The sequence below is a fragment of the Triturus cristatus genome, chromosome 4_2 (assembly GCF_964204655.1).
Source record: "Triturus cristatus chromosome 4_2, aTriCri1.1, whole genome shotgun sequence".
NCBI classification, from domain to species: Eukaryota; Metazoa; Chordata; class Amphibia; order Caudata; family Salamandridae; genus Triturus; species Triturus cristatus.
Window position 1 is genome coordinate 239,199,331 of NC_140586.1, and position 144,179 is coordinate 239,343,509.

The window sequence follows — 144,179 nt, forward strand, 5'->3', positions numbered from 1 at the left end:
TTGCACTTAAATGACAACCTACAGCATAGAAATGCTGGAATTAGTTTGTCACTTGATAAACATAATTACATTGCGTTGATCCTAGGCAATGTGATTGATGGAATATGAGACTCAATAATGGTCTGGTCTAGCCTCCCACTAAATATGATGGGCAAGATTGCACTAATAAAAAATATTATTTTTCCAAGATATCTGTATGTATTTCAGAAATTTTGTTTTCCTGGTGCCACAAAAAGTGTTTCAAGAACGAAACAGCTTGATGTCGCCCCTGTAATGGGCTGGCGCTTATCCAAGAATATTGTTAAAAATACTATGGGTCTGGTTAGGAATTTGGCGGTCCAATGGACTGCCAAACTCATGGTGGAGGTGCGGCTAACAACGTGCCGGTTCTCCGACTGCCATATTTCGTATTGGATGGTCGGATAGCCATGGAACAGCTGCTACCACCAGGGATCCATGATCCCTGGGGGTCTTGCAGCAGTCTGAAGCCTGCAATATGCTGCGGCACTGCCAAGCATATTAGGAGTTTTCTTCACCGCCAGTTTTCATGGCCGTGAGCCCACCATGAAAACTGTGGTAGTGAGGAAACTAAGGGGGACCTACAGGGCTCCCTGTTGCCTCAGGGCCATGGGGTGCATGCAGGGGGGGGGGGCACATAGCGTGCCCCCCTCTGTGCATGCACCCCTGTTCCTGCACAGCATGGACTGCACCAGTCCATGCCGTGTAGGAATGGCTTTGACGTTCCTATTGCGGTGCCTTTTTAAGGCTCACTGCCTGAGACCGGCAATGCACCGCCTGCCAGACCAGGAGAAAATTTGTTTGGCAGCGTGGGAGCTGGGCTCTGGCATGGCAGTCCACTCCCACAACGCCAAACTCGTAATCAGGCCCTAAGTCAACATATGAGAGAGATGGGCTAGGCTTGCCGGATATGCAGTGTTATTACCTAGCCTCCCAGGTGCAACACCTCCCCAGATGGCTAATGGATAACCTTTACAGGGAGAGTACATTTCTAAAAGACTGTCATGGTAATAAAGAATGTAGATACCTGTTCCTTGCCCTGAAGAAGGAAAAGCACCAGGTCTAAGGTTGCTTTCTGGAACAGAGTTACTTAATAATTGAGTAAAGATGTCCTTTCCCAGGCCCCATTGTAGGGACACTGAGAAATGTGTAGTGTTTACTTGGAGGCTAAAGTGCAATGCTTGATGGCCAATTTGTGTGAGGAAATGGGCGACATATTTGAGGATAAGACTCTTCGCATCTTTGTAGCTGCCAAAGGACAGATGGGGGACATTTTTGTATACACAAATGTATTTTGTGCAACCCATGATATGTAGGACGGATTCTCAGGTGGACCCCTGGAATCTAATACATTAGTGCAAGTCGTATCCTTGACTCGGGGAGGAGACTTGTTTTCTGGCTTTATAAGGCAAAGTACAGAGACCACCAGATATAAGATCTGACAACAAGATCTAAGTGGGACTGCAGAGAACAGTTGTCTGATGAAGAAAGGGACAGAGCATCAATAAGCACTCAGTTTCAACGTATACATATTAAATATAACCACAGAACATTTCTTACCCCTAGTGTTCTGCTTATATATTCCAAAGTATTGGGGGACTGCCAGTGATGCAGGTTCAGGGAAGCAAACTCTAGTCACACAAAATGGATGTGTCGGGTTGTACAAATGTTTGGGGGCATGTCATTATAAACCTAAAAAACAGTTGGAGATATGGTACAAATAGCCCTTGAACAATGGTTGTTGGGACCTCACCCATGTCTGGAAAAAACTCTCCTACTCTATTGAATGACTGCCCTTGGCCTCTTATTAACTGGAAGATGTATAGCTATCCATTGGATGCGAGCAAGAAGTCTAGTGTTTGTCAACCTTTGCCAGATGTTAGGTAGTGGTCACTGGCTGGGGAAATCTTAATGCCAGTGGTGTGTACAGACACCAAATTAGATGAAGACCTAGAATGATGGAGAGAAATGTGCAGGAACATTGAGAAGAATGCGGAATCTGATGACTCTTTCTGAAATGTGCATGTCAGACATTTCTCCACCTTATGGTAACGAGGCTCATAAGAGAAAGCAATAATACAAGCTTCTCCAACGAGTAGCTCGTGAGCTGCTGGTAGCGCTCCAGCTTCCTGTAAGTAGCTCTCCTGTGTGCAGACCAGCTTACTAAATTTGGAGTCTTTGCTTGGTTTAATTAATATACATACACCGAAATAGAGAATGTATATTCAATAAGAAAATGTGTTTATTTTCAGAACTCATAAGCTGATATTTGTAGAAAAATGGCTGAAATGTCACTATATATTTAAAGCTGATATTTGAGTGATAAATCATGTGACATTGGAGAGACGTTTTACAAATGGTATTACCTTGGTGCCAGAGGCTATGACTGTGATATATTGCCCATATAGAGGCATTCCATATTGACAAATACCTTTTTACATTACTACTGGCAACCATGTCTGATGCACTGAGGTGATCACGGGTAGTATTCTTGCATATGGTGGCCAATAATGTAACCGTGTCCTTTGTGGTCACTATTAGAACACTAATAATATTAGTACCTCTTGATGAGTTTCATTGGACAGAAGTAGCTCCTATTACAGAAAAGGTTGGAGGCCCCTGCAATAATATGTACTATATTGTCCTCAGATCTGCCTGACCTGCACAGGGTGCAGTCTAGTGTTTACCCTGTGCTTGTGAAGGGATGAATAGGTGGGAGGAGCAGAATCAAGGCCAAGCAAAAGTGCAAAGGCGTGAAAGGGGATAGCTCTGCTCCCTGTGTGGAGCTGAATACAACGAGCAGCTCACACTAGAGAAAAATGCTTATTCTCTCTTGTGTTGATATCTTGAAATGATATTGAAGAAGAAGTAATGAAAGCCGTCTGAAGGCACAAACATTTGGAAATGCCGATTTATCCATGTGAGTGGCAGTGTCTACGCTAGTAAACAGGCGGCTTTGGGTCTACATGTGCTGCACCGTCACCCACAGCTCACCAGGCAGGCATGCAGTTCTACTAGACACTTCCCTGTCATTATGTCATATGCTAACAATGATAACACAGCCATCAAGTTTGAAGCAAGCACTTCACACCTTCCTGACTTGTGACCTGCTGCTATTCACGTGCCTGTGGAATCACTGTCTTTGTTAGTCCCCCCCTGAGCCCCCTTCGACCAACTTTGAAACTGACAGATGCCTGCTCCGCCTGCTCAGGCATTGGTGGGCCCACACACCAAAGACATTATCTTTCAATTTGATGAAATTAACAAGGCTCAGGGTAAGCTCAAGGACAGTTTAATGTCCTACTTCCTACTAATAAAGAACACTGACAATCATAGATGCATCTTTCATTTTACAGTTCAGAAGCCAGATGAAACCATGGACTCTTTAGTCATTTGTCTCAAGGAATGTGTCCACCATTTCGACGTTGATAATTTTTGTGCTGAAGAGGGCATCATATCTCAGCACATTGCAGGATATGAATCTGAATCCTTATGGTAAAAACTGCTCCAGAAACGTAGTCTATTAGAAGACATCCTAACAATGGATAAAATATTACCTGAAATAGACTACCAGACTGAAATCATGAGCAGGCATAAATTACGCACAGCTGTTGAAGCATTTGTCTGCTGTGCCAATGACTTACAACTGAAGAGAAGTGAGCTTATTTGCTCATGCTACTGGTGTGGTTTCCGCCTTCAACACTCTGGAACCTGCCCAGCCCCAAAGAGAAGGGTTCATGGCTGCAGGAAAGATGTACATTTTCAGAACAAATGCAAAAATAAGAACCGAGTCAAAAGTCATCAAAAAATCTCTTCCTCGTTGATCCCCAGGAGAAGAGCCAGGGAGAAGTATAGACAAACTCAAGAGACACAACAGCAAATCAGTGAAGCGAAGACCCATGTTAGCTCATCATCTGAGTCTACCTCATCAAACACATGTTTGTCAAGTTCTGCAAACACAGTCTCAATCAGAGGGCTAACTTATCCTCACTGACAATGATGATGAACTGGCGGAACTGGTCCGTGCCATGGACATCAGTGGAATACATGTACAATATCTTGTTTAATCCTAGTGCCACTATAAATGGCATGACGGACACTGCATTTTGAGACCTTGGCATCAAGCTTTCATTATTACCCGCTCACTTACACATATATACTTGGGTGCCTTCCTGGTCAACAAAGGAACAGACCTTCAACCTCCCAGTCAGAAAATAGTATATGCTGGTTCCAGCCTCATAAAACCTGAATTGGCATACTCATAGGGGGAAAAGGCGAGCCTAAGCATTGTATAGACATGTGAACACTTTCACCTTTTTCGTGTGGTAAACTGTTTTCCACGGCTCCATTTTTAGAAAACCCAAAAATTAAGATTTCCTTACATAACCACTCATTGGAGTAAGAGATGTGGTCTTCACCAGCCCAACCAGGTTAAAAAAGTCCTGCTGATTTCATGTCAAGATGTTCAATTATCTCATGTGAGAAGAAGTCATTTATTGCAGAAAAATACCTGAGATATACTGTAAAACAAACATGTCTTTTTGCCATAACCAAAAGGGTTCTTATACAAGCATCAGCCAATAATCCTACACCGCAGGTGGTCTTGGACTCATTGAAGACCAATGGTGGAGAGATTTAGATGGCATGCGTTAACTACAGTCGCAGCTGCCTAAAGATCTCAGATCTTTTTGACATCTTGATGGTGAGGTTGCCAAACATCGTAATGGACTCATTCTTCAAGAGACTCGTTATGTCATTCCTCTCTCTTGATGACATTGAAGAAATGGCAGTAAAGCAATATCATGTCTGTCATGGAGTGAGCAAAGGTGTAGCTCCAGAACTGCTGTTGATACCCACACTACAGATGGGCATCAGGGATAAGGTGGCAATTGATGACTTTTGGGCCTGAATACACAGGTCACCACCTACCCGTGGTGACAGATGAACACTCGCGTTTCCCTGAAGTGATGGCTGTTTCCAGCAAGTCAGCTGAGTTGATTATACCTGCACTAAAAATGGTTTTCTCCCTGATGGTCATACTGTCTACAGCAATGTCCAACTACAGGCCACCTTTGTTCAGAAAGAATTTTAAGGACTTTTCCACACACCTTGGTTTTGAGCATCAGAAGATAACTCCCCACGAGCTCCAAACCAACAATATTGGAAATCGATTCATGAAAGCAATACAGAAGGCCTATGTGGTGGGCTCGTTGGAAAGAACTTCAGGTTCCAGGTGTAGAACATGTGGTCACAAGGGTTCTGGTTGTGGAAGAGAACACTGCAGGGATAAAGGAATGGGCAAGCGATGGAGGCAGACTTTACCTTGAAAGCTGCTGTATTGTCCTTCATGCAAAATATAGGAATAACGCATACACTTCTATACCAGCAGTCTGGACCCTACTTGTAAACAGCCTTGCTGATTACCAAGGACACAAAGGTCTAAATCTCTGAAACACTCTGTCAAACTATACATGACTACAGAGAAACCCCTCACAGCAACATGGGTGTCTTGCCTCCTGAGTTAATGTTTGGCAGAAAAATAAGGACTAACATTACTCATCCTGAGAACTAAAACATCAAATGTAATGTGGAGTATGGTCTTGCAATACTATGATGAAAGAAAAGATAATATCATGTGCCATGGGTAACAGTGAGCAAAACCATCTCCTCTATTCCAAGGAGATTTAGTGAAGGTGAAACTGCCAGGAAACTGAAAGGATGATTCAAGTTAGGACCTCCAGACATACATTAGAGACATAAAAGGTACTATATCGATACCTTCGACATGTTGTCATAATTCATATTCAGACGCTGCAAGCTGACCCCTGTGAACTGCTTTCAGGTGATACCGATAACACTACTGAAGCATAATGCGGAGACAATCCACATCACTTTGGCGATGCAAAGATTCCCCTTGATACCCTAGATGAAAAGTGAACGGAGTTGTCAGAATGCTCTTGATACGGATTCAGCTCCTGCTCATTTTCACTTTGATCGCTCTTTCCCCCTCCATCTTCCTCATCAGTTTCACCCTCTTTTCTGATTGTCGTTCTGCCTGCTCATCCTTGATGAAATGTTAGACCTCCGGACTTTGAAAAGCCATCACCAGTATAGAATGGGTCATGTCAGGGCCAGCTTTAGAGGTGGTGGCTCCCTATGCAACACTCCCACCGCCCCCCCCCCCACCTCCTCCTCTGATTTCCTCACTACCACACTGCAAAAGTCCCACTCATCTCTCCATAGCCCCTCTCTCAAATACATTTCACTTGTTTAAAAGTGCTGGTATAGGCTGGCTTTACTAATCCACTCAACTATCCACTTAAATACAGATCTGTTCTTTGCAGCAGGCACCTGGCATTTCCCGGAGGGGTGGGGGCCGGTTTTGTGCCTGTCGGTGCCGGTTTTGTCACTGGGGGCTGGCCCCCTGTAACAAAAGCGGGTGCGGTGCTTCTTGCTAGCATCATCCCCCCACGCACACATATCAGGGCCGGTCAAGCAGCAATCTGCCAGGGCTGGGCGCTGTTCCCAGTCCGGCCATGCATATTAACCTCCCTGCACTACTTTACAGTGAGTCAAAACTGCTACTAGACAAAACTCTGATCTCTATCTCTAGAATGAACATTAATCACAACAGTTATCATGACATTTTAATTGCTGCCTGAAACCTGGACGCACAAGGAAATCTGCAGCAGGTGCTTTTACATCCTATGTTATTGCTGAACACTGCGCAGCCCCTGAGGTCAGTTCCCCCAACCCCTCCCTCCCCTCTCCCCCCAGGTCAGCGCCCAGTGCAGCCACATGGGTCGCACTACCCTAAAGCCGGCCCTGAGGCATGTATTAGTTTATATTGTGAGGATGCAGTGTCCTGCAATCAGTCTGACCAGCTCATCAGTCCCCGAGCGCAGTCCAGCGTTTCCACTCAGCTCAGAAAGGACTGCATGGGCGGGGTGGCCAAGAACAATTGCAAAGGCACAAACCGGAAGAAATTTGCTTTGTTTGTGGAGATGAATACACCATACTTCACATACTAGCGAAAAGTGCACAATCACTCTTGTATTGGATATCCTTAAATTACATTGGAGAAATAAATACTCCTAGAAGCACTAATGTTTGGCAAAGTTGATTTATTAATTTGAGCAGCAGTCTCAACATGTATCTACACCATCAAACTTTGTAACTATGTAAGAAGTAGTAACTTGCATTCTGTTTTTGTATTGTTTGCAATCTTATTTCCATTGAGAAATGCCAATAAAAGTCTTTAGCAAAGAACAGCTTTGGAAAAGCCAGAAGGTATCACCTTTGAAACCTACTGGCTTGGCCAAACTTTTCTGGCAATCCGGAATGGAATCGGTAAAAGGTACAATGCTTTTACAGATGCTGTTTAGCACAGTCAATGACATGGCAGCTGTTGGTGGTTACATTTTTCTGAAGACTTGTGCATACGTCACCACGCATGTGCATGTGTACTGAATGTCACAAGTGCCATTTAGTTTTACTTTTTATTGACCAATCTAAGATAGCAGCGCCACTTAGATCGCCCATTTAAAAAAATGCACTTCAGAAGAGCTCAAATGCTTTTTGTAGAGAGTCGGCTTTGAATTTGTCGGCACATCCTCCAAAATTAAATATATAATAATACTCTGCCTATTCCTTATATTTGGATGTTACTTTTACTGCCTTAGTGTGAGAATGCATTTCGTGAAAAGGAATATAAAGTAGAGGTTGCCAAAAGAGAATGGCAGCCATTTGTTGTTTAAAGAGCCTGCAAAGGCATTGTCTTGACACTAAATAGGGTTATAAATAAAATAGTATGTATTCATTTGTAATGTGACTTTTCATTCTTTGTTCCCTTTAATTATCAGTCATGGATCATTCAGGCAGCCCTAGAAGACAATTAAAAATGCTTTCTATTTATATTTGCTGTCCCAAGTATGCACAGATAAGTGCTGAAAATAGGCTTTAGGTGACTGCTTATTTTTGTACCGTCTGAGACATCAATATAATGAGCTGGCAACCCTAATCACAAGAATGGAAGTTTGTTGCAGGATGAGCACAATATTTATTTCCTCCACCCTCGATCCCTGGACTCCGTATAATGCCATAAAAGCAATAGTTTAACTTATATCTGAAAACCCTACGCCAGCCCTCAATCACATGCTGAATTACCTCAAGTGTCTGGGAATGCACCCTGCATTCAGACAACTCACTTCTCATTCTCCCCTTTTTTTTTTTTTTTGATACTTGTATAGCGCACTACTCACCCGCAAGGGTCTCAAGGCGCTTGTATGAATACTGCTGTGGAACCCATCCTGGCTTTCCCTGTGAGGCGTCCACTCCTGGGCACCCCCATGGTGGAGGCCAGGCATCCTTAGCGTTGTGGGGGCCGTTGTGGAGATTAAGCAAGCTATTGCCCAGAGTTGCAGAGTGGGACTCCATGATTGGAATAGGCACCGAGGCGATAATTATCAGGTCCGTGGAATTTTTGAGCCCAAGACCCGCCGAGGCAGGGAATTGAACCCTGGTCCCGGGCTAGACCTCTGCATCAGGGTCTGCCGCTCTAATCATTGAGCCACACTTCTCCACTTCATTGAGCCACACTTCTCCCCTTCACTTTCACACTCACAGGGATCACAATGTACTCACACTGATCACCATGCACTCACACAACCCACTCACCCTGCACTCATAGTGACCACACTGCACTTATGCCACCCGCCATGAACTCACTCCGTTCTCCCTCCACTTACTCTACATTCACATGAGCACACCGCTCACTCTGCACTCACAGTGATCACTCTGCACTCACAATGCTCTTGCACTGTTCACCCTGTACCTCACCCTACAGTCACACAAGCGCACTACTCACCCTGCTCAAGTGACACTTCACTCACCTGTCCCCCTCACTGCTCACTCTGCAATCTCACTCAAACAAACCCATTACTAACCATACATTCATTCGTCCCACTCTGCACTTACATCTGCACCCAAATTCATATGGTCACCTCACTCATCCTGCAGTCATTCCTCTCACCCTGCTGTCACACTGTCGCATCACTCACCATGCACTCACATGGGCACTCCTGTCACCCACACAGCGCAGAGGGCTAATGTGCCTGCTACAAAGAACGGGTACTTCTTTGTAGCAGGCACAAACAGGTAGCCCTGTAAAAAAGTGAAATGTTGGTCAGAAAGGGGCTATAGAGAGACGAGGTGCATTGTTGGCAAGTGGTAGTGATGGAATTCATGGTGGAGGAAATGGGAGAGGGGGCACACAAAAAGACTGCTGCAACGTGCACGACCAGTGTTAGGGCCAGCCCTGGCTGGGACTCTTGCCCCTCCCCCCCCCCGAAGTTCGGGTCTAGTTTCACCACTGGTCAAGGGTCATTAAGGCAGCTGTAGAATAGAATTTTAAGTGTGTTCTTCCTGGATTTACTGTTTAAAGTATGTACTGATAAAGAGGAAAAATACCAACTTTAGGTAATATTCCACCTTTTTGAACCAGTAGCATACATGCTACATGCCAAAACAAACGGGTTCAGGCAAGATACTCCTGATTTTTTAAGCAAAAATTGCTTTACTTTAGCTGTCTCCAGCCTGAACTGACCTTTGCTTAAATAAAAGTCCATGAGAAAAATACATTCCCCTGATTTTTTTTCAAAAATCTCTCACTTCCCTGTTCTAAAATGGTGTCTTGTATGCGGCAGGAACAATATAATCAGGCCTGCCAAGTATCACGCATCAGGAGTGACACTAACACATTTCAGTGTGGTGATACGCATCACCGCACTGAAATGCAAAGTCACGCATAATTTACATAGTGCCTCCTAGGACTTCAAGCCCCATACTAGCACTGCTAATCACGCACCATTGGAATGGCAAACTGAAGCTGTAGAGGCAGTGCGCCCTGGAGCTGATCCCGGCTGGCTTAGGAGCTGCTGCGACAATGTAACAACCATTCTATTCCGGACACAGCGCAACGGCGCGGGACGTAACGTCCTGCCGCCCGAAGCGGCGTGAGCGGGTGGCTGCAGTTCCTGGGAAGTAAATTGTGGGAGGAGTGTGTGTGTCAATGAGCGCTGCTCCTAATTCAGGAATTATTTTCAAAATGTAATCCCTGTGTTCTGACCCACCAAACAAACTGCATGGACCGTGGCAGCCGCTGGAAGATTATTTCATGAACCTTGTGCTTCACGCTATTGATGGAGCAGGTAAAGCAAAATTTTGTATACCCCCTCTATTTTGCATGAAATGTAATTATGTAATCATTCTAAATATTAACTTGTACTAATTAGTGTAAAGTGGCATGACTAATCAACATTTGCACCTTAATGAACCCGAGATACACGTGGGACTAAAATGCTAATTGCATGGCAGATCATTAAATGATTAACTGTGGTACGCAAACTAACTTTAGAATGTGGTGAATTAGAAAATTGCACTATTCATGTTGCTTTTGTGATGGTTTGTGCTTCCAGTGCTGCAGAATGGTGAGTATTATTGCTTTAAATGTTGCTACAAGCTAGGGAAAATACTAATATATATTGGGATTAGGGTGGGTTTAAACATTAGAATCTTCATTTCTATATATTAAGTTCTGTTATGTTTGTTTTTGCTAAAGTTGGCATTCGGGCCTACTAGGCCGCAGTACTTAAGATGGAGTTCTGAAGTTGCCACCGTCATGTGAGCGCGATGTCTACTGCGCAGACTCGGATGGCTCTGGAGATCTCCAAGTGACCTCCGACGAGAACCGAAGTATTCCTTGTCAAGGATAGGAACATGGAGGACTGCCAAGATGAAGACTGGTGTGAATGACCGAGGGGACAATGAAGGACCTGTACAAGAAGGCTTTGCATGTTATTACTTCGGAACTTTTGCCTGTGAAATTACCAAAAAGAATACAATTGAGAAATGTCATGCCCGGTCTCATGGGAAACAGGCAAACCTGGGAACATTCAGGAGACTTACAAATTGCAAAGGGTTTAGCCAATCAGAACACTTTCTACCCCTAAATTGTTGCACATTGACCTAAAAGTAAGGAGAAAAAGGGTATAAAAGTCGGGGATTTGGAAGAGGGGGTTAAGGATTGATTTGCTGGGTTGTTGGTTCGATCGTCCGGTCATTTGGCTGATTTGTGAGGATTGCGTCGAGCTGAAGGAGATTTCCTGGTTTACCTGGGTTTTCTTTGATTACAAGAGGACGATTCCATCTGAAGGGCTTTGATTATTGCTGTGGGTTGACGGGTTCTTCTGGAGATGGTCGCAGAGACTGGAAAAATATTCGGGGTGGTCGGAAGGTCGCCAATATTCAAAATGTAGGTAAATATAAACGTTATGTCAATTTATGTTAAGGATCAAAGATTGGAAGTCGCTCAATAGAGAAAGTATTTGAACTGTAATCCTGAATATGCCAAAACAGTGAACTATATTAGATAAACTAAAATTGATTACTAAGAAATGAGTTTGTGATTCTTTAATAAGGTATTGAAAGTTAACCGAATGGTTCCGAAGCTTTAAAAGTGTTTTAGCTGGTTCCAAATCACCATCAACCAGTCCAACTAATTGGTCCATCGACCAAGTGGTGGAGTGCCTTGATGTTAAAGTTAGGATTCTATAGGTACAGATGTATATAATGTATATAATGTAAAGGAATTACTCCCGATAGGTAACAAGGTACCCCCACATGTCCAGCGCTTCTTTTCCTCCTGTGTGCAGACTATAGTGAGACGTATGAGTGTTGGTGTTATGGGACCCACCAATGAATGAATGTATGAATGAGTTAATGTGGTGACGAGTCTGTGACATAGGGAGGATATGTAAATTTGCCCTTTTCTACTGGAGCACTATCTAGCACAAAAGCAGGCTGCCCTCGGTGACGTAGAAGTCCCCCGTTGCCTGGGGGGTTCCGGAGTTAGTATGGCAGAGGTTTATTCCAGTAATGCGGCGCCTTCAGCCTCTGAGTGGCTTTAGTTCGGCTCCGGCACAGGGCTGCCTGGCTGTGACGGACAGGAGCGGGAGGGCGGTAATGCTGCGTTTGGAAATTTCCTGTGATGTTAATGTCCATGCCCGGGCGGCGTGGTTTGCTCCGAGAACCGTTGTGACCACGAGGCAGCCGGGCCAGTATCGAATTGCCGCTCACCGCCCTGCTGCTCACCTCGAGTCAGTGCTGGGAGTGAGGTAATCGTTATGTCTCACTCGGATTTCTTCTAGTCAAATTAAATATGTGCCTTTCGAATGATATAATAATACTTTCTAGCACCGCACGTAGTCATGATCGTAACTTAAGCTCGGCCCTGTTACAGCCGTATGTTTGAGTCTCGTGATAGCCCACCAGCTCGTTTTGGGACGGTGGGGTCACTGGGTCACACTGTGACTGACTGTGTGTGGTGCTGCTGTCGTCAAATTACTTTCAGTGCCAGCAGAGCCTCTGTGATAAGTCTGTGGGTCATGGTGTGATCTGCGCCGCTGAATGCACAAATAAGACTGCTATTTGTGACATAAGACTAATTAACCATTAAGCCCGAGAGGTCCGCCCCGGTTTGCGCGCAGCTTATTAGTGTTTGAGTGGAGTTCAGTTTTTTAATATTACAGTTTTAACAAGACGCTGTACTTGTTTGTGTTAAGTCTTATTTATTCAGTCCTATGCCCCTAGTCTTCATTGCTTGATATTGTGCGCGAGAAAGTGTCACTCATAGTCACTAAAATGTCACTCATAATTAAACTGAAATTATGAAAATGTCACACACAGCAATCTGAAACCTTGGCAGCTATGTAAAATATGATTATGACAGTATGAAGTTGGCCAGGTAGCAGCCCTAGACTGGACTAAACAGAGATGTTGAGAGGATGTAGCCTAACGGCCAGAGCTGCCAACTTTGGGGCTGGGGAAGCAGGTTCGAATCTCGGCGTTGGCTCAACATCCTGTGATTTCGGGCAAACCGTGAAAATTGCACACCGTGCCTACCAAAAACATGAATTTGGCCTTGTGTAATGTAACTGGTGCTCATGTAGAGCGCTCCAATACATTCGGGTCCAGTTTGCGCTATATAAAACTGCAGCAACAAAAAAATGGAAAGTTACACTGCACCCCACAGACAGTGAAAGAAATATTTCGAACTTTGATTTTCTTGTTAAGTAGTCTGTCTTCTTTTTCGGTGGCACGTCGCCTTCTCCCCCCCCGCCCGTAGTCTGTCCTTTCTCTATGTTTACCACTCTCCGCCGGTTTCAGTGTCTTCATTTCCGCTTCCTGTTCCTCGCAAGCTAAGCATGGGGAAACGCCGGGTGAAGATTGCAGCCCGTAGGGAACTCACTTTCGACGAGGAGAAGCGACGGTGAGTGGGAGGAGAAGACTGGATGGAAATATGAGGGACGCTAACACCCCCCTACCGAATAAGATAGTTTTGTTTTCACCGGAAGCAGCATGTAACACATCGGAAGTAGTTGACCAGAGCGAGGCTTGGAACTGTAGTTACTGGAAGGTTTAAGCTTGCTGGCACTTAAGAAAGTAAACTGTGCAAGTGCTACAGTAAACACTGAGAATGTGCATTTAGAAAATGATTATGTTCGTTGGCAGGGGAAGAGACTGAGTTATGTAAGTGGTTAGCGTTAAAGAGCAAGACGTCTGTTAGATGTGGTGCTAGAGCAGGGCAATGCCAATCGGTGGGAAGAGGAGAATAAAAATATGTCCATAGCTGCCAAGGTTTCAGATTGCTATGTGCGACATTTTCATAATTTCAGTGTAATTACGAGTGAGATTTCAAAAACTATGAGTGATACTTTCTTGCGAGCAAAAGCAAGCAATGACGACGAGGAAAACAAATGTTCGAAATTACACCCATTTTAGCAACGATAAACTCGAAGATCTTAAAACTGCTGCAAAGCACCAGAAAGGGAAGGGCACACGCATAGCCTTTGGATCACAGACTGGTCGCAGGCTGTAATTTTTTTCAAAAAGACACACTGAGCAATGTAAAAAAAATCAATTCGCAGAGCACAGCACTGCCCGCTATTTATTATTAATCTGAGGCTGAGAGTAAGTTGCACGGCTAGTCAGTTACCATTGCGGCACAATGTTTGCTTAATTTAAGACATATACCTGCACTCACTCTCTAAGGCACTTACTTATCATTCAGCCATGTTGCGGTAGCTGAGACCGGCTGCCAGGTGGGCTGGGGTCATGTCGGGTCCCTCATGCTCGCTGCATGTGCAGTCAGTGATGCCACCGCCGAGGTGCACTGCTGTGAGACCCAGCAGCGGAGCTGCTACTATATTGCTGCACTGACTCCACTGTATTGACACTGGCCGCCTCACAATGACTTAAGTCAGCTTGTGGTCCTGGAGTCGAATCGCGTGGGTGGATCGCATCCAGCATATTATCGATTGCCTGTGGCGGTAAGCACCTGCTGACTCTCTCTTGCACTGCTGGTCACCAGACAACAATCTATCCCCCCCCCCCCTCCCCTCATACCTGCCTTGGTGCGAGCGGCAAGGTCGGAGGAGCTGCGGTGCACACTCTGACTTTGCTCAAACTTGAAAGCGCAACCTAAACCTGTGCTGCCCGCTTGCACCGGGGGTGGCGGCCGAACAGGATAGACCCGTGACTCCCCCCCACCTGACCTTAGCCTAAAATTGTGTGTCTCACTCACAAAGTCGGATTTACTGGTCAAGCCACAATTGGGCACTGTGATGTCAGTTATGCTCATGTGTCAGGCCTCGAGCAAGGTGGTCTACATCTTACATGCATTGTAGCAGAGGCAGCAGTACTTGCAGATCTTGAGCCAACCCCCTTAGCCACTGGGAGCATCGTGGACAGCGCTACTGCAGCTCACAGTCACAATGGTGTGTTTTAGCAGCGCTATAATACATGATTAATGCATGTCAGTGCAGTGATGCAGACCACCACAACGAAATGCGTCAGACTAGTGCCTGATGTGTAGTACTTGGCAGGGCTGTCCGTCTTGCAGAGACTTTTTACCAAGCAGGTAGAATAAAATACGTTTAACCTCACCCTTCAGGGGACTCGCCAATGAGATGGTCCTCCTCCTCCTGAACATAATAGCCCTGACCAATCCTCTGGAGGAATGCTCGACGAAGGAAGATGGGAGGGATACAGGCCTGTGACATGCAAATATGACCTGTTTCATTTTGAAGAATACGGGTGTACTGTGGATACGACGCTCCAAGTTTAGAGAATATCACACTTTCAGACGCCCTACATAGATGAAGTGGAAGACAAACTAACCAAAGTGGAAGGAAAGGCATAGACCGATCCAGCTAATAATGTAAAAAAAAACTATATCCAGAGATGCCTAAGTAGCAGCATTATATATATATATATGTCAGGCATGGACACCTCTTTACATTTAGGCCACGAGGCCGCCATCTCCCGGATGAACAACCTAAAAAGAAGAGGAGACCCAGAACTGGAGTAAGCCAAAAAAAAGTGCTGATGATTCCTGCCACTTGTTGTAGACACAGAAAGCTTTGCCTCTGTATGTTCTAGGCCATATGAAATAAAAAGAGCTGCAGTTTCATTTAATGTTTCATTTAATGTTTCGATCTGACCATTCTCTGTCAAATGAAGTCCAGTACAGTCAAACCAGAACCCCTGTTATCACTGGCAACACTGTATTCTGTGAAATGTGAAAACCTGACATGACTGTGATCCAGAAAGTTGGAGAAGCCTTCAAAATTAGTGGCATTTGAAAAAATAGCTGTAATAACTCATAGAACGCTAACAAGCATTGGCAAAACCAATAGGTCTTGTTTATGTGAGAGTTATTGGCTTTGTCAATGTCATTTAGCCATGTTATATAGCGGAGTGGCTGGTGTTCAGCATGACTAAAAGTTAGTGCCGTAGGGTAGAGTGACGTGGAATGGAGTAGCATAGAGTGCCATTGAGTTGCATAGATTAGATTCATATAGAGTGGAGTGGCTTAGAGTAGTACAGTTGAGGTTGTAAGTAACTAAAGCGTCAATAGAAACCACAGAAAGGGTGAAAGCAACATAAATAAGAAGCTCTATGCCATTGGTAAAAGTAGGAAAGCGCATTGCTCATCCAGAAATAAGATAACTAAAAGAGTCATTTCTATTGGAGAAGGAAAAAGGAGAGTAACCTCCTTGTAGGACTGGGAAATAAACATTTCTTTTAAATAACTCTCGCCCACTAGGGTTGCTCCATGGTAGCCTACTTCATCATAGGGTTTATCCCTGCCCTTCTGAGGACATGGGTGTGCTTCTACCTACGAAGATGCAAGAGCACTTTGTGGAAGGATGTTCCTATACACCTATGTGGATTTAGATTATAGAGTGGGCTACTTATTTGAAAAGGGGGACGGGGTTTAAAAATATCAGACTAGTAGGAAAAAATAATTGTATTTGCTCCCCTACTGGGATGTGGAATTCCTATAGCCTGACGCCCATGACATGTTGTTTGGGGTCTAGGGCAACAAGTCTTCATGTGTATTTTGTCCTTGGGGGCAAGGCGGCACAACCCCCTGCAGCGCAAACCCTTCGGCTGCCACTTTGCAGTACCACATTATGGATCAGGGAAGGGCACTGTCTGCAGTTAAGGTAATATTTTTGTCAATATGTTAATGCTGTTCAAACTTGTATTTATGGTTCATTAATTGAAAGCCTTTGTTATTAGGGTGATTGCTCGAAGTAAATGTTGTAAGTTCTGACTGCACTACTGACAGCAGTTCCAGTATAAAAATTTATACACACGTTTTCACAGTTTAGCAATATAAGGCTATGTATAATGCTCTCTGATTTGATGCAAATATTTGCAGAAGCTTGAAAGTAAGATTTATAATTCTTTGCTTTCAAAATAAAATGTAAAAAAGGAAAGCAGGAAAAAAACATTTCGCCACACTACTGTAAAATTTCAGGTACCATTTCTTTGCAGCATCATTTAGTAATGTGTTGATGCATGCTAGTAGTTCCCAAAAATATTCATAACGAAAAATTAGTGTAACCAGTTTCAATAAGATTATGTGAAATTAAAATAAACCAGCATTGGCAAAGCCAGTAGCTCCGAAATTGGCGGTCAGCTTTTTACTTTCGTCAATGTGTGAATTGTTTTGGCATGGTTTATGTAAAACCATATTAGTCTAGGAGCGGCTGGCCCCTCACCATTAAAAACAAACATTGGCAAAAGCAAAAATTGTTTTTGGTCTCAAAAAGCACACACTGCCACAGTAGTTACTGGCACTCAACAAAACTACTTTGTTAGCCGATATGCTCCTTGTGAAATAGAATGCTGTCACTCACAGTGAAGCCAGCCGATACAGAGAGAGAGAGAGAGAGACAGAATTTTAAAAAATGCAAACGGTCCTGGTCAACGCCAGACCTAATTAGGGGCCCAATTATTAAATAAAGTCCCCAAAGTGCACCCATGTACTTGCATTGATGGCAGATATACGGCTGTTGCATAATTCACAAGACTTTACAGAAGTAGGCCAAGAAATAGTACTCCTAGAAAATATTTGTGAAATGCATTTTAGCATGTGCAAATATGCAGTTCCAGATTTGCTCATTGGAAAAATGTGTGTTTGCAAGTTAACTTTCCCTCCAACTACTTTTTTCCCAACCCTAGAAGAAGTTTTATGTCTGCCATTATCAGGAGTAAACTTTTAACTTGTCTAATGGGAAGAGATTAGAGAAGAGTTGGTGAAAACCCTTTAGACATGCAAGTTAGTAGGCTTGCACAGACTCAAAAAGGCATTCCTACCCTGGAACTGTTGCTTACCATTACCTTCAGTGTCAGTATGTAGATCTGCGGAAACATGGCAACAAGGGAATTGCTAATATTCAAACCCTACTATGGAAGGAGCCCTGGCATAATCAGAGAGGCTATTTCAGAGCTCCTATATCATGAGATTGCTGCCATAATCTGTCACTGCATTACATGGCACAAAATGGACAAGTAGATTTGGTTACAGGACATTTAGATTCATGAAGCAACCTGCCCCATGGACAAGTAGATATTTTATTAAATTCCACGCTCCTGGGTTGGTGGTTCAATGGACGGACGTTTGCCATTAGACGGGACTCTATGTGCTTTTTGAGACCAGAACAATTTTTGATTTTGCCAATGTTTGCTATTATGGTGAGTGCCCGGCAGCTCCCACACCAATAGGTTTTACAAAAACCATGCCAAAACAAGTCGCGCATTGACTAAACCAAAAGGCTGACCAACAATTTCAAACTTACTGGCTTTACAAATTCTTGTTTATTTTTGTGTCCCATAATCTTATTAAAACTGGTTACACTGATCATCCCTTATGAATATTTTTGGGAAATGCTAGCAAACATAAACACATTTTACTAAATTATCCTGCAAAGAAATGGTACCTAACATTTTACAGTAGTTTAGCTAAATGTTTTTGCATTTTTTTGTGAACATTTTATTTTGAAAGCAAAGAATCATCGAGTTTGCTTTCAAGCTTCTGCAGATATTTGCATCTAATCAGAGAGCTTTCTGGGAGCATTAAACACAGCCTCATATTGCTAAACATTGAAAACGTGTGTACACATTTTCATACTGGAACCTCCGTCATTAGTGCAGTCTGAGCGTACATTTACTTTGAGCGCTCGCCCTAATAATAAAGGCTTTGCATTAATGAACCATAAATACATGTTTGAACTGCATTAACACATGAATACAAATATTAACGTAACTGCAGGCAATGCCTTTCCCTTATCCATAATGTGGTACTGTAAACTGGCAACCAAAGGGTTTGTGCTGTAGTGTACGGGGTTGCCCCTATATGAATTCCACATGCCTGCCAGGAGATCAGAGACTCCCCTTCAACAAGGCTGATTACTTGAGAGGGTCTGCCAGCCAAATCATCAGCTGGGCCACAAAATCTAGATGCATGCACAGAAAGTGTAGGCTATATCTATAATAGTCTTCTCCCAATTCCTGTGTTTCGGAAACAAATCTGTGCCAAACTTCTACAAACGTGGAGAGGCGTCGCCCTGCAAGAATAGAGAACCTTTGAAGGCCTGGTACATCCCCTTCCACATCATATAATGCGAAAGGACAACCAGGTGCTGAATGAAACCTTTGGGCAGACTATAGCCGGTGGTTAGGTGTCCTAGAATGAAGCTAGAGTCTTCTTAAGCAGGTTATAGTGAGCTGGGTGTCTGTGTCACCTGCTTCACCATCTCGCATCTTTTCTTTCAGTTCAGGGATTGGAGTATCATCCTTCCCTTTGTCCAGGCCAACTAAGAGACAAACTGCTCTGCAGAAGACATTGAACAGTGTTTAAGCAGCATAGTTCTCAGCGTTAACAGAAAACATGAAGAGTAGACCCCTTCAAAGAAAAATCCAGCCTCCTAGCCAATGGATCTAACGGAGGCCATTCTCCGAGGCCACATTAATGTTACCTGCCAGGTGAGGCAAAATGTAATCACTCTTCAGTGTATCGGGGAAAATCCTCTACAAACCCAAGCATAAGATGCAACTTGTGTCAGACCCTTGAAAGTGCAATCTTCTCTTTTTCATGGAATACTCGGAGACTAGCACCACGGAAATGCCTGTATTGTGACTTTTTCTCTGACCACCTCCTTTGGTGCAGCAGATGGACACACCCGCCTGCACAGATGTAAAAGGCAGATAACAGAGCAGGCAACATTTGGGAAGCACATCAAAAACAGCAATACAGCATATTCTAGTCAAAACTCACGCTCACTACGCCAGTCATGCTTTTAAAGACTCGCTGCTGCGATTCACCAAGAATTGGTTCACACACATTCTTAACTGTCTGGCAATATTGTCTGACCCAGCTTATATCCAATATTGACACTTAAGAAGGGTTACTCTGAGGCAGACGCTGGCTTCCTGTGTTACTGTGTAATTCTTTGCCAGGCAACCTTTACGGGATGTGTGTGATTGAGTCTATCTGGGTTGGCATCACTTGCCACACCGTCCAGTCAGCATGCAGCTGGTATGTTTTTGATAAAAATAGCTTTACAATAACTTTCTGTCCATCTTCCTTTCAGACATTACATGGTTTGATTTGCCTTGTTGCGTTCAGGTGGATACCTTGAAACTTCTCAAAACTGTAGTTATTCTTAAACAGACTCAATCCAACATTGTGGTGAATAAATGAAAAATTTTCGAAGCAATATCTCAATGATTATAGCAATTTATTAATTGCAAAAGTAATTGTTGATTAAATCTTCATTCATTTCTTCGTACAAATCCAAATTACACTCTTACAAGAAGTTCACTTTTTGTAAATGCCCAATGCATTTCCAGCCAACCGGCTCTTCGTCAGGGGCTAAGTATCTAAAGAAATAAATAAACAGTACATATTTACACGATAAACGTTACAATGATGGCAAAACATCAGTTTGCAAATACATGATCAAACTCAAAATTTCATAACAACATTCCATGCTGAAACACGACTGGGTAGTAAGTTCAGTGACCGAATAATGACCCAGAATGACCATCACCAAGAAATGTTTGAATAAAGTTGTGTGAATAGTGAAGAAAGCGAAAAAAAACTGTTACCTTGTAGATCAATGAAAAATCGCTATTCAAAACGAAGAATTCAATCTGAAAACAGAACACACTGAAATGTCGTTTCTAAGCAAAGAGAAAGAAACTGACGAGCGATAAGATGAAAAATCAAATGAAAAATCTTACCGACACAGTACAACGTGGTCGATTCAGTGAAGAGGAAACCTATCCGACTGCTGATTCAAAAAATCACCAGGTGAAACTCATAGCGGCATGATGGGAGCATGCGCTTATATCAGAGCATGTTAGACATGAACGAGGGGACTAAACAACGATGGGTAAAACTATCACGAGAAAGAAAACTACAATGAAAATAAACAAGGTGACTAAAAATACGCAGGCTCTAATCGAGGTTAAGGCTAACTCTTCTATTGAAAATGAACGAGGTGACTAAACGCGTAAGCCTGAAACAAGATAGGGGTAATGCTCGCGTGCATACTGTGCTGCTAAACTGAAAATAAACGAGGTGACTAAAAACGAGATAGATGGTGCCGCCATCTTGGAAGAGAGCGAAAAGAACCCGTAGAGAAAAAATACTGTATTAATGGTTGAAGAATGGTAAAAAATGCAAAATATACCGGGAAAAATTAAAGCATATATTGGTGGGGTCACTGGTCAGGGTAATCTAACCCAAGAAGAATGGTTAATCACATTGGTATATGTGAATATGCAGTACTATCCTGATACAAAAAAGCTCTAGCACACATACATCATAAATAACAAACATAGTCTATTTTGTCATTGATGCCTTTTTCCATTAAGGTGTCCAAACGCTTGATCCAATAGGTCTCCCTCTGTAGGAGACTTCTGGTCAGATCTGTGTCTTGACGTTGCTCTACTCTTTCTAGCACAGAGAATCTGAGTTGGGCGATACTGTGCTTTTCTTCGTTCCAATGCATAGCCAAACTGCTGTGTTTATTGAATGTTCTGATTGTGCTTTTGTGCTCAGATATCCGTGTTTTAATTTTTCTTTCGGTTTTGCCCACATACAACTTGCCACATGGACATTTGATGTAGTAGATGAGTTTGTTTGAATTGCAATCAGAAGTGTGGTGAAGTTGAATGATTTTCTCCAGTGCATGGATGATTTAATGTGTTACCGATGATAACATTATTGCAATGGATGCAGTTATGACATTTACTCATTCCTTTGTAAGCGATGTTTCCTTGCTTAATTGGAGTATTGATAATTTCTTTAATATTTTTTGCGCGTTTATAAGCAAACATGGGAGGGTTTTTAAAAATGTTGTGAAAATCAGGCTCATTCTGTAACAATTCCCATCTTTTAATGATGATGTTCTTCACATTACCAGATGCTGTAGAGTATTTTGATACAAACACTTGTCTAGTTGTCTGCTTTCGTGGTCTGCTTAATAAGAGACTGTCTCTGTTGAATTTGGATGCGCGTTGTTTGGCTGATTCAATCACTTCTATAGGGTATCCCCTGGCAAGATACATCTGCTGTTGAAGTGATAAATTCTTCTCCGTATCCTCTGCAGTGGAGCAGATCCGTTTTATCCGCAAAAATTGAGACAATGGTAGGTTGTATTTTAGGCTGTTGGGATGGAAACTTTGGAAATGGAGCGCACTGTTCACATCTGTTTGCTTTTTGAAAACCTCCGTTTTTATGTGACCCGCTTCTTTGGTGAGAATGACATCAAGAAAAGATATTTTTGTCGGATCAATTGCATGGGTAAACTGAATGTGTTCATCAATTTGATTAAGTTGTTCAATTTTGCTTTCCAACATTTCCTGCGTGTTAATCCAGAGAATAAGTATATCATCAATGAATCTGCAATATAGCAGTGAATTTCCAGTCCATCCGATATCTTTGTAGATGTAGTCTGATTCAAATTTAGCCATGAAGGTGTTTGCATAAGCCGGAGCCCCGGCAAAGCCCATAGATGTGCCTTGTTGCTGCAAATAAAAATCATTATTCCAATAAAAGTAACTGTGATGTAAACAAAAATGTAAAAGTTCCAGAATGAACACTTTGTCTGCTCTGAGCGAAGATTGGCGCAGTAGAGCCCATTCTACCGCCTCCATGCCAGCTGAGTGAGGGATCGAAGTATATAAAGACTTCAATAAACACAGCAGTTTGGCTATGCATTGGAACGAAGAAAAGCACAGTATCGCCCAACTCAGATTCTCTGTGCTAGAAAGAGTAGAGCAACGTCAAGACACAGATCTGACCAGAAGTCTCCTACAGAGGGAGACCTATTGGATCAAGCGTTTGGACACCTTAATGGAAAAAGGCATCCATGACAAAATAGACTATGCTTGTTATTTATGATGTATGTGTGCTAGAGCTTTTTTGTATCAGGATAGTACTGCATATTCACATATACCAATGTGATTAACCATTCTTCTTGGGTTAGATTACCCTGACCAGTGACCCCACCAATATATGCTTTAATTTTTCCCGGTATATTTTGCATTTTTTACCATTCTTCAACCATTAATACAGTATTTTTTCTCTACGGGTTCTTTTCGCTCGCTTCCAAGATGGCGGCACCATCTATCTCGTTTTTAGTCACCTCGTTTATTTTCAGTTTAGCAGCACAGTATGCACGCGAGCATTACCCCTATCTTGTTTCAGGCTTACGCGTTTAGTCACCTCGTTCATTTTCAATAGAAGAGTTAGCCTTAACCTCGATTAGAGCCTGCGTATTTTTAGTCACCTTGTTTATTTTCATTGTAGTTTTCTTTCTCGTGATAGTTTTACCCATCGTTGTTTAGTCACCTCGTTCATGTCTAACATGCTCTGATATAAGCGCATGCTCCCATCATGCCGCTATGAGTTTCACCTGGTGATTTTTTGAATCAGCAGTCGGATAGGTTTCCTCTTCACTGAATCGACCACGTTGTACTGTGTCGGTAAGATTTTTCATTTGATTTTTCATCTTATCGCTCTTGTCAGTTTCTTTCTCTTTGCTTAGAAACGACATTTCAGTGTGTTCTGTTTTCAGATTGAATTCTTCGTTTTGAATAGCGATTTTTCATTGATCTACAAGGTAACAGTTTTTTTCGCTTTCTTCACTATTCACACAACTTTATTCAAACATTTCTTGGTGATGGTCATTCTGGGTCATTATTCGGTCACTGAACTTACTACCCAGTCGTGTTTCAGCATGGAATGTTATGAAATTTTGAGTTTGATCATGTATTTGCAAACTGATGTTTTGCCATCATTGTAACGTTTATCGTGTAAATATGTACTGTTTATTTATTTCTTTAGATACTTATACCCTGACGAAGAGCCGGTTGGCTCGAAATGCATTGGGCATTTACAAAAAGTGAACTTCTTGTAAGAGTGTAATTTGGATTTGTACGAAGAAATGAATGAAGATTTAATCAACAATTACTTTTGCAATGAATAAATTGCTATAATCATTGAGATATTGCTTCGAAAAATTTTCATTTATTCACCACAATGTTGGATTGAGTCTGTTTAAGAATAACTACAGTTTTGAGAAGTTTCAAGGTATCCACCTGAACGCAACTGTGCGTGGAGATTAGGGCCTCACCGGTCCTAGTATTGAAGGTTTGAAGTGTCAGGAATCCATGACTGTTGGAATCCACTCCACAGCACGCTATCCAAAATAAGTGTTAAACGAGTAAAACATTGTTATAAACACGAACTCGGAGTGCCTCTACCACCCATTTTGTTGAGATTTGCCTTGTGACATAGGGAGTATTTACTTATTCTACCGTAAACGATATGCTTCAGTTAGCCACTATTGTGTGTCCCTAGCTTACACACCATTTCACTGCCTGGAGCTACAAAGACTGGCCTCTCCCAAAAAACACACACCCTGCTTTGTTTCTGGGTGGAGCCCAACAGTCTGTCTCAAGTAGTTCTCTTTTCCTTAATACCTTTTGCCTTTCAAATTCTTTTTGGATGGTCCTGCCTGCGACTGAGGCCCTGCCTATGCAGGTGGCTGCTTTGGATAAGGCTGGCCTGCAAAGGTTTTGTATTTCACCAGAGATGATATCTTGCTGCGTATAGCTGCTTCCAATGTGTGCAGATAATTGCCAGCCATTCGGATATTTGGGGGTTTGGGACGTTAGTCTGTGAAATTGTTGGCTTCCCATCCGACATCCATGGTTTTCTTTCCCCCATCCCCTCTTGAGACTTGCCCCTGATCTTGCAGTCCCTACAGGACACTCCCTTTGAGCCACTAAACTCTGCGGACCTTCAATTTTTGTTGTCAAAGTTTTTTTTCGTGGTGGCTATTCTGATAGCCATTTGTTTGAAATTTTCCAATAAAGTGGTGTTCCAACTAAATTTCTTTGCAAAATTCCTCTTTTTTTACTGTCTTGGAGATCAGAACTCGCATGAATTCCACACATCACCTCCTTCAGTCTAGGAGATGCATTTAGACCCTTCGTATTTTGACACGCCTATTTCCATCTATCTGTAAAGGAAGGCTTTCCTCTGTTGGGTTGATTTGCTCACTTATGGCTAGGCTAGTAGGGGCCAGGGTCCCTCTGTCTACTCTGAAATTGTTGGCAATCTCCTTCGCGTACCAGGATTCAGGAATGGTCTTCTTGGGCCCTGTCCAGGGACTCCACCATGCTTAGGATAACTGATAACACATTTTGTACGTTATGGCAGTTATCAAATGTGCGTCAGTTTGTTCTTCCTTGGTGCTCTGTGCTCATTTGTGTTTGCCAGTGTGCATCCTCAAAGATTTATGGAATGGAATGATAAAGATGGGCATGGAGGTGTTGCCTTGATTACATGCCAGTAATCTTCTTTATTATGAGTCAAGGGTTTCCTCATGACAGTTCTGGCTTTCCTGCCTTCCCTCAGGATATGCAAGGGCTTGGCATGGATGATCCTAGTTAGTTCTGGGGGCTTGGTATTCCTAGATTGTTGTTGGGGTGGTCCTGCTTACATGCTAAGGAAGGGTTTGGAGTCTTGGTTAGGGCCTATCAAAGCGGCTATGTGACGTTTTTAGGTCGAGCCTGGGCAGTGCATGTGCTGCTGCGAGGGATGCAGTAGTAGAGTATGGCTTTGAAACCCAACCTACTCGCCACCCATATTTTTAACTGGCTTGTGTCATTGTCCTTTGTAAGTGCTGGCTTCCGAGTCGTTATTAGGCATGTTAGTCCCTCCTTGGTACCGCCTTGTATGCATTTGTTACCTCCCATAATGACTGTACCTTTTACTGGTGTTACATGGTCTGCTTTATAAGTCGGTGCGCACTATTTTATTTAATGCTCTTCCCCTATTCTACCCACTACCTCAGCACACCGTTCGCTTTTATTTTAATTTCTACTAATGGTGGTTCGTTTTAACCGTAGCGGCCACGTTTTTTAATTTTTTTATTCTAGCAGCGCGCTCCGCATTTAGTGGCCTCGCTTACAATGTCGGACACAACCCTTTCTTTAGATGCAGGTTGTTTAAAGAAAGGGGCGCGGCCTTCAAGAATGTGAAAGCGCTGCATGGGCGTTAGTAAAAACAAACTAATATTTACAAGGCAATAGGTCTCGCATTGGCGAGGGTTTAAGCTATTGCATTGCCTATAGCTTAAACTCTTGCTAATGCGAGACCTATTGCATTGCAAATGCTTGTTCTGTTTAGGGTAGGCTAGGTAAATCCTCTCTGATGAGGCAAACCGCACAATGTAAGGACTATGACTAGAAATATCTGAACAAAGAGTATTGCCGTTTGTTAGCAAGACTAAACATAGAAGAACTGCCAACTCTTTGTTGTTTACAGCTGCATTTCCAAGCACAAGGCATGAGGGGCCAGAGAGATGTACAACAGGATTTTGGGTTCACCACAGGAAGATGTTGACAGTCAGTCAGCTGAGACATCTTGTCAACGTATCAGTTTCTCGTTAGGTAGTGGTTCAAAAGTTAAACATAAAGATTGCCTGCCCTGACTGATCGAAGCATATTGTAGTGCCAGAAAATGATTAGGCCCACTCTCATTTTGCGTTTTGCAAAATAAAAGCAACATTAGGTTGTGAAACCTAATCCCCACCCCGCAATTTTGTTGATCTTTTTTGTAATAAAAGTGGAGAAACCGTGCTGTCTTTTGACACAGTGGCAAAAGTCAAGGGAATTTGCTATAAAACACATAAATATCAGCACATTGTCTGTTTTGTCAAATCTTACAATTCTTGTTAAAAAAGAAAGACTTGAGAGAAGTCATGAAACTTCCCTTGTGACTTAAATGAATAGCTTGACAACTGCAGTGGTTTGTATTTTTTGTCAATTACTAGTATCTTCCTGTATGTAAACATTTTAGTATGTATACTTGATCCTATATATAACAAACATAAAATGTTGCAAGAAAAGTCAATTTTTTAAAACTCTACTTTGACAATTTGTTTTTATTATAGCACCTTATAAACATTTCAGGTAATTTGTCATACAATGAAAATTGTTTAGCGTATTGTTATAACTGTTTATCATAAACCCATATTTGTTACAACTTTCTCATACTTGCTATGTAATTTCTTTGGTGTCTGTGCCAAATTTATAAAGTATTCCAGCAACACAGAGCAGCTTTGCTGTGTGAAAGGGAGAGAGCAGAACACCATATCTAATATGATATGGCATTATTCAATTCATCCTTCTCCGTGAACTGATGCTCGGTAGGATGCCATGCGCTAATTAACACACCCTTCCACCATACAGCAAAACTGTGGGTGAAATCAAGCAAGGGAGTAGAGTAGCCAGAAATTAAAATACACCCCCCCCCCATTCAAACCAAAGTTGATATGGCACCAAGCAAGCTATCACAACCTTCCCCTGTAGAGTTCTCTTGTCTCTTCCATCCAAGCGTCTATCCATTCATCTTTCCATCCTCCTGCTGATGTCCACCATTTCACCTTTACATTCTGTCATCCATTCATTCTTTTATCTGTCAGTCTTTCACTATTCCATCCGTCCATATTCAAAACTATCTATCCATCCATCTACCATTTCACTCATCCATCTTTCCATCCGCCCTTTTACTCCATCCACCCTCCCTTTAACTCTTCCATCCACCCTCTCACAAAGCCATCCATCCTTTCACTCATCCATCCGTCCATTTACGTTTCCAGTCATCCATCCTTTCACTCACTCATCCAGCCATCCATCCTTTCTCTCATCCTCCACCTGTTCACTCATCTATCCGCCCATTCATCCATTCACCTTCCCTTTCATTCATCCATCCACTATTTCACTCATCCATCTTTACACCCATCCTTTCACTCGTTCATCGATCTACACATCCATCAACCCTTTCACTCACACATCCATCCAACCTTTCGCTCACTCACCTTTTTCTGCTAATTGCGGACAGAAGAGGTCAATAAAGAATTCCAACCCTGCTGTAGCTGCTAAAGTTGGGAGTTCACAATACCCTTGCACCCATCCTTTCACTCGCTTATCCATCCATCTATCCACCGTTTCGCTCCTCCATCTATCCACCCTTTCACTTAATCTTTCCAGCCACCCATTCTCTAGGCCATTCGTCTTTCATCCTCCGCCCACCCTTTCATCAAATCTACCCTCCCTTTCACTCACCCCTCCTCCCTTTCACTCATCCATCCTAACTTCATTCCATCCTTTTACTCACACCTCCATCCGCTCACTCAATTTAACACCCACCCACCCTTTTGTGTTATTTAGGAGCATTTGTCTGCTGAGTTGCAGACAGAAGAGGCCTCATCAAGAACTCCACCCCTGCTGTAGCTGCTAAAGTGGGGAGTTGACAATGCCCTTGAAGTTAAGCATAGGTTTTGTATTGTAATAGGACTGTTCCGGTAAATAATACTGTGCTTTGACACATTGTATTACTTTGTATGTGTGCTGTACGGTACAGCATACATGCAAATGTAGAAAAGTTTTGACAAAAGAAAGCTTTTCTCAAACTAGGTAGGTAGGTAAAGCTTTATTCGATAAAAAATATCATAAAAGCACAACATACAGTGGTAAAAAAGGATCAAGTTAGGCAATAAAAACAACAGTTGATCATAAGTACATCTAAAAAGGTTGTAAAAATGGTTAAGAACAGCATATAAAAGACAAAGACAAAGTGCTTGGTGACCTGGAGTTCGTTAAAGTGCAATAGGAACAGATCGCAGAAGTGGATCAGTGTAATTAAAGGGAATTTTTTTTCTTTCGCAACAGCCAAGCACAGCCCAAATACTTAGCAATGCCGCAGACAATGGTAAGAGACGAGGTATCAGTCTGCAGAATGCGTAGCACAGTACGATAGTCACGGCATCCGAGCATTCTACAAATCGGACGCAGCCATTTAGCTCTTGGTCTTCGATAGTGGTAGCAGGCAAATAAAAAGTGGGGAATGGACTCATTAGGTGCTGTACAGCTCGGACAGCCAACAGATGAAGGTAAAAATCCCTTCCAGCCAGCAGTCACACAGTTAAGGGAGAGGGACCCAAATCTAAAACGTACGTACAGGGATCTATCCAGTGGGGACTGGATAAAGTCGAGATATGCTTCCAATTTGCAGAAAGGCTTATGTTCGAAAAAAGCCTCGCTCTGCTTCCCCGACTTAGGATTGTTCAACTCTCTTGTGTTTACCCAGCTCCAATAGGCTTTCTTAAGATCCTGTTTCGAAGGGGGTATCTGGGATTCCCAACAATCTTCATAGCCAATGGATTTCAATGTTTGTTTTATGTGAGTAATCCATTTTAGCCTCCTCCCAGTGTCTGCTGATATGAGATCATTTAAGCCTGCTGCATATTTGACAAGTTCAGGGGTCCGTCGCAGTCTTGCCCAGAATAGTAAAGGTCGTAAACGTGCAATGTCCTGAATAGAATGTCTACCAAGGTCATACAGCAAGGGTTTTAGAGGGGATGATGTTGGGACAGAGATGAGATTCCTCATGAATTTATTCTCCGAGACAACCAGATCATGAATATTTTCGTAGCCCCAAATTTCTGCCCCATACATAGAACTAGACAGTGCCTGGGCCTCGTATACCACAAGAGCCGGTGCCACAGGTCGACTAGTAGAGAGATATTGTTCTCTTATAATGGCACCGGATACCCTCTTGTGGCACAGGAGCATCTTGGTCAGATGCGAACTCCACTTCATCCCTTTTGCAATGCGTATCCCTAGGTAATCAAAAGAATCCACAATGTCTAAGGGTGTGCCATCCAGAGTGAAAGTATATCTAAAACATCTCGGAGGGTTTATTACCATTAGTTTGGTTTTTTCTGTGTTTATAATAAGCCCATAGGATTTACAAAAAGAGTCGAATCTATTTAGAATTCTTTGTAGGCCAGCCGGGGATTTAGAAATCAGGAGAGTGTCGTCGGCGAACAGGAGAGTGGGGATCTTTTCGCCGGCCAGGACTGGAGCATCAGCTGGGACCTCTCTAAGGAAATCCACCACCCCGTTGATGTATAGGGAAAACAGGGTGGGGGCCAGCACACAGCCCTGGCGTACCCCCCTGTTCACCGCGACACTCCCTGTGTGCTGGCCCTGGGCCCCCCATCTAATATTGGCATGGTTGTTCTCATGCAAAAGCTTTAAAAAGGCAAGAATCTCATGGGGAACACCTAGTTGAAATAGGACCTGCCACAAACGTTGGCGAGGAATTAAGTCGAAAGCAGACTTTAAATCAATAAAAGCTAAATATAGGGTTCCCTTGCCTAAAACTGCCGTTTTCCAATATATCATAAAAAATCTAAAAACTTGATCCATAGTGCCTACCTTTTGTCTAAAACCTGCTTGAAAGTGTGATAAAACATCCCCATTCTCAATCCAGCATCTCAGTCTCATCAGGAGAACCCTGCCAACCACTTTCTGTATTACGTCAATTAGACTAATAGGTCTATAGTTGGCAGGGTCCTCCCTGTTGCCCTTTTTAAAAATTGGTACCACCACCGCGGCTTTCCAGGACTCAGGTACTGTAGAACCCTTAGCTATGGCGTTCATAACAACAGAAATAAAAGAGGCCCAGGGAATTGGATCGTGTAAAAGAAGATCACCTGGTATGCCATCGGGCCCAGCCGCCTTACCGGGGGCAATACTTTTAATAGCCAAAATAGCTTCATGGGTCCCAAAATTGGTCTCCGCTGGAAACTCAACAGTAGGGGGCAAATCATCCACCACCGGAGCAGCAGAGACAGTCTCACCCTCATATATAGCAGAGAAATGGTCGAACCATTGCAGCTCCGCTTTATGGTTTGGGATGCTTGTTGTTTTGGCCCTTTTGGCTCTGTTCAAAAGGTCCCAGAAAGCTGTAGAGTTCCGGTTTAGGGCCGCCTCCTTAAGTTCCTGCCAATGGTTTTCTTCCCAGTCCCGTTTGGCGACTTTCAGGGATCTCGAATAGTCTTGTCTGGCCTTGCTGATTACATTTCTATCCTGTTTCCTTAGGGCTTTGGACAGGGTGACTCTGGCCCTTTTGCAATCTTTAGAGTACCAAGGGTTTCCGCTTTTCGTGGGGTCCACCTTGGAACGGGTTTTCTCCCCCAGAATAAAGAAGTCCCCTATTTTATTGATGGTATCAAAATAAACAGAGGCTATAAGATGGGGATCGTCCATTTTGGTGCTAGCATCACAAAGTTCAGTATGTTTTCTAACTAGGAGCTCTTTGATTGAAGCGAGCTTCTCCTCATGTTGTGAGATCCCATGCCATTTGAGGCGTCGACTACACCCTGCCAGTGATACCTCCTTGGTTGCCATTAGAGGAGGTTCATTGGCCACATTGGGTATTGTCATCCAGAGATCTTTAGTTTGTAAACATAGTGGGTTGTGATCGCTATCTATTGTGTTTTTGACAACCATATCTGTGATAAGCCCCCAAGAGTAGATATCGACAAGGATATAATCGATGCGTGATGGTGAAGTTAGCCTATTAAAAGTGAAGGCACCGCCCTTATCGGATATAGATCTGCCATTCACTGCACGTAGGTTAAATTCTTGAGTGAGTGCATTCAGTTGAATGGCCCTTTGTGACCATTTCTTAATCGGAGTGAGCTCTAAGGGCGGGATTCCCCAAGTGAGATCTGATTCACTGGAACCCAATAAATCTTCTGAGGCTAGAGGTTCAAAGGTACAGTTAAAATCTCCACAGATGATAACGGTAGAGTTTCGATCAATAAGGGTCAGTTCGTGCTCCAGGGCAGACACTGTCTGAGAGATCTGTCCACCCGTCGAACCTCTAGCATAGATGTTAAAAAGGTCTAGGGTGGGGCCGCTATGTGAACCTTTTATTGTCAAATGGAGAAGATCGGGGGAAACATTATTATGGCTTTTCTCAAACTACTTTACGCCTGCCTTGATGAAGTGTATATCTTTTGTCACAGTTAGTAGATATGAATTTTACTCAAAAACCTATGGGTGGTTGCATGGTAATGCCCATGTGCCACCTATTGTATTCCCCATTGATGCAAAGTAGCTCTAAGTAGTGCAAAACAGTACTTTAAATCTACTTTCCAGTGCAAAAGATATTTTGCACTGAAAGTAAATTCCAAAGTCAACACTGCATTCAACACTACATCAGAAAAGAGGAACAAACCAATACAAAGTGTTGATAAATTTATCTGTCTGAGTTTAACAGTTATTATCTCACCGTAGTCTTTAAATTCAGGAAACGAGCGCTGTTTTTCTCTGGTAGGAGTGAGGTTGGAGCTCTAGGTTATTCTGCTTTAGTGTTGTGTATGCCTTCTGTGTCATACACAGTGATTGGGATGTGCACTTTATCTGTTTAAATTTACTGTCTCCTGTAGATTGTGACTAGTCATGGTAGGGAAGTGCTCCAGTGGGTGCTTCATTCATACACCATGTGCGGGGTCCTCTGTGCAATATCGAGAGGCCCAGGCTTCTGTCTTTTACCTACACTATTCATGCCTTTAAATCATACTGTGCATCATGGAGGGTAATTGAGAGTGTTGCTAGATAATTCTTAGCATGCATCGGCTTATCCTAATAAGCTATCCTACCATGAGAATAAGACTAATAGTATCTTGGATATCTAATGTAGTTTTTGGGGAGTTTAGTGTGAAGTAAAAAATTAAATTGTGTATATTTAAAGCCAGCCTTTCTTGATACTGTGTGTGTATATAATATGTGGCCCCATTCTGTCGTTGAGGTCCCTATAGAAGTCCATTTTGATTTCTGGTCATTTAGGTTAGTTTTGGTCATGTTTGTTAGGGCATTTGTAAAACCAAATTACACGTCTATTCCTGTGCATTATTGTGTGTATGAATTGCAACAAATCGCATGTTTGTGGTGCTCCGTCTATCCCACCCCACTCAATATAGCCCCTTACAGTTCCAAGATAGTGCATGGATGCAGGATCTTATCTACTTGTCGAAGGCAAATGACATTTTATATTAAAGTTATTTCTTTCCCTCTCCTGGGATACTAAGTGGCCTTGAGCCCACTGGAATCTCTTCGACACACATGCTCGAGTAAGGTTGGCATTGTGTAGGTCATGTTTGCTTCTCCTGGCAGGCACAGTCTAGCTTCTAATACAGGCAGATAAGCTATCTTTTTATCCTCAAATCACTGCCACAGTTTTACATAGGATTCATGCACTTAGGCCAGTCTGTATGGAAAATATCAGGACTACAGTCTTAATGAAATGGCTTTTCCTGTTCTAACGTAGATGCCTCCTCCTTGTTGATGATGTACTTAAAAATGGATTGAGTGGAAGCCTCCCCATTAGAGGATAGGCTCCTAACGGAATACATGGATAAGAAAGCAATATCCCTGATGTACCGAAAAATTGTTAATAATCGGCGGGATCCCACACAATCACTACGGGAAAAATGGCAGGCCAATGTGGGAGACTTAAACTACACTGACTGGCAGAAAGCGCTTGAGTCCCCAAGGGAGGTGGTGATATCCTCAAGGTTGCGTCTGATACAACTGAAAGTACTTCACAGGACGTATTTCACAAGAGTGACATTATAGAAGATAGGAAAGGCCAACGACCAACTCTGCCTGCGACAATGTGGCGCAGTTTAAAGTGAAAGCACGCCGCCATGCGTGCGCAAATGCACTTCGCGTCATCCTATCATGCCAGCCGTACACAGACCATTCCCGAACACTGACCCACACCACGGGAAATTTCACCTTTCTTCTTTACGGGAAGGCCGCCATGGCTTTACTGGAAGGGAGCCGGGCCCCTTTGATCAAGGCGGGCAGATTACATAACGCCACTGTGTCACCCAGCTCGGCTTGCATCACGGGGCCGAGGGGGCAGCTCTCTGCTCCTATCCAGTCCCGTTGTGAGAAGAACATGACAGACATTTTTCTAATTAAAAGATTAAAAGCATGAGGCATACGCGGCTATGCGGATCCCAGGCGGAATGGAGGAATAACGGAAATCTGCTTCCACTCATTATTTAATGCTGTACATCGTGCAAAGAGGGCCAGTGAAAACCAATCAGACGCCATTGCTGCCAACTGGCACCCATGTCATGAGGGAGACTTCCAACAAGGCCTGCTGTGATCACTAGTGCAAAACATTGTCTTTTGTACATCCTCGAGGTGAACATCTTGTATTAGAAGTTAAGCTCACCAAAGCTTTACAAGGGGAGCACACGTTTTTGCGGATTATACCACTGATAGATAACCAGCAACATTGCTGGGTCTAGCAGACCTGTACTTATAATGGGGAAAATAAAACTACGGGTCCTTACATGCTTCGTACTGCATGTATCTGCTATCTGTGTGGCGCAATCGTAAACGCAGCCGAGAGTTGTACAGGGTCAAAGACAAGCATCTACGTCAATGAGTGATTGGAGAGGTAGCCGGATTGTTACTGCTCACTCTCTACTACTCACTCTACTCTCTCTACTACTCGCTCTCTTCTACTGTCTACTCTACTACTCACTCTCTGCTCTCTATGCACTCTACTACTCACTCTCTACTACTCTCTACTCCTCACTCACTACTACTCTACTACTCACTCTACTCTCTACTACTCACTCACTACTACTCTCTACTACTCACTCACTACTACTCTCTACTACTCACTCACTACTACTCTCTACTACTCACTCACTACTACTACTACTACTCACACTCTACTACTACTCACTCTCTACTACTACTACTCACTCTCTACTACTACTACTCACTCTCTACTACTACTACTCACTCTCTACTACTACTCACTCTCTACTACTACTCACTCTCTACTACTACTCACTCTACTACTACTCACTCTCTACTACTACTCACTCTCTACTGCTACTCACTCTCTGCTACTCACTCTCTGCTACTCACTCTCTGCTACTCACTCTCTGCTACTCACTCTCTGCTACTCACTCTCTGCTACTCACTCTCTGCTACTCACTCTCTGCTACTCACTCTCTGCTACTCACTCTCTGCTACTCACTCTCTGCTACTCACTCTCTGCTACTCACTCTCTGCTACTCACTCTCTGCTACTCACTCTCTGCTACTCACTCTCTGCTACTCACTCTCTGCTACTCTGCTACTCACTCTCTACTACTCTGCTACTCACTCTCTACTACTCTGCTACTCACTCTCTACTACTCTGCTACTCACTCTCTACTACTCTGCTACTCACTCTCTACTACTCTGCTACTCACTCTCTACTACTCTGCTACTCACTCTCTACTACTCTGCTACTCACTCTCTACTACTCTGCTACTCACTCTCTACTACTCTGCTACTCACTCTACTAACTCACTACTACTCACTCTACTACTCTCTCTACTACTCTCTCTACTACTCTCTCTACTACTCTCTCTACTACTCTCTCTACTACTCTCTCTACTACTCTCTCTCCTACTTCTCTCTCCTACTTCTCTCTACTACTCACTCTCCTACTTCTCTCTACTACTCACTCTCCTACTTCTCTCTACTACTCACTCTCCTACTTCTCTCTACTACTCACTCTCCTACTTCTCTCTACTACTCACTCTCCTACTTCTCTCTACTACTCAATCTCTCATACTCACTCTACTCTCTTCTATTCACTCTCTACTACTCTCCTCCTCACTCTCCTTCTCCTCACTCTCCTTCTCACTCTCCTTCTCCTCACTCTCCTTCTCACTCTCCTTCTCCTCACTCTCCTTCTCACTCTCCTTCTCCTCACTCTCCTTCTCACTCTCCTTCTCCTCACTCTCCTTCTCACTCTCCTTCTCCTCACTCTCTGCCTCTCTACGCACACATATATATATATCTGCATATCTATATAAATACAAATATAAATGCATAAATATGTACATGCAAGTTTGAAAAACACTAATAAAAGCAAAGCTAAAAAGCCACCTAATTAAAAACAGATATGCTTTAACTTAAACGAGGGCGAGACCTATTGCATTTTCAATGCCTGTTCTGTGTTCAGAGGATCCTTTATCCAGATGGGACAGAGGGATTTACTCTAGTTCCTCAACATTTGACAATAACAAAATATAAACTTTTTTCCACTCCATTCTGTACGTTGGTCTGCGTCAGAATGTTGATGTGTGCCCTATGATGAAGCATGACACTATTTAGTGTGTGAGGGCAGTATTTAAACATGAAAGGATTTTCCGGTGTAGAATATTGAGACGCTCCCAATAAGACAATAGATCGTTTTTTAGGTCTTGCCTAGCGACGCAGCGCATGCGCTGCTCGCTTTGGCAAGATTTATTGTCGATTTACCTTCCGAAGGGGAACAGGCTGTGTACGGCTCGTGGCATTTCAGCACAACGCACGCATAGCGCGCTTTCACTTTCCCTCCCTTTTCCCGTCGGCTCCAAATAATCTCGGACAGGAGATGTGCACGTGCCTGGACAGGACATGTGCACGGGTTTTGTTTTTGTTGTTGCATTGCATTCGGCCGTCTCTTTTCATTACGGCTTTTTAGCAGAACACGCGCATGGCATGCTTTCACTTTTTTTACTCCCCCCTGCGTGCCTTTTCTTGTTCTTGTTACCATTAGCGGCTATGTATGATGTTTACAAAATGTACGGCTCGCTCAACTAAGACGTGAGTTGTGCGCGTTCTCAACTGCGTGGAGTTCCCAGTTGGAGATCTCTTGATACTTTTGCAGCCAGCCGTTTGCTGTCCTACGGAGCCCTCACCATTTCCGCCCTCTCTGGATATGTTTGGCTGGAAGAAAGCGGGCTCTTGGCAAGAGGGGGGGTTGCCACGCTGTTTTCTAGAAACCATTCTCAGGAGAAGGAAGAGAACGACAGCGCTGCAAAATCAGACACCACCAGCCTGTGAGGCCACTGACAAAGGTTGCTTTCTGTTAGTGAATGTCCTTTTAACACTGTTCCTTTGTCCTGTGCCTTATTCCCAATAATTTAAATTAACACTTTTTTTAATACCGTTCTTGCTGGAAGGCTGTAATATACATTCATCACACGTTTTGTGGTGACGAATTCCAGCGGTAATACCCAGTCTTGTAACTACCGTTCCACAATGTGCTATTTAGTTTGAGTACTAGTAGTAAACAAATGCGTTCCATAACTCTACGATCCTTGGTGCCTTCTCAGATCTATTACTCACTACTTTTTAACTGTTACGGGATGGACTGATATTTTTCTCTGTGTTGTACTAGTTTTTTTTTTTTTTTTTTTTTTTTAGAATGTTGTCTACTGTAAGGGCATGGAGACTGACGTATGTCACCATTTCAGACAGACTAAGGATTCAGTGGGCATTTATTCTCCATGTTTTTTTCCATCTTTTTATGTGCTGAGCATTACGGCTGAAGACTTATGCACATGAAGCCTGCATCTATTGGTCCATCCGCCTTGAATACTGGCTGTCTGATGTACACATGTTATGCCAGCTGCATGTGCATTTATGGGATTTTGTATCTCTACGTGAGATTTCTCAGACTACCTGTGGGTCTGTGTTTGCAGGTGATTACATCTCCCATGAGTGACTGTGTTCATGAGTGCCTGTGTGCCTTTCTGCTAGTTGCAGTGTAGTGGTCTGTGTGCTTGATTGCCCTACAGCTGTGTTTCTCTGTGTGCTGTATTAGTATGAGTGTTGGTATTGCTTGCTGGACATTTGTGTGATCTAAGGCCTGGATGATGTGTGTCATCAGTGTATACCCTTTACAAAATCCAAACCTATAGGCTTTGTCAACACTTTTTGGTATACTGCATGCACAAAATAAACAGACACAACTCGATTTTACATATTTAAAGCGCTTGGGAAAATCATGTCTCATAAAACATAGCCATGGCGGCTAAACATCCCTAGGAAAGTGCCACATTTTTGATGCTTTTATTACCACGGCAAGACCATGACTTCTGCCGAAATTTATTTTGGGTTTTAAAGCTCGAAGTGAAATGTTATGTCCGCGTGTTTTAAACATTGCCATATGTCCAATTAGTCAAAAGCACAGGAAGTTGGAAAGGGGAAGGCAAGAGAGTATAGAAATCCAGTTCCACTCTAGTGCCTTTTGGCTGAATAGCCAGCGCCAAACAGAGTTAGACATCAGAATAAATATGCTTTGACAAAGCCAACGGATTTAAAAAAAAATAATAATTTAATGGGAAGGAAAATGTCCAGCTTACTTTCTGGTATTCCCTCTTCTCCAATTTTCACTTCCTTGTATAGCTCTTCAATCCTTGGCCTGCACAGCACCCAGGACAATGTACTTCATGGCTCTTTCTCATACACTTTTTCTGCTCCTCCATCTCCAGTTCATCCATCACTTCCTGCACAAACTACCTATCCCTCTCTAGCTTCCTTTCTGTCTATTCTGTGCAGCTCTCACCCCTGTCTATTTACCATGACCCAGAATTCCACTACACAAATACACTTCACACAAATCTAACCCACACAATTCCACAACTAACAGTGCCAGTACAACCAACATAATTCCACTCCACACCACATACGTTCACTACACTAAACAAAAAAAAATAGGTAAAACAGTCATTTACAACGCCAATAGCTCTACCTCTCACAAATGAGACCTATTGCATTGCAAATGCTTGTTTAATACCTCTTCCTTTCTTTTGTGTGAGTAACTGAATTGATTATGGCAGTAAGTAAGGGCCTGATAGCTGCACTAAAACATAGGGTCTGATGCCATAGAATCTTGTCTGCTTACAATGAAACGTAATGACAAAGGCAGTTGGCCTAGCTTATTAGTTGTGAAACTCATTTGTTAAAGCCAGTGCACACTTGGTTGATATTTCACTGTGTTGCAGGCTATAGACAGGTATTTTGTCACATGTACTTACACATAATACCATAATAGGCAATGGTTTTGGCCCTATTGACATGTTTTGCATGTCATTTTGCAATTTACATACATATTTTACATATTTGAAATTTTATAACTGTATGCATGATGGTTTCCAGTTTGTGCTTTAAAAGACTGTTGTTGGGTAAGGTGTTAAAGTCATGCCAGATTTCATAGGTTCGATCTGTTTATTACGAAACAATATAACCAAGCCAGTGGACACTACCTACTTATTGTGAAAAGAATATGTTAAAGTCAGTAAGCATTTAGGTGTGGATTGTTAGTCATTTGAATTAAATCCTTTATATAGATTTTAAATTTTGTTGCATGGAATCTCACAAATTAACTTAGTAGGCAAGGGTTTTGGTTTGGTTATCCCCATTGATAAGCCATGGGAATAGAACATTTGCACTGCAAGGATCCTTTAGACCATGGGTATTTACAAGCATTTTCCAAGGGGCCATAAGTTTAGTTTGTGATGTGACCGAGGGCCGCGTTGATACCAGCGGGGTGGAGGTTGGACGGGGGGTTGGCATTAAGGTGGGTGTAGGTGAAGTGAAGCATAATTGCATAATGTGAAACCAGAAAATCCGAGATCCATCCCAGCTTCCCCACTTACTTAAATTGTGTGACGTTAGACAATTGTTTTATTTCACTTTCCCAACTTTTTCTCCATTAACACAAATAAGAGGACCTCAAAATAAATGACTTATGGATGTGCATTGTAAAAACCTTCTCCTGTGTATCATTTAATAAACTATAATGTTCTCCATTTATAATAGGAACCCAGGTCACCCAAAGAGTGCACATATCAACTGATTTGCCTCTTTAGTTCACCATTGGCATTATTGTAAGGGTGGAGGGAAGAATTAATGTTTATAAATTCATATTTGAAAACCATCACTTTTAAAATAATACTTGTCAATGCGCTGATACAATCTGATAAACTAAGGTGAAAAGGTTCTGCAGGTTAAATATTTTTTTTTAATTTTGAAGAGTCTATAATTTTTACACTTTTGCTGCTCGATTTCTTTAAAAATAAAGATGTTCTTAAAGTTGAGCTGTGCGGGACACCCTAGTTATTTTCTTTCTTTAACACAAATTAACATTTAAATAAATATTTGCATGTTTATTTAGCATCATTTTATTGCTAGTGCTGTGACGAGTAAACAGCAGCCCAGAGCTGCTGTTAACCAGTGGGCCACATGTAAAGGTCAGGAGGACCGCATGAGGCCCACGGGACGTACTTTGAGTATTAGTGCTTTAGACCTTCTCAGAGATGGTATTTTGCTTTTCCTTGTCATTTTGTGTACATTCACAATTGTATGACCGTATGTCTGAAGGAAGCCTAGTGGGGAAGCTTACGCTCAGTGCAGTAGGTCAGAGTTGGTAATGGAAACAAAGCAAATGATAACATCTATAGTCTGGTTTGGTTCACTTGGAGAGGTTGTGCCAGATCCATAGGTTAGGCCTGTTTATGATGAACCCCTGTTATTAAGCAGGAGGGCGGTCTTATTTATTGTAAAAAGTGCATGTAAAATCAATTGCCTATTAACAGTGGGTTGTTAGCACATTAGGTTACAGGCAATAGAAATGTATTTGGTCACATGTAATCTGGCAGATTGCCATTGTAAGGAAGGGTTTTGGTCATCCACTCTGGCAAACCTTGTGAGTAGATTTTCACTTTGATGAAAGAAGTTGCATATTTTTTTCTGTTGGTAATGAAAAGGTATGACAAAGCAAGTAGCCCTTACTTATTGTGAAAGGCATGTGTTAAAGACCATAGGCTTTTATGGGTGGTTTGTTATCACACTGTGCTAATGCTTGTAGGTGGGTATTTTGTTGCAGGAACTTCTTAGGTCACCTTAGTAGACAAGGGTTTTGGTGTTGGTGACCCACCTGAACAAACCACGGTGATAGTGCAAATCACCTATGTTGATCCTTATTAAGCTCTATTACCAGGGATTTTATCTTGTTTTGACAACTACATTTTGTGCATATTTGTAATTTTTTTTTTAAGGTACACCTGATGGTTGCTTTGTGGGAAGGTTTGTGAACAGTACAGTAGGTCTGAGTTGGTTACGGTGATAAGTCAATGATTAAGATTATAGGCCTGATTGTTTATAATGACAAGTTACGATAAAGGCAGTAGGCCTGACACATTAATTGTGAAAAGCATATGTTAAAGTTAATAGACCTTTATAGGGAGATTGTTATTACTTTGTATTAAAGCCTATAGATAGGTATTTTGAAACATGGTCTCTCTCACATTTCCTTAGTAAGCAAGGATGTTGGTTAGTTACCCCCTTGGACAAATCATGGGTATAGTAGACTTGCTATGTTAGAATCCTTTTATACCCTGTTAGGAGAGTTAGTGTTTTGCTTTGGCAACTGTAATTTTTGTATAATGTGTATTTTGAGGACTGTATGCCTGATGGTTGCCTTGTGAGACTGCTCAAGCTCCGTATGGGATGCCTCTGTTGGTTAATGGTGCCAAGCCAATATAGCAAGAAGGACTGCTATAGGCCTGATTAATTCACTAGGAAAAACATTTTCGGTGCCATAGGTCTGATCTGTTTATTATGAAAGTTATGATAAACACAATAGGCCTGACCTATTGATCGTGAAAAACATATGTTCCAGTCAATAGGCATTTACGGATGGATTGTTATTTCTCTGTATTAAAGCCTAAGGATAGGTATTTTGTTACATGAAATGTCTCAGATTAACATTGTAGGGTAGGCGTTTCATGTTTGTTGCCACCTTGACAAACCCTAGGGGGCAAAGATTTGGACTCCTTTCTATAATCTATTAGTTTTCTTCCAGGATCCTATAATAAAGACATTCATTGAATAGTACATACATTTTATATGCAAATATATATCCATATAGGTACTTATAGGGCCTTTGGGTCAGCTCTGTTCTGCCATTGGTCTGTCCGATAGTCATTTTCTCTCTTCTTCCATCCACGACAGAATACTACATGGGATATTGATTGAATCAACATCAACCATTGGCTCTTTTGTCCTGTTAATGACGGTATTTTCTGATCATGTGTGTATATCCACCTGAAAATGAGTGTGCTTCAGTGTCATGGCTTGTTGGTCTTTCTTTTTGTTTACAGTTTTCTCCATTTAAAGTTCTCCTTTCATTTCTTTGCTTCTCTTTTTTTATTTTAATATTACAGCTGTTAAATCCGTGCTAACTAGTTGCTTGCTTGCCACTCATTTCATCTGGTGTACTACTCATACATTGTGGCCATTTCCTCTGAAACAGGAGACCATTGCGGAATTCTGTAGTCGATACTTTCATTATTTTAAACCTCCAGGAGGGCCAGCACAGAGGTTCTAAATGTGACAGCCATGCAGGAACTTAAAAAATAACGACTATTTACAAGACCTCTAATATAGACACCCACTGCTCTGTTTAATTACTTACTGGAAGTTTATGCCTGCTGTATTTAGACAGCTGTCTGTTTTTTCTACCTGCATTGTTTTAATATCATGCATATGATGAGTTTGTGTGGGCGTTGTTGTGTCAGAGGGTGAATGCAAGAATGACTCTGGGTGAATGGATGCATGAATGCAAATATGAATAACTGAGTGCATGAGTGATGACTTATTGAGTGCCTAAACCCATCAGTGACCTAGTGTTACTGAAGAGGTGGATACGCTTTGAGTAATTATTTTTGCTCAAAGTTTAGATATGGAACATATATACATTTGGACTGGTTCTGGTTTTAGATGGCAGGCACGAATGGGAAAAATTATATTGGTCTTATTGCAATTGTTTCTTAAACCCCCACCCCCCCCCAATTTTCACTTGCGGTGCACGGTGGTGTCAATTTCATTCCTTGCGAAGCTCCCAGTTTCTGTGCCTTGTTACCAATCTTTTCTACTCATTTATTGGGTCTACTGTCCATTATTTTTCAGAGAGTTCCTCACTGGGTTCCACAAACGCAAGGTGGAGAGAAGAAAAGCTGCAGTGGAAGAAATCAAGAAAAAAATAAAAACTGAACAAAAGAAGATGAGGGAAGAGGTACATGCGGTCAGGGGGCTCCAGGGGATCACTTCCAAATATACTTAAGACTCTTTTCTGGTCAACAAGTGTAATTTAATAGCAGTACCTCTCTCTCGCTTTTTGGAGGTGGTTACTTTTTCAGCACTCCCACTCCTTACTGCTATCTCTTAGCATAAGAACAGTAAACCCTGACTCCATGCACAGTCCATCACCTCCTATCACATGAACCTGTGACTTGCTCAAGGGATAACATTAATGCTGTTCTGTTTAATTTCTCAGAGACACAAAGAGTATGTGCGGATGCTGAAGGAACGTGAAGAGGCACTTGGTAAGTAATGCTCAGCTTCACTAATATTTACTTTGTGCCCTGAGCATTTTGGGTATGGCGGTAGATTCATGCCACGTTTTCTACAGAAAAATGTGAGCACCCCAGTTTTGTCTTTCCTTCTTTCATGTGCCTCGGAATGTACCATGGAGGAACCCAGCCCTGTAAATGGATAAGCAAGTGGACTAATCTTGAATAGCGGATGGGTCCTGACTCCTACCACTATATAGAGGGAGGCAATTAAAATGTACTACACAAGCAGAGGGTCCTTGCTGGAACCATTGGAAATAAGAGGATAGAGCCCAACCTTAATCACTGCACTATCACAGGGACTAAATAGTCTGGACCACTCCAGAAAGGGAGTGACCATGTGTGTCCCATTACGTGGGGGATGTGTCCTGGTGTAGGCCTTAGAAAATTATAAATATGTTACTAGACCTGCAGGTCTAGACTTGAATAATCTACTCAACCTAACTGTAATGTTCTTGACCCGTATTGTGTAATCCTAGGCAAGTATTTTATTTTACAGAGGTTCCTTTTGCTTCATTATCACATTTGAGAGCACATTCAAATATGTGAGTTCAGCATTTGTGCACAAAAAACTCTTTTGTTTGATTAAACAAACTAAATGTTTGCTCCATGTATAATAAGAATCTAGCCCACATATAGGGTACACATGATCCCTAATTTGCCTCTTAGTTCACTAAAAGCATTGCCTTCCGGGCAGAGACAGGAGTTTCTCAGTCCATGTTTAAAACATCACTTTTAATAAATATATTCCTAAAGTATGATGTGGTAACACACTGTCATTTACAGACAGTAAATTTCCCATTGAAATGGCAAAAAACATTCCCACCAACAAGCAATTTTACTGAATAAACTATATAGTGTATAAATAAATATCTGTGAAAATTCAGTTTCAGCAAACATATTTATCATTTGCACATCACCAAGTGTCCTGATCTGTTTTTATCCTACTAAACTATTTTTTTGTCACAATTACAGAAAAGGGACTTTCATAACTAGTGAAATATATATTTTAAATGTTTGTGCAGTTCACTTATTAGCCATTTAAATGTTGTCTTAGGGAAAAAAACCTGACACCCTGCAGCCTTTCATTTCACACTCTTTGTACAGCATGTCAGACAGTTCACTTTGCAAAATCTTGGAAGAAAGAAAAGTAATTGTAAGAAGACGCATACTGACTTCTCACATCTGTGTCTGAACACAGAGCAAATATGACCAGATAAAAACAAGATTTAAAGGCATCTTCACTGCTCTTTTACTTTGAGTGAACAGAACACCTAGTCTTTGTCCGCTTGAGTAGCCCTAAATATAGCTTGCCCTGATAAAATCTGACCCACCATAGCGAGCTGGTGAGTAGATTTCTCGAGGCCTGTGGTGTGTACCATTGCACAGTGACCTGGACAATGCATTCACACATTCCTAACTAGTACACACACACACACACAAAAAATGAGGGTCCTGTGTGACTGCACATGGGAAGGTAAAGTCTAGTCCCACTCTACTGCCTGGTGGTTCCTTGCTTTATCACTATACAAGGAAAGGGTCTGGAGTATGCAAATATGCAGAGTGAAGTACCTAGACTTTGTCACTGCATGTAGGACTGAGATGCAATTTTGTTATGCAGCACCGCTGATGGACCCATAGTCTATTGTTGCATAGTGTGAGGAACCTTTCTTGTGGAAGAGGCAAAGATGTGGCACTGCATTGGCATCTCCTAAAGTAGGGTGTGCACAGCACTTTTAACATTTATTTCATGCCTATCACTAGGTGCTGATACCCAAGCCATTTCAATTGTTTTATTGAAATACATGCATTAAAAGGGGAGTCCAGGGTCCTTGATAGACCCTGGGTTATGTCGTTGAGAAAATAAAATATTATTATGTCCAAATAGAACTGTATTTAAATAGATACTTGTTCACCACTTTCGAGAAGGTGGTCCCATTCTGATGCGTAAGGTGGGGTTGTCTGCAATCTAATGCGTTACTATGGATGAAAGATGGTTTAAAACCTTGCATGAGTGTACCAATTACTCTGCCCTGCAGAGGTGCTGAAAATGCCTTCCTGTGGAATGTAGTTGTAGCCAGGTTGCCCAAGTGATCTTTTTGTAACATGGCGGAGAACAAAGACGAACTAGCACATGTTCTCTGCCTGACTGTAGGTTCGTAGGGTAGGGTCTGTGACCAATGTGCCAACAAAGGGCTAAAGAGATTATGCAAGAGTAGTGCTACTAGGTCCATGCAAAAAATGTTTTGATATATATTTACATTCCTTGAACTGATAGTTTCTTCTTGCCACTCTTGGTGAGTACGAAATGGCAGAGTTGATGCAAACCAGTAGGTAGCAAGAGGACACAAAATCACCATAGTCCACATTAGCTGACGAGCTACATCATAACCAGAGCTTTGGAGTATCAAAGATGGTCCTCAAGTAAATCATTGAAGGGGATGAAGAATTCCAAAGCTGCCGTGTCACCAATCACCATACCTGAAAACTTACAAGGGCCGAAAAAATTGGCACCGCAATTTTGAATCATTGATTACTAATTTAACTATGTCTCACAGACAAGTTTTGTATTGTCCTTAACAAGGTGAACTTTAACGGAAGGTGGTGCCGAAACACCCTGCTATTTTTTCTCCCCCGGAAATGGGGTTGGATAGAAGTCACTTCCCAGATTTAAAAGAGAATAATTACCTTTATTTAAAAAAAAAAAAAATCTTTTTTTATTAATTTTCAAAAAAACATCTGGCAATTAAGAGAATGACCTTTATGCAACTCTTTCTATGGTGCGCTGAACTTGGTTGATTGTTTAGCTGTTAACTATGGGGATGTGAACATTGTGCTCACCGCCCTCATGGGAACTGCTAACACCTCCCCTTGTTACTTTTGAAGTAGGTAAGCTTGCTTCTGTAACAAATGCTCAAGGAAACATAATCGTACAATTAAACCTTTTTATTAACCATAGCTTTTCTAAAATTGACCTCCTGAGCTTCATTGTATTTTGGGATGGACTGGCTGATACACCTTCACTCTTCTGTCAAGACGTTCCTCTTTCCTCCTGCTTTGTGTACTCCTGAAAGATGTATCGCTGAACGTCGGCCCAGCAATACTTGATTTAACACATCCGTCACTATATGTAACAGGCAAAGATCATTCATCAGCATAAGACATCATATTTTGGTAAATATACTTCCAGCACTTAAGATAAAATGATCAAAGGGCTTCAATTTAAATCGTGGGAAAATACTCCTCCCATGATCCCCAAATATTCTTTTATTTCTTTGCATAGCATCTTGACCGGTAAGTGGCCTCTTCTGCCTTGGCACATTAGTCCATACCTCTTGCGAGGTCTTGGTAGGTGTAGTGATATTTCCCTAGTTAGCTGTCTGTGGATAACCTGTGAAACCCTGTAGAAGAGTAAGTAACCCAGCATTAGTTGGGGGGGGGTTTGTTTTGGAATTGTAGCTCTACAAAACCAGTGCTGTAGCGGCCCTAATTGCTCTCTATGAAAACAGGTAGTATCTTCCTGCTGTGGTGGTAATTCTCAATATTGATGTGCAACAGGTTATGCAAGTGTGTGTGTTGCAGGTGGCCACTTCCGCTTTGGGCGCTGTACTGATAAAGGACAGTTGTATAACAGAAGCACGCATGACTAAACCACGCGTGCTTCAACTACGCTGTCACAATTATGAATGCGTCTTAACCACACATTTACTACGTATGCCTTAACCGCACATGCCTTTACACCACATTTTGTTGTAAAGGCATGATTGGCAAAGTTAGATGCGTAGTAACATTCACACCCGAGACACCCCCCACTGCCCTGGGCCCTTAAAACCGGCCCTCAGCACTGCAATCCCTCCCGACCCAGCCCTAAACACTACCCCTAACCCCTATTCTGAGCCTGAAACGGTCCCCCAGCCCTAAAAACTACTGCAACCCCCCCCCCCCCCCCCAAAACCCGGCCCCCAGCCCAAAAAACAACCCTGCCCCCACCCACCCTCACTCATAAAATAGCCCCCAGCCTCAAAAACTACACACACGTGTGGTTATGGCAAGCGGTGTTCAGCTTGCATGGAAGCAGCATGTGTGGCTTAGACCGCATGGTTAATGCAGTTTCCCATAAAGAACTTACAGCAAATAAGCCTGTGGAACATTTTTATGGTTTATTTTTTGGCTTGACAACTCATTCCTTCTGTTTAATTTCGTTTTGGTGAGTTCCCTTGAACCAGAGAGTTAATCCATGATCCAGGAAAACACGAGTATCCTCATCCTAGGGCTAAGAAGTGCTCTTGGAAGCAACCCAGATCCCCCCACGATCACCAGTTTCTCCTCACCTGTCATCTCCACTGGCTTCCTGTCATTAAGAGAATTCAGTTCAAGGCACTTACTCTGGTTTTCAGAGCATTCTTGCATAAAGGCCCTATCTACCTTAGGAGAAGTCTTAAGCCCTATTCCCAGTTCATGGCTCTGAGGTCCAACAACCTTAAATTACTGCGTTTTCCCCTATCTTGCCTCCAAATTGTGGAACGCTCTGCCATTCAGTCTGCTTTGCAGCCCCTCGGAATCTGTCTTCGACTCATTCTTAAAACCTTTCTGTTTGATACCTCTTTTGTGGTTTTGTAATCATTAGTTCCTCCCTTACCCTTTGAGCTTTTCGCTAGCACCGGGACACCTCCTCCGAGGTAGCTGTGCGCTCTATAAATACCATGAATTGAACCCTTGTACAAATCAACCTGACTATTAAACACACCGGACTGGGGCCATTTTCCCTGCCCTTCACTATTTTATGACCAAATTCAGAGAACTAGGCAGGGCTGCTCAAAGTTAGTAAACGCATGGGGTTTAATGTTTTGGGGCAACAGAGGCTTTACTCTGATCTGTTTTCTCTCATAAATTATCTGCCTTTGTAACCCCCACAGAAGAGGCAGACGAGCTGGAGCACTTGGTGACGTCAAAGAAAGAGTCTGTACAGTACGACCATCCCAACCACACGGTGACTGTGACCACTGTCAGCGATCTGGATCTTTCTGGAGTGGGCCTGCTGGGTCTGGATAGCTGGGGGGTAAGTCTCTGCACTGTGATTGAAAGGGTAGCCGCTTGCCCAAAATCGCTAAGTGGTGGAAGGCATGCGCACAGATCATATTTTGTTGCCACTTTTCTTCAATGTTGTGATGGTCTCTATAGGGCCTTCTGTTTCCTCCGCTCACGGAGGTGTAATCCTGGAAGTACTAACTCAGTGAAAGTGGGGTGCCACATGAAGGGCGCAAGAAGGGGTTTCAGCGTTGGAAAAAATCTTTCCCTCCCCACACGTTAATTAGCTGAATTTTTAAAAAGCAGCTAAATCCATAGAGATCACGTTCACATCCCATAATTTCCATGTTTTGTCCATGCGTTTATACTTTATATTCTCCTTTCTTTAGTATCTCCTCTATCTTCTCCAAGCTGTGGCTTCTCTGGTCTGTCCTTCCTTCGCTTGACCGCTGCATATGTTTTCTGCTCTCTCCTCCCTTTGTTGTCTCCTTTTGGCCTCAGCATCCTTTTGGCAGAGTTATCTCTTCGCTATTTCTGTTGCATCTCTTCTACTCCTCCGTTTGTACTTGTCTCCTGACTGGTCACTCCAGTCTGAATGATTGTTTCATTGTCATATGCAACTTTTTCTGTACTGCATTCACAACCTTCTGTTTCCAGTTACAGGTTGAAGACGAGGAGGAACAAGAGGTTGATCTGAAAAAGGATGAACAATCCGTGGTAAAAGCACTTCCCAAAAAGGCTGGAGACCCACTCCTGTCTAAAAAGTGAGTGTTATGGAAGTGATGAGGGTGGCACGCTATGGCTCAACGGCTTCCTGAAACTATTACTCATGATGGTGGAGCTGTGGCTTTAGTTCAGAGGAAGAGTAGTACTTCCAGGGGTTTTAGCTCAAACCAGGGCCGGAGTGGAGTTAGAATCATCTGACTAGAGCTTTCTCTGGAAGCTTGAGGCTAGTTAAACCTCTTCGGTATCATGCATCCAGACAGGACTGCAGACTTTGTTGTGTTTTCTTTTTCTCCGATTGGATTTCAGGCTTTCAGGGTTAGAGCAAGTCCAGCTCCTGTTCAGAGATATAACTTAGGACAAGAGTGGCCTCTTTTCAGAGACCTCACTTGAGTCTGTGTCAGGGTTGGAACAAAACCAACTCCTATTCCGATACAAGAGTCTAGCATGTCAAGTCTTGATTTAAGGCTTGGTTTTGTGTCATTATTGGAACAGGAATGTTGCAGTTCAGAGACTGGACATAAGTTTGGAGACTAGTTCAGCTTGTCTGGGTTTTGAATAATATCAGCTGGTGTCTAGAGGCAGGCATTTGGTCTGAATAGGGAGCTGGTCTTGTTCTAATCATGTCACGCAGTACTTTGGTCTCTCCAGATTAAGAGGTGATTGGCCCAATTCAAAGAAGCAAATCTTTTCTCGGTCAGGGTCTGCAGTGCACTACTCATGTAATCTTTGGTTGTGGACATGACTGGATCTGAGAATCCACAAAATAGAAATGATGGGCATGCTGTATTAAAGTCTGGGCCAAAAAGCAGTCCGTTTTGCAAATCAACCTTCATTTTTTTTTTTTTGCTTTGATGCATGCATAAATCTGGCATAGCACAGAACAGCCATTGGTATTATTTACAGAATACTACCAAATAACTGTAAATGCAGGGATAGAGATCTATGAGGAACAGCAGACCTCCATCCCTGCATTCACATTTGGAAAATGGTCCATTAATGTTACAAGGGCTGCATCAAAAAAGAGAAATGGCATGTTATGTGCGCAAATCAATGGGAGCTAGAGTGGTCCTCTGAACCACTGCCTGATCTCCTTCCCCCGATGCCCACTACTGTTACTCTCAAAGTGAAAGCTGTTTGTCACAGACCGCTTCCACTTTGCTAAATCACGGGGCCTGCTTTCACAGTTCGAGATCTGATCAATGGCTCACAACCACAGTTGCTGTCGCAAACCATTGATATATTCTATTGTGATTCAGAAGGATGAGGGTGTGAGACACTTTCACATCTTCCTAATCACTGTGGCTCTCAGACATACCTTGAAAGTTAGCCATTTTTGGCTCACAAAGTACCTTTTGTACATTGTGACTTGGGTTTTGTGATCACAACGCCAGTGATCTTGTCAATGTCGGGCTCTGCAAAATCCTTTAGTATATTTGAAATCTAGTTACTTTGTTTTTCTTTTTTGATGGGGAGAGATGCTTGGTGGCGAGGTCATAAGAAAACACTTGTTTGAGGAAATTTCAGAATTAACCTGGATGTCAATTCTTCACGGTTTACTGCCTGAGGTTATGTCACAGATGGATCATTCTTAATTTGTTTGCGTCTGTACCCAGAACTGAACATTGTTCCCGCTGTATGCAGCTATCAACAACGCCTTCCCCCACCCCTTACTCTTTTTAATTGTTTCACAATCCTCAGCTGCTTGGGGATTGTAACTGGTGTATAGATGCGTTTTTCAGAAGTAGATATGCAGCAGCTAGTTTAATACTTGGGAATAGAGCTCACTTCCTTGGAAGCTACCTCCCCGAGATTGGGTATTTATTCCAACTAGCGCTCATCTTATCTTAAATTCTGTTATTGGCATTTGTACATCGCACAATCTGCTGTTCTTGCTTCACCGTATGTTTGGTTGTCGAGTGTGCATTATCTGCCATTCCTATGCTAACATTTCAGCCTGCAGTCTAAAAGTGCTCTGATGTGGTTTAGCATGTTGTAGTCCATGTACAGTCCTGCATAGTGGGACTTGCTTGTTGTGAGATTTGTTGATGGATCTAAAAAGTAATATGTAGTGCTGCGGAATAGTTTGGAGATCATTGGGATATTAACTTCTAGTAGTGGTGTCTGGAGAAAGCATGGCCTGAGTTATTAACTAACTTCTTGTGTAACTATTAAATCAGTAGCCTGCCCTTATCCTGGTGTGTAGGAAGCTGGCTCTGTATATGGTATTGCCACTAAGTGGTAATACCGTGCCCGGAGTCCAGCGGTTCCCCAAAAATGTACAAGGCTCAATGTAAAACCCCAAAGTGCTCTATTAGTGGTAGTGTGGGCGAGCAGCCTTAGGCCTAACACAGCAGAGTGTAAGACATTTATTGCACACACATTATCAATTTTGGACACACGACTCGAGGAAATCCTTTGTTAGTGCATTTTTTTAAACCCAGGTCCTCGTAATGATGTAAGTGCGTTTTTAATTAAAAATTATTTTGACTTTCTAAAATATTCGACACAAACTTTTTCACAGTGTCCAATGTTATTCTATGGGGAAAACAATATTGTGGTTAAACGGATGAGTATCAAACTTACAATTTCAGTCTTCTGAGTCAAAAGTCAGCATGAGGCCAGGGGTCATGTAAGTACCAAAGCTGGACCACCAGCTGCACAGGGGTGGCCGGGTGCAGATGTCAAAATCCGAGTTCGACCCAGTGCTTTCCATTGGAGACTGGGGGTGCCTGGAGCCACACTGCTTGCATGTAGGTGAATCGGTTGCAGGAGCCAGGTTTTGGGGGTTAAGTTAAGCACGTGGGCCACAAAGCTGCACCAAACATACACCACCAGTGGCATAGGGGTGGCCGGGTGCAGGGTGCAAATTTGACGGTGGGCACCCAATGCTTTTCAATGGGGATTTTCCTGATGGTAATGAAGCTGCAGGCGTAGCACCGGATGTTGCAAGAGGAAGACCAACGACAGCAGAGGTAAGTAGAGATGTAACGGGTCATAGGGGCACAGTCTGTTCAGCTCACCAAGGCCCAGGTGCTTCGGGTGCTGGGGTGTCTTTCGATGCCGTAGTCTTCTTACTGGAGCCAGTAGCGGTCAGGGGAACCTCTAGATTCACATTGCAGGCGCCGTTGTGGAGGGCAGGAGAGGTCAGCCAATGCTGGACACTAGGTGACGATCGCCGGGGAGACTTCACTGCGCCACTCAGACTCTGGACGTGGGCGTCTGGTGCAGAGTAGGCTGGAGATGCGCATCTGTCTGGATCTGGAGTCTTTGGAGTCGGTTTCTTCTGGATATGTCTGCTGTCTTCAGGAGATTTGGAGCCTTTATTGAAGGCAGCAGACCTCCCAGGCATTTTGGAGGTCATTGTTGCAAGACAGGTCGCTGGGTTGTCAAAGCTGGAAACAGGCTAGTAGGGCTGGGGGCAAGGCAGTTGTCTTCTTCTGGCTTTTGCTGCAGGGTATCTTCTTTCTTCTTAGGTCATCACAGATGTGAGGTCCAGGTCTGGGGGATCCACCACATACTAAATTTAGGAGGTGTTTTAGGAGAGTCGCAGGTAGGGCCAATGGTCACCTCACCTGGTTGACTACACCCTCTATTATACCACCCTCCTCTGGGAGGGGGCAAAGACCTAGTCCTGATTGGTGGGGTCCCCCCATCCTCAAGATGGCGGGGACTGTAGAGTGTGCTTCACCTCCCCCTACCTTAGGGGTGCGGTTGGCAGAGGTGGGCACACCTATCTTTTTTTTTTTTTTACTTTCCTGCCAGTTTTCCTGCCCAAAGTGCAGGTGTAAACCAGGGGCTGCGATCTGCTGCTAGCAGCAGAGGCTGGGGGTCGCATTACAAAGGCGGCAGGCCTTTCAAGCTTCCCATCTTCGAGCACAGGCCCATCCTGGGGGAGTACGCATGACAACTCTGCCCAGGATATGCATTATTTCTGGTCCCAGAGAGCAGGGGCTCACTACCCAGGGGTCCAGAAACATGTCTGATTGAGGCTGCCGGCCTACAGCCGGTCAAAGACCACACCAGGGTTGGTAGAGATTCAGGGGGTACCTCTGAAGTGCCCACTGGGTACATGGTACAATAAATCCCACACTGGCATCAGTGTGGGTTTATTGAAAGGAGTAGTTTAGAACCGAACACTCCCGTAGTCAGTGAGGCCATCATGATTAGGGCTTCCGGTTTTATGGAATTTGTTTTTTGCCCTTTCCGTCTGTATTTATCCATATTTATTTTTTGGGCATTTTATCTGTATTTATCCACTTTTTTTTTTTTGCCACAAGCAAAAGACGACGCAACAGCTAGTATTTTTCCACATTTATTTAAATTGACACAGGAAGAGGGCAGTAGGACATAAATACCGGTTGTGACAGAGAGAGACCCATGCTAAACGTTAGCTCTAACATGGCTTTAAGTCAGCCCAATTGTTTTTACTGGAAGCGGAGTGGACTAACCCATAGCTGTTATGGTTTCGGATTGACCTGTGTGACATTTTCATAATTTCAGTGAAATTCCGAGACATTTTTACGCCTATGAGTGGCTTTGTTACGAGCAAAATCAAGCAGGCACACCTACTATTCCAACTCAACAATGGTGCTAAGTTAAACCGTCCTCAGAAGGATGAAAAACTGCCAGCCCTGCTGAAACCTCAACCTGATCTGCAGTCAATTATGGGAAATTTGTAGCACGCAGATGAATAGTGCCTCAGGGCAGCCTTTGAGATTACACATTGTGGGAGCTGCAGAAGTCAGCGTATGGCCATGTGCCAAGAGGCCACTTGGTGTGGCGCTGCACTGGTCTGTCCGCACTCACTCTCCTGAAGAGCTGTCGCATGTGCAGTCTCACTGCCTCAGGTATGCAGCAAGTCCCCCCCTGCACACCCCACTTCCAAAATACATATCTTCCGGTTGGATTAAAGTAATACTCCCAAAACATGAACATGCCGAAGTACGGACTCAAATGGTTGGCGATAACTTAAATTCCATACAGTGAAGTTCAAGCTATTGAATATGAAAGTTTGTGGCCATCGCACAATATTACCTCTCAATGAAGATTTTCTCTAAATAAATGTATGCCGACAAATCTAGTAATTTCTGCTATGGTTCAGCCCTCAATTGTTCGTGTACAATAGAGCTTCAGGAGCACTTTCAGCCAAAAAGGCATGGGAGCCTCAGCAGGGGCAGCCCGCAACAGGTCACCCCCGGCCCAGACTGGGCGACGCCGCTCTCCCGAGGGCTCCGCTGGAGCTCTCACTCGCCCACGAGTTCTGGGGTGGTGTGAAGAATTACTGCCCATTCTCCCTACTCCCCCTCGGTAGAAGGGGAGCTTCATTGCTGCCCTTAACTGGGGGTGGGGGAGGGTATCCCGAAATTAAGGTGCTTTTCCCGTGATACAATAACACAGAAGCAACTGCTAGTTCCTATATCCCCGAAATAGGTTCAATAGATGTTAGGAGTCAATTGTAGAATCAATAAATTGACCCGTATGTCAGATGTTGTCATTACGCATAACCATGGGAAGAGTAGGGATATCCAAAGATATTGGAGAAGACGCCTCACTCACTAGTAGTGACATGCTTCATCATTGGCGTCTTTCCACACCCAGGTAAGATGGTACTACCTGGGCGGACTCAACCAAAAGATGTGCTGGGAGTTCTTATATAAATTTTCTCTGGTTATGCAGGGAACCAGTTCAGTGATAAATTCTAAAATTACCTCAAGGTATCCCCTAGTTCAAACCTTTATTCTTGGGGTACCTGGGGTACTAAATAAAAAGCTTTATGCCGTGATGGGGTTGTTTTGAAATTTTTGTTTCAAATATACCCACTTGTTCTGCCAACATGTTTCGGCCCGCGCACAGAGCCCACAAGGGTCTAGGGCCTTCTTCAGGGCTGTATAGTTTAGTTTTTGGTTTCCCTGACTTAAGTTTGATCATGTACTACATGCAAACCCAGATAAAAAATTAGGCCTATTGCACTCACCTAAGAAATGAAATCCAGTAGATTTTCTGGAAAAAGAAAATAGTGTCAGCAACATGTTAGCACTCTATTCTGGACTAACACCCGTGGTGACGACTATATTAATAATCTATGTGGCTATATCACTCCACCCGTGATACGTGCAATATCATCTGTTATATTGCAGTGTTTGTGTCATAATCCACACCTCTAACTTGAGTGTGTCCAATCCAATAAGCACTTTCAAACCCTGCCCGGTCACTCCTCAAACTCTCAACTAATATATCTAACTCGTCCATGGGGTAATGGTAGTGTATTTTCTATATACCCCGTGCTCAAGTGGAAAAATGGTAGGGGCAAAACTGGGGAATATTCAATAGGTGCCACATATGTGAACCTGATATCCTCTCCAACCCTGCATCTACTAGATGTAAAAACTGTGTTCATCCATTAACCATTCTCACCTACTGGGTGGTGCTAGATTGCACCATGCGGGTCACGTGATTTTTGGTGCCGTCTTGTAGTCACACACTGGAAATATAAAACAGTGGAGGTTTACCAAAGTTAGTGAGCAATTGGTTACACACTCGATTTATCACGTACTTCCGTGAAGTTTTGGGAGCCGCGTATTTTTGTGCTGCATCACCCATACTCTGGAAACACTGAGTCTTTTCATATGCATAGTGTTTCGAGTGTTCTCGAGTATTAACGTTTAAAATATTTCCACAACACCGGTATTTGCAGCGGTTCAGAGTCTAAATGTTCGGATCTACTGATTGTGAGGCTAATCCCAAGGGGTGTTTCAATAACCCGTTTACCTCAACCATTAGCGTCATTCAATTCTTCAACACACTCCTGATAGCGTAATCCATCTGAAGTGGTTAAGGCGTTTGGCAGTCTCTTAACGCCCGCATGCATGTATATAGCAGTATTGAGGCACCCCCAACACACACGCGCATCATTTAGACTTGCTGCGTCTTGCTTCGCAGCAGTTCTGATTCTAAAGGTTCGGGTCTACTGATTGTGAGACCAATCCCAAAAGGTATCTCAATAACCCGTTTACATCAACCCTTGGTGTTATTTAATTATTCAACATACTCATGGTAGCGTTTTCCCGTGATAACATGCTCGCTGCGTCCCTTACCCAACTGGTGTGCGACGGGGGTTCACCCCAAATGAAGGTGCATTTCACGTGACAACACTCACTGCAGCCCTTACCAGCCTGGGGAGGTGGGTGAGTGGTTTCTTGGGTGGGGGAGGGGTTTCAGGCGTTCGATTGTGGTTCACTCTGAAATCAAGGTGACTTTCCAGTGACAGACACTTTGGGACCCAACACCGGAGCTTCTGTTCAAAGTCTATGTGCGTTTCACATGAAAACAGACGATTTGCGCCATTTACTGATAGATTTTGCTCTGAAATCGGGTACACTTCCTGCAATAAATACACCTCCTTTCCGCAGCGGCCTACCGAGAGTTTCACCCCAAAATCAAAAGCATTGGACGTGATAAATGGACTCAATGCCGATGTTTGAGGGATGTCACCCCAACGTTAGGTTGCACTTCTCATGATATTCAAATAATGGGAATTTGTGCCTCCTCCGTTTCATAGTAATTCATTGATGAATGTGTCTTTAAAAGTGCATGTGAATTTTGTATAGCCATATGGTGACATTTAGCCACATGCCGATAAACATATGAGTGTGATTGATTCCAGCAGCACCCGAGTACTTCACAGGTCTTTAAGGACCATTCACTAGTTAACGAGGCTTTATTGTTTCGTTCACCCCTTCTTACCAGACTGTGGGCAGTGTCTACAGAGCCACCCTGTGCTCAGTGGCTACAGAGCCTCCCTTTGCTCAGTGGCTTAAACACCGAAACGTAAAGAGCTGCCTTTTACACGGGACAGCAGAATTGTTTATTTTGAACGTCGGTAGCAAAATACCCGACGGCAGCGCGGCAAAATGTGCTAGTATTTTGCCGTTTCTAAATATAAATACAGACAAAGGAAATATAGATGTCCATCTGTATTTATATGTAAAAAATCCATAAAAACTGAAAACCGGGAGCCCTAATCATGATGCTGTGGAACTCTAGTTTTGAGTGCTCAGCCCATGTACTCTATGGCTTCACTGGCACTTACAATATTGGGAAATGGTGACTAACATTGTAGGGGCATTGCTGCTCATTAAGCTATTCCCTCACATGTAGTGTAGTGTACCATGCCTTGGGGCTGTGAGGCCTGCTAGAAGGGTGACTTACCTATGCTGCCAGGCAGTGCTAGATGGCATGGCACCCAGACAGGGTGGCATGTTGACTTTGTTTTTCCCTCACAGGGCATGCAGGCTGCAAGTGCAATGGCATGTTCCCAGTGAGGGGGGTCCCAAAGGACCCTCCTCAGCTCTCTGGCCCTAGCTACCCAGGATACCAGTTACTAGGGACTTACAGGGGACAGAAGTACTAATTGGAAGTTTGTTTTTAGGGTAGGAGCACTGGCACAGGGCATCTGGATGGCAGGGGCCTGTGCACTACATTTGAAACCACATCAAAACCATGCGAAATGTGGGGGCTAACCATGCAAAAGAGGCACTTTCTCTCATGGTGCATGATGTTTCTTCCTATATGATGTGGCAAAGCAGTTACTTAGGTTTGCCAAAGCTGAATATAAAGCTTATCTGAGCTGTGTTGGATGAGAATGTGAGCTATTCTGCCCATTACAGTGCCTTTCAAGGTTTTTTTTGTTTTTTTGGTAGAGTTCTATATAGCGCAAACTTGACCCGAATCAGGTATCTGAGCGCTTTACATAGCACCAGTTACGTTACATAAGGACACACATTCATTTTTGTTAGGCACGGGGAGATTAAGTGATTTGCCTAGAATCACAGGATGTTCAGCGTCCTTGCCGAGACTCACACCCAGTTCCCCTGATTCGAGGTTGACCGCCCTAGCCGTTAGGCCAACTCCTCTCCCCTTTGTATTGCCAACTCGCACCTTGCCCTTAACCAACCTCAATCGCCTCTTACGATTTAGCTGAAGCTTATTAAATTGCTGGCCCAGTTCAGACTTGACTACAGATCTGTCCATTTGCCTTATCTTTTTTTTTAATGTAATTGTGTCATCTCTTCCTCGCTCTCTTGTCATGTGCACTTGTGTCACAAGTCTCTTGTCAATGCCCACATCACCTCCCAGATCTCCTGTTACTGTTCTTTTCCCTCATCAGAGTCTGCCTCCCTGTCAGGGTCCTCTGCCATTATTAACTCCATCTCCCGTCGCTCTCCTCTTCTCCCCTTTCTATCACCTTTCCAGCAGTATCCTCATATCCAGTATCGTCTGCATCCAACCTCTCTGAAAACTTCCCCTTATGCCCTTCTTTGACCCTCTCTCTAATCTTGGTTCTTGTCATGTCACTGACTGCGACGGCTCCTCTGCTAAGGCGGAGGAGCGTTGACCCACTACTCTCCGAGCAGTTCAAAAAGGAAAAATAATAACGCAACATTATCATTTTATTTTTCCGTACTAGCTTAGGTGCAGGGTGGTGCTGGACTGGCCAGAGCAGGGGACGGAGTGGTGGGCACTCTCGATATGCACATGACTGTTTGGCTGGCTGTCTTGCACCAGCCAAACAGTCATGCACACTTAACATGCACAGGCTCCCACTCCCTGTCTGAGCGCTGAACCACGGTGCTAAACCAATCGCAACACTGCTGTCTTGCTGGTGACAGCAGTGTCATGATTGGCTTAGGAGAGCCTGTGTGCTTCCTGCTACCCCCCCCCCCCCATCCCGTTTGGTAGCAGCCACCTCTGGTCACTGACCACTTCCCTGTAACTGTCCAACTTCCACCGTCACTGCCCCTCTCAATTGTCAATGCCCCCTCCCTCCTCAAATTTTATGAGTGTCACATTTCCTATCAGTGTCCACCTCTCCTGTCACTGCCAACTTATCCTGTCCTATCTAGCCTTTCCTGTCACTATCCAAAACCTCCAAATCCAACCTCTTCTGTCACTGGGTACCTTTACAGTCGCTGTCCCCTCTTCATTCATTGTCCACCTTTTCATGTCACTATGGGCTTTCTGTCACTGTTCATTTCTGCTGTCATGCCCTTTCGATTATCAATCATCTCAGAAGTTGTTTCACTTCCCCTGTCGCTCAATCCCCATCATTTCTGCTTAATCGCTGCCTCCTCTCAATGCCCACCTTGCCCTGTCAGTGCCCCTCTCCAGTCAATGCAAGGTTCTGTCACTGCTCACCTCTCTTGTCACACCATGTACATTATCGTTCCTCACTGCCATGGTATGCAAGGAATTCACACTGGTAATAGCTTTGTACATTCAGTGTTGTTCCACATCATTTAGCATTGTGCCACTGTGCTAAAAATAGTAACATTTATACAAACTAGTTAATGCCTCCCCTGTACTTATTCGTAGGTATTTCATGTTTTGTATATAATACGTACATTACATTATTCAGGTGGGTACTTTCATATTGTTACCATTCACAGTGAGTAAAGGCAATTAATACCATTCCAGCCCTTTCACTTGAGTAAAGAGGAGGTTGATGAGGTCTCCGCTGCTGATGCCAGGACAGACTTGTGGTTGAACTTTGAATGTCAAGGGACCAGCCTGCTATACAACTCCTCTTGTATCTCTTTCTCTATGTATCATTTAGCCAACATTGAACCTTCTCATGGCCCCTATACTTTTAAAAAGTTTAGTGCGTATTGATTCCCTTTTTGCTAATGAGTTGGATGAATGACTGGCAGTCCCTTTTTAGGTCTTGCCGAGGCAGCACATGCGCTGTCTCTGCGAGACATGCTGTATCTACTGTATGGGGTTTCGGCACACCCCTCGCTTGTCATTAGTGCCTTAGTGCGTCTTTTAAAATCCTGTTCTATTGATTGGTGAATCCATCACATTTGTCCCGTCTTTAGTGTTTTCATTCCGCCCATGGGGACTGGTCCTTTCATATATCTTCTTTCTCCCGTGTGCGTTTACGTTGTTCTTGATGGACTATTTTTTAAGTTTCTCTTGCCTCGGGATTGTGGATTGTTGGGTTTCAAGGGTAGTGAACAACTGCGCTTAAGCTGACACAATTCCGCTCTTAGCTGACGACATTTTCATTTTTAAATCTATCCTCTCAACTTGTTCACACAATCACCCCTCATCCGTGTTAATGCATATTTTAATTTGAGCTTTTGTATATAAAAAATGTTTACAATATTGCAAACTCACCCCAAGATATCGGAGGGCTTTATACAGAGCCTCCTGTCGATACTCGACCCTCCCCGCCCTAGTTTCAATTCCGCCCTCAGAACGTGAGTGGAAATCAAGTGTTCGAATGTTAAATCCATGAGTGGGACATCAGAAATACGCGTGTACTTGCGGGGGCCATTTTGAAGCAGGATGCATTCTTTTACCACTCAAGAATTACCTTCATCCCGATAATTACTGTGTAAAAAAAAAAAAACCTTTGCTTTGTTTTTTTTAATTCAACTTACCAGTAAGCATTACAAGAAATTACTTTTTTTCCTAAAATTAAAATGTATTGTATCTATTTTCCTGACTGCCCAACTCCAGAAACACGGACTGTACTTTTTCCAAGCAGCGTTCTAGTATATAAGGAAGTGGCACCAGTTTCCTTCAGGCAGCTTCTCTTTGCTTCCAGTCATCCACGTGGGAGATCGTTTTAACTGCTGGCCTCAGACTTGTTAGTTATGGTCTCTTTTTAAAAAAAAAAAACATTTACATTACATTGCTAATAGCGCTTACTCAAAAAAATGCACAACCTATTGCATTGCAATGCTTGTTTCTTTTCTTTTTTTTAATTTAAATGTATCTCTCTTCTCTACACCCAGGATCTGCTCTCTGACAGCCTCCTTGCATGCCCGCAGCCAGACGAAGGCAAAAACCAAAGGAAAGCGACCCGGCAGGCAACAAGAAATTCCAGCCAAAAAGCCCAAGGCAGGCCGGACCAGCAAAACCCAGCGCCGTCGTTTGACTGGAAAACGAGGACAGAACCGAGAGTGATGGCAGGCGAGTGGAACAACAGTGCTGTCTTTGGGAAGAAGTCCTTCTAATTGGATGAGATCGGAGCATGGGATTTTGTTATTTGTGCTGAAGGTCAGATGTTGCTGGCTCGCACTCTTGGCTCATGATACCAAGTCCGAACATTGTGGACATGTGTGGTAGGACAGCCCCGTTTCTCGGACATGTGGAGCCTGGAGCAGTTCCAGTCTCTCCAGTGCATTTAGGGGCCTAATCCTGAGTCCTGACTAGGACAAAGTGCCACAGAATCTTTGTCGTTCCTTTGACACAGCAAAAGGGTCAATACTCTGGGTTTCTACATGGAAGTTGCCAGGATGTGGTGTGAAACATTTTTGCTCTCATGGTGTAGTTTTCAAATACATTTGTTTAGGATAGAACATCTTGGCATGGACGGCAAACTGGGATCTGACAAAGAGCTGTAAGAATCGACCAGTGTGCTTTTTGTTGGCATTGGGAACTGCATCACACCAGCTACTCACCCTTCCCACAAACACGTGCTTATCTTCTTCATGATCATGCCCACCCATGCTTGCCAAATTCTGCTGCTTGCAGTTCCCTGACCTATGTTTGTATATCTGAACATTTTTTTAATAAAGATTTTTGTTGATGCCTTGTTTTGATATAGGTGCATGTTTTTGCTTGGTCCATTGGCTGGTATGTTTAGGTAGTTAATGGAGAAGTAGGGTGGGTCACCTAGTGCGCTGCGACCACTTAAGCTTCTAAAAAATAAGAGTTTTAAACATTGGGAAGAGAAACATAAGCACAGTCCTTCAGCTTCCTCTCCCTTTTACCTTCCCTTGGGCGATATGATATTGCCAGTCAGCATGGCCGCCGACGGATAGTTGTGGAGTAGGTTTCTTAGGCATTTAATCGGTCACACTCCCTTTCTTAGTTCTCAAGTTTTCCAGACAGGGTAATTCTTTTAGTGGCCACTAGCTCTTGAATGATATTCCATTTCTCGAGTGGCAAAGAAGTCACTGCCTCTGAGCAAGTTGCATGTTACACGCATGAAATTGAACATGCACATATTTAAATGGAACTCTATTCCCAAACCGAGACAAACTCCACTGCAAGAGTAGGTGGCAATGAAACCTACTCGCAAAACTAACTCAAGATGATCAGCATTCCAGTCTCTTTGGGATACATGCCTACAAAACCTATTTAGTACAGCATTAAAAACCACCAAGAAATAAAATGTTTACAAAAGAAGTAAGATAAAATATCTGCCTACCCGTCATTTTACCATTTGGTGCCTGCCCCTTCTACTTGCTCTGCAAACGGCTAGGAAGGTGCATAAGAGCCATAGATTATGCAATCCATTATGCAGTCACTCCAGACTGGAGGGATATTTAAAAAAATTTAATTAATTAGCTAATGTATTCACACTGGCTCCCTGCTTGTTCCACAAAGTCGGAAACCCTTCTGCCTCCTTGCCTTCTATCTTCATAGTTCACCTAGAATGAGAAGAAGTGTTTGCTGAAGCTCAAAGATCTATTTACCAGACACAGGACCCTGCTTGTAACTGTAACCACTTAAGGCCAGAACCGTGCTTGCGATTCTGGAGAAACGTGGCCCTATGATCTAACTTGGCAGAAGAGGAAGCTGCTCTTCCAAATTTGGAGCAGACCCCTTACTGACTGCACCAAAACCAAGCACGAGTGAGACATGAGGCAAGTAGAGCAAGGGTTGAGCGATCATACCTCGATTATAGGATCTAGCTAGCGCTGCATAAAACTCTCAAATAAAAAATAAATTAGCAAAAGTGGGCAGAGGACGGAAAGCTTGAGTTTATGAAATAGAAATTGATATATAGGCGTGAGAGGAAATGCGGCGATAAAATCTCAGTTTTGGTAAGATTAATATTGGAAGAGAGTGAGAAGATAACCAAATTTGAACAGAAGAAAGACCAATGGTTTTATTCAGGCACCTCATGGAAAGTCTTGTCGGCATACGAGTGACAGAATTGACCAGAGGAGGAAATAAGGAAAGCACTGGGGTGGGCGTTATAAATGGAGAATTGGAGAGGGCTAAGAACAGAGCTTTGAGAAGCATCAAGTTGGAGAAGTGTCAGTTATGGACTGGCCAGAATGACTTGGAGTGCCCAAAAGGATGTGTCAGCTGTGCTCTAAGTCCAACCAGGTGCAAAACTTGTAGGTTTAAGCCTTACCGTCCTTACCGACCCCCCCCCCCCCCCCCCCCGCCCCCAATGCCAACAGGTGAACCAGAGGTCACTGGTGCCGTAGGTGCTTATACCAAATGAATGTCAATTACACCTGGCCAGTTTTGAGATCTGTGCCCCTGGAGGCCTCTGTTGAATGCCATTGATCCCAGGTGCCAGCAGTCCTTGGCAAAGAACGCAGGACCTTGGAAACCAAGTAGGAGTTGCACCCTGAGCTGTGCTCCAAGCCTCCGACTACCAGGTCTCCTGTAGCTCCACTGACTTAACATAGGAGACTTGCTCCTTGCATCACATATTCATCTTGTTTGGTTTGATGGGACCTCTGCTCACAGTGGGTGGTGGCCTTTTGGGTGACTTTTTATCTGGGGCAGTTTGTCTGATTTTCCGCCACTTCGGCTGAACCTTCTTTGCCTAGAGTTCTTCTCCAGACTGCTGTGAAAGTAAGACATTGTAGCTAGTGTGATATATTGAGCATTCAGTATGGAGACTCTACCGTGTTGAATGTTCTTTATAAACTGCCGATAATTAAAGATTAAAGACCCGGGAGTACCTCAGAGAAGATGTCTGAAATGTTCACTGTTGGGGCCATATGCTACTTTTTTTGGCACAGAAGCGCTACGATTTTTGTTCTGGGATTGTATGTCAGTCCCAGAAAGTGACACAAACTTCTGGCTTTTGTAGTGGTTTTAATTTTGCTGGTATACTTTTCTGTTCAAAGAAGAACTAGGTGTTTATTTACGACAGTCTCGTTCACATTGGACAAGGATGTTTTTTTAGTCGCACGGCTGCTCTTCAAATTCTTTGCCACTTTATGGAGTAAATTTTAAATGCTCGTCCTTTCTATTATTAGAGAGTGATGTGTAAAATGAAAATAAATTGACGTCCACAAGTACTTCAGAATTTGACATACCAGTAGTAAAAAGCGCTACCACCGGCAGATACAGTGCAGTAACCGTAAATACCCCCAAAGCCTAGAGTAGAGAGGCCTTCCAGCAGCTATCGCAAGTTCTACAGAGACCTCTGTCTAATGGCTTTCCTCCAGGAAACCATTTCAAGGTCCCCTTTTTCAGTCTCTTCCCGAATTGTTGCAACTTCTTTCTTCTACAGTTCCATGTACGAAAAGTGTTCAGACCCCTTCCCGTTGTGAAAGGAAATCCAGTTATAAATGATTTTACGCCACCCGAGTATTGTCATGTGGATCCGAAGTAGGGATGAATCCAGCTATTTTTGGCCATGAGCGACTGTGAATCGGGCCATAGGTGTTAGGTGAAGCATCATGTGATGCAGGAGTCTTAAATAAAACTTTTTAAATGAATAAAAATGGCACATTTATAGGTCTTTTCACCCGTTCTCTACTAGCACCGCACCTAGTTCGTTAGTGCCCAGGGGGTAGAGGGAATGTATGAAACAAACCCCAATTCATTTTTCCTGCAAATTATGTCCGGCTGAAGATTCTAGCTTCTTGGCCTTTAAAATAACATTTGCCAGAAACAGCCTTCTCATTGTGCATCTCCTGGTCAGTAAGGAAAGTCCCCTTATTGGTGATTCAGAAACTGACCAAATAAAGAAAATGCTCAGAAATATATAGTATATGAATACTGGTTCATACAGAAATGTATACTAAACTGTAGATTAAGGGCCTGATTTAGAGTTTGGCAGACTGGTTACTCTGTCACAAACACGACTGGTTACCCAGTCGGCCTTATTACAAGTGCCATAGGATACAGTGCACTTGTAATAAGGCAAACAGGATACCCTTTAGGTCTGTGACGGGATAACCCATCTGCAAAACTCTAAATCGGGCCCCTCACCCATTGTAAGAGTATGGCGAAAGTATTTTTCTGGCTGATATGTATTTTAAATGTGTTGCTTGGGCTGTCAGTTTCCTGTGAGCCTGCTGGTGCCAGAAACTGCTTGGTCTCCTTTAAGCAAGGCGGTATGGAAAAACTAGTAGCTGAATATCTAACATGACTCTATGTTGGATATTTCTCACCTAAAGTGTTAAAAACCAGCACAGGACAGCAACATGTTGCCAGTGGAGACTTTTTCCACTATGTAATTCTTTTTAGGCAATGTGCTTCAAAGCTCAATGATGTAAGAGGTCGGGGGTCCCTCCTTCTTAGTGCACTGCCCCCTTTTGCTTCATTATGCAAACGGACTATGGGTGGAATGCTTAAATTAATCTCGGCCACTAGTAATTACTCCCAGTCCATTGTTATTTTGCACACCATGCCATCTCAGCTTGGATGCAGACATATGTAAATCAGTCCTGACCCTCTTCCAATAGCAACCATCCCGCCCGAACTGCCGGCTGTCTCCTTCCTGAACTGGAACACAAGACTGGCTTCTGGGGCTCTTCAGTCAGTTGTAGCTTGGTTTCAGTGACACAGTGATCACGGGACCCATGTCTGGACATACCTGAAGCACTTAAGACATCGCACTGAAGTATGTAAAAAAGTGTATGCAGTTGACACCCTTTTGCTCAAGGGCAATTGGAAAAACATGCACTAGAATACGTTTATCACCAAGAGTTGCCACATAATACACCATCTTGTGCATATTTTGCAAACATTATTTTGTAAACTGACCAACATTTGCTTTTTTTTTTTTTTTTAATTTATATATAAAGTGCTACTCTGTGTACAGTGCATCCGTGGCAGATCCCTTACAAAGTTTTAATTTGGAAATAAGTCCTATGCTGATTGCTGTTTCCAGAAGTTATACTGGTAATAGTGAGGGGGCAACTATTGTCCAGACAGTATTAATATATGTAATACTGACAATATAGAGAAATCATTCTGCCACAAAATGTGCTCCATTGAACTGCATTAATTGCCCCTTCTTGCTGCACAGTTTAACCAACCTTTGTTTTGTTATTCGGGCATCGCTTGCTGCATAATTTCAATGGCCATCGCTGTGATTCAGGGTACAAAATTGTACATGAAACTGTGCATACAGATAAAAGGTAAACTGATTGAAATGATCACAGAAGCAACGGACAGCTGGGAAAACACCGTCTTAAGCTCAATTCTGAGAAGACTGAGTTAGTAATTTTTGGAAACCTGCAACCCAGATGGAACAATCTCTGGTGGCTGGCAGAGATGGGTGAACCACCAATACCAGTTAAGAAGGCAAATAATTTGGGAGTTTTGACTGATAAATTAACACTTTCTCACCAGACCAATGCCATCGTGTCTGCCTCCCACTTTCTGATAAACTCAAGAAGATTCTACCTTGCATCCCCACTGATTCTAGAAGGACGGTTGTAACCACACTAATACAGTCAAAGTTGGACTACTGCAATGGGCTCTATTTGAACATGCAGAAGCAATATTAAAAAAAAGCTCCAGACAGTACAAAATGTAGCCGCGAGACTTCTTCTGAGTATCCATAAGCACAAATCAATAGCCAAAGAAATTCGAAGACTCCACTGGCTAACTGTGGCACAACTAATTAAATTCAAGTTATTTGGCCTAGCTTATAAGGCGCTGAGTAACTCTGGTCTAAGATTTCTTAGAAAGGCAGGGTGGGGGGAGTTTTGGGGATTTTGAGTTTGTTGTCGGGGGGTTTATTTCTGCAAGGCATGATGATTATCCTCAGGGCTGTTCCATGGTGGCTCCTCGGGTGTGGGGTGGGCCTCTTTCCGTTTGAGGATGGGGGGTAGGGGCTTAAGTGTTATAAGCTGGAATGTTAATGGTTTGGGGGATCGCATCAAGAGGGGTATTGTTTTGCAATTTTTGAAACGCTCAATGCCAGATGTTGTCCTGCTGCAGGAGACGCATCTCATAGGTAATATGTGCTATGCCTTGAATAGGAAGGGGTATAAATTCATTGCACACTCGGGATTCTCTTCTGGGTCCAGGGGTGCGGGCATCCTTGTTAGAGCATCGTTGCCTTTTGAGGTGGACTCCACCATTGTTGACGATAGGGGGAGGTTTGTGGCGGTGGCGGGGCGGTGGGAAGGAAGGACTTTGGTTTTGGTTTCGGTTTATGTCCCGCCGGCCCTGCAGGCCTCCACACTTGCTGAACTGGGCAGGGCTTTGCTGACTCTCCCGGGGGGAATGCTGGTAGTGGGAGGGGATTTCAACGCTGTGGGCTCCGGACTGTTGGATAGATACCCGCCCAGGGACACAGGGGGGGCTCAGAAATGGCTTCCAGACTTCCTGGATACGTTTGGTCTGATAGACTGCTGGAGGCTCCGGCACCCCACACAGAGTCAATACACGTTTCACTCCGGGGCGCATGGTAGCCTCTCCAGGATTGATTACCTGCTCACTCTGGCCGCACATGCCTCGTTGATATCCGAGGCGAGGCAAGGCACATGGCACGCGGTATCTCTGACCACTCGCCAGTGTGGATCCGCCTGGATCTAGGTCGGGAGGAGGAGGGAGGGTGGCCCCCATCAACCCATGGTATTTCCGAGACCCCAAGATGCGCAGCGCCCTGGTAAAGAAGGTGGATAATTACTTTAAGGACAATCTGGGAACCGTGGACTCGGCGGTGTCGCTGTGGGAAGCCTTTAAGACCGTGCTTCGGGGGGAAGCCCTCTCCCTGGTGGTGGCTGCCAAGAATCGGAGGGATGGCGAGGTGCGGCAAGTGGAGGAGGAGATCGCGGCCCTTGAGGGGGCTATGGAGGAGGAGGTTACAGAGTCCTCACTGCATGAGCTTTGCTTGAAGCAGGCGGAGTATAGGGACCTGGTTACGAACGCCGCTAAGACCCTCAGTAGGGAACAACAGGGCCGCCTGTATGACGTTGGTGATAAGGCAGGGAAACTCCTGGCGTGGTTGGACAGGAAAGAACGGGTCAATAGAGTGGTGCCAGAGTTGACGGGAGAGTGGGGAGAGGCGATTGTGGAACCTGAGGGGATTGTGAAGTGTTTCGCGGAGTATTTTCGTAGGGTTTATTCCTCTGTGTCGGACAGGCCGCCCGAGGACTCGTCTGAGCTCCTCCGTGATATCGAGTTGCCCTGCCTCTCTGATATAGATAGGGATGATTTGGATGGTGACATAACGGTTGACGAGGTGGCGGGGGCGATTCGCGCGTTAAACTCGGGTAAGGCCTCTGGACCGAATGGACTGCCGATCGACCTGTATAAACTGTTCCCGGATAGGGTCGCCCCTCACCTGCGCGCCATGTTTTTGGAGGCGCGGGGGGATGGGATCCTTCCGTTGGATCAGCGGCTGGCGTCGATCGTGGTAATACATAAAGAGGGTAAACCCCGAGATAGGTGCGCCTCCGATCGGCCCATTTCACTCCTCAACGCTGAGCCGAAAATTCTGGCCAAACTCCTGGCTACCCGTTTGAGTAGGGTGCTTGGCGATTTGGTCCACCCGGATCAATCTGGCTTCATCCCGCACCGAAACACAGCATTAAACCTTAGGCGTCTTCATGGCGTCATCGCCAGGACGGGCACGCTGCGTGAACCGGCTATTGTGGCATCTCTTGATGCCACGATGGCCTTTGACACGGTGGAGTGGGCATACTTATGGGCCGTGCTGGCCAAGTTTGGTTTCGGTCGCGGTTTTGTGAGTTGGGTCAGGTTGCTGTACGAGGGGCCGCTAGCGAATGTTGTGGTGAATGGTCGGGCATCTACTCCATTTCAGCTTGGTAGGGGTACTCGGCAGGGTTGCCCCCTGTCGCCTCTGTTGTTCGCCCTCGCCCTTGAACCGTTGGCTGCGTGGATACGTTGGCACCCGGATATACGGGGCCTTCGGTGGTCGCCTGATCACGAGGACCGTATTTCGCTTTATGCCGATGATATCCTACTGTATCTTGCCTCACCTAAGAAGTCACTTATAGTGGTCTGTGACGTACTCGCATCGTTCGGTGGGAACTCTGGGCTTGTGATTAATTGGGGCAAATCGTACTTGTACGTTCTTAGTGGCGAGGTCCCACCGATCCCTAGAACATGTTCGATACAGGTTGCCCAGCAGGGTTTCGTGTATTTGGGGATTTTTATATCCATGGATCCTGCTGTGCGCTATGAGAGGAATCTGCTCCCCCCCTTGGCGCGCTTGAGGCGAGATGTTGAAGGTTGGCGGAGGCTGCCGCTCTCCCTTGTTGGGCGTGCGGCCCTGTTCAAAATGATGTCTCTTCCCCGCTTCCTCTATGCCCTCCAGAACACCTTGGACTGGGTACCGGCCAAATACTTTCGGGAGGTCGAAGGCCTCCAACGGACGTTGCTGTGGGATGGGCGGCCGCGAATAGCTATTTCAAAGTTGACGCTCCCATGGTACGATGGGGGCATTGCGCTCCCAGACATCCGACGGTACTATTGGGCCACGCAGCTGAGCGCGATCAACCATGGGTTTTATGGCCCTGTCCTCAGCCCTGGGTATGCCCTGGATAGGTGGCTGCTTCGTGGCGGCAACTACTACAGGGCGTTGTATTCGCGGTCCTTAGACTCGTCCCTCACGGGGCCCACAGGTGTGGCGGTGCGTGTATGGAAGATGGCGACTGATTCGTTGGGCTGGAAGGATAGGCTCGCCCTCGCTACCCCATTGTTTGAATCGGAGAGATTGGGAAGACTCTGGCATACGAAGGGCTTTGATAAGTGGGACCTGATAGGTATATCCAAGGTGGGAGATGTGCTGCATAAGGGGAGGGTGAAGTCCTTCGAGGAGTTGCAGACTGAGTATGAGCTAGGGCCCTCAGAGTATTTCAGGTATATCCAGCTGCGTCACGCCCTCCGATCAGTCCTCGTGGAGGGTGAGAAGGTGCCGGAGTCCTCTCCCCTTGAGGACCGAGTCCTTGATGGTCATATGCCCGAGAGCACGATCTCGCTCATATATAAGAAGTTGATTAACGTCCGGGCAGATATGCTTTTGGGGCTGAGAGAACAGTGGACTAGGGATGGCCTTGAGTTGGATAATGAGGACTGGCAGTCAGCGGTTTCCTCGCCTAAGGAGGTTGCGATCCCGTCGCATCTGAGGCTGGTGCAGCTTAAAATACTGCACCGGGTGTATGTGACGGGGCCAAGGCTGGTCCACATGGGATTCTCGGAGGACGGCCTGTGCAGAAGGGGATGTGGTATGGTGGGTACTTTCCTGCACATCATTTGGGAATGTGGTGTCATTGTGGAGTTCTGGAGGAGAGTCCATGCAGTTATGGGGGAGGTGACGGGCACTGCGGTACAGCCGGAGGCGCGGTGTTGCCTCCTGAACGTCTGGGGGCCCACTGACCTCGATGAGGCGCAGACCCAATGGGTGACTCTGGGTAACATGGTGGCTAAAAGGGATATCGCGCGATTGTGGGGCTCCTCGGGACCCCCTACACTGACCGCGTGGAAGGAGAACATGGACTGGAGCATGTTTAGGGAGAAGACGGTCTACTGCTCTAGAGGTCGCCCCCGGAAGTGGCACGCCATCTGGGGGCGGTGGAACCAATACAGGGGGGGAATATGTCTTGCCCCGGATCTGGAACCTCCCGAGGAACAGCTTTCCCCCTGACCTACTTTCCAGCACAGTTTGGTTTTAGGAACCGTTTTGGGCCTCTGCTGTCCCCCTTCTTCCTCCGTACACAGTCTTGTAACTAGTAGATGAGTGGGGTCCGGCCTCCCCTGGGGGCTTTCGCCATGGGCTTTCAATGTTCTGCCTTGCTGGGGTTTGTTGTGAGTTTTTTCTGTGTTTATTTAAAATTGGACCTTTGCATTACTCTTTGAACTGTATTGGGGACACATCACTGTATCTAACTCTCAATGCTGCCGAACCTTCGGGCTGTCGGCTGAATAGCTGTGTCCTGAATTTTGAAATAAAGGTTTTCAAAAAAAAAAAAAAAAAAAAGATTTCTTAGAAATCTTTTTGCCTGGTATGAACAGACAAGACAATTACGCTCCACAGGCGCTAGACTCATGAAAGTTCCGAGGATACGGTCCTTAAACTGGGGAGGCCGTAGCCTCTCGTATGGTACTGCTAAACTATGGAGCTCAGAAGCGCAAGCTCACTCACCATCTTCAGAAAAGGGCTAAAAACTTGGCTATTTCACAACTAGACGCTCTGGGCTTTTTTTTTTCTCCACAGTTCTAGTGCCGAGACACCTCTGGGTATTCGTGTGCTCAATACATTTTTATAGCATAACAAACCGACACACTGCAGATCCACAGAAGTTGTGCCGGTGTGTCAGAGTAAAGTTCTTTTCCAAAGCTTTCCCAGAGTAGAGAAAGGTTCAGTACACTAAACAAAACCTGACAACCTTCCAACGTGAAAGTACTCAATAACCTGTGTTTTCATGGCATTTACCTTTTGGTGCCCATAACATCTCTACTGCTACTGTTTTAGTGTCCCTGTGGACTAACTCGTGCACAGATTCAGAGGACAGAAAAGCTGAATTGAACTTGCATCGCAAGCCAGAATTCTACAAAGTGCATGTCACTCATGGCCCGTACATAAATATTTAAGCCCTCAGGGTGCCTGAATGCATACACGCTTTTTTGTGTGCATGCCCTGTGTAAAGTACTCAACCCCTTGCCCCAGTGTCCACCAGGCACGGCTTGCAGCCAATCTGCATCCTTACAATTAATTTGTTTTAATGTGGGACAAGGTCATAGACTTTATATGGATTTCTTGACCTAAAGGAGCACTTTCTGCCATCCTAAGTGTAAAAGGGTGGCCAGACTGTGCCTTGTTTCTAAAGAAAATGGTCCAGAGAATCCTGGACTTGTCTGTAAACTGTGCTCTAAATCGCTCTAACTGTCGTGGGGGACAGACATATTTAAACTTGTATTATGTTGTCATTTCATCCCCTATACATTAATCAGTGGGTCTCCATCATGACGACAATATTTTATGTGGATTTTGAAGAAATGAGACATGGTTCTGCTGTAGGCCTCTGCCTTGTGTACTCCCAGTGGAGGAGGGCATGTGAAATGAGTTAGTAAGAAATATTTTCCTCATGATACAGAGATGGAGAAGCTTTGTTGGGTGACTCCAAGGCAAGCCTTGTCAATAGGTTGAGCATGAAAGGTGGCAGCGACTGTCGCTGTATGCCCATTGATTAGATAATTGAAAAAGGTCAGCACAGGTGAATACATTCTGGTTACTCTCACCTATGTGGTCGCCCTTAAGCATATCTAGCGCTTCCAAGAGCAGTGCTTCGTTGTGCATTCAGCTTTGTGATCAGCCACAACTCCGCTCCCTCCTACCTGGTTGGAAAACTGACAGCCTCTGGAGCTCAACGACGAGCAAGGAACTCAGAGTCCCTCCTGCTTGGACCTTGACTTTCAGGCAATAACACTGCAAGATTCCGGTGTTCCAATAGTGCAGCAAGACTTTGAAACTCCCTCCCGCCAGCCCTTCGTTCAACCTTCTATCTGTTCACATTAAAAAAGGAACTCAAAATCCTCTTATTTGAGAAACATGTTGGTTAAAGTGGGGATCGCCATTCGCATTTACTTTGTTTATTTAACCTGTCTTTCCTGTTACGAAATTTCTGCTCTCTTGGTTTTGGTTACTAACTTATAGCTGGGTCCAAACTGCAGCCTGAGTAATTATGGCTGAGATTAATTAAAGCATTCCATCCATCACTTTTTGTATGCTTTAGTATGATTTACTATGATGGTTAGCTAAACACTCTTATTCTGTAATGTCTTTGCTGGCGTGAACTGTTTATTCCTAGTTTTTCTGGTGCTGAAGAGGTTGTTGTATGATGTTTGTTAACCAGAGCGTACCTTTTTTTTCTTGTAAAGCGCTCCAACGCCTCTGGGCCAAATCTGTGCTGTATACAATAATTAAATACAAATAAAATAAGCACCTCAACCTCAGCGGGATGAGCCCCCCCCCCCCCCTCCCCCCAAAATGTACAGGAAAGTTCCTTTGTTACCAATAAACAAGCCGGTGAAAGGTACTAGGTTAGATAATCTGTGAGGCCCAGTTCCAGAACCAAAGCTTGAGTCGTTTGAGAGTCAGTAAGTGGCACTCAAATACTTCCACCGAATTAGCCTCTTTCGTCGATCTGAATGCATGGCTCAAAAATCTAATAATGGTGTAGAGAATAACCCAAAAGACACATTCAAGGGATCTGAATAACAAACCCACAATAATCACTAAAAATCTGCACTGCATTGTGGTGAAGCGCATATGGATAGCCTCTGAAATTGACTGATTGTGTTATACTAGGTTCCTCATAGGCAGTGCTTAATTTTAGCCGGTGGTTTACAGTGCTTGGCACTGACACTTAATTGCATCGGCGGTTTTTTGTCCAGGGCTTCGGGGCTCCGCCCCTTTTACTTTCACCCCATCACCATATCCAAAATGAAACCAAGGTAGTTGTTAAAGTTTTTTTAAACGGAGGTGGCACTCACGTAAACACCATTATTTTTAGAGCTCAAGCCCTGCGTTGCACTGCGCAGCAGTGCTCGCGCAGGCAAGAGCCTTTTTGTCTGGGGTTTGAAAACGGACCCTGGAATCTCACACGCTCGTGCGTGTGCTTTTCCTGTTGGGTTCCGCTATTGGGCTTTGCGTGCATGTTTTTTGTAACAGAGCACGCAATAGGCCAAAGGCAGGCGCAATGCTCCGCCCATGGCCTATTGGTGTCTGTTACGTGCACCAAAGCCCATATGTTTTCAATTATCGTGCCCAGACACGGGCGCGATAATTGAAAACATATGCCTCACAGTCGCGCGCGCACACCACTCGCTGGCGTGTTTTAACTGCGACGGATTTTTTTTATTTAACTCGAATTAAGGTTTTGCCATTAAAGTCAAATGACCAGCGCAGCTTTCACATTGTCTTCCTGAGACGTGAAATCGAGCAAAAGCCGTGCCATTTGGGAATCTTGCTCCACTGATAAATTGGGCTTATCGTAAAGCCCATAAATACATGTAATGAAGGCGAAGGCACAGTGTGCGGGAATCAATAACATCACGCGATAACCGGGTTGAGTTAAGCAAACATCGGGACCCTGCAGCCTGCACCTGCGCTCGTTAAAGGCTGCCAGCGGTAACGGCCACCGCTCCCTGACGAGAACCAGCGAGCACGAATGCTTCTCCTTTTGAAGGCCTTCTCACGAGCCGCTGCCCCACATTTCTAACAACAAGTTCCTTTGCTATCGGTGAAGGCATGGACTCAACTACCACAGGTCATTTTCACTTCGATTGGGCACGATGGTGTACCAAGGGCTTCAAGAGGCCTAATGCAAGCTAGGAAAATCGTCTCCCTATCCTCCAAAGGACAATAACCTGTGCCGTAACGGAGTTGTAGTGTGCCCCAGGGCCACCGTACATGCTGCACTATTGATCGCTAAGTTCTTGAAGCGCGTGGTTCGTTCAGTTGCATTGAAATTTTAAAGTCTTTACCGATGGCAAAAAGAACAAGCATATTTTTATTTTCATCGCGGTCAGCTTCGGCAGCGCTTGTTTATTTACTTAATGGCACAAGCACGGTCCGCTTCGGCCGTGCTTGTTTTCTCCAGCTGCAGGTCACAGCGAGGCTCCCAAGCAAGGGGTGGGGGAAGCAGCGGTGGCAACATGACGTTTCTGGCTCTCCAAATTTAACAGGACCTTAAGGGAAAAGAGGGCAAGCGGGACCGAGACACACAAGGAGGTGAACTGTGTGCAGTGAGAGGTGGGTGCTGCTTGCTGCTGCCACGCGCAGATCATGGGACACTATCCTTTAATTTATGATAGGCGTACTTCCTGTGCCTTGTTTTCTTAGCACGCATGCGCAGGAGGCGTGGTCTTTTCCTACTTCTGTCGATGCCGTGACTCCTGCAACACTGGACAGAAAAGTGTAGGTTAGTAAAGCGCCGCCATCCTTCCCTTGGTGGAACTGGGAGAGTGCAGGGCTTCTTCGATGCTGCCAATAACTTTTATTTTACATGGGCTGAAAACATATAATATGCCCTGATGTCTCGCTAGTTGATCTGGCACATTCCAGACATAGGAGTCATGAAAAGTGCCCGGCAGAGTGGTGTGTTCCTCAAAAAAAAGAAAAGCCAGGCAATAATGCATATTTGCAATGGTGGCGCGCGTAAGGTTTACAATATGCGTGGCTCGCCCCTTTTGTTTCATTGACGCGTGCTCTTGTGTTTTTTACGGTATTCTCTGTGCATTTTCCTTTCGGCTTTCCAGCTTGTTCTAAGGACGTTTTGGCGACCATATCTTTGTCTTTCGTTAAATACTGCAAATGGAAACTTTCCTCTGCTGCCAGCAAAAACAGCAACTCGACCACGGGCAGCTGACTCTGCGAACAGCCTGTACCTGTGACAGGAGCATGCCTTTGCATCTGATGTTTACCGTTTTACTTTACAAAGTGCAGTCTCGCATCTCTAAGTGGTGAAAATGCCGAACACGGAAAGTAACTGGAGACCAATAAGGGAACACCCTTAGTCTCTCCCTAGGTGCAGTATTTTAACTGCTTGTTTCTTGGGACTGTGTTCACTGTATATGTTTGTTGTGGCTTATGGCTGACCCTGGGCATGGGCAAGAGAAGGTGCTTCAAAGCACTAGGGGTCTGATTCATTCCCCAATAACCGGTCGCTCTCTCTGAAAGGACCCCTAGCACTTTGATCAGCACAAATATTAACAGCTCCCCAGGTTTTTCTACCAGTGCAACCCACTGAACCGCTCTTATCTGCTTTCCACTATAATGCATGGAGCCCTCGGCGGATCAGTAACTGGGTCCTAAAGACTATTGACAAGAGGTTGGGGCGTGCTAGAAGGTATGGCGGGCCTGGATGCAGTCTCACATACGGCTTTCATCTGTGCTGGAAAAAGTGGCTGGGCTTGCCACGGGTCCCCTTCATTATACTGATGGGGCCTCTCTGCATGTAATGTGTCGCATGTCTCTGCAACGCATTGATGCCAATGGGAATGTGAACCACTTGTATACATTATCAGATAAATATCTGACTGCTTTCTCTTTTAGCTTATGGTAAAGATGCCCAAAGAACGACTGTCCTGCTCTGCATGTTACACTAGATTAATGACTGATATATGATTACTTTGATTTTTTAAAAGTGAAATGGTGCTAGGTTTTGTTTTCTTTGTGGTGTGTGAGTGAAAAACCGCTACAGCCATCTTGTAAACCCAACGTGGGCTTAGTATTTTTATTTTTTTTGTCTGGGAAGTTTGGGTTGGTTACCCAAATACGCTTATAACATTTCTTGTGATGTATGCTGTCTTGTATCTTCTTGGTCAAAAACTGTGAAGTATTTTAGGGAACACCAGGGCTGCAACTGTGACTTCACTTACAGTTCTTGCCTGTTTCATAAATTGCCTAAAGTGTTATTTTGCTCATAGCTTCCCCTGAAAAAACTGTGAGATCACCAACACGATGAGTGAATTATTAGCCGGAGAGTCCATGCTCCCAAAGGTTGTGCAAGTACAAATGAGATGGTACATTAACTGTATTGTTCTAAGAAATATGATTTAGTGCTCCCCGTTGGGAAACTTGCATTGTACAACATTTTCTTTCTTGAGATGTGTACCCCCCCCCCCCTTATTTAAAACAGCATTAACTTTTATTTTAAAATGGACTTCCATATCTTTAGGATTACAACACACGGTGAATTAATTCTGTTTGATTGAATGTATGTAAATGTATCTTCCTATGTGAATATCTTGAGAATGTGGCATAGTTCCAACTCTCCTGGAGCCATGCTGGACACCTCTGTGCTACATCTAGCTATTGTGCCATTTCTTGCCCAGTTTCCCAATCCAAAACCCTGGTAGACTCAGTTTTTCCTCACATGTCTTATTCTCTCGTTGTTGTGCGAGATCCATACTTCACACTACACCATGCTTGCAGCTTCTCTACTTCAGCTCAGTACAAACCATTCCTGAAATTATTCATTTCCCATCTCCTGTTGACCCCTCTCCTTCCTCTGTCCCTTTATCTATCTTCTTGCCTCACTCTACTATAGTTTTTTCTCCGCTCACATGTCCACCCTCCCCTTTTCCTGTGGATTCAAACTTCTGAACCGAAGCACTCTGTGCTTTCCTTTCTATTGACCCCACATTTTTATCACACTCGCTTTAATACCCTGAATACCCACTGCCTTGTCCTCTGTTATACTCGCTTCAACCTTTCTGCTAGGTTTGTTTTATGGAAATATCATATACATACAACCTCAAGTATATCTGCTGCTCTTTTCAAATCTGCTGATTTAAAAGATGCATCTTTCAGTCGTCCCCCGACCTAGCCAACCTGTCTCTCTCGCCCTGTTGTACTCTTTCCTCCTGTCCCTCATCTTGGTTCTGCTTCTTCGGTATGCTTGCCACTCTCCTCTGGAATCCATGCCTTCTCGACATTCATCTTTCTTCCATCTTCGTATGCCTCAGAGAGCATATAACTTATGCTTCTTCCTGTTCTAGTTCTTCACTCTGCTTGGTCTGACATTGTGTAGTTTCTGTTTTGTTCTGCTCTGTTTCATGTTTAGGATAAAAGTACCATAAAAATGAAAAAAGCCAGTAAATATTCCTGCTTACGGAATCACAGGGCTCTGTCGCAGATTAGGGTGTGTAAACGGGCGTGGGGCATATAATGACCACAGCAATATGTAATTTCACAGATTTTTGAGAAATTAAAAAAAGGGGAACAAGGGATATGAACTGCACAACAAGCATTTCCAATGCAGTAGGTCTCACATTTTCTAAACTTTGATCTATTGGTATTGCAAATGACAATGCCTTATATTATAGCAGGTTTTTAAAAAACATAAATAAAATGCATTGTAATTTACAATGCCAATAGCTCAAAATCTTGCAAATGCGAGACCTATTGCATTGCAAATGCTTGTTTTCCTTGCTTGGGCCAGAAGAGCTGCACGCTGCCTGTCTCCCACTTAGCCCGAGTCAATGACGCTAAGTGACGCTGGGTGAACTATTTGCCGGGCTGATGAGCTCTCAGCCCTGAAACCTGTGAGGTCATCAGCTTGGCAAACTCATAGCCCAAAGGACCAGTCTTCTTCCCCCCTATGACGTGGGGGTAAAGTTTGATCCAGGTGCTTTAGGATGAAGCCCTGTAGTGCTGGGGCTTCATGTCAATCAGAGAGTGGAGAGCATGGTTACCCCACTCATTTCCAACTCGTCATGGGGGATGGTCCTACCCTTTGATGCGGTAGCAAATGGTGCAGTAGAGGCCGCAGTCAGGCGGGAAGTCTAGACACGGAATCTGCGCGGTTTGTCATCAGGACTTTTGAAGACACACTGCGCAGGCTCGAGGTGTCTGCTTGCTGTGCTGCACTTTGCGAGGGACACCATTAACCCGGTGTATCGGTGCATCGCCCTTATATGGCATAACACATTGATGGACTGTCTGGAGCAGACCCCTGGACCTTGTGGCGGCGTGGAGGGAAGGTGGTGCAGCTGCACACTGCAGTTGTCTGACTGGGTCCTGCGTCAGCTTGCAGAGTCCAGATGGTGCCCTGCAGACTCCCAACCCTGTGGATCACAAGGTGAGTGGTTTATGTTTTACGACTTCATCTGTCCCTGAAAAAGTTTAGATCAGCAATTGTGTGCGCTTTGGTTTTTACCTCTTCGTGCATTTCTCTGCAGTTTTAAATAGCAACTGCGTGAACTTGACTCAAAGACACACCGTTAATGGTTTTTATAAAACTGGCATTCACTCACCTAATGGAAAGTACAACCAGTAATGTTTTTTGTCTAACTGGCATTCTGAACACTCTTATTTGAAAGTACTTTAATCATATGCATGGTAATGGTTTTTGTACTCTGAAGAGTTTTGGTGACAGAAAATGTGCCTAAAATGAGACGTTTAAATTAGGAAGCCCAGATTTAGCCACGGTTTTCTGGTTTCACTTTACAAATCAGCCCGTAATTGAGTCTATGAGTCTATTCATCTTTCCTTATGTTAAGGCTTTGGTTTTTACCTCTGTGCATTTCTCCATAGTTTTATATGGCAACTGCGAGAACTTAACCTGAAGTAAGCCCTAATGTTTTTTTTTTTTTACAACTGTTATAAAAGCACATATTTAATTGAAAGTGCTTTCATACTCTAAAATGAAGGAAAAGAGATTTGTGGAGATGCAATGTTTGTCTAAGATTGCATGAGTTAAATGGCAAAGCCCTGATTTTTACATGTTTTCTAGTTTCACTTTGTACAAATCAGCTAGTAATTGCAATTTTGATATAGTGGCTGCGAGTATTCGATCCGAATGTATTGCTAATGTTTCTCAGAACTTGCTCCATAATAATATGGGCCACTTACAGGGTCTACATGGCAATTGTCTTGCCTTTTAGTCAGTGCAGTACTGGTTGATATTTAAAAATCTCTCGCTTCAATAAACGCTTCTCAGTGCACCGTTGCAAAGGTAAACATCGGGGGGATTACACAAATGTTGTCACATATAGGGAAGTTAGCAGATTCCATGCGACACATGGTCCCCTTGTTTATGGTGAATGTGTTTTAGCAATGAATGTCAGCTTGAAACACTGAACCGTGCTATCGTATGGGCAGTAGAATAGAGCCATAACTTTGGTGCAGTTAAAACGACATAATTTTATCGCATTTTCTTAATAAGTTTTGCAGAGAAAATGGTTATTGGTCTCCCCAAATATCTCAGGCTTACCACTCTCAAACTTCACCTGCAGCCACTGCTTAATAGGTTTCAATTAAGCCGCACCAGCACTTATGACAGTCTGCCACAAGGTGGCGCTGCTCATCTTTTTTTAGAGATGAGCAGAGCAACCCTTGTCTATAAATAAAAGATAGTTTTTTGGTTTTTTTTGCATATTTATATAGCGCGAACTCGACCCGAAGGTATTGGAGCGCTTTACATGAGCACCGTATTTACATTTTTTTTGCATAATTATATAGCCTGCACTCGACCCGAAGGTATTGGAGCGCTTTACATGAATGTGTATTTACATTACACATTCAGGCACGGGGAGATTAAGTGATTTGCCCAGAATCACAGGATATGGACGCGACCTCCAGGCTCGAACTCTGGTTTCTAGCCCCAAATTCGGCAGTTTAAGCCGACGGACCACTTCCCCTCCCAGTAACAGTAACTAATACCTGCCTCCCCAGCTATTCCTTTAACTTTGGGGACCTGGAATAATCTAAACTGTCACACTTGCAGGTGAGAGAGATGGTTAGTAGTTGTTTTGGTACCGCCATTGGTAGCCATGACGGGGCGGTGGATGGTGCAAGCAGCAGTGGCCTCCTGGTCAGGGCCTTCGCACTTATTTCACAAAATAAACACTGCTCATAGCCACCACAAGAGGGCGGCAGAGTTCAGAAAATGTTGCTAAAGCAGTGGGCGAGGTGAAACTGCAACATTTTATTTTTTCTGGGGTTCAGTAAATTCTTGCTCCGATTTTATCCGCGGTCAATTTAATGACGAGACACGAAGTTGGAGTTTATTGAGGTAGAATTGGTGACTACTGTTTCAGAGTATGTCTCTTTATAACTTCATGAAACCGTTACGTTTTAAGGTATTTTTTTCTGCTCTCCAAGACGAGACCAAATCAAATGGTGAACGACCCGCACCAAAAAAATGCTACCTTGTAAATTATTGTACATTTAGCAGAGGATGTGTAGTAACGGCCAGAGCTGCAGGCTTTGGAACTGGGGCGCCAGTTTCGCGGCTCAGCGTATGTTTGATGTCCTGTCATTCTAGGCAAACCAGATAATCTCCTCGGGCCTACAAAAATAAAATGAACGTTTCCTTGTGTAACGAAACCGGCGCTCATGTTAAGCGCTCCATTACCTTCCGTCCGAGTTCACGCTCTTTAACACTGCAAAAATAAAAAAAACACTTATGGCCATTAAATTAACAAAATGTTTTATTTTTATATATATATATATATATATATATATATATATATATATTTGCAGACTCTACCTAAGTGGAACTAACCCGCTTCTTCTCGCAAGGTGGACTCGGTCTATCGTGAGAGGGAGCTTTAAATCGCGATTAAGCCATCGTTTCAGAATGGCTCCCGAGCAGACGGCGGGCTGTACCTAGGAGGCGTGGCCTGCGTGAGGTGATTGACTGCTGCGGGGAGGGTGCAAAAAGCAGGCTGCACGCGGAGACTAATGAGGGAAGCAGGAGTGGCCTTCGGCGGACAGGGGAAGAGATGCTGCCCGTCCCTGGAAGTAGGAAATATCGGCTCAGAGACGTCCATGCAGGGACTGCATTTCCCCTGAGCACACAGACCCTCCTGCCCTTCAGGTATGCCACCTGCGCTCACAGCTCTTCCTGCAAGTTCTGTTTATCACAGACACCCTTACTCGTCTGTTATTTAAGCTGGTGGACATCATCCGGGCATTTCACCTCAGCCCACAGACCACGAGGCTGCACCACTTTTGCTAACAGACATCCTGCAGTTATACTGAATGGGATCACCGACCTCCATGCAGGTATGTTCACTGGGACCACAGACCTTCATGAGGTGACTTAAGCCTGCTAGTTCAGACCTCCCTGCAGGTAACTCTCTTGACCAAAGCGACTACCCTTAATGTACCCATCCGGCTCGAAGTGTTAACGGCAAGTGATGTAATCGCCTGAGCCTCACGAGACATCCTGAAGGTATCTTACCTGGACGCACAAGACAACCTGCAGGTGTCTCGTCTTGGCTTACAGACATCTCTTGGGTAAATCAGTTGCGCTCACAGACATCCTGCAGGTATCTTACTTGGATTCACAGACACCCCATAGTAATCTGACCTGGACTTGCAGACATCTCACATGGACTTGCAGTCATCCTTCGGGTATTTCATATGGACGCGTGGGACATCCTGCAGGTGTCTCATTTGGACGCGCAAGACATTCTGCAGCTCTCACCTTGGTTTGGTAAATCACTTGGGCTCACAGACGTCCTGTAGGTATTGCTACATGTCTCACAGACTTCCTCCATGTTTCACAACTGAGCTAAGAGACATACTGTAGGCCTGTTACATTGGCTCACAGACATCTTGCCTGTATCTTATTTGGATTCACAGACACCCCATAGTTATCTGACTTGGACTCAGACATCCTGCAAGCATCTCATATGGACTCATCAGACTTCCTGCAATTGTTTCACCTGGACTGGCAGACATCCTACATTCATCTTGCCTGGGCTCCCAGTCATCGCCCCGTAACTCATAGACACCCTGCAGGTGTACCACCTGGGTTCACATTCATCCTGCAGATGTCTCACATGGACTCATAAGCCATTCTACAGGTGTACACCTGGACTCACATACCAGCAGGTAACTCGGACATCTTGAAGGAGTCTTCTAGACTCCTATAGATCCTGCAAGTATTTCACCTGGACTCGGAGATCCTGTAGTAATCTCACCTAGACTCTCTGAGATCTTGCAAGCATCTCACCAGGATTCGCAGAAATCCTTCAGGTGTCTTACACAGGCTCGCAGACATCATGCAGGTGTTTCACCTCCGTTCACATACATCCTGCTGATATCTCACATTGACTTATAAGACATCCTACAGGTGTTCACCTGGGCTCGCATACATCCAGCAGGTAACTCAACCTGAGTGCACAGACATCTTGAAGGCGTGTCTTCTAGTCTCCTATAGACCCTGCAAGTATTTCACCTGGGCTCACAGACATCCTGTAATAATCTCACCTGGACTCCCAGAGATCCTGCAAGCATCTCACCAGGATTTGCAGTAATCCTTCAGGTGTCTCCCACTGGCTCGTAGACATCATGCAGGTGTATCACCTGGGCTCACAGACCTCTTGAAGGTGTGTTTTCTAGACTCCTATAGACGGAGATCCTGCAGGCATCTCGTCCGGACACGCAGAAATCCTTCAGGTGTCTCACACTGGCTCGTAGACATGCAGGTGTATCACCTGGTCTCACAGACCTCCTGCAGGTATAATTTCACCTGTGCCCACATACATCCTGCAGGTGTATCACCTATGCTTGCAGATTTCATGCAGGGGCACCACCTGGGCTCATAGATATCATGCAGGTACACCACCTGGGCTCGCAGATATCATGCAGTTACACCACCTGTGCTCGCAGATATCATTCAAGTACACCGCCTGTGCTCGCAGATATCATGCAGGTACACCACCTGTGCTCGCAGATTTCGAATCCCAACACCTGTGTTCACAGACATCCTGCTGTGTAGAATCACCTGTGCTCACAGACATCCTTCAGGTGTATCACTTGTGCTCACAGACCTCTTACAGGTGTATCACCTGTGATGGCAGACATCCTGCAGGTGTATCACCTGTGCTCGCAGACATCCTGCAGGTGTATCACCTGTGATGGCAGACATCCTGCAGGTGTATCACCTGTGATGGCAGACATCCTGCAGGTGTATCACCTGTGATGGCAGACATCCTGCAGGTGTATCACCTGTGATGGCAGACATCCTGCAGGTGTATCACCTGTGATGGCAGACATCCTGCAGGTGTATCACCTGGGCTCGCAGAAATCCCGCAGGTGTATCACCTGTGCTCTCAGACATCCTGCTGGTGTATCAAACAGGCTCACATAAATCATGCAGGTACACCACCTGTGCTCGCAGATATCATGCAGGTACACCACCTGTGCGCACAGACATCCTGCAGGTGTAGTATCACCTGTGCTCCCAGACATCCGGCAGGTGTATCACCTGGGCTCGCAGATATCATGCAAGTACACCACCTGTGCCCACAGATATCGTACAGGTACACCACCTGTGCCCACAGACATCATGCAGGTACACCATCTGTGCTTGCAGATATCAAATCCCACCACCTGTGCCCACAGACATACTGCAGGTGTAGTATCACCTGTGCTCGCAGATATCATGCAGGTGTATCACTTGGGCTCGCAGATATCATGCAGGTGTATCACTTGGGCTCGCAGATCTCATGCAGGTATATCACCTGGGGCGCAGATATCATGCAGGTGTACCACCTGGGCTCCCAGATATCGTGCAGGTGCATCACTTGGGCTCGCAGATATTATGCAGGTGTATCACTTGGGCTCGCAGATATTGTGCAGGTGCATCACTTGGGCTCGCAGATATTGTGCAGGTGCATCACTTGGGCTCGCAGATATTGTGCAGGTGCATCACTTGGGCTCGCAGATACCATGCAGGTGTATCACTTGGGCTCGCAGATATCATGCAGGTGTATCACCTGGGATCGCAGATCTCATGCAGGTGTATCACCTGGGGGCGCTGATCTCATGCAGGTGTATCACCGGGGGCGCAGGTTTATCACCTGGGCTCGCAGACATCCTGCAGGTGTATCACCTGGGCTCACAGACATCTTGCAGGTGTAGTTTCACCTGTGCTCTTAGACATCCTGCAGGTGTATCATCTGTGCTCACAGACATCCTGCAGGTGTATCACCTGCGCTCACAGACATCCTGTAGGTGTATCGCCTGTGCTCACAGACATCCTGCAGGTGTATCCCCTGGACTCTCAAAAGTCTTGCAGGTATCTCACCTAGGCTCACCTGCATCATGAAGGTATTTCACTTGGACTCGCTGATATCCTAGTGCAGCCCATAGCATGACTTTCCCTGGTCATTGTGTTGGGGAAGTCCTTCCTTCCTTTTTCCTTTCCTTTCCTTTCCTTTCCTTTCCCTTCCCTTCCCTTCCCTTCCCCCTCTTCCATTATTGCGAGGAGTGTGGGAAAGCAGGTTGTGGTGGTGGGGTTAACGTGGAGTGCATGGAGGAAAGGGAACAGAGGCACCCAAATGTGCATTTTTTAATACAGAATGGCCTTGCAGCAAATGGTAGCTGCCAGGCCCCCCAAAAAAAATTAACAAAAAAAGAATCAGTCAAGTCAGTCAAAGGATCTCTATTCGGATATATTAAAAACATCCATAAAAGTACATATAAATCACAACAATCATCCCGATATAAAACAATAAAAATAAACATTGTTAGCTATAACATGTGCAAGGGAACAGCCACTGGTGAAAATATGCAATGTGCAAACAATGCAAAGATAGTACAAACTCATCAGGCCGTGTTCATTGTTACTCGAGATCGGACAGCGGATTGAAAGAAATGACTGACTCTAAAGATTACATCATCAGAGCTTAACAACAATAGATCTCTAAATGCTAGGTTAAAATCCATCAAGGTATTCTTTCTAAAATACGGAATTAGGTAATGTTTGGTGTATTTTACATAAAAACCACAAAAAAATGTAACAGGCTTTGTTTGCCACCTAGGTTACAGGGACAGCTTAAATTTCCCAGATTTTTAATATAGCCTAAGGGGAAGCAAAGTAAATTTATAATACTCCCGTCCCTTAACCGAAACAGCAAACTCCTATTCCATCTACCCAGTTTCTTTCGCAGGTAACCCTGGGGCATATTGTGGGGCCTACCACATGGTTCCTGAATGGGGATGTACCTAAGAATGGCTGGCTTTACAAACTTGGTCTTTTCTCTATTTTCTCGGTACAGGTCATACAACGCCCTTTTTACTAAATTCTTATGCATGCAATCAATAGTTTGGGGTGCTAAAAATAGGTGCCCCATCTCCACGCTTACTAAACTTTCCTCGACTGCCCTGAGCCAAGGTATATGATTATCCCGCTCGCATTTTAGGCAAAGAATCAAATGACCGTGAGTAGTGGGGGAGCAATGAAGGAATATGGAAGTGGAAGGAATGAGGGATGCAGATATTGGGGTGGTAAGCAGCATACAAGAGAGAGAGAGCCCGGAAACACTAAAGAAAAATGAGTTCCCTGAATGGGACTATTGGAAGAATAAAAGTCAGGAAGTCCAATGGATGGTAAAGAAGCTATGCTCCAGGCGAGTGGCAAACACAAGAACCGGAAGGCAAGCCATCATATAAGAATCTAGCAAAAGAGAGGGACAATGAAGCCAACCAAACAGAAGCAGTGGATGAGCTCTAAGCCCACTGTGTTAGGTGTGTTCCAAAATAGGCGTTCACCTAAAGACTGCTAGAAGCTGCCTGGTATGCAAGACCTAAATAAAGAGAATCATACATTTAAATTTCTTGATACTTTAGAAGTCCTTGGAAACTTGTGAGAATCATTCCTGGTTTAAGACATTCTTATCAATTCCTTAACCCAGTTAAAGTGGCCCTGTTTAAGAAGTTAGGATGTAGCTTAAGACAGTTTCACCAATGAGACACTTATGACAAATTTTCCCTGACTTAAGACCGATTTAAGACTGATTTTCATTGTTGTAAATCATTCTCAACACCCACAGTAATCAATTGCCTGTAATTTTTTATTTCTTTTATCAACTACTTGATGAAATCATAATCCGGGAAGTATGAAGGGACCACCATGACGTGCTTCCTTTTCGATCCGTGGGCAGATGTGGCGTTTCTGCAGAATTTTCTTACAAATGTGTTGGACTCCAACATCAGGAATATCCTGTCAGCGCAAACCATTTCTTATTGTAAGTTTTGTGGGCAACTTACTTTTTGCCTCTCATTTATTCATTTTAAAGCCTTGAGTCACACAAAATATGTAGTTAGGCATGTTTATGTCTACAAATGGCATAGTTGTACTCATTCTGAATCCTATTCACAAAGGTATTTCTGTAATTTGTTGTGTTTTATTACTGGTTTATGTTCTATCCACAAGGGCGTACACAAGAATAACCAGGAACAGCAATGGTTCCTCTGATAAATAATAGCAGAAATTATTTAAAAAAAGGAAAAAGGTTTTTACAATGAATGTAGAAGTAAAACAAGAGGGTAATAAATGAAGAGGAATCTAGCAGACGTACTACAAGCTGTGGCAATACTGTGTTTGTTTGATCAACAGAGGAACATAATTAAGAAATTACAAAATGAAGTCGCAAGAATGTCTTTGGTTGTTAAAAGTGCTGGTGCTCGAAAGTGGTACACAAAGTGATTAAAAATACATAAAGTGTACAAAAAGAAGCCCAAATCGGCTAAAAAATAGACTATCTAGGGAAAATCTGTGTATTCCTCTATACATACGATTCTAAATTTGTGAAGAGTTGGCTTATGGGGCACAGGTCTGCAGCGTTTCAACCCTTTATAGAAGGAGAGTCATCATCAGGTCTCGCAGGATGCGAAGATGGCCATATAAGTAGGATGAGAGGCCAAGCGGTCCTCCGTTGCGATGGACTTGGATATGCCAGCTGTTAGACAATAGCCCGCTAACCATAAATTACGCATTCAATCGTAAATATGCTGCCAGCGGACTTTATTCATCATGTTGTTTTCTCATATATTTTGGAGAAAGAAAACATTAATTATAAATTCAATTACACTTGTTTTCCAGACGATTATTGTATATGGAAAATTTAACAACAATAAACATTAAAAAAAAATCATATTGATACAGTTACAAAACAAATAATGCACATCGTAAATTCACTTTACTTTAATATGAATAGAAAAAAATGCAGATGCCGGACTCTCGTGCTTGAATTATAAATCAATAATCCCTGTTTGGATAGGAGTACATCATCTTAATCTATGTATCCCCATTGGAGGGAGTGCTCAAATCACCAGCAACAGGACGCAAGTGTCCATTACACGTATGAAGATTTACAGGGTTCAACTCTGATGGCACATCAATACTCTTTAGGTATGCCTATGCGTTTCAATCTCTTTGTGGCACAGAACCCGAGATCTTCCTCATAGCCAAATGGATATTTCAAAACATAAGTCAGGGAGGGCATAAGAAGAAACTACAACAAACTAGTGTGCCAGGACTGTCAGGATTGGAAGATGGACAGAGAATCAGGATGAGAGGCCAAGAGGTCCTCGGTGTTATGAACCTTGAAAATGCCAGCTGTCGTACAATAGTGTTTCTCAAACCATACGTACCCCTGCCAACTATAGGTTATGAATTCAATCGTAAATATGTGACATGCATACTTTGTTCATGTATAAAGAACAAGGGAACTCAAATTAGATCGGTCAGAGACCTTGGGAATTAACTTATTTCAAGAGACCGTGGACCCTGAGAGGAACAATGATTTAGACATTACATGAATATAGCCCCAATCGGCACTATATTAGAGCCTTTGATCCAGCCGGAAAAAAGGCAGTTTAATATGCAATTATATAGAATACATGTGAATTAATAACAGTGGGACACAAGCCTGTGTCCAAAGACTTGCATAACAAGGAACACAAAAGAAGGCTCAGGCAGCATGTGAGTGTCTGTATAAGATCAATACGATGGAACAGACAACAAATGTCGATGGTCACCTTTACACACAGAGTGGCAGATAAATCATAGTGTATAAGGTTGACAACTGTGTCAACGGCGTTTCGATCCTTAACATGAATATAGGATCATCATCAGGACTATTAAAATATCATGCCTGAAAACATTTTGCCTGTAATTAACTTGCGTCAGGAGCAGGTAACGGCGCAGTGCGGAAAGACTGGCGGATAGTTCTATTTGGACTCTGACCTAGTTCATGTTATAGAGCTGATAATTTGTTTGATGGTGTGACCCCAGTGTCGGGTAGGTATTGGTAAAGAGACCGCAGGGATCTGGGTAAGAGGCAGATTAAATAATCAAGCGGCGGAGGTCGATAGTCCCGTCAGTGGATGTGGGGCTGCATAGCGGCGACTGCTGTATTGATCTTATACAGACACTCACATGCTTCCTGAGCCTTCTTTTGTGTTCCTTGTTATGTAAGTCTTTGAACACAGGCTGCTGTCCCAGTGTTAATTCACATGTTTCATTTATTCTATATAATTGCATATTAAACAGCCTTTCTTCTGGCTGGATCAAAGACTCTAATATAGTACCGATTGGGGCTATATTCATTTAATGTCTAAATCATTGTTCCTCTCAGGGACCACTGTCTCTTGAAATATGCATACTTTGTTCATCATGGCGTTTGTACAATATTTATTGGAGAAAAAAACATTAATTATAATTTAAATTACACTTCTTTACCAGTTGAGACACTTGTATATGGAAAATTTAACAATAAACATGCAAAGCATTCATATTGATACAGTTACAACACAAATAATGCACATGTATTCACTACACTTTAACAATAAGAGAAAAAATGCTGATGCATTTTGGCCTCATACTTGAGTAATAGATGAGTAATCACTGTTTGCGTACGAGTGCATCATCTAAGTCCATGTGGTCTCATCTGAGGAAATCATTTAATCAGCAAGGGGCTACAAATGCCCATCACACGTATAAAGATTTATACGGATTTCAATTATGAGGGCACATTAATACTTATTACGTAGGACAACATGTGTCAATCTTTTGGTGGAACAGAAAAGCTTATTGAGATCTTCCTCGGGGTCAAATGGAAATTTCAAAACATAAGTCGGGGACGGCTGCAGAAGAAAGAAATATATATAAATTAATGTATCTCGTTCAATATGTCCTCCTATGTGTTTATAAGCATATTAATGTATGGAGCATCCCTATTGGTCTGTCGTTGGCCTTCTGTGAAGAGGGGAATAACATTGGTGATTGATATAGGTTGATCTCTAGTCCCTTCACCTGCTCACTGTCATTCACCACTGTCTGAAGAAATACTTTTATTCAATTTCATTGAAAATCATAAAAGCGCGATACAATTAACCCACAAAATACTGAAAAATCATTGAACATTAGTGCTGATTTGAATATGGCATTGCATTAAACTCATTAAAATATATTCTAAAATGGATGTTAAAACTATTTTCTTTGGCTGCGTGTGAACATATGATGCCCAGCCCTACTGGAGAAAACGGTCTTGTGATATGTTTGGATTAGGCCATTCGCAGGCTGTCATAGTTTCATAGTTTGTGAATAAAGTGCTGTTGCAATAGTCGTGTGAGCTGTGGGATTTCAATTTAAGTAATCCAGGTTGATCCTGAGAAGGCATGTTTTAATTCATCTGTCACTTTCTTCTAGTTCTTTTGCCGCTAGGCTCAAAAGCTTTATCGCCTTGCATGCCCGTTGGACTGTCGAGCCTCCTAAGCATTTTATAATGGCAGATCTACAAGTCCTTATTTGTTCTTGCTTCATTGTTGGCAGTAAAAGGGTTTTCTGAAGGTTTAGTAGCACCCGGATAGATGCATAGTAGCTAGAGCAGTGACTCGTTTCCATACCCACAAAGGCGGCATTCCATGGTGGGCCAGGGCCCTTTCCATTTTGGGGTAAGGTCTTTAGATGGATAAACTCCCAGCCTCAATAATATCAGGGTGAACTTTTTTTGATCTTGAAAAGTGTTCCAGCAGGCATGGTTGGGGTTTTAGAGTTATATATGTTGGCATCGCCACCCACACGTTGGTTTTATGGGCCAAAGATGCTTTATCTAGTAGCTGGGATTGCCGTTTAATGGCTTTGTTGGTTATTTGTTTGAACTCGGGATAGGCTGATATTGTGAGCAAATCATCCTCCTACTTTAAAGAAGAAAGTGAATGTTTTTAAACAAAATATACTCATTTATTCGACCTGGATTGTTTTTCAACCTCCAGCCAGCAGTAATGGGCTAAGGAATTTTCCTCTGCTGCCCTCATTCTCCTGTAATAGTTGACAAGGGCCCCTTGTCTTGTCGGTATCTGTTTTTTTTTTTAACCGAATTCCAGTCTTATCTAGGCATGTGATATGTGATGTGGAATTGATAATAAATTCTTAAAGAAACTAGGTTGTGCAGTATTTAAGGCTGATGAATCCTGGGTGTTTAGAAGTTCTGGTCAATGCGAGATTGAGGGCAAGAATTTTGATGCAACAACCTTTAACAAATGGTATGTTGAGCAGTCGCACATTTTTTTCTGCAAGGTTTTAAATGTAAATAGCAGCTGTTTTACTTTTGCTTGCCGTAGTGCCAGATATTGCTTATAGTTGAGCTGCTGGTCTAGTAGTACCCCCAGGTATTTGTATGTTTCCACCTGGTCCAAGATATTACTGTTTACCAACCAGGTGAATTTAGGTTGTTTTTTGTGAGGTCTTAAAAAGCACATAACCTTCAATTTTTGAAAGTTAATGTCTAATTGGGCAATGGATGTATATTCTGCTAGCTGGATGATCAGCCGCTGCAGGCCTCGAGGCGTTTGGCTAAGCAGAACAATGTTGTCAGCATATTGCCGGCTTGCTATTGGGGCATTACCCAGTTTCGGGGGCTCTCCTTGTGTTAAGTGGAGATGGTTCTCTAGATCCGTTGTGTAGATGTTTAACAGGCACGGGGCCAAGATGTACCCCTGTTTTAAGCCATTGGTGGTTGGGATTTTATTGGTTGGACTTTGACCTTCCCCCAATTTTATTTGGACCCACGTTCTTGAGTAGAGGTTGATGATCGCTTAAAGACATTTTTCAGGAGCTCCCAAATATTTCATTTTTACCCATAGCTTAGTTCTGGGAACCTTATCAAAAGCAGCTTTAAGATCTACAAAGCACGCATGTAGGAAGCTTGATTTAGCAATGGCTTGGTCGGCCAGAAACGTGACTGCTGGTAGATTTGTGAAGGTGTTCATCCCTACACGGAATCCTGTTTCTGTTTTAGGGGTTAGATTTATGCCGTTCACCCAGTCCTCTAGGGCTGTCAACCGGTTTGAAGCGTATATCTTGGCCTCGACGTCGATGGGCGCTATTAGTCTATAGTTGTTTGGATCTGAACGCACCCCTGTTTTGTATATCGGTTGTAGGATACTTCCTCGCCACGGGTCTGGAATGGTACATGTATCCAAGGCATAAGCAAACAGGGGGGTTAGGTGAGTGTACCAAAAAGCTGGATCTTTTTTTAATAAGGCAATGGGCAATCCGTTTGGCCCCGGGGCCCAATCGGATCTTTGTTGTTTTATGGCATTCAGTACCTGTGTGCGTGATCTTTGGATGATATTCCGTTGGGTCGATCCTTGTTGTTACATGTGCTCCCGGCTGCACCTTATCTTCTGAGTGATTATCTTGGGTCTTAAGGGGATTTGTCGTTGTTGGTCGGCAGATTTTGATCACTGTGATCTTGCCTTACTGGATCAAGACTTTTGTTATCATGGGTGCTGTTAAAGAGAGTACACTTTGGCTGATCGTTATTTACATTTCTAGTTATAGGAAAGTCTTGAAATCCTAATTTGTTTAGGTTTGCCACTTCATTCATTTACAATCCTTACTTGTTGTCTTCTCTTACTCCTGTTGTTAGAGAGGGGAGCAGGCGCCTTAATGCTAGAATCCAAAAAGGTTGCAGGGGTTGGCTCACTATCCATCAGTGTTTCACTGTTAATTCTTCTCGGAGGCTGATTACACATGTTTCTATTTCACCTGGGTATCCCCCAGTGCAAAACTGAACTTGAAGTTTTGAATTAGACGCCCCTCTTGATATGCAGAATGCTTCGCTCCTGCGGTTGATGACATTGCGGCAAAAAAACTACAATACTGATGGCATTTGTAGTTCTTTCTTCCTTGCACATTGTGTTTTGCGGCAGTGACGTTGTTTGTCATATGAAGGACTCCAATCTTATGAACGTTGTAGTCTGCAAACGTCATGTTTCTTTGTTTGCACTTGCATTCTTTTTGGGAATAAAAGTCCCAGATATTGGTCGGATTATGCACAAATTGGAGTAACCATTGCCAGATATTGCCTGGGAGACCTCAGAATTGCAGGCAGCAAGTGATGCGGTTGTTATATTCATCTCAAAGCTACATCGCTCATGATTTTCAAGATTTGTAGAGAGTTAATATACACAAATGCTTTTAAACTGGCTTCCTTGCACGTTTCCTTGGAATACTCATGGCTCTGGTACTGAGGCTTCAGATGGTGCCATCAGTAGTTTGAGATCTCATCTTTTACAGCCCTTAATGTATCTGATGGTTTCCCTGTGGGATTATATAGCATCTTGTGTCTAATCTGTCAATTGGAAGTATACTGGATTCCCTGGACCGAATTTCATAATTATGGGTGCTCATTGTTGTTAATCTGTCTCCTCCAATGCGGCAAAACATTTTAGCATACGTGACTTTTTTCTCAAATGATATAATTTATTCCCCATAGTTCATTCAAAGCATTTTTTCAGCCGCCTGAAATGTCAAGATCAGTCTAGCCTCCAAGTGTGACAGCATTGTTTCACTATTGCCAGCTCTTGGCTTAATGTGCCTCAAAATACTCCACCCTATCTAGGATTCAGAGTGGTTAATCGTCAGTATAGTGTTGTACATGTGGTGCGTCCCGGATTATACATCTTATTCATGATTTATGTTGACCATTTCTTTTCTTTATTTTGTTTGAAGTTGCAGATATAAGCCTTGTTGCAGGGATCATAGAATTATGTAGATCACATCTTTGTGTTTCAGTTACTGAATTGATTGTGTTTGATCATGGTGTTATTGTAGGTTATTTCCGTACCCTCAATGGTCATTTCACATACCGAACTTTTGCCTCATTTATGGTGGCCCTGTCATATTGGAAGCCCCATCATTGATTTGAGGGAAGCAGTAGGTTTTGTTTGCTCGCTGCTAGATTTCACAAGATTATCCTTTATGTTCCGTACTTCACCTCAGTGCAAACATATGTGTGTCCGTTCTTTCTGATAATTTGTATTTGGGTAGCACGTGTGTTAGATGTAATGACACATACAAATTGACCCTTGTTACGTTTCTCTTTTGGTTGTAATTGACCATCTCTCTGTGTGTATCTAGCCCTTTTGAGGTATCTTCGTAGCAATTTCTTTGGATATCCACGAATTTGTCATTTTTGGGGGGAGATTTTGGAGAAATACTCATCCATCCTTTTGCAGTTACGTCATATCCTCATTCATTGGCCATAGGGCAATTTGTCCCTCGGTTTTCTTTGATGAAAGCTCGACTAATGTCAAAATTAATTCCCGTCAGTTTATTTATTGTATAAAACGGTGTAAATTTGGCCACCTTCATGTTTAATAGTTACATCCAGAAAATTGGTTTGCATGTTATAGTAACTTCAGGTTAACTTGACGTCTGGTGACCTAGAGTTAAGTCACTCATGAAATGTGCATAGTTTGTTGACTTTGTCTCTCCAAAACATTAATACATCGTCGATGTACCTTTGCGATAATAGAACATGCGCCTTAAAAGTGTTTTCCTATAGCCGGCGTGACTCATATTTAGGCATGCACAGTACTGCTAATTCTGGGGCCAAAAGACATCCTATTTTGGTTCCTTTGACCTGGATGTAAAATTGACAATTACATTTGAAGAAATTCTTGAGTATACATATTTTTGCAAGGTGTGTTATGAATTCAATGGGTACTGGATGCAGACATGATCGACTCTCAAAATACTATTCTAATGCTTCTAGTGCTGCCTCTTCTGAAATATTGGTGTACAGGCCTCCAACATCTATGTTGACCAAGATTTCCTCTTCCATTTTCAAATTTGTATCTTCCAGTTAATTATGTCCATAGTGTCTCTTACATATGATAGAATTCCTCCATTGAAAGGTTTGAGGAAAACATCAATACACTTTGCTATTGGTTCCAGTATTTAATTTTCTCCGGAAATTATTGGTCTTCCAGGTGGTTCTGAAGGGTCTATGTATTTTAGGGAGTGTGTGTAGGATAAGTGTTCTAGCGTTTACATTGTCCAAAATTGTTGCTTCTGTTTTAGTCAACCAACCTTCTCCTTTACCTAACTCCTCCAAGGTTTATTTATTTTTATCTCAGCTTGAATTTTTTTGTGGGGTTATGGCTGATCTTCCTATTGTGTTCAGTATTATTCAGTCACCTCTTGATCTCTTCCTAATATTCAGATCTATCCTGGATCAGAGTAGCTACACTTCTATCTGCTGGTTTAATCATGATTTGATTGTCTTACTTTATGCATCTGAGGGCCATCTTTCTTGTTTGGAGATGTTCAATTTAGTATATTTGTTTAATTATTCAACTTTGTCTAGTTCCTTAAGAACAGTTCGTTCAAAGGTAACGATTTCCATAAGGCATTTTACATGTAGGAGGCAAAAATTAAATTGTCTGTAAAAATTAGAGTAGCCTGTTTCTTGTAGCATGCCAGATTTCCCCAAAAAGTTTGTAATCACATTTTCCTGAAAAATAGTATCATTTCCATTCTCACTTGAATAAAATCAGTGTGCTGCAATGTATAAAAAGAAACCTTTTGATAAAACTCCTTTCTCATGAGTGTCAAGGGGTCTTTTAGAGATATTATGTATGGGGCTTATGTATCTGTCCTCCATCTGAATGTTCACCTTAGTGTGGATTTTTGTCATTCCCTGATGTTGCCAACTTTTTCCTTTGCTTGTTCTTGATCCTCTCCCTAAAAAATAACAACTTGAAGGTCGGAAATATGTTTCTTGGGCCTGGGTCTGAATCACTTGTAGAGTGTGAGTATGTTGAGCTAATAAACCTTCACTTATTGATAGTGTTGGTAGAACCTAAATTGTTTTCAGGTTTGGAGTAAAACAATTTATTGAGATTGGGGCATGTTTTTTAGGTCTCGCCTAGGCAGCGCGCATGCAATGCTCTAGGAGGGCCTTTTGCCACCAGTCTACTCCTTTTCAAGCACACTCGTGCTTGTGCTGGGATCCACCTTGCGGTAGCGAGCAGCGGCGCGTGTGGTAATTGGACACATATGGCTCTCGCGCCGCCGCTGCTCGCTCCCACATGGCGGATGCCAGCACAAGGACGAGTGCATTTGCCCGCTCTTTCGCGGCCGCGCCATGCTCCCTCGCCCCATTCCTTTCTTTGATGCATTTTTTAAACTTTCTAGCTCTTTGCAGCGCGCGCGCACCGTTTTGTCATTTCTCCTTTCTATTACCGTTCTGCTGCAATCTGCTGTGGTACATCTTGTGTTAGTGTCTTACCAGCTCTTGGAGGAATCCATCTTCAGAGATCAGTCTCGGCCCGTCCGTTACCTCAAGGCAAGCCCATGAGCACTGAGTAACAGCATCCTGCAACCAGTGCTCGAGTGGGGGACACTGGGCTGCGTTTGGCGTTGTGCCCGCTCGGATTCATTTTGTTTACAGGGGGCTGTGTGTCTTTGAGCTACTCTACTGCCATGTTATCACAATGAAAATGTGATTCCTAATGGTATGTTGGCAGTTTTCTTTTCTTTACTAAAATCTCGTCATGACTCGCTGTCTCTATAAAGAGCCAGGTTGAATGCTAATTATATTAATTTTCCCACTCTTTTAAATATGAAAACATATTTTCAGTACCGAACTCCTGTTTTAGTGACACAATTATTTTTGCGTGAATGCTCGTAGTTAACGAAACATTAAATTCAGCGGTTTTTCGCCCAGTCTTAGGCTCTGTCAACTCGTACAGATAACATTGGATCGGATAGTATCCTTAATAGAAAATATATAAAAAAAGAAAAGACTTTAGAAGCACAAAGAGAATCTAACATCTGCTTCATGCCCTGACCAGCATTTGGCTATTGTGACCTTAGAAAAAGAAACGGACATGAAATAATTCTTCCTCTGAACTTTCTTCTATCCGAGTTGCCACAGAAATTGGAATCACTGTAGAGACCGTTTAGTTGGCTCCTACAACATGCTGTTTTGAATTTACATTCTGACTCACAGACATCCTGACAAGTTGTATATACATTTCACTTTTTAATAAACTCCTGTTGGTCCTGAAGAAGGTGGTCTCCCACTGAAACGCGCATTGACCGCGAAATTGCTTTCAGCACAGTGATACTGGAGATTGTTATCTCCCATTTTGATGATCTGGAGAAAACAAAAAAAAATGTTTCGATCAATCTCAGCACACGACGACATTGAGACGAATTCGAGGGCCTTTTGTTTCCCATTTCCCTTCCCATAATTTTCCTCCTTTTATATATTGCTTACTGCCTTGTATGAATGGAAGCATGGATGAGTATGCAAGTGATTTTTATGTCTAGGATGTCACTTTATAATATGAAGTATGTTATATATTTGTACCAAAATCATAGTGGTTAAAAATCGCTTTGTTTCTTAAAAAAGGAAAAAATAAAAATGTTTTGTTTGTTCTAACTATATGGGATATCAAGTTTAAAAGATAAAAGAAATAATAAATTTGGCTCAAAAATCAAAAAAGGAGTCATAATTTGTCTACATAGAATAATAAAATGACATTGTATGATATGTGGCAGGAATCTTTGGCAATGTAGAATCTAGCTAGATCACTCATTTAAATATATAGGCCGGTATAGAGGTTTCCTTGTTACAAAATTATTTTTCTACTCCCTCCTCTAGGGCCTTAAATTAATATAGGGCGAACCTTTGCTCTAATTAATTCACCAGCTAACGACACCATAGCTGCATTTGCAAATTCCGAGAACGTGCCTTTTGCTCTACCAGCTCACCCGACGAAGTGCCACAACTTGGATGTGGCTTGCGGTGACGCGTTCCATATACTCAAGAACTGTACAGAACAGAACTTGGAAGTGTTTAAAAACGAACACAAAATTGTGACTTATGGTGTTCTGATAGTTAGCTAATTGGTCTTTACAATCTTAACAGAAAAAAAACTTACGGAATCACTTTTTAGATCTAGGTGAAATGATCCCTCTCTTTTTGTCCAACAGAATTACAGATAATTCAAATAATATATACATATTGCTGCTGAAATTATTATTTTTTCCCCTTAGTTTTATAGAACACGGACTTGACTCGAATGTATCTGAGCACCAGTTGCGTTAAACAAGGAGACATTCATTTTTTGTAGGCAGGGGGCTAGTAAGTGATTTGCCTTGAATCACAGGATGTTGCGCGTCATTGCCGAGACACGAACCCGGTTCCCTAGATTAGAGATCGACCGCCCTAGCCGTTTGGAAGAATTCCTCCCATCACCTTATGTGTGCTTGATAATCTTTTTTTTGCCAACAAATGTTGGAGATTGAATAGTATGGCTCCTGGTCCAGTGTGTTAAAATACTTATTAAATGAGCGATATTTTAATAATGCACCCCTCAGTGTCACGCAGACTTCAATCTGCCTCTTTGATGACTATTTTAACTGTTATATCATCTGTTTGTGACGCCGTGGGCCAGAGAACAAAAAATAAAAATGTGTCCCCCATTTGTGAATAAGATAGCTTTAAAAAAACAAGCATTGGCATAGCCAATAGGTCTCGCTTTTGGGACCTTATAAGTATTTAGTTATGCAGCACAATGTTCTTGGTGCAACAACATCAACCGTTGCATGGCTAAACACTTATAAGGTCCCAAAGGCGAGACCTATTGGCTATGCCAATGCTTGTTTTCCAGGATATAGTTTGATATATTCTTTTGTAGTTTCTTCAATTTTTTGTTTTTTAGTGTTAACTTTGAAGTCTGCAATCTCCTTTTTAATCTTTGCCTATAAAGACTTCACATCTGATATAGCAGATTTAAGTTTAATTTGCCCTTCCAATTCTTTTATGGCTTCCAGTTCTTTTTTGACTAATCGTTCTGCTGTCTTAATCGATACATATATCTAGTCTGTAGAACATTTCAAGCCTATACTTCTGAAGTCCCCAGTGTACTCGGGATAGTCGGAGAATATTACCGAAAGGTTCCTCACCTGTAGGACCTGTGGAATTGTTTGCCGTTAAATGATCTAAAAAGAACTTTGCCATCTAAAACCGTGCGGACATGCTTCTTCTGTAATCTGATTAATTTCTCTGATTCAGTTTGTTGCTGATTATTGCTAGTAGTGGACCCAGTATTCGGTATTGACGGTCATCATTGTAACTGCTCAATATCTTCTTCAGAGTACTTTAGGATTTTAGGTTCTGACATCATAATCCTCTTCTTCCATATGTTTCTTTAGTTCTGTTCACCTGTGTCTCAACCATTTATTGCCAGTTATATACTATAAGGATTGCCTTACAGCAGAATTAGGATAGCTCCTATTAGGATAGTTGGGGTTAGGATTACAGTACAATTTCTCAAACCATAGGTACCCCCACTAACCATAGGTTATGCATTCAATCGTAATTGTGAGACACGTTGACTTTACTCATCATGACCATATTATTTAGAAAGAAAACATTAATTATAATGTAATAATCAACTTAATCTATGTAACCCCATCTCAAGGAATGCTTACATTACCAGCAATAGGATGTAAGGGTCCATAACAAGTATATAGATTTGCAGAATTCAGCTATTGTGGCACATGAATAATCGTCAGGGCGGCTGATTTCAAGGAATCATTTATTCCACGGCAAAGGATCAAGGATAGCATAGGCACCGATGTGTCATGTCTCCGCCAAAGGGAAAAAAAATGAGTTTTGAGAACCCGTGAATACAGCAGGTATCTAGTAGGAGGCAGTTCCAAAGCGAAGGCTGCCCACCGGGTCAAGCACAGGATGCGGCCCTGAAAAAGAGAGAAGTTGGAAATTACTCGCCGTTGGATTTATGGATGAGAGAAGCCATCACCACACGCGGTGTCCAGAAGCTGCCTAGAGATGGCCCGCCCCTTGGTTTCCAAGAGTATGACAGACATACAGAGGTAACATTGTACAACGGACCATTGGCGTCGTACAAAAGACAGAGGCATACTCTATAGTAAACTAGGACTTTTGGTGTATCCCTGGCATATTTATGCAACTACCTCTCTCGCAACCAAACAACAAATCTGCCTGTAATCTCTCGATAAGTTGATTGCTGCAGTGCAACACCAGCAGTTTCACGCGATACAAATACGAGCAACATAACCCATGGGTGCTTGCATATATTTTCCGGGTGGCCAAATGGTTTGGTGAGTGATGTGACTGAGGGCCGCATTGATGCCAGCCAGGGTGCCAGTCGTGCAGTTGGGGGGTGGGTTGGCAGTAAGGTGGGTGTAGGGGAAGTGAAGCATATACATCTAGTGTCTGAATTGCACAATGTGAAACCAGAAAACCTGGGATTAATCCTGGCGTCCCCACTTAACCAAATAATGTGATCCTAAGCAATTGTTTTATTTCACTTTCTCTTTTTTTTAATTATAAGAAGACATCAAAATATGACTTCAGGATTTTCACTATACCAAGCCTCCTTCTGTGTTTGATTTAGTAAACTCTAATGTTGTTCATGTGTAATAGGAACCAGGCCATTAAAAGAGTGCACATAACAACTGACTTGCCTCTTAGTTCACTATTGGCATTGCTGTATTGGTGAGGTGAAGAATTAAAGTGTCCCTAAAGTTAAGCGGTGCAGGACACCCTAGCTACTTCTTTTCTTTAACTTCAATTACCCTTTAAATAAATGCTTGCCTATTAACTTAACATCGCCTTGATGTTAGTGCTGAGTCGAGTAAACAGCAGCCCAGTGTTGCTGTTGAGGAGGGGCCCGCATATTGAGGTCAGGAGGGCTGCATGCGGCCCCGGGCCGTACTTTGAGTATCACTGTCTAATGTATGCAGACTTCTTGCAAACTGAAGAGTGATGGCCATACCTTTAAATCCCTCTTATCCACCTATTTGGATACCTGTGTGTAGGTCAATGCAGCAATTTATTGTAGCATGTATTCTAAGGTTCCTCAGCGACAGATTACTGTAATTCTATACATTAAGTAGTTGTTCTCCTACTGCCTCAACTCCCAATTGGGGATTTTGTGCAAACGTCATTTAAACTTTAATTTGTAAAGTTCCATGCTCCTTAATGTGTTATACAGTTTTTATTCACTAATATAGATTTGATAACTTGAAAAAATCTGTATGCCAATCTTTACGGTTCGACTCCAAAATGTCAACAGAGCTGGCAATCCGCAGCCATTGGACAAATTAGCAACTCCACATTTAATCCCAGCTCTCCCCTTGTTTTCTTCCTGACAAAAAGGAGTGTCTGGGGCTCCTTCCCCCTCATTGCAGTCGACTTGAGTTTAACTGTGAAGAGGAGGCAGCACAAAGCATTGCCCATGTTTGTGAACATCCGCATAGTCGTGAGTTTGGGTACGTTTGCCTCTTTGGCACGGCGACCTCAAGAGATCTTGAATGGATCCTCCATTTTCCCGCCGTCTCCTGACAAACGCTTCCGACTGAAATATCTGCCAGATCCTGAGTCGGTGTTCAGTGTTGAGGAAGCCCAAAACGTTTTAAGACTTTACACTACATTTGCTCGGGTTTCTGGGCAAGCTTGAAGGACACTACACAGTTTTGCAATACACATGTGGGACTTTAACATGATGAGTAAATTGATACAATTTTTAGTTGTGTCGTGTTGCACCAGTGCCTACTCAAAACTTTAGGAAATGTGGGCCTTTGTCGCTGAATGAGTAAACTGTTTTTTAGCACAGAAATTGATGGTCAGATGGTATTTAGGACATTTTTGGCATTGCACGACAGCCGTGAGGGAGGTTTTAAGGAGACACTGTGATATTTCACATCCAGAGTTAAATTGATTTTTGAAGAGTCACAGAATGTGAAAGCATACAAAATGTCCGTAAAAGAGGTCTCCAATGGGAGAGGGTTTGGCTGGCATTATACCATGGTATAGAGTTGCCTGGCAAGGTATTTCATCATTGTGTTTGTGTGGACAGGGAGGCTGCTATGAGTGTGGGTGACCCCGGGGAGGACCAGGGACCAGACGAGTCATGGAGGAGGCTGAGGTAAGTGAGAGAAGGGGTGTGGGGGCTCGGAGGGTTTTGGGTGTCTGCCTGGAGCTGGAGCCTCTCATTGACAAAACACCTCTCCACACCCATGCCTGGCCCTTTTTTAATATTCATGTTACAAGGAATTCTGTCCACAGCCCAAGCCTGTATCTCCCCGACCGTGGAAGTAATTCATGTCCTAGGGAGGTCTCTCCACAGCCCCACCCAGTCCGTTTCTGAAGCTTCCTGATATAAGAACTTCTCTCCAATGCCCCAACCTGTCCCTCCCTGACCATTCTTTATATAAGAACCTCTCCCCACAGCCCCAGCCTCACCCTCCCTGCCCTTAAGTTTTCTGATATAAGAACCTCTCCCTACAGCCCCAACCTGTCCCTCCCTGCCCTGAAGATTCCTGATATAAGAACCTCTCCCCACAGCCCCAGCCTGTCCCTCCCTGCCCTGAAGATTCCTGGCATAGGAGCATCTTTCCATAGCCCCAGCCTGTCCCTCCCACAGCACTGCTGTCATCGGAGCACCTGTCCACACCCCGGGGTATAGCTCCCTCTCGAAGCTGTCCCTGTTCTGGGAACCTCTCTCCCCATCCTGCCTCTTTTGTCGAAGCATTATCTGCTATAAGAGCCTCTCTCTGCCTCTCTTCTCCTTCAGACCCCCTGGAGCCTGCTGCACCCCTCCGAGGACCCTCCCGCCCGCTGCGAGAAGTTTGAGGCGAACCTCTTCGCCCAGGGCCGGTGCCAGCACTGCTTCCGTGGCCTGAGGTACCACCAGCTGGGCCCCGGGGCTCAGGTAAGGGCTGGCCTCAGCCGCCATGAATATTTCAACAGGAGCCGACGGGGCCCTTTGTAGTGTGGGGAAAACGAGCCTTTGCAGGAGGTGAACGCAGCCCTGGGAGGCCTGCGAGTGAAGGGGCGATGGCCTGGGAACAGACACCGCTGCGGGCGCCTTCTCTCAAACTACGTCACCCCTCTCTGGCCCGCGAGTCCGACTCTGTGACCCCTCTGTGCCCCCTCTGTGCCCCCTCAGTCGGGTACACTGTGGCCTCGGTGACGCGTCGCTGCGCCCTGAGGCTGGCACTCTCTGTGACCCCAGTGAGGTCACTCCCTCTGCCCCCCAAGTGTGGCACTCTGCGGCCTCAGTGATGTCTCTCTGCCCCCTGCCGGACACACACTGCGGCCTCAGTGATGTCTCTCTGCTGCCCTCTGAGTGTGGCACGCTCTGTGGCCTTAGACACCCTTCTCTGTCCCGTGAGTCTGACACTTTCTGTAGCCTGGGTCTGCTCGCTCTGTCCCCATGAGTCCACCCCTCGCTGATGTCAGTGTGTCTCTGTCTCTTAAGTCTACCCTCTCTGTCCTGAATCAACCCCTCGGTCCCGAGTCCATTCCTCTCTGTCAGCCCTCGCTGCTCTGAGGCCACCACTCCCTGCGCTCGGAGTGTGACTCCGAGCCACGCATCTCTGTCCCTTAGACCCGTATGTCTCGGCCTGTGTGACTCCAGGTCCCTGGGGCTGCCACGGTCTGTCCCGGAGCCAACCCTTCTCTGGCCCCGTCTCTTCCTCCCCGCCGCCTCGGGCGTCCCTCTGAGGCTAAGCTCTCTGTCGCATGAGTCTCTTTTCTCTGCCCCCGGAGTTTAACATTCTTTGCCCCTGAGTCAGTGCCGCCCCTCCCCGCCCTTGGAGGGAAACGTTCACTCTCACAGGAGTTTAACTCTTTTTGTCCCATACTCGCCCCTCTCTGCCCTAAGGCTACCCGAGACCATATCTCTGTCCCCAGGCCACGCATCTCAGCACTCTGAGACACCCCTCTCGTCTCTGAGCTACTCCTCTCTGAGCTACTCCTCTCTGCTTCCTGAGTCTTAGCTTCACCGTCACAGAGACCCTGTCTCCGGGGTCCCTCACCTCTGTCCGAGAGTCTCTTCTCCCTCTCCATACCAGGTGTTTCTTGCCCTCACCCTCTGTGCCTGAGTTCTTTCCACTCTACCCCCTTCTTCCTTCATCTTTCCTCCTTGTGGTTTCAATTAGTTAAATGTTTCGTCTGTCTGACTCACTCTCTCTTTCTCCCACACACTCTCCTTTCTGTCCCTCTCAACCCCGCTTCTCCATTTCTTGTTCCTTCTTTTTTTCCTCTTTATCTCTCACTCCTTCCTCCGTCTCTTCTTTTCCCCCTCTCTCTCTCTCTCTCTCTCACCCCTTTCCTTTGCCCTTCTCTGTCTCTCTGACCTACTCAGAAGGACAAACAGAATTGCAAAGATTTATTTCCTGTTGTTAACTTTATTTTATTTTTATTTTGCCAGGTCGTCTTTTCTCACTTTGCACTCATGTTTTCTTTCGTTTTTGCTCGTGGGCGCTGTATTGAAAAGATGAGTCAAAACAACATTATTTCTTTATGTGCGATTTCCGAAAGGATGCTTTAACACAAAATTGTGCAGTACATCCCACTCCTCCCCACACCATTGCATCCCACTCAGTCCTGTCCACTCCAGACAAATCAAATCCACCCACTCCAATTCATCCCAATCCACCTCAATCAAATCCACTCCAATCCATCACACCCCTATCCTCCCAACGCACCCCAATCTGCCCAACTTCAATTCACCCCACTCCAATCCAAAACAATCTGCCTCACTCCAATCCAAAACAATCTTCCGCACTCCAGTCTAAAACAATCTTCCGCACTCCAGTCTAAAACAATCTTCCGCACTCCAGTCTAAAACAATCTTCCGCACTCCAGTCTAAAACAATCTTCCACACTCCAGTCTAAAACAATCTGCCGCACTCCAGTCTGCCGCACTCCAGTCTGCCGCACTCCAGTCTGCCGCACTCCAGTCTGCCGCACTCCAGTCTGCCGCACTCCAGTCTGCCGCACTCCAGTCTGCCCACTCCAGTCTGCCCACTCTAATCTGCCTACTCCAATCCAAAACAATCAAGCCCACTCTAATCCATCCCACTTCAATCCACCCCACTCCAATCCAAAACAGTCTACCCCAATCTAATCCGCCCTACTCCAAAATAATCCGCCCAATCTTCCGCACGCCAGTCTGCCGCACGCCAGTCTGGCACACGCCACTCTGCCCCATTCCAGTCTGCCGCACGCCACTCTGCCCCACTCCAGTCTGCCGCACTCCAATCTGCCCCACTCCAATCCACCCTACTCCAAAATAATCCGCCCACTTCAATCTGCCCCACTCCTATCCAAAACAATCTGCCCCATTCCAATTCAAAACTATCCATCCCACTCCAATCAGCCCCACTCCAATCCAAAACAATCTGCCTCACTCCAGTCTAATACAATCTTACGCACTCCAGTCTAAAACAATATTCCGCACTCCAGTCTTCCGCACTCCAGTCTTCCGCACTCCAGTCTTCCGCACTCCAGTCTTCCGCACTCCAGTCTTCCCTCACTCCAATCTTCCCCACTCCAATCTTCTTCACTCCAGTCTTCCCCACTCCAGTCTTCCCCACTCCAGTCTTCCCCACTCCAATCATCCCCACTCTAATCTAAAGCATTTTACCCCACTCAAATCTGCACCACTCCAATCAGCCCCACTCCACCTCACTCCAATCCACCTCACCCCAATCCACCCACTCAATCCCAATTCACCACAATCCATCCCACCCAATCCAATCCACCCACCCCAATCCAATCCACCCAGTCCAATCTACCCCACCCCAATCCATCTACCCCAACCCAATCCACCTCACCCCAATCCAGTCCACCCCACTCACTCCCCAATCTACCCCTCTCTAATCGAAAACAATCTGCCCCACTCCAATCTGACCCACACCAATCTGTCCCACTCCAATTCAAAACAATCTGCCCCACTCCAATTCAAAACAATCCAAAACAATCTTCCCCACTCCAATACAATCTGCCCCACTTCAATACAATCTGCCCCACTCCAATTCAAAACAATCTGCCCCACTCCAATACAAAAGTATTTCCCCACGTCAATCCAAAACACTCCACCCCACTCCAATACAAAATCATTTCCCCACGTCAATCCAAAACACTCCGCCCCACTCCAATCTGGCCCACTCCAATCCAAAACAGTCCAGCTCACTCAAATCCATACCTCTCCAATCCAATCCAATCCAATCCAGTCCACCTCACCCCAATCTACCCCACTCCAATCCAATCCACCCACCCATTCCAATCCACCACACCCTAATCCAATCCACCTCGCTCTGATTGACCCCGCTCTGATCCACCCTGCTGCGATCCACCCCACCCCACTCAATCTGATCCACCCCACTAAATCGATTTACCCCCTCAATCCAATACACCTCACTCAATCAAATCCATCTCACTTCAATCCACTCCACTGCAATCAGTCTACTCCACCCCATGCCAATACTATTCACTCCACTCCAGTTCACCCCACCCCATTCCCCCCTCCCACTCCAGTCCATCCCACTCCAGTCCAATCCACCCCACTCCAGTTCAATCCAATCCTCTCCAATCCAGTCCACCTCACCCCATTCCAATCCACTCCAGTCTACCCCACTCCATTCGATCCAACCTACTCCACTCAATCCAAGCCACTCTACCCACACCACCCCCAATCTACTCCAATTCAATCCACCCACCACCTCAGTCCACTCTGCCCCCCTGTTTCCACTCTGCCCCCCTGTTTCCACTCCCCTCCCCCTGTTTCCACCCCCCCCTGTTTCCACCCCCCCCGTTTCCACTCCCCCCCCCCCTGTTTCCACTCCCCCCCCCCTGTTTCCACTCCCCCCCCCCCTCCCCCTGTTTCCACTCCCCCCCCCCCGTTTCCACTCCACTCTATGGCACTGCACTCTGACACTCTCTACCACTGAACTCTACTCCCCTCTACTCAACTCTGTGACATTCTACCTCCTCCCCCCCCCCAATCCACCCTAGGATACTCCACGCCACTCATTTTTAGCCATGCTGAACAGCAGCCACACTGGTGTTCAGCATGGCAAAAACGCTTTGCTAAAGCCAGTAGTTCTTGTATAGGTGAGACCCATTGGCTTTGCCAATGCTTGTTACACTTGTTAACACTGGGCATTGGTTGCACCTCATTAGTACCAGTTTAACACCCAAATATAGCAATAAGCAACAGAAAGTTGAGCAGTAAACCTTTGCTGAGGGCCTTCCACTGCTCTGTAACACGTTCCACTTCATGTTTTAGTAACTTTTGGACCGTTTGAGCTAGAAAGAATATTTTTGATTAAGATCTGCAAGTTATGCAGCAGATGCCGGATTGTATGGTAAATTCTCCAAATCTATAACCGTGCGAAAAAAGCTGCACCCGCACAATTTCAGCTGCCCTTATTAGGTCGAGCCTTGTGTCATTGTCCTTGGTAAATGCTGGCTTCTGATTCGTTAATAGGCTTGTTAGTCCTCCCCTCAGTACCACCTAGTCTTCATTTTTAACCTCCCATGAGGACTGGCCCTTTTACTTCTGTTGTTACATGGCATGTTTTATTTAATCTGTAAGAACTATTTTCTTTAATGAGTTTCTCCTACTGCAGGCACAACTTGCTTTCTTGCAATGCTTTCCATGCTGCCCGGGACAATGGTGGCCGCGTCTTTGAAATGAAATAGGTCTTGCATTTACAAGATTTTTAACTATTGGCATTGTAATTGACAATGCTTATGTATGTGTTAATTATCAAAACAGATAAATAAAAGCCTTTGTCATTTACAATGCCAATACCATAAAATGCGAAAACTATTGCATTGAAAATTATTTTTTTAATCTCTACTCATACTATTTCTGTCACACTTTCTCTGCTCTTTTCCCTCCCTCCCAATCTCTCTATGTACAACCCTTGCCCCATAGGTGACACCTCCCCCGAGATGTACAACCCTCTCTCCATAGGTGGCACCTCCCCCGAGATGTACAACCCTCTCTCCATAGGTGCACACCTCCCCCGAGATGTACAATCCTCTCCCCATAGGTGACGACTCCCCCAAGATGTACACCCTCTCTCCATAGGTGCATCCATCCCCCGAGATGTACAACCCTCTCTCCATAGGTGCACACCTCCGAGATATACAACCCTCCCTCCATAGGTGACACCTCCCCGGAGATGTACAACCCTCTCTGCATAGGTGACACCTCCCCCGACATGTACAACCCTCTCTCCGTAGGTACACAACAACCCTCCCTCCATAGATACACCCTCCTCCCCGGAAATGTACAATCCTCTCCCCATAGGTGACTCCTCCCCTGATATGTACAACCCTCCCTCCATAGGTGACACCTCCCCCGAAATGTACAACCCTCCCTCCATAGGTAACAAGATGTACAACCCTCTCTCCGTAGGTGACATCTCCCCCGAGGTGTACAACCCTCTCTCTTTAGGAGACACCTCCCCAGAGATGTACAACCTTCTCCGTAGGTGACACCTCACCCCCAGATGTACAATCCCCCCTCCATAGGTGACACCTCCCCCGAGACGTACATTCCTCTCTCCATAGGTGCATCCCTCCCCCGAGATGTACAATCCTCTCCTCATAGGTGACGCCTCCCCCGAGATGTACAATCCTCTCCCCATAGGTAACTCCGCCCCCGAGATGTACAACCCTCTCTCCATAGAAGCACAACAACCCTCCCTCCATAGGTGCAGCCACCCTTAAGATGTACAACCTTCCCTCCATAGGCGCACACATCCCCCGTGATGTACAACCCTCCCTCCATAGGTGCCACCTCCCCAAAGATGTACAACCCTCCTTCCATAGGTGACACCTCCCCCGAGATGTACAACCCTCTCTCCATAGGTGCACACCTCCCCAGAGATGTACAATCCTCTCCCCATAGGTGACTCCTCCCCCGAGATGTACAGCCCTCTTTCCGTAGGTGATACCAAAGGGGATGGAGCGTTTGAGCAAATCAAACACTCACCCCCAGTCAACTGATCTGGGTTTAATCCATCATCATTCTTTAGCTCACTCCACCACCCCAGTTCAGATATGGCCATATGCAAATCAGTCTTACCCTGTGCCTCATGGGAACAGTCCAGCCCGAACTGCCAAGCCAGCTCCCTCCCTAGCTGATACTCTCTCCCTCCCTACGCGATACTCTCTCCCTAGGTGAAACTCTCTCCCTCGGTTCTCACCCCTTGCCCAGCGTGTTCTTCCTCCCTTCCTGTGTGATACTCTCTCCCTCCCTAGTTGCTCACCCCTTCCTCCCTAGGTGCTCACCCCTAGCCCCTCGTGTTCTCCCCTCCCTTCCTGTGTGATACACTCTCCCTCCCTAGGTTCTCACCCCTTGCCTTGCGTGTTCTCCCCCCCTTGCCCCACATGCTTGTTCCAGTCCAGGGAGGACCTGGCTTGGCAGTTCGGGCTGGACTGATCCCATGAGGCACAGGGTTAGACTGATTTGCATATGGCTGGGTTCAAACTGGAATGGCATGGTGAGCAAAAAAACGATGGATTTAGGCCCAGATCTCTGTACTGGGGTGAATGTATGACATTGTTCTGCATTCTGTCTATCAACAGTTGTTTTTGCATTTGTCACCCCGAGTGGGACGGGTATGCTCAGACGTGAGTCCCGTGCTCTCCATGCCACTGGAATCAAGCTATTCTGGCTGAAGAGGGGTGAAACCCCTAAACCGGTCCTAGGATGCTTGTTCCAATCCAGGGAGGACCTGGCTTGGCAGTTCGGACTGGACTGTTCCCATGAGGCACAGGGTCAAGACTGATTTGCATATGGCTGGATTCAAACTGGAATGGCATGGTGAGCAAAAAAACGATGGATTTAGGCCCAGATCTCTGTACTGGGGGTGAATGTATGACAGTGTTCTGCATTCTGTCCATCAACTGTTGTTTTTGCATTTGCTCACCCCTTCCTCCCTAGGTGCTCACCCCTTGCCCCCTGGTGCTCACCCCTTGCCCCGCGTGTTCTCCCCTCTTTTCCTGTGTAATACCCTCTCCCTCCCTAGGTGCTCACCCCTGGCCCCGCTTGTTCTCCCCTCCCTTCCTGTGTGATACCCACTCCCTCCCTAGGTTCTCCCCCCCTTGCCCGTGTGTTCTCCCCCCCTTGCCCGTGTGTTCTCCCCCCTTGCCCGCGTGTTCTCCCCCCCTTGCCCACGTGTTTCTCCCCCCCTTGCCCGCGTGTTCTCCCCCTGCCCTGCATGTTCTCCCTTGCCCCGCATGTTGCCCCTTGCCCCGCATGTTCCCCCTTGCCCCGCGTGTCCCCCCTCCCTTCCTGTGTAATACTCTCTCCCTCCCTAGGTGCTCACCCCTTGCCCCGCGTGTTCTTCCCTCCCCTCTTATGTGCTACTCTCTCCCTCCCTAGGTGCTCACCCCTTCCTCCCTAGGTGCTCACCTCACCCTCGCTGGGTGCGCTCCCTCCCCAGCTCCCCACAGGTGTCGGGTGCCCAGGCCTTTGTGCGCCTGTGAGTCCCAGCGGGCCGCAGCGGTGCCAGCCAGGGCTCAGGTAATGGATACGCCGGGGGTGATAAAGTTTCGCACGTCCCCGGTCCCCGCCCTCCATGAGAAAGCACCGGAGCCCGAGGGAAGATGGAGCCGGCGCGGCGCTGACAGACGGCCCGGTACGGGAGGGCTGCGGTACTGGGTCACTGACAGATTAGAGAAAGGTAAGACAGCTCAGAGGATAACGCGCCTGCCGCAGAGATGTGTGTGCGTGCGCTTTGCAGGCCGCAAGTGCGGTCCCCATAAATAGCTTCGGGTGTAATGGCGCCCACTTACCTTTGTGTGACCGGCAGACCACAAGCTCGAGCCCAGTAATCCAGCTCTTGAGGGAATGCCTCTGCACTGATACCCGAGCCTGACCTGTGGATCACAACTTCCATCCAACAATGCGTGACACCTCATGGAGTCAATGCACCTCTTGCGGAGATCAGTGTGTAAAATACAAGTCATTTTTTTCTGATTCTAGGGTCATAGGTCAGACGATGAATGTGCCTGATGGAGAGATGTGTGTGCAGTTTGATCCGATCTCAATACGGTAGTGTAGAGGGTTCACGAACTAGCTGCAGAGATCTGTTTGTAACCTTTAGGCTATGAGGTCGGCAATTACTGAGATAGTTCATGTGGTACATGCGCCTGCCGAATGGATCGGTGTGTGGCCCCCTGGTCAGTGGTTCTGAGCTCAGTAACATAGGTTGTTGCGCGTGCCTCCAGATCTCTATTCCCCGCTGTTCACAGGTTCTGATCCAGGCAGGAGACCTAGCCCCGCCCCTTCAGAGTGGATAAAAAGAGCCACTAAGGTGTACAGTTCATCGTGCCAAGAGGTAATTCAGTCTACATTCATGGACGTTGGAATTAGGGAGGGGTGGGCACCTCTGGCCTGGAGCGGATGCCGCACTGGGGTGCGTGGGGTTCTGGGGTACCGTTACTCATTCCGTGGCTAGAGTCCACCTCTGGGGGTGAGGTCAGCCTCCTTTTGAGCAGCTGGTGAGCCGTGCCCCAGACGCGTTGTGGGCACCCTCCCGACGGGGTCCGGTGCCCGAGAAAGAGAGGAGCGGCGCCAGCGAGAGAGATATCTGGGGGCGACTGAGAGGCCGGTGCTTATTTATAAGAGAGGATGTGGCTTAACGGCTAGAGCGGTCTACCTCGAAGTTGGGGAACCGGGGTCGAGTCTCGGCAGGGACTCAACAACCTGTGATTTTGGGCAAATCACTTAATCGTGATTAATAAATGCTGTATAAAACGAACGTGTCCTTGTGTAACGTAACTAGCGCTCATGTAAAGCGCTCCAGTACCTTCGAGTCGAGTTCGCGCTATATAGCTCCTGCCCTAAAAAAATGTACCCGGGTTTCATCATATTTATTTGTAAGCGTTGCCTCCTCATTACATATGTATTTATGTTATGCTTATTTCTCCCTGTATACCTAGCAGTGCTTAGTATTCGGTGACAAAATAAGGGAGAGAGATTACAACAGTAGTGTTCGGCATATTTTCACCCTTATTTATTCGGTAAATGTGCACTACCCTTGGGTGGCCCTGGGAGTTTGGTACCTGCAGCAGGCATAAATAATACACGAAGGCATTCATTAGACTACTTCCATGATAATACCCGCAGTCATCTGCAGATAATTAAGGGAATCTCATTTCTTGTTCTAATCCCCATGCTGTCAGTCTTTACAGCGATTGGACCAGCAGTCCTGACTGACAGCCTAGGGAGTGAGCAAAGGAAGACCTATCTTCGTTGTATTTCCATTTCTAAAAAATAAATACAGACAGGGAAACATTTTGTTTCCTGTCCGTATAAACATGTAAAATCAGTAAAAGCGGGCGGACATCTGGGAGCTTTAAGAATAATGACGCCATGATCTGGGGTGGAGAGGGAGAGACAGGGGACACAGTTACACTAGGGAGCACCGACACCCTATAGTTTAGGTCACTGGAATTATGCGGCAGGGGAGGAACACATTATGCGGCAGGGTGGCAGAAAAAAGCAAATTATGCGTTTGTAATGCGGCACTTTTTGGAGCAGTTTTGATTCACTACTTTGTCATTTCTTCACACGTTAATTCTAGGTGGGCAAGAGTTTCACTACATTAATATGAGTTTACCACCTAAATACAGCATCCAGCAACTGAAAGGGGACCTACGTCTGCGTGGCAGAAGATCTATCACTGTCCTGCAACGTGTGTGGTAGGGTTGTTAGTCATTTTTGATCAGTTTGAGCTAGAAACATTTTTTTTGTTAAAATCTGCAGATGATGATGGATTAAGTGACAAGTGCGGCAGATCTATAATTATGTGGAAAACGCAGCGGCCACAGAATCATATAATTCCAGTGGCCCAGCCTCTAGCAGAGAGAGAAGACTGGGCAGCTATGGAATTGTAATACTCCGGGGAGTTGAAGGCATGCTTAACCTCAGAGAGGTATTTAGTAGGAATCCAATGGATTCCAAGGGGCCAGTGGTTGAGTGGACGACTCGTACGTCAATCACAGCGTTTAATATGTATCAAGGAGTTCTATAGACAGCTTATGTCTCCGTTTGAGGTTCGAAAGGGGCTGTTAGAGTCCTGTCGCATCGGGTGGCAAACCAAGGCCCCGATGAATTCATTTTGGGCGCACACCACCATGTGCAGATTGCACATCAACTGGTTTACGAATACAAATGCGTTTTGGGATGAGTTCTATGAAAATAGAGGTCACATCACAAAATGTGTATTCACAGGGAGTCACCAAATGTCCTGCCTAATGAATATTAACTCGGGAGGTCGCAGTTTGTGACCGCCTGCGGTTGTCTGCAAATGCAGGGATGACCTAGAAAGGCCAGCAAACGTTTGTTCCCCCTTTCTATTCTCAAACAGGAAATATATTTTTTAAAGCAGCCCATGTCCATCAAACTTAGTGCCAATATCGGCAACAGTAGTCAGTTATCATGCAGAAAAATACATCAATAAACCACACAACACCTTGTTAGTGGAGAAAATTGTTGAAGGTTTATTTGCATAACAAATATGCCAACATGGTGGGTTATCGTACGGGCGATCCCAGGGCAGGCCAACCCTTATGCCACCTGCCCGCCTGATGAGCCAAATTACACAGTGGGCGTCGCCAATCGGTGTTTACCAATTCTTGGGAGGGGCCACCCCTCCCATCAGCGGACCACCAATCCACTCCCTTACTCAGGCCCCCCCAAAAGGTGGGCGGAGCGTTCCAGGCAGCCCCCGGTTGCTCAGGCCCACAACCGCCCATAGGACTAACGGGGCGCCGTAGTTCTTCCAGGGGACAACGCCAAGACATCCCTGGGTATCCTTGGCTTAGCACCCTTGTTGTGCTGCTGCATAAAGTACCTATTGGTATCTTGCAGACTCTGGATCGCCTTGTAACTCCTCCACAGGTCTGGGAGTGGCCACCGTCACAACCAGACTGGCAGCGGTCAAGAGACTGCCCAGTGGGCGGGGGACAGTATATGTACCCCTGTCCCCCCTCCCACTACAGGAAGTGGCCGGCCGGATGTCCCCCTGGTCCCACGCCCAGGGAGCCTAGAAGGCCGACTCCAGTGCCTTCCAGTGGCACTAAGGCGGCCACCCTGTTGAGGGGCCACTACGTGGCCCCACGGGCAGCCTTGACAGACAGGTGTACTTTAACATGCATTTGCAAAGCAATAGCTCTCGCTTAACTAAAAGATTGAGCTATTGGCGTTGCATTATTATTTGCAGCGCCAATACGTCAAAGTTTCAGTAATGCGAGACCTTTTGAATTGCAAATACTTGTTTAATCTTGTTCTTACCTCTGGGATCCCATGACGTTCTTCAGCCGGTCAGTGGGCTGTAGAAAAGAGCCTAAATGTTCCTCCTCCAGATAACGACATGGATGGACGCTGCATTTGTGCTTGATGGGAGAGGGGGAGGGTGTGCAAGCGAGGAGTCAAGAGATTTCCATAGCTGGCCAACCAAAATAATCAATTGGTGATGTCCACTGGGAGGGAACATAGTACCGAAAGGTGGGACAGATGCATAATAATAACCAACCAAAGAAAAGGAATTTAAAAAGCTGCCCAAGTATCCTACCAAAAGTGGTGGGTGTGTCCAAAGTCCCTGATAGTCTATATACCAAATACAGCATGCCTTACAGAGCAGCGCATGTGCTGCCCGGGCTCAATTTAAAAAAAAAAAATCCTGTTTGGGAAGACAGCTGTGCCCCTGACCACTGTGGCCTGATAGGATTGCCAAATCAGAAGCTGTCCCTTTCGAAATCTGATACCACACTGTCTTGGGTACCACCATCTGAGCAATGGTTTGCAACTGTAGTTACAGTCACAAACTACTGATATGTCATTGCAAATCTTAATTAGGCAAGGACGCCCTTTTCATTCTCCCTTCTAATTGCAACACAGAATAAGTTGCAGCATTAATTTAGCAAATTGGAAGAGCTTTTCTAAATTGCGAAAGAGGGTTTACACATCCCAAAATTCTTTAGCAGTCATAAATTCTGTGCGTTTGTGAATAACAGGTTTTGCAGCCCCCAAAATGTATCCTACATTGAGCTCTAATTCCATGCTTCCTCACTTATGACCCATGTTCTTTGTTGAGGTCAACTGAAAGTGAGTTTGAAAAGCTCAGTTTTCAGAAGTTTCATGAATCTACTGTAGTCGATTACCACTATCAAGCTGGGGTTAGGAAATTCCAGATTTGCAGCTTTTGCACACCTGGGGCCCTATTACATGGAATGCACTGCCCCCAGGGCAGCCGTGCACTCGTGCTACCCTAGGGGCAGCACATTCATGTGAAAAAAGGAGCGCCTGCTTTGAAGACGCTATGTGTTTTCACAGTGCAGGCGGGAACCTGCCTGCACTTTTAAACGGGATTAGAGTGACTGCACCCGCCTGCAAGGGGATGCCTGGGGGTCCATGGGACCCTGTTTCCCCCCTCCAGAGAGCAGCAATCAGGGGGCACACTGACAGTGTGCCACCTTTTAGGTAGCGCACTGTCAGTTCGCCTCCTGAGAGCTTCATTGCATCTGCACCCACATCTGTAATAGCGCGCGGGCACAGAGGCAAAGGGATTCCCTCATTTGCATGAGGCCACGTCCCCATGCAAATGAGGGAACGCCCTTTTGAAGAAGGACTGGTGCAATGTGTACACTAGCGCTACCAGTATTACAGAAGGGGGCGCACAAGCATCTGCAGCCACTTCTGTAATACCAAAGTGCCCCAGGGGCATGTAAAAAGGACGCAAATGCCCATTGCGCCCCCAGGGCACTTATGTAATACAGCCCTTGATTATCTGCCATAGTGTTTCAATCTCTTGATGGATCATTGGTTCCTCTGTTGGGCCGACACTGAGCGAGGGTCTATTGTTGGGCTGTAGTGAGGTTTCAGTTTCTGTAGGTATTTAGGTCCGTTGTCCCAGACTGCTTTGTGGATTGTGCAGAAGACCTTAAATTTCATCCTGGAATCTATAGCAAAACAATAGTGAGTGATGGAGTTGAATTATGGCACATTCAGGCTGCCTCATTCTGAAGTCCCTGGAGCCAAGCGGCGAGTTCGTTAGGGAGACAAGTATGCTAATGTGACCCAATTAACACGAGGGAGCAGGGCCAAGACTGATTTGCATGTCTGGGTCCAAACTGGGGTGATGTGGTGAGCAAAAAAATTATGGATTAAACCCAGTCTGTTACTGGGGGTGAATGTTTGATTTGTTCAGCATTTCATCCATCAATTATTCTTTTTGCTTTTGTCACCCTAAACAGGAAGGGTATGCCCAGACTTGGGTCTCGTGCTTACTGTGCCACTGGATACAAGCTAGCCTGGCTGATTAGGGGTGTTACCCCAAAACCGGTCCCAGGATGCTTGATTCTGGTCCAGGGAGGACCTGGCTTGGCAGTTCGGGCTGGACTGTTTCCATGAGGAGCAGGGTCAAGACTGATTTGCATATAGCTGGGTCCAAACTGAAATGGCAGGGTGTGCAAAAAACACATTGTCCATCAATTTTTTTTGCGGGTGTTATTAATTAGCACCCAACTATGAGTTTGTCCCTGATAAAGGAGAATGATATGCACATATACTGCTTACCTCATTAACATTTATATGGCTGGTACTTTTCAGGCATTTTTCCTCAGTTAAATTTTGACAGCCTTGACTTGCCCAAATTTATTAGGAGAAATCTGTGGGAGTAAAGTGTTAGCTGACTGTTAGACTTGGCATCTTTTGGCGTGTTTCCCCTGAGTTTTTGCTTTCTGCCCTCCCGGTTTTGACTCTGTTTTTGCTGGCGTAGTGTTTCTGCGCACTTTTCGCACTTCTGATCAGTGGTAAAGTGCAAGTGCTCCTGTGGTAAAGTATGTTATGGATTGGTGTTTCCATGATTGGCTGTCTGGTTTTCTTGTCAGCCCCTAGTAAAGTGCACTGAGTGGGCCAGGGCGTGGTAATCAAATGCTACGCGTAGGCCTGCAGCACGGATTGTGCCATCCACGTGAGTAGCCCGTAAAAGGTACCTCAGACCTGCCATTGCCGAGTCTGCGCGCAGTTTGTAACTGTCATGTCGACTTGGCACGCGCACACACTGGCCAGTCCCCAACCTTCCCTTTTCTTACATGTCAGGCACCCCTAAGATAGGCCCAAATTACCCCTGTGGGCAAGGTGCAGTGTATGCGAAAGGTAGGAAATGCCCTGGTGTGTGTGGCATGTCCTGATAGTGAATTACAGCCCATTTCATTTTTCACTATTGCAAAGCTACCTGTTCCCCATAGGACAGAATGGGAAGTTTTTTATAACCTCTTATAAACATAACTGGCCCTGGGAACTAGGTGGGAAAATGAAGTTTAGTATGCCTGAACTCAGAATCTAACGATGCATCTTCTAGTAAAGGTGATTTTTACATTCTGTGTTTGAAAATACCACTTTTAGGAAGTAGGTATTTTCTTGCTCAGTCATCCCGTGTACCTCTGCTGGAATGTGGATTGCCTGTCTGGGTTTTGGACGACAGATGGCTAGGAAGCAAGGGTGGCTCCAGATAGTCTAGGTAGGTCAGGAAAGGGCTGAATAGACCTGGGCTGCGATGGGGGAAGAGGGAGGAGATTTCCTTGCACCTCAAAGGGCCTGGTCTGCCTCTGACAATGCCGTCTCCACCCCCTGCCAGGAAATCACACCAGAGAAGGCAGAACAGGTTCTGGCTGGGCACAGACACCCTCTGCCTAGAGGATCAAAGGATTTTAGGATACAAATACTCGGGCCCAGACCCCTGAACTTTAGAACTCTTTTGGATCAAGAAGACTGCCAAGAAGTAGAGCTGGAGAAGCTGTGAGGAGGGACTACCACTTTGCTGTGCGCTTTGCTGTGTTGGCCTACAGTGGCTGCTTCTGTCTTGGGCAGTGAAAGGACTGGACTGAACTTTCTGCAATCTGCTTTGTGAGTTTCTCCAAGGGCTTGAGGTAGAGCTTGCCCCCTGTTCAAGAAGTCTCAGGAACAGCAAAGACTTCAAGCTCTTCTACTCTCAGCACTGGGGACTGTGTGTTTTGTGCTGCGACAGAAGAAAAGCAACTCGACGACGCCTACGACGCCGCTGCCGACTCCGTATCCTGAAGGTACCGCAGAGGGCACCGACGCAATGCCGCACCGCAACCCTGGTCTCACCGACGACGTCTGCTGACGCCGCCACTGAGCCGCTGCTCGCACTGCGACCTGTGACACCGCACTCCGCACTGCCTCGCTTCACGTCGAAGCCTGGGCACTGCAGAGAGCACCGCCGCACCGCGACCCTGGTCTCACCGACGCCTGCTGATGCTGCCAATGAGCCGGTGCTCGCACTGCGACCTGTGGGCACCACACTCTGCACTGCCTTGCTTCACGACGACGCCTTGGCCTTCCAATGCCACCGCTCCATGCTGAAATCGACTCCGCTGCTTGCACCGTGGTTCGAGGGCACCGCTCGTAAAGTTACACGACGCACCGCCCTCATCCCGCACTGCATCATTGGCCTACTGACGCCGGCACCATCGACTCCCGTTCACCAGTCGACGACAACGCTTCAGCAACGACGCCGCTGCTTGCACCGTGATCTGCCAGCACCGTGACAGCACCGCCTTCACATCGCACCGCGACCCTGGTTTCACCAACGACACCATCTGACACCATCTGACTCCGCCACCGAGCCGCTGTTCGCACCGCGACCTGAGGGTACCGCACGCCGCACTGCAGCACCTGACGCCTGTCAACGCCAGCGCTCCTGATCCCAACAGAAAGGAGCTCGACATGCAACGCGAGTGACTTCAAGGGCCTCGGCGTCCTGCATCTCTAACAGGTACTGTTTGCAGGTCTTCCTGACGCCGTGACGCCGCGACCAGCCTGAACTGTTTGGATTGGTTTGCTCATGGCTCCGTGATAGCCCCGTACGGAGCTATCGACATCAAGGAACTGTTTTTAAAGCGTATTTTGATAACTGTAGATTTGTAAGTACTGTATTGTGGATTCTTATCGTTTTTGGTCTTGTATATAAAAACATTGGCAATTTTTCTAAACTGGTGTGGTGTCCTTTTGTAGTGCTTACACTGTATTACTGTCGGTTATGTGCAAATGCTTTACACACTGCCTCTAAGATAAGCCTGACTGCTTGTGCCAAGCTACCAAAGGGGTGAGCAGGGGTTATTTTAGGAGTGTAACTCCCTTATCCTGACTAGCAAGAAGGGTCCCTACTTGGACAAAGGTGGAAGCCCTTGTCAACTAGAGACCCCATTTCGAACATTGGTGTCAGCGGTGAGGTTTGGACTTGCGTTTGCATTTGACTTACAGTGATTGGTGTGCACTATTACAATATCGCAGACCATTACGTGCCACATACTAGTCATTTTTCTTTTTGGCCTATTTTTTGATATTGCCTGTTTGAACTTGCTACTTCGTCATGCCAGAATCAAGAGCATCATCCGTTGCATACCTGGAAATTGCCTTTGAGGAGGATAGGTTGGAACTCTACAATGTTAGGGAATTGAAATCTATTTGCAAGAGCCTAAAAGTCTAAGTCAGAGGCCTCACTAGGAAGGACAAGCTACAAAAGGCGCTGAGGGCCTGGGTAGCAACCAGAGATGGGCACAGAGTAGGCAATCTGGCGATCTTGGTGGAGAGGCAGAGGGACATATTCCTAGGGTGGATGTACTTTTGGGAGGGGGGGAACCCTTCAGGTTAGGCAGCAGTAGCCTGTCCTCAGAAGAGCTGGAGGACAGGCGGTAAGCAAGGAAGTTAGAGTTGGAAAAACTTAGGATGGAAAGTGAGAGGGAAAACAAAAGAATAGCCATGGAGGAAAGTAAGATGATGTTAGACCATGAACGAGGTCTTAAGGAGCTGGAGCTAAGGAGTAGGCCCGGCTCAGATGGTGACAGCAACTCGTCAAGACAGGCAGACAGAATTGTGCACATCCCTAAGAATGTGGGCAAGGAATTCAAGAAGGGGGATGACATACAAAGGTTGTTTCAGGGGTACAAGGCAGCAATCCACATGAATGGGGTCTCTGAGGAGAATTGGGGGCAGGATTGTGGCCTCTCTTCCCTGAAGAACCGAGGGACTCTTTCATAGCTTTGTGTAAGGGGTATCACCTCACCTATCTAGACATGAAGGACGCTCTCCTCACTGAGTATGGTCTTCCTCTTGAAAAGTACAGGGATCAGTTCAGGTCCAGTAAGAAGTCTGATGCCAACACTTGGTTAGAATGTGTGGATTTGTTTTGCCGGTCACTGGATGGCTGGGTGAAGGGCAGTAATGTGACAGATTATCAGGGGCTCTACAATTTGATTGCATGGGAACACTTGTCCAGTCTGTTTTGCAGATATGCGCCAGCACCTAGTTGATAGTAAGCGGACTGACCCTAGGAAGCTTGCTATGGAGGCGGACCGTTGGGTGAGTACCAGGGTCCACAAGAAAGCGTTTGGGGGAGACCCCGCCAAAGATGGGCAGGGTCCCCAGCAGAAAAGTGGGGGGGACAAGGGTAAAGCACAGGAGCTCTCTAAAGGGCCTCAAACTAACACCCAGGGTCAAAGTTCCCATCCCCCCAGAGATAAGAAACAAGGGGTCTCGTCAGGAAAGCCTGCTGAGACCGGCCCCGCAAATATTTTGCATGTGACCAGGTGGGGCACATGAAGGGGGACCCCAGGTGCTCCAAGGGGGCACAGCCACCCACTGGTGGGCAGTCCAAGGTGTTGACTAGTGTAGCGCTTGGGAAGGAGGAGGAGTACCCACAGGAGGGTAGGGACCCTGCAGAAATGATCCTCGTCTCACTAGGGGAGAGTGAGATGGTCCCAGGGAGACCATCAATGGGAGAAGGGTAGAGGCTCTCAGGGATACTGGAGCCAGTATGACCTCAGTCTGGTGTCAACTGGTCTCTGAGGAGCAGGTAGTCCCGGGGCATTCCACCAAGTAATTGCAGTTAACAATTCAGAGCGCCAGTGTCTGGTGGCGCAGGTTCCCTTTGAGTGGGGGGGGGGGTCCGCAGGTCCCGTGAGGGTGGTTGTGAGCCCTTCTATGCCTGTTGACTGTCTGCTTGGTAACAACCTGGAGCAGTCCTTGTGGAAGGATGTTGAGCTCATGTCCCACTTGGAGATGCTTGGGTTGCCAGAGTGGGCATGCATCGCCACTCGGTCCATGGCGGCCAGAGAGGGTGATCAGAGGGACCTGGAGCCTGAAACAGTGGCCCAGGTCCCTGCCAAGAGAAAGGGCAAGGGGCACGGGAAACCGGCCCCCGAAGTTCCCACGGCCCGGAAGGAGGAGGCCCTTGAGGGGGACGCCCACGTGCCTACAGGGGAACAGGTAGCCAAACTGGGGAGACATCTCTGAGCTGACCCTTTGGCAGCAAGAAAGGGGTCCCACCAGGGAGGAGTTCTGCCGGGAGCAGAAAGAATGCCCTTCTCTGGAGGGTCTGCGGTGGCAGGCCGCAGCCCAGGCGACTGGTGATCAGTCAGGATCACATTGGATCTACTGGTAGAATGATCTCCTGTATAGCGAGCCTAAGGTCGCTGAGCCTGGGTCAGCCCGTGTGCTGGTGGTACCCCAGCGCTTCAGGACCTTACTACTGGGTCTGGCTCATGACGTGCCTTTGGCAGGACATTTGGGGCAGGACAAGACCTTTCACCGGCTTGTCACCCACTTCTTCTGGCCCCAAATGCAAAGGCAGTCAGATGTACATTGCCGGTCTTGCCAAACGTGCCAGGCAAGTGGTAGGAGCAGGAGGAAGTTCAAAGCTCCTCTCCAACCAGTCCCCGTTGTTGGGACACCCTTTGAAAGGGTAGGAATGGACATTGTGGGGCCACTGGATCCTAAGACAGCCATGGGCAACAGTTACATCCTAGTCTTGGTGGACCATGCCATCCTGTACCCGGAGGCAATCCCTCTCAGGACAACGACGGCACCAGTGGTGGTCCGGGCGTTAATGGGGATCTTTTCCCGCGTGGGGTTCCTCTGAGTGTGCCAGGGCCTGGGAATCAAATGCTATGCGTGGGCCTGCAGCACGGATTGTGCCACCCACGTGAGTAGCCCAGAAAATGTACCTCAGACCTGCCATTGCCGAGTCTGCGCGCAGATTGTAACTGTCATGTCGACTTGGCCCGTGCACACACTGGCCAGTCCCTAACCTTCCCTTTTCTTACATGTCAGGCACCCCTAAGGTAGGCCCAAAGTACCCCTGTGGGCAGGGTACAGTGTATGTGAAAGATAGGACATGCCCTGGTGTGTGTGGCATGTCCTGAGAGTGAATTACAGCCCATTTCGTTTTTCACTATTGCAAGGCTACCTGTTCCCCATAGGACAGAATGGGTAGTTTGTTTATAACCTCTTATAAACATAACTGGCCATGGGAACTAGGCGGGAAAATGAAATTTAGTATGCCTGAACTCAGACTCTAACGATGCATCTTTTAATAAAGGTGATTTTTACATTCTGTGTTTGAAAATACCACTTTTAGGAAGTAGGTATTTTCTTGCTCAGTCATCCCGCGTGCCTCTGCTGGAATGTGGATTGCCTGTCTGGGTTTTGGACGACACATGGCTAGGAAGCAAGGGTGGCTCCTGATAGTCTAGGTAGGTCAGGAAAGGGCTGAATAGACGTGGGCTGCAATGGGGGGGAAGAGGGAGGAAATTTCCTTGCACCTCAAAGGGCGTGGTCTGCCTCTGACAATGCCGTCTCCACCTCCTGCTGGGAAATCACACCAGAGAAGGCAGAACTGGTTCTGGCTGGGCACAGACACCCTTCGCCTAGAGGATCAAAGTATTTTTGGATACAAATACTGGGGCCCAGACCCCTGAACTTTAGAACTCTTTTGGATCAAGACTGCCAAGAAGAAGAGCTGGAGAAGCTGTGAGGAGGGACTACCACTTTGCTGTGTGCTTTGCTGTGTTGGCCTACAGTGGCTGCTTCTGTCTTGGGCAGTGAAAGGACTGGACTGAACTTACTGCAATCTGCTTTGTGAGCTTCTCCAAGGGCTTGAGCTAGAGCTTGCCCCCTGATCAAGAAGTCTCAGGAACAGCAAAGACTTTAGCTCTTCTGCCCTCAGCACTGGGGACTGTGTGTTTTGTGCTGCGACAGAAGAAAAGCAACTTGACGACGTATACTATGCCGCTGCCGACTCCATGTCCTGAAGGCACTGCAGAGGGCACCGCTGCAATGTCGCACCGCTACCCTGGTCTCACTGACTACGCCTGCTGATGCTGCCACCGAGCCGCTGCTCGCACCGCGACCTGTGGGTACCGCACTCCACACCGCCTCGCTTCACGCCGGAGCCTGGGCACTGCAGAGAGCAATGCCGCACTGCGAACCTGGTCTCACCGATGCCGCCTGCTGATGCCGCCACTGAGCCGTTGCTCGCACCGCGACCTGTGGGCACCATACTCCGCACCGCCTCGCTTCACGACGACGCCATGGCCTCCCAGATGCCGCCGCTCCACGCCGAAATCGATGGCACTGCCTGCACCGTGGTTCTAGGGCACCGTTCGTAAAGTTACACAATGCACCGCCCTCATCCTGCACCGCAGCCTTGGCCTACCGACGCCGACACCATCGACTCCCGTTTGTCAGCCGACGACAGCACTTCAGCAACGATGACGCTGCTGCTTGCACCGTGACCTGCCAGCACCGTGACAAGCATTGCCTTCACCTCGCACTGCGACCCTGGTCTCACCGACGATGCCATCTGACGCTGCCACCGATCCGCTGCTCGCACAGCATCCTGAGGGCACCGCATGCCGCACCGCTGCACTTTGCACTGCAGCACCTGATGCCTGCTGACGCCAGCGCTCCTGATCCCAACAGAAAGGAGCTTGACCTGCAACGCGAGTGACTTCAAGGGCCTCGGCGCCCTGCATCTCTAACAGGTACTGTTTGCGGGTCTTCCCGAAACCGTAGCTGTTCCGCGATGCCGCAACCAGCCTGAACTGTTTGGATTTGTTTGCTCACGACGCCGTGATAGCCCCGGACGGAGCTATCGACATCAAGGAACTGTTTTTAAAGCGTATTTTGATAACTGTAGATTTTTAAGTACTGTATTGTGGATTCTTATCGTTTTTGGTCTTGTATATTGGCAATTTTTCTAAACTGGTGTGGTGTCCTTTTGTAGTGCTTACACTGTATTACTGTCGGTTATGTGCAAATGCTTTACACACTGCCTCTAGGATAAGCCTGACTGCTCGTCCCAAGCTACCAAATGGTTGAGCAGTGGTTATTTTAGGAGTGTAACTCCCTTATCCTGACTAGGAAGAAGGGTCCCTACTTGGACAAAGGTGGAAGCCCTTGTCAACTAGAGACCCCATTTCGAACATTGGTGTCAGCGGTGAGGTTTGGACTTGCGTTTGCATTTGACTTACAGTGATTGGTGTGCACTATTACAATATCGCAGAACATTACGTGCCACATACTAGTCATTTTTCTTTTTGGCCTATTTTTTGATTTTGCCTGTTTGAACTTGCTACTTCGTCATGCCAGAATCAAGAGCATCATCCGTTGCATACCTGGAAATTGCCTTTGAGGAGGATAGGTTGGAACTCTACAATGTTAGCCAACTAGAGACCCCCATTTCTAACACCGACAAACTCAATATGTATCTACATATTTATATATTTTCCTCTACTGCAGAGAAAAAATGTTAACTAATCTCCCCAAAGCTCATAAAACCACCATTCTGACTCATCCTGTTCCTCTACCCAAAATATGCCCTACTCATCCCAAATCTCACAAATAACCCTTTCCAAACTCTTCTCTCCTCTATCCATCCTCGATCCTATTCGTCAGACTAACAGACTCACATGTCTACCACTCCCAATAACTTATATTTCCCTCTACTATTAATCCACCTTTGGGTTCCGGAGGAACATGCTAATGGCCGAAAAGCACTTCAATGGCTCCTCTGGCGTAGTAAGCACTGTATAAATACAATTACAATAATTTTGCTACGTGCAGTAACTGTACCTAGCGCACGTGTTGGGATTATCCGTGCCAATCATAATGAGGGCCTATTTCCTCTGGGTAATTAGACTTGGTGCTATTAGTTGTAAAACCATACTTACCTATGTATACTTTCCTTGATGATTTAGTGATAGTCGAGATTGTGGATGTGAAATGTTTGCAGGATAATATTTCGACAACAATATAGTGACATCAGCAGCTTGAGAGGCAGTGGTACTGAGCAGCTATTGGTTTCCAGCAGTTACCGTGCTTATAGTTAACACCTATCAAGCAAACCTATTAATAAACAGCCCCCAGCAGAGCAGTTCTACCAATAATCGACCAACTGCAGGAGTACTGTGCAGGTAATCAGTACCTAGAGAGGTAGCACGACAAGACGAAGACCTCAACAGTGTTAAGGGCCCAGTAGCCAGGCTCCAAAAAAGGTACACACAGTACAGTAATGAACTTTTAAATAAGGCATGTTGGCAGTAATGAATGAAGCCACCAACAGTTATCAATCTCCATTTAACAGGTTAATGCAAGTAATCATCTCAGCAGGTGTAATGGCCTTCTAATAATTTTTTAGAACAGTAGTTTAACAACGTTTTAAAGCTGTGCCCCCCCCCTTTGTAGTAAAAAAAATTATCCAGCCCCTTGAATGAAAACCTATTTTTTCACAATTATTTTATAAAGCTGGCAGCTCTAAACATATCTAACTATTCAAATATTGCAGATATGTTCAGTTATCTTTTGGAAAAATGCAATCAAATACCCAAGTGCCAACAAGCTATGGGCAGCCTGTCTTCCTAAAGTTTAAAAGTATCCTCAGTGTGATTCCACATGAGGCGTAGTGTTTTTTTCGCGGCACTTTGAGGGTCATTTGTTTCCCCTTCTCCTTTGACACCTTCTCCCAGCCAGGATATGAGTGACAAAAGATGTTACTTGTGGCCCATTACAGACTAGCTCCTGGTCTCTCTGTTTTTTCAGTAAAACCACCTCACTGTTTTCAGTATGATGCTTATTTTGGATATTGCCTGCCACCCATCCCCCTTCAGATCAAATTTCGCTCCCCATCTCCACCCAAGTTTGAAAACCTCTACTCTTGAAAGCTATTGCGAGGCAGTAAATAGGCTGCCGAGTACGTCAAGAAAAGGCCTGGTCAAAATGTAAATTATGCTGGTGCAATTTGTTTATTACGCATAATTCCTGAAATTATACCATTATGCAACATTGTGTGATTACACGCTGTTCGTAGCAAAATTTGAACGCGAGGATGCAGGCATAGCGCCAGAATGCAAGCGACTGTTGGTACGGCCACTTGTTTTTTTCATGCAATTTCTTTTTTTTATACCAGAAAATGCCTCTTTGCCTCAAAAATTGACTCAAGGACACATTATAGCCTTATAGCCCGCCGTAGCGGGCTATACCGGCTATTAAAGGCCCGCTGCACCATTAAAGGCCCGAGCCGAAGGTGAGGGACTTTAACAAAAGCAGCGGGACTTTAATAGCGGTATAGCCCTGCTACGAAGGGCTATAAGGCTATTAGAACATTCTGCCACTAGAGGGCAGAATGTTCTAATAAATTAAACAAAGGCTTCTCGAAGCTCGAGGGGATAAATCCCCTCGAGCTTCGAGAGGCTTTTGTAAAACATTGGAATGTTGCTCTGCGGGCCTTTACTGGCCCGTAGAAGCATGGAGCACTCCATTGTCTACAGTGGAGTGCTCCACATTCCAATGTTCTAATATATAATCAATGGCAGGTTTGCCTTTCGCGTAATAATGCATACTTTTTCAGAAATTTCATGTAATTAAGCAAAAGCAAACTACACACATCCCTAGTCAATACGAGTAATCCTGTTCCTCGATACGCACAGCACAGACAGTGCATTAGTACAAATCGGAAATTCTCCTCTTTGGAATGTTTCCCCCTCAGTTTAGGAAAACACTCTGGCCGCCTGATTCGGTACTTCCCGCCTCATCAGGGAATCCTTAGGGGTTTGGTTCAAGGAGATCCTCACATTCTCGACCCAGATCAAAAAGCTGTCAGGGACCTATTTTGGGTTTCTAAAAATTCTTAGGAAATTTCTTCCCTTTCTTCCTCGGACTGCCAAGGAGACAGTCACTCGAACCCTCATCCTTTCTCGGCTTGACTATGCCAACGCTCTGTACATTGGCTCCCCGGGCTATTTGCTAAATAAACTGCAAGTGGTGCAGAATGCACCGCCTGGCTTCTCGCTAACATCTCTGCCAGAAGCAGCCTTAGACAACATCTCCGCGCCCTTCACTGGCTACCCGTGGCAGAGTGGATCACATTTAAGTCCTTAGTTATTGCTCATCGCGCTCTTCATGCCATAGGGCCAAGCTATCTTCAGAAACGCTCCTCCTTTTATACTCCCGCTAGACACCTGCGTTCTACTTCTCAATGTTTGGCCCAAGTCCCTTGTTTTTACTTGCAAAGGCCGGGCGGTAGCTCCTTGGCTGTGAAAGCTGCTCTAGCTTGGAATGCGCTGCCTCTTGCTCTCCGCTGCATTCAGGACCCTTCTCATTTTACTCTTGCAGTATCTGTGCTCAAAATAAATGCAGATAACATAAAATAACATTAGTCAACAGATTTCCGGCAGCGGTACCTTTCCAGTGTGAATTCACTCATTTGAGATATTATGTCAGTGTGTGGCCTATATCAGACATGTGGCAACAGTTAGTCCCAACACTTGCCGCTAACTTTCGCTGGATTGTGATTCGACCATCGCAAGTCACCAACCCCAATTACTTGATCTCCATCCCGGATCTCAATTCCTCCCGGCGCCCTCCTTCGCGCCTTCCTCTCTCTCTCCCCGTCCCGCTGACCTACTCGGCTCACCCTACCCGAGGTCTATTTACCGCATTGGCTCCCCCGTGGCAACATCGGATTTTCGTTCGTTGTCCTCCCCTTTTCTCTCCCTACATATTATTTCACTGTATAATCACTGGTGATATTATCTAATTGTACGCCAATTGTAAGCAGGCATGTATATTTAAGTGTCCTGAAGATGGTCCCATTAATCTTAGCAAGGGATCGAAACGCCGTCGACAGTCTTTACATCATATGCAATTAATATACTGTAAATGCTTAATGTGCAATGGTGGTTTCACGTCACATGAGTCTGCCATAATTTATACTACACAGATACGTTTTGTTTTGCCTGAACCTTTTCTTCTCTATTTGCTTTTGTTTTCTTGTTTTCTTGTGTAAGTAGGACGTTGGATATGTCCCACTTGAATTTCTAGTATATACCTTGTTCATATATTTATCTTGAGATTAAAACGCTGTCCAGCTGGACAGTGAATATAGCTTCTATCTAGACTATATTTATTCCTAAACTGATCCCAAACTGTCTAGGGACCCCTGTTCTCTAAAACAAACAGTCCCAGGCACATCTGTTTGCCACAATGAATCACTCCCCCCCCCCCCCCCAAGATAAGTAGCCAGCATTGAGCCCTCAAGCAGTCTAATTGTACCAGCAACCAAACCACCAGTACAAGTATTGTAGCAATAACCAACTCCATTGGATGTGTCCAGCATTCCCATATAGAAAATTGTGCCAGCGATCGCATGTCTCCAGCAGAAGTAGTGGGCCATGTTCAGTGCTCCATAAGCTATTAACACGGCAGAGAGATTTTGCCAGTAGTCAGACACTTACCTATGTCCTGTATCCAAAACAAATTCAGCAACATGCATATTGTGCCAATTACCTGCCCAAAGAAGTAGTGTGTAAACATGGTTGTATGATGGAACCACGCATCCCTTTACCATGCATGCCTTTACACTGTGGTTAATACAACAAACGCATCAGTACCACGCGTTCCTTTACCACGCAAGTCGTTAGAACGACTTGCCTTAGGAAAGCGCTGGACTTTGGAATAGTATAATTTACTATCCCAACTCCAGTCTGCCCAATTGTCGGACAAGTGCTGGACAAAAAATCCAACACCAGTCTGTGAGAACCTGGCTTTGTATATGGTGTACACTTATGTAAGTGGGCACCTTGCACCAATCCAGACATCCCTTATGGTGATTTGGTGGTCTTTGACAACCTTAGAAAGCTCTCTAAGTGGTAGCTGTGGAGAGCAGCCTTCAGGTTCAGTCCAGAAGGAGTATAAAGCAGCTTGTTTTACCAGTACATAATCTTATAGTATTGGGTAAGTGAAAAAGAACCCCACAGTGCAGTTATTAAAATATGTATTTATGATAAACACTCACTAACACATTGCAATATCTCCTACCCGGAGATATAGCCACCATACACACCGTACTTTGTAAATAGAACACATAAGTAGCACAAATGCACAGTGGGCTCCAGGGGGAGACCAAACCATATACTAAAATAGTGGAATTTGAACCACTACTTAAGTCGTGACTTGGACCCGGAAGACGTGGAAGAGTCAGGGATCCAAGGAACCACCCAAGGTGAGTATCTAGGAACCCCACGGAGGCCGTGTGCAGAGTGGGAACACAACCGCGTACTCAATGTCATAGTTACAATTTTAATGGAAGAAGGACCATTCCGAGTGGACCCCCGTTGAAGATGGAAGGTTTGAGAGTCACCCCAACCAGGGATACCCTAGGAACCAGGATACCTACACCAGGGTAGCCGGGTGCATAGGTGAAAAGTGACGTTAAAACCGCCGTAGACCACAATGGAGGACTTCCGAAACATGCCGCTGCTGGAGAGGTTGAAAGTGTCCGGTGGAACCTAAAGGGGGATTTAAGATGTGAAGAACCTGCAAGCAGAGGGGACAGAGTCTGTCACTCAGGAGTGACCAGGAGGCATGGAAGACGAATGCTCACCTGTGTCGGGATGCAAGAGAGTTGACGGGTACCCTTGAAGTTGCAGCTGTACGGACCAGGCGATGCTGAGGAAGACCAGGAGCCATTCACAAGCTGTCCCATGCCGGATGTCAAGAGCCAAGGGGTCAGTGTCTGGCAGGGGCACTAACAAGACTTGGCAACGGCAACCAGCATAGTAGTCGGAAAAGGTGAAGATCTTGGCTGCAGGAGATGTTTGAGGCTGGAGCTTCTTGGAGCCCGAAGATCCCTGGAGGAGAGAGTCAACAAACTTTGCCAACGGCAAGTCGATGCGATGCACAGGGTTAATGTTCCAGCGGTTCAGACGAGGGATACTGACTTCAAACTTGCTGTAAAGACAGGGCAGGCCTCGAGAGAGTTGTAGAACCGCCCCCCCTGTGTTGCTGAACCTTTTGGAGTCGGTAGAAGCTCAGGAACAGCAGAGCGGTCAGCTTTGTTGCAGTGCCTGCAGATGCAGGGGAATGACTCCTTCACTCCAAGGGAGATTCCTTCTGGTGTCTTGAATGTCCACAGGCCTTGTGAAGAACCTGTATGGAGCCTGTATGGAGCAGAGGCAGAAGACTTGCAAGACTTGCAGGACAATGAGTTGCAGTCTCGGTTCCCAAAGCTAAGTACAGCTATGTCCAGAGTGCACAGACTGTTGAGGTAGAAGTGGTTTGGGATCTGAATCTTGCCCCACGTCGAATCTTAAGGAACCACCCACAGGTAAGCCCTTAAGTACCTTAAGGAAAGGGTTGGGATGATTCAGGGGTCCCTCCCAGAGGAGGGGCTGGACAGTGGTGAGGGTACTCCCATGTCCTAGGTCAAGTTTCATTGCAGAGTGCAGAGTGGGAGCCAATGGCTCCCTGAACTGGTTTCAACTGGAGTATGCAACTCGGGCATCAAATGTGCCCTTCGATGCAGTCTAGTGGCGCTGGCAAGCACCCCCACCCTGTCCCAATACTCTAAGTTCTCTCTGGAAGGTGGTGACAGGAAACCTTTTGTCCTGCCTTCCCCTGCTCAAGTTTGGCTCAGCAGCAGGAGGGTAGAATCATGTTACTGATCGGCAGCAGCCATAGTTTGCTGTTAGGGTCTAGAAGCCTGGTACCAGGAGCACTGATGGACTCCGAGAGAAGCTTTACAGTGCATGGAATCATACCATTACACCATTTATGGTGTGAGACATGTTTGATACCAAATTCAACATGGTTCGTTACAACTAGTTTAGAGATGGTCCTCGCATAATGATGCATGGGCACTCTATATATTGTAATGGCTGATTCACTTACAGCCCGGGAGAATGGACTCAGTGGATTGTAGGGGTGTACTGCTCATGCAGGGTCACCCTCACACTTAGAACCGAGCACCCTGCCTTCAGGATTGGAAGGCCTGCCTTGGGGGTGTCTTATAGGTTTTAAGTGCAGTGACCTCAGATATAAGTAAACTTATATCTGTCGTAAGTGGTGCTAGGACCAGCTTACACAGGCTGCAATTTCAGGCCTGTAGTCACTATTTGAGTGATCTCACATGGGTCGCATAATACATGCTTCAGCCCATGGGGGACCCCTGGTGTACCTATGCCCTGGGTACCTTAGTACCATATGGTAGGGACTTAGAAGGCTGCACAAGTAGCCAATCTGGAGTGTACCTAAGTACTCACCATGTCCAATTTAGGGAAGAAGCACAGAGACTGGGGTCCTGATTGGCTGGATCCTAGTCAGACTAGTCAGTAAAACATAATGACACCAGCAAAAAGTGGGGGGTGACCATAAAAGCAGTTCCTACTTTCCTACAACTTATTAGGAGCAACACTTGTGGGTTGCTAATAACTAGTCAACAAGGAAAAGTAGTGAGTCAGTAACCAGTTTTCCAGCTGACAATTGTCAGGTCCCTGCTGTTATGTGCTGTGCCAGTACTTGACGCTCAGGCATGTAATTTTTACGTCCTGATGACTCTAATATTGTTTCTACGGGATCGAAACGTTGTCGACCTTATATGCACCGTAAACGCAATTGAATTAATTACTGATGTGTAACGGTGTCTCTACATTTTGTTTGCTTGTTGCATTTCTTTATACAAGTTACAAGCATTTTTTGTCCTGTCTGAGCCTTTTTCTGAATTTGGGAATTTCTGTTCATTTGTGTCTTTCTTAAATATGTTGCATTGAACGCAGGATTGTGTCCCACTTTATTCTTGTGTTTTATGTGATTGATACATTATCAAATTTTCTGTCTGGCTGGACAGCTTTAATATAGCACTGATATCAGGCCTATATTCATTGTTTTCTGTGTGAATCTCCCCTGTCGGGGACTATTTTGGAAATGTAAAGTACTTAATCCTCCAGCAGAAGTAAGAAGCCAGCAATCCACTCTCACCAGAGGCGGTGTTCTAAAACGCAAGCTGGTACAGAGGTATCAGTCGGGCCAGACCGGGAACCCAAAGCAGCCCTGACAATTTTGTCAGACCAGCCCCCGGACGAGGGGTGGGGGACTGCAAGTGTGAAGCACTGCTGATTTTGTTATTGGGGGCCAATATTGGAGCATCGCTGCAAAACCGGACGTCAGTAACAAAACAGGCCCACTCCGCTCCAAAACTGGCCTCTACCCTTCCAGCCTCCCTGGGAAATGCCCGATGCCTGCTATGGCCAGTCCAGCCCTCAGTCTTTGTGCCACTCACTGTGGATTGACGTGTCTTCCTTTTGTACCTTAAACCCTCTAACTGCATCCATTTCTCCCCTCTCTCAGCCTCCAGAGCAATTCTCAGACAGCGTGCTTATTGAACATTCCTACTATGACGTGGTATTCACCCAAGAAACATGTGACCCCACAAACCCCCTTTGCATCCTAGCCCCTGAATGCGAGCTGTTCATTGGCGACGGGAATGAGCAGGAAGAGAGGTGAGTGCCAGGGGACATGCTAGTGCACGGTAAAATGTGAATTATGAGAATTTTCTAGGTCTGCACAGGTGAATGACACTTTGCACTTTTATTAAACTCTTTTTGCACATCTATGATCAGTCAAAGCATCACTGAACACATAGCATTCTGTGGGAAGAAATGTTGGAAATTGTTGTTAATTAGAAGTCTAAGGAATTCATGGGCAGCAGAAATTTAAGAAATTCATGGTGAGCAGAAACAAAATGTATTTTGTAGAAAAAAACTGATTTTTTAAATGAGCAGGAAAGCAGGAAAATATGGGAAATTCATCATGTGTACAAAAATTGAAAGATTGTGTTTGGTAGAAATTAAAGTGAACGAAAATCTGGAAAATTGACGGGGATATAAATTATTCAATTGAAAGGTGTGCAAAAAATATGATATATTTTGGGAATTTTACTAAGCAGGGATGTGAGAAGTTCTCGTAAGGTGGAAATGTGGGCAATTTCCTTTTTACAGAAGTTGTGAATATTCATGGTGAGCAGAAATTGAAAGGTTTTATGTTGAGCAGAACTACAGAAAATTATGTAGAGCATACATATGGAAATTAATGTTTCTCAGAAATAGGTAGAATTGCATATGAGAGGAGTGGAAATTGGAGACATTTTGGTTAATAGAAATGTAGGAAAATCACAATAAGTAGAAATTTAAGGAAACGCGTTGAGCTGAAATATGAAAAATGTATGGTTATCAAAATTTGTAACGTATAGAGTGAATAAAAATGTCTCGAATTTATGGCAACTCTCGTTTTTGCAAATGTATTGTGAAAAAGAATGTGAGAACTATACTTTACACTGAAATGTGAGAAACTCCTCCTGGCAGAACTGCAAATTAATACAAGCTGAACAAGCTGAAATATGAGGCATGCATGATAAAAAAAAAATCTTCAGAATTTCTGGTTAGCTGAAATATGAGGGATTGGTTATATGTAGAAAATGTGTTACATTCTTGTTGAGCGGAAATGTGAGAATTCATGGTGGGCAGAAATTTTTGCAGTTCATGAAGTGGGAAGATGCAAAGTTTATTTTGAAGAAAAATGTGGGATTTTCAGGCAAACTAGCAATGTTTAAGCTTCTTGTTAATTAGAAGGAGATATGGGGAATTTATGTTCAACAGAATTGTGGCAGTACATACTTGTTAGAAATGGGGTCTCTAGTTGGCAGTGATTTGCACCCTGTTCAAATAGGGACCCTCACCCTAGTCCAGGTAGGGGAGTCACACACCTAAGATAACCCCTGCTCGCCCCATTGGTAGCTTGGCACGAGCAGTCAGGTTTATCTCAGAGGCAATGTGTAAAGTATTTATATACACGCACAGTAACACAGTGAAAACACTACACACCAGTTTAGAAGAATAGTCAATATTTATCTTGACAAAACAAGACCAAAACAACAAAAAAATCCAAAATAGACCAGTCAAAATTCCACTTTTAAAAGATTAACAAAGTTTAGCCCATAGAAATCAATGGATGGTGTCCTTTTAGCACAAAGTACCTTAGATGTGTCAAAATCAAAGACAGTGCACGGCGCAAGGGAGATGAGGCACCAGAAAAACAAAGCAGTGCATCAGTTCCTTACTAGGCAGCGGAGGTGATGTGTCAGCTCCTTACTGGCAGGGAGGGGTGATGCATCAGTTTCTGGACACTAAGCCTCGGTGCCTAACTGCGGTGCGGTGCCAATGAGGAATTAGCGCCCAGGGACAAACTGTTGAAAATCTGAACGCGCTGCGTTGATGCGATAGCGGTGAAGCAGGCATTGTGTTTATTTCACAGCCGCGAAGCAGGTGCAGCGTCGATTTCACAGCCACGAAGCAGGCAGTGCGTCGATTTCACAGTTACGAGCCAGGTGCTGAGTCAGAGCAGGTGCTACGGACGTCGGTAACACAGTGTTCGGGTCTCATTCTTCTGAAGCCTTTCTGATGCGTTGCAATGGCGCGCTGGGGCCTGCGGTGAACACCGTGGTCGATCGTTCAAGCAGGAGCCACGCTTTGGGGCAAGCAGCAGCCATGCGTTGATCTGTTACAGTGGTGCGTCGAGAAAACAGGCCTGGGAGTAGATGTATGGATTTTCTCCTTAAGATCACAAGGTTACCCTTCAAACAGCCAAGGAACTGGATTTGGCACCACTTGGCAAGTCAGGACTCTCAGCAAAAGAGCCCAGGCACTGGCAGATGGAGTCTTTGTTGGCCCTGAGACTTCTTAATGGGAGGCAAGCTCAACTCAAGCCCTTGGAGAACCTTGGAAGCAGGATACAGAAAGAAAAGTCCAGTCCTTTCACTCCCACTACAGAGGCAGCACGCAGCAGGCCAGCATAACAAAGCAACAGGCGGAATGGCAGTCGCTACTACAGCATCCAACTCTTCTTCCTGGCAGAATGTCCTCAGTCCAGAAGTGTTCTGCTTTTGGGGTGTCAGAGGTCAACTACTTATACCCCTTTCTTTATTTGAAATAGGCAAACCTCAAAGGAAAAGTTTTTGTAGTGCACAAGACCCTGCCTTTCCCTGACCTGGTTCCAGATACACTACAGCGGGTGGAGACAGCTTTGTACGAGGACAGGTGCAGCCCTATTCAGGTGTCTGTGACAGCTCCCCCCACCACTCTAGTTTAGGAAAACCCATCAGCCTGTTGATTGCCTCTCAGGATGTGCAAGGCACACCTCAGCTTCCTTTGTGTGACTGTCTAGAGTGAATGCACAAGAGCCCAACTGTCAGCCAACCCAGATGTGTATTCTAGACAAGCTGAGGCACAGAATGGTTAAGTATGAAAAGGCACACTTTTTAAAAGTGGCATTTTCAAACGCAAAATTTAAAAACCAACTTCACCAAAAGATGTATTTTTAAATAGTGAGTTCAGAGACCCCAAACATCAAATCTATATCTGCTCCCAATAGGAAATTTCACTTAAAAGATATTTCAAGGCAATCCTTATGTTACCTTATGGGACAAATATTCCTTGCAATAGTGAAAAACGAATTTAGCAGTATTTTACTATTGCGACATGTAAAGCACCCCAGTACTTGTCCTGCCTTTTAAATACACTGCACCCTTTCCATGGGGCTGCCTTGGGCCTACCTTAGGGGTGTCTTACATGTAGTAAAAGGGAAGGTTTGGTCAAGTAGGTGCACTTGCCAGGTCGAAATGGCAGTTTAAAACCACACACGCAGACACTACAATGGCTGGTCTGAGACCTGTTTGCAGGGCTACTCATGTGGGTGGCAAAATGAGTGCAGCAGGCCCACTAGTAGCTTTTGATTTACAGGCCATGTGCACCTCTGCTGCACTGCCTTTACTAGGGAATTCCTTGTAAATCAAATATGGCAATCATGGATAAACCAGTCACCAATACAATATACAAAGGGAGCACTTGCACTGTAGCACTGATCAGCAGTGGTAAAGTGCCCAAAGTCCTAAAACCAGCAAAAACAGGTTAGAACAAATAGGAGAAAGAAGGCCAAAAGTTTGGGGATAACCCTGCAAAAAGAGCCAGGTCCAACAATACCGAAAAGACATGATAAATGTATGCCATGTTAGTGCCAGGAAGTATTGTTGAGCCTAAATTTAGTAGGTACGTTATAATTAGAAATGTAGAAAATCTGGGGTGGGACGAAATGCTGTGAATTCCTGGTGAAAAAATCCTTTGAAAAATGTATTGATGAACAGAAATGTAAGACATTCAAAGTGGCTAGAAACAAGAGATGAATCACAAGAAATAATGAAAAAGAGAAGTGTCAAATTTATTGTTTATGAAATGTGGACCTTTCATGGTAAGCAGCATGGTGGGAAAATCATGATGAGCAAAGCAGGTGTAAAGACTAGGCAAGAGTAGAACCAGAGAAATTATTTTGAGGTGAAAATTATGTAGAATAGGAAATTGTCAGATTCAAGGTGAGGGGAAATCTGGTAAAACTTCTTGGTTTCCAGCAACATTTGGACATGTTCTCATGGGGATTAAACAACACTGGTTGTTCATTTCGCATCCTGTAGTGAATTACCACTACTTAAGGCCTCCTCGTGATTAAATTAACAATTTTCATAGACTTGAACTCATATACAGTTGTGTTTTGGCTATTGAGAGTCAGAAAACACTTTAAAAGGTGATTTTGGCTCCTATAATGATGATCCAGTTGCTAAGGGAGAAAGTGAACAATGAGAAAAAGCCTTGCATCTGACCTATCACTTACCAGGGAGACATTCTTACCTTTGGCTGGGGCCTAAATCCTGGCATAATTCACCCACCAGAAACAAAGAGCATGGGATTATCTTATTGAAGGTACAAGGATGCACCAAGGGCATTTATAACAGACAGTGCTTGGAAGTTTGCAAGGTATTTTCTGAAAATATTGGGTTGATTCACAAAGGCATTTAAGAGTTAGTAAACAAGCACCCCTGTACTACTTACATGTCTCTGTGTACTCCTGTAGCGCTTGTTTACGTACTTGTGCCGGCCTTTGTGAATCAGCCCGAAAACATCCAAAATGGGCCTACTCGGAACACATAGAAAGGACTGTACCCTTTTGCAGTTTTACTAATCGGGAGTTAGATGCTTTCTGGCCAATTCACAAAGGAATGCAGGAGTTTGTAAAAGGGTTCTACAGAAGTACTCTTTCACATACTCGTACAAGCCTTTTTGAATGGGCCCCCTAAAGGCAAAGCAGATTTCTAGATCCAGGCATTGGCATCTTGATCAACAAATTCCCCAAAAACTGTAATAGTAACTTACCGTCATCAACCCACAGGGTCTTCTTTCAGCAAACTGACTCTACAGCTTTCCAGGACCAGAGCATGTGGCAATTTTACCTCTTTACCTCCATCTCCTAAAAACAGTTGCAATTAGGAATTAGGGCTTTTTGGAATGACAACGGCGTTGCCATAGACCGTTTCATCCCGCATCAGTCACCTTTAATGAATAGCGACACATTCAAGACTAAGGCTGAGAGGGAGCCAAATCATGTCTCGTGGTGGATATAACTTGTACTCTTTGCATTATCACGGCTAATTGTAATGTCAATGAGTATCTTGTATCTTCTGCCGCTTCACACGAGGAGTAAGCGTGAATAAATGTCTGCTAGACTCATTCTCCTTGAAGTAAATGACCCCGTTATACTTGAATGGGCAAATCCCATTCTTGTTCCTTTTCGTCTTTCATTTTAATATATTGAGATCTTCTTTGAAGGCTCTTGCTTTACTCCTCTTTCATGAGTATTTCTCTGGTATGCTTGGCAGTGTGATCAGCAACTGTGATCTCACTATGAAAAAATGTAAAATATAAAATTAAAAAATGATATAAAAAACTGATGAATACACCTTCACCACACTACACTAAGCGATGGACGCAATAATATCAGCCAAATGAAAACCAGTGTCCCGCGTCAAAATAAAATTCTACGCTCTGCGGACCGTGCAGTGGCAGTCTGCGATATGTCATTAGTAACTTGAGTACCTTTTTTACTGAACTTTCTACATTAAAATACTCATAAAAAGCATGGGTCATAGTGCAACACACCTCAGTTATTTACATCTGTTAAGCAATCTTTGAATCCCCCTTCTAGACGCCGATATATCTCATATCAGCGCTCATGAAATCAACCTTTTTCTTTACAAATTGATTAATTTGTTCTATATTTTCTGCAAACATTCTCAACTTTGTTTCTTTCTCTTGCTAATAGTTTATCAACTATTTGGGAGGATGTTTGCTTTTCACACACTTGTCAAATTTCACAAGCCTCAAGCTATACGGCGGCCACAGCCTTGTATGGTTATGTTGTCTCGGCCTCTCTGTTGAAAAACAAAGTGCCGCACACCTTTTGAAACCTTAAGCCTTCCATCATTGATACTTATTTTTCTCCTTGTATGTTTCCTGGTTCTTTGAAGGCAAGCAGAGTGCTGGAAAGGCCTATGTAAGACCTGGCCAATTTTCCGCCATTTGCTGCTCTTCCAGCCCTGCCGAAGCCTCTCAAACGCTGCACAGTAACAGCTTCAAAAACACATCATTGAGTAAATTACTTCTATTCTCCTTCTGCTTTTATCCTTGCTGCAGCAGGTAGCTTTCATCTCCTGGACAAGTTTGGTACATGCACAGCGCCCATAGAGCGCAGAGTGAAGTGAATGAGATGGACTCACTCAAGGCGGACCCGGGGACAGAGCAGCGTCTGCCCCTGAAGAAAAGAGTGCTTCCTTTGACCAATCTGGGGACAGAGGGGTTCCTCCTCCAGGGGAAAATGTTGGGAATTTTAACCAATCATGGGACAGAGGGGCGTCTCCCTTCTGGAGAAAATGTTGGTACTTTAGGCCAATCTGGGGACAGAGGAGCGTCTGCCCCTGAAGAAAAGAGTGCTTCTTTTGACCAATCTGGTGACAGAGGGGTGCCTCCTCCATGAGAAAATGGGGCGTCTCCCTTCTGGAGAAAATGTTGGTACTTTAAACCAATCATGGGACAGAGGGGTATCTCGCTTCTGGAGAAAATGTTTGTACTTTAAACCAATCATGGGACAGAGGGGTGTCTCCCTTCTGGAGAAAATGTTTGTACTTTAAACCAATCATGGGACAGAGGGGTGTCTCCCTTCTGGAGAAAATGTTGGTATTTTAGCCAATCTGGGGACAAAGGAGTTTCTTCCCTTGAGAAAATCTTGATACTTTAGAACATAGAAATATGGCAAAATGTTATAGCTTTTTACAATCACTTTTGGAGGCGGTGGACTTCCCAAAGGAGCAGCTTGAAAAAAATTAATCCAAACAGTGCACTTTATAGTACGACAACCCAACAAAATTGATAAAACCTCAAATTCAAGTAATCTGTGTATGAAATCTGACATGACCTTTAATTTTTCAAAATGCGGAAAGCATCTCCCTTTGTTTCTGCCTTGTCCTGCTTTACATTTCCCCCACGCCCCTTCTAAGTGGATGCAGTATTTACCTGGAATTTTGGAACCCGAAACTGCATACATCTCACAATCTCAAGTGTTGAAAAAGCAGCATTACTCCTCATCCCCGGCTTTTACGAGCTCAGAAAGCAGAAGTAGGCTACACCGATACTACTGAATAAGGAGTGAGACAAACAGTCATAGGTGAAAATAATGTGGATATATGCGGTTGTCAAAGGTAAAATTTATGAAATGGCTCCCCATGGGTCATGAACAAATAAAAGATGCATCAATAAAGTTGGTTATGTGCCCAAGGAATTTATATCATAAAATGAGCAAAAAGTGGCTCCCAATCAGCATGAGTTGTAAGTGAAATAGCATCTTAAATCATTTTGAAAATGCTCCCAGTTTCCCCCACATAGCAAAGTTTCATTCACTGAAAATATACCCATTGTTCCCCAAATACCAGATTTAATTTCTAGTAAAAAGTGTCCCCAAGTGCTAGCCATCATAAGGTAACAGCCTACGCTAAAGACATCTTGGGGACATTCAGAAATTTGACCTCGGAATGCATTCCGCCCGTTGCTTCCGATTGGCTTTGTGGTTTGTAACTCACATTTTCTGGCTTTCTATTTGCTAGCTTTATTTGCTTTAAGCTGCCCAGCTCGAGTTCCTCTCTCTCATTGCCCAAACCTTGTTTACTGTATTCTTCCACAAACTTGCTTTCTGTTAACAGGCCTTTAAATCTTATTCTTATCTGGTCATGTTTGCTGTGCATTAAAAGACAGAGATCAAATATCAGGCTGTATATTCCAGGGAGCTTGGTGTTTATTTTTCTTTCTCTGATTTCAAAGTGAGAGGATTTATGTGACAATCATGCTGGCTAGTAGGGGTCTGCTAGAGGAAGGCTGTACAGATGTTATTTTCTTTTTACAAACAATATTTAAATGTAAATGAACTGTGCTGACAAAGAAATCATTACATTGGATGATGACATTGCCCCACATTATCATTTGTGCGCTGTATACTTTTATCAGTAAAACTGTATGAGAGTGCAAATGTTACGGTCATTTCAATTGAAGATGTGTTGTCTGGAATGGCAGTACGCTACCTTACCAGGCATACTCCATGTTACCCCACTGCACTCTACTCTGCACCACTCCACGCCACTCCACACTGCGTCACTGCACTCTTCTCTGCACCACTCCACGCCTCTCTACTCTACACCACTCCACTCTATTCTATGTCAATGCTCTCTATACCTCACTACTCTACTGCTTCACTGCACTCTTCGCCACTCTGTGTCACTTTATTCTATGCCAACCTATTCTACAACACTACATTCTGCCACTGCACTCTACACCAATGCACTCTACACCAATGCACTCTACACCACTGCACTCTACGCCACTGCACTCTATGCCACTGCGCTCTATGCCACTGCACCCTACGCCACTGCACCCTACGCCACTGCACCCTACGCCACTGCACCCTACGCCACTGCACCCTACGCCACTGCACCCTACGCCACTGCACTCTACGCCACTGCACTCTACGCCACTGCACTCTACGCCACTGCACTCTACGCCACTGCACTCTACGCCACTGCACTCTACGCCACTGCACTCTACGCCTCTGCACTCTACGCCTCTGCACTCTACGCCACTGCACTCTACGCCACTGCACTCTACGCCACTGCACTCTATGCCACTGCACTCTACGCCACTGCACTCTACGCCACTGCACTCTACGCCTCTGCACTCTACGCCTCTGCACTCTACGCCCATGCACTTTACACCCATGCACTCTACACCACTCTACTATACACCCCTGCACTCTACGACAGCACACTCTGCAACACTGCAATCTCTGCCACTCTACTTTATGCCATTCTACACCACTGAGCTCTACGCCAATCCACTCAACGCCAATCCACTGTAAGCCACTCTGCACCACTGCGCTCTACTCTACTTCACTCTACTCTGAAGCAATCTACTCAGCCACTGCAGTCTACGCCACCCTATTGCACGCTGCGAGACTCCACACCACAGGACTCTATGCTACAGCACTCTATGCCATTGCTATGCCACTGCACTCTACGCCACTGCACTCTATGCCACTGCGCTCTACACCACTTCACTCTATACCTCTTTACTCTTCATCACTCTACATTATGCCTGTACACTCCCCACTATACTATGCATCAATGCACTCTGCGCCACTGCACTCTACACCACTCCACTCTGCAACACTGCAGTCTACCCCAATGCACTCTACGCCAATGCACTCTACTTTGAAACAATCTACTTAATGCCACTGCACTCTACACAACTGCACTCTACACCCATGCACTCCACACCATTGTACTATACACCACTGCACTCTACGACAGCACACTCTGCAACACTGCTATCTCTGCCACTCTACTTTATGCCATTCTACACCACTGAGCTCTACACCAATCCACTCAACAGCAATCCACTCTAAGCCACTCTGCACCATTGCACTCTACGCTACTTCACTCTACTCTGAAGCAATCTTGTCAGCCACTGCAGTCTACTCCACCCTTTTGCACTCTGTGCTACTGCACACCACTGGACTCTATGCCACAGCACTCTATTCCACTGCACTCTATGCCATTGCTATGCCACTGCACTCTACACCACTTTACTCAAAACCAATACACTCTACACCACTTCACTCTATGCCAATCTACTCTGCACCACTACAGTCTACACCACTATACTCTACACCACTATACTCTACACCACTATACTCTACACCACTATACTCTACACCACTATACTCTACACCACTCTACTGTACACCATTATACTGTACACCATTGTACTCTGTGCCTTTACTCTGCACCACTGTAGCCACTGCACTCTACCCCACTGCTCTGACACTACTGTGCAGCACTGCACTGGGTTCCATTGAACTCTCTGCCTCTGAAATCTGTGGCACATTACTCTATGCCATTGCACTCTAGTCTGCACTACTCTACACCACTCTTCTGCACTCTACGCCAATGCATTCTATGCCTCTGTAATCTACTGAGCACCACTGTACTCTGACACTGCACTCTGACACTGCGCTCTACGCCACTTCACTTTATGCTTCTTTACTCTTCATCACTCTACATTATGCCTGTACACTCCCCACTATACTATGCATCAATGCACTCTGCGCCACTGCACTCTACACCACTCCACTCTGCAACACTGCAGTCTACGCCAATGCACACTACGCCAATGCACTCTACTTTGAAACAATCTACTTAATGCCACTGCACTCTACGCCACTCCACTCTGCCACAATCGACGCTGTGCCACTCTACTCGACGCCACTACTCTGCCTCTGCACTCTACCGCGCACCACTATACTCTACCCTGCACCACTCCACTTCACTCTATTCTGAAAGTCTACTCTATGCCACTCGACTCTATGCCACTACACTCTACAACACTGCGCCACTGCACTACTCTATGCTGCACTCTATGCTAGGCCACTCTAGTCTAAACCATTGCACTCTACGGCAATTCACTCTACATCACTCTACTAAAAACCAATGCACCCTACGTGCCACTGTGCCTTTGCCAACTACTTTGCACCACTCTACTTTACACCATGAAACTCTACAACATTCTACTCTATGCCACTGCACTCTACACCACTGCATGCTACATCACACTATACCATTGCACTGTAGTCACTGCACCCTACACCACTCTATTCTGCACCACTGTACTCTACGTCACTGCTCTCTGCACCACTCTTCTCTGCAGTGCTCTACTCCCCTCTACACCACTGCACTCTACTCTAATCTGCATGACTGCATTCTACACCACTGCACCCTATGCCACTCTACTGCACGCTATGCCGCTCCATGCTACACCACTCTATTGCACTCTATGCCACTGCACCACTCTACACCAATGCACTCTACACCACTCTACTCTGCATCCCTCCACTCTTATGCAAGTGCACTCTTCCCTGCATCACTCCACTCTACTCTGCATCACTCCACTCTATGCCACTTCACTCAACGTCCCTCTACCCTGCAACACTGCTTTCTCTGCCACTGAGCTTTATGCCACTCCACTCTGCATTGGTCCACTCTATGCCAGTGTACTCTGTCACTGCTGTTTGTACCACTCTACTCTGCAACACTCTACGATCCTGCACTCTATCACTACACTGCATGACTGCATTCTATGCCACTGCACTCTACGCTGCACCACTCAACTCTATGCCACTCTAATGCACTCTACACCACTACACTGTACACCACTGCACTCTACACCACTCTACATCTCTGCACTCTATTCTGCACCACTCCACTCTATGCCACACTACTCTGCGCTACTCTACTCTGCGCTACTCTACTCTGCGCTACTCTACTCTGCGCTACTCTACTCTGCGCTACTCTACTCTACTCTACTCTGCGCTACTCTACTCTGTGCTACTCTACTCTTCACCACTCTACTCTTCACCACTCTACTCTTCACCACTCTACTCTTCACCACTCTACTCTTCACCACTCTACTCTGCACCACTCTACTCTGCGCCACTTCACTCTGTGCCTCTACTCCCCTCTACACCACTCAACTCTGCACCACTTCACTCTATGCACCACTTCACTCTATGCACCACTTCACTCTGACATTGCACTCTACACCACTGCAATCTACACTGCACTACTCTACGCCTCTGCACTTTATGCTACTCTGTCACTGCACTCCATGCCAATGCAATCCGCACAACTTTACTTAAAACTAATGCACTCTATGCCGATCTGCTGTGAACACTGTAATTTACGCCACTTAACTCTAGGCCATTCTACTCCACTCTACCACACTCCACTCTACCAGACTCCACTCTACCACACTCCACTCTACCAGACTCCACTCTACCAGACTCCACTCTACCACACTCCACTCTACCACACTCCACTCTACCACACTCCACTCTACCACACTCCACTCTACCACACTCCACTCTACCATACTCCACTCTACCATACTCCACTCTACCATACTCCACTCCACTCTACCACACTCCACTCTACCACACTTCACGATACTCCACTCTATGATGCTGAACTTCATTAAACTCTGCACCACTGACACTCTACTCCACTCTATCCCATTCTACAACACTACTCCACTCTATTCTGTATCACACTACTCCACTATACTCTTTGCCACTCCACTCTGGCTGTCTACTCCACTGTACGCCACTCTACTCTACAACACTGTACTCTATAAAACACCCTTTATGCCATTCCACTCGACACCACTCTAAGCCATTCCGTTCTAAGATTACTCAATTCTAACACAGTGCTCCACTCTACGCCACTCCACGTCATGCCCTTCTGCTCTACGACACACTCCTCTCTACAAAACACTGTACGTTGCTCCATGA

At 45.0% G+C, this 144,179-nt stretch overlaps 2 protein-coding genes across 5 annotated transcripts in view; both read left to right on the top strand.

Moving 5' to 3' along the window:
* Positions 1-11,912: 11,912 nt before the first annotated feature.
* Positions 11,913-61,431, top strand: NOL12 (nucleolar protein 12). Of its 4 annotated transcripts, none has more exons than XM_085601379.1 (6): positions 11,913-12,191; positions 42,633-42,738; positions 43,000-43,048; positions 47,992-48,134; positions 48,761-48,867; positions 60,628-61,431. In XM_085601379.1, the coding sequence occupies exons 1-6, from the start codon at positions 11,953-11,955 to the stop codon at positions 60,797-60,799; spliced, it is 816 nt and encodes a 271-aa protein (XP_085457505.1). In that variant the 5' UTR covers positions 11,913-11,952; the 3' UTR covers positions 60,800-61,431. The 4 variants fall into 4 exon arrangements, with proteins under 4 accessions (XP_085457505.1, XP_085457506.1, XP_085457508.1 ...); XM_085601380.1 differs by having other exon boundaries at positions 11,989-12,191; positions 48,767-48,867; XM_085601382.1 differs by lacking the exon at positions 11,913-12,191 and adding an exon at positions 13,189-13,345 and having other exon boundaries at positions 48,767-48,867.
* Positions 61,432-101,300: 39,869 nt separating this feature from the next.
* TRIOBP (TRIO and F-actin binding protein) overlaps positions 101,301-144,179 on the top strand; it is a 422,974-nt gene continuing 380,095 nt past the window's right edge. Inside the window, exons 1-3 of the mRNA XM_085601384.1 lie at positions 101,301-101,330; positions 101,979-102,116; positions 131,706-131,857. Coding sequence (XP_085457510.1) covers positions 101,316-101,330; positions 101,979-102,116; positions 131,706-131,857 — 305 coding nt within the window. The 5' untranslated portion in view covers positions 101,301-101,315. The remainder of the gene's footprint in view (positions 101,331-101,978; positions 102,117-131,705; positions 131,858-144,179) is intronic.

Excerpts from the sequence above, each read along its gene's own strand:
- NOL12 (XM_085601379.1), top strand. The coding sequence starts at position 11,953 with ATGCGGCGCCTTCAGCCTCTGAGTGGCTTTAGTTCGGCTCCGGCACAG. Across the intron at positions 43,049-47,991 it reads GGAACGTGAAGAGGCACTTG|AAGAGGCAGACGAGCTGGAG; the intron begins GTAAGTAATGCT and ends TAACCCCCACAG. Across the intron at positions 48,868-60,627 it reads GACCCACTCCTGTCTAAAAA|GATCTGCTCTCTGACAGCCT; the intron begins GTGAGTGTTATG and ends CTCTACACCCAG.